A 142,267-nucleotide genomic window follows, 5' to 3' on the forward strand; every position below is an offset into this window, starting at 1 on the left:
AAAAAGTATTTATACAAATTTTTTTGTTCTTTTGCTAAAAAAAAGAATTGTTTATTGCTGTGCTAACAATCTTTGAATGACATTATGTGGCAAAGAGTAATTCACATGCTCTGATTTTCTAGTCTTATAACGAATGTTTATTGCTGTGCTAACAATCTTTGAATGACATTATGTGGCAAAGAGTAATTCACATGCTCTGATTTTCTAGTCTTATAACGAAAGTTATTGAGTTTTTTTTTTTTTAAATAGATATAGGAAGGATCATTTTATTTACTTGAATGGTATCTGTATGAATATTGTTTGTCAATTTTGCCCCTTATTTTCAGACCAAAATTTTATATTTTTCTTAATGATATTATCAACAATGAATGAAATTAATCAAACATAGGCATGCGCAAATTGGCGTAATCGAGGCCATGGATGATACACATGTTTCTAATACCTACTAAACCTACTTCTAACCCTCTCCCCCCTTCCCCCCCCCCCCTCCTCAACAAATATTTTTAATGAGAAATCTTCTTAAGTTATCTAGAACCCTACATTATATGTATTGACTTAAATCTGATGATGTCATTTACGTCCGGTATGAGGACTTAGCCCGATGGTCCAACATGTACCAACTATTTGAGAACCTAATTAAACCTTGGTCCAACCTGTGCCAAGCATTTGATAACCTAATTAACCCTTATCTCAAGACACAGCATCACATTCTCAAGAAATGGAGGGGCCATGATGGCTCTTGTGTCTCCTAGAAACATACATGGGCTTGAAACCCAATATTTTTTTGGGTAAAACAAAGCCCAACTTTGAAGATGCATAGTTAATATCTTGAAATATGTACGGTATATGAGGAGGCCCACTTCCCCCTTTACTATATAAACTTCTTTGTTTTACCCTTTTGGTGGAAAGATAAACATTTAGGTCAAAACCCCCATCCTAGTTTGCCACCTTATTTGATGGATGTATATCAAAATGCTTGGCCGTCCATTCATCTAATAAGCTCAAGTGTCATGAGATATATATAAGACAGAAACATTTCAAGACGTTTTTTTTTTATTATTTCTCTTTTCTGAATGATTTATTTGTTTATCTGATATCAATCGCTGGGTATTATTTTGGATTAAGTTATATAATTGTGTTAATATCAATCAGATCGACAAGTTCTCAAGATAAGCGAGGAGTGACGACTGAAATAATAGTTTAATTTTTTATTCCTAATATCACTATTTCAATTACTACCAATTCTATGAACTATATTCATTACAAGAAGGGAAGGTTGAATTAAGAAAAAATAGTTAGTTGGTTGGATCTTAAATGGGCATGTGAATTCGCTTAGGCCTGTTTGGTTACTTGAGTCTATAGATTTCAAAAATTTATAGATTTCAAATCTATAGACTTCAAATCTCTACAGTCATTGTTCTAAAATTAACTGTTTTGTTAGCTTGAATTTTTGGAATGAAATTTGTAGATTTATTTAAAAAAAAACATTTATTGAATTATAGTTCAAATGTTTAACACTTTGATAGTTGGGGTGAAATCTCTGGATTTCACCTCATACCCATAAATCTACCGATTCACGTTTTAAGTGTAAAAATGTGAATCTTTAGATTTCATGAATATAGGGACACACACAATCAAGACAACCAAAATTGCCCATTGTGAATCCAGAGATTTGAAATCTTTGGATTCACGTAACCAAACAGGCCCTAGAGTAAGTTCATGAAATAATTGTTAATTTTCCACTCCTAATATCATTATTTCAATTACTATCAATTCTATTAATCTACAAGTCATTTACAAGAAGAGGGAAAATAATTAGAGGTAAATCATGTAATCCATAGTAAGTTCATGATATAATTGTTAATATCCACTCTAATATATATATATCAATATACTATCATATATATATATACAGTCATATACAAGAAGAAAGAAAATATTAGGTAAAAATAAGTATTTTTTTTTTTTTTGAGGTTCATCTGGGCCAACTTGCACGCACCTTGATTACATCTTTAGGAATAGAGCTGTGCAAGAATTGAATCCATGACCTCTCCACTGAGAAATATGGATCTCTACCCCTCTACCAATTCTATTTTGACAAATGTAAAAATGGTTACTGCACCGGATCTTAAATGGGCATGTTAATTTGACTAGTAAGCGTTGACCCAAAAAAAGAATTTGATTAGGAAGCTCCGAGTTATCAGAGTCGCCGTTGACCTTTTCTTCATGAAATTCTTTAGATCTAGAAGCCATTTTTCATATTTCTGAACCACCTAATGCCATTGACTCAACCGTGCAATGTTGATTTCAACATTTAACCAGGTATTATTTGATAATTTCCTATTTTGGGTTTTTTATTATATTCTCTGTTCGTCAAAGTACCATGAAATCATGGATGTATGAACCCTACGAGTTTATACTTTTTTAAATTGTCAAAGTTGAAATATTACGCTAAGCTGCAAAGAATACAGAGCATGCCGGAGACAATTAAACTAACCACCTTTACTGAATAATTCAAAGAGATTTAGATGTTAGAAATTGATGTTGCAGTCTTCTTCTATTTTAAGGGTGACAAATTATAATAATGTGAAATGCATGGTTTATGGTGACACAGGAAAGCTTAATTCTATACTTAAAGAGTTGCCATTTGGATGATGGTCGACTCTGTTGAAAAATGGACGTGGTGTTCAGAAAATGAATTTCATACAAATTTTATAACCTTTCTCCACTCTTAGGAACAAGAATTATTTTTTACAAGACATGAAACGGATAATTTTCTTCCAAAAAGGAGGTTTCTTCACTTTCTATAACATCTAAATCTCATAAACTGCCTTCCCTTTTGAATTCTTCATTAAATTGTTGTTGGTTGAGCTCAAGAACGTCTTCCTCCTCTTTTAGCTCTTCAAATATGCCATCGTCTTCATCTTTCAGTTCAACATTTGAACCTTTACGAAATAGAGAGTTCTGTGCCTGTCGAGGAGCTCTGTGCAAAGTGAGACAGAGATCCTCTCGCATTGCGCTCCTCTCGTTTTCACCCCTCTAAAGGAATTGCTAGCGCCCCAACTATAAACGGGAACCTAAAGAGCGCTCTGAGTTTGCCCTTCATACAGCCTTCAAGTTCCAAAACACTCTCATTTGTGAGACGTGAGGGCTTTCTTGTTAAATAGGATACGGATGTTACCTCATCCAGAAACATAGAACCTCTCGCTTTCCGCTCCTCTCGTTTTCACCCCTCTAAAGGAATTGCTAGCGCCCCAACTATAAACGGGAACCTAAATAACGCTCTGAGTCTGCCCTTCATATAGCCTTCAAGTTCCAAAACACTCTCTTTCGTGAGACGTGAGGGCCTTCTTGTTAAAAAGGATACGGATGTTACCTGATCCAGCCTCCAGGGACTAACTACTCCTGCTTATTGGTTTCCTCCAATGTCTCAAATCGTGAATAATCTTATATCCATAAACTTTTATGATACATAAATGATAGTATTGAGATATTCATAGCCAGTTTCATGTTGAAAGAAGTGAATAAGGATTAGTTTTATTTCAAAAAAAGTGTTAGTTCTAGCCTTTTAGGAATGCTTATGTTGTGATAAAAATAAATCATTACTTTGATATGTGCTTTAACCTCATGCTTAATAAACATTCATTCAAGACCCAGGGTAGTTGGGTACTTATTTGGAACTTCCTCCATTGGTTTTTCAAAGAACTAGAAGCTTGAAACTTTTCTATACAAGGATGTAAATGAATGGCCAAAAATATTGGTCGTCGTCCAAACCCAGTGACAGTGCTTTCGTCACAGCCCACCTGTCTTGGCTCAAAAATCTAGATATATTCATTCCATGATATTACAATCTCAAAATAATCTATTTCAAACATCAAACTGCATCTTATATGGAATCTAATTCATTAGTTATTAGTAGGAGGTGTCAATAACAGCTTGAATTTGCGCTTGACCCAATTTTTCAATGGATTACAAGTTAATTGGCTTTGGACAACATCCAGGCATGATCAAAGTTGTCTTTGTGCTCAGACACTGATTACATGTGCATACCCATTAAAGGATAGAAGAGATTAAGAAGGGGAAAAAAATCTAGAATAAGAGCTTTTTGTTTGCATAGCTTTGCTAGTGGTGATGACATGTTGGTTGTTTAAATAAACCCTATATCGATTTAATTATCTTTTGAGCACCAGTGGATTAAAAGTGGGACATATGTTGCATTCCTGTGCCTGTGCCTGTGCCAAAGATATATGCGCAAGCGCCAACAAAAATCCCAAGCCCGGTAGGGTTGTTTTAAGCCCAACTAAATAAAATCCTTGACTCATCCAAAGCCCAGCCCAGCATAATGTCTTGTTAGTTTATCCTAAGTCAGGCCCATCTCGAAGTTCAACCCAACGCCGATTGATCCAGCTACCCCAACCATTTTTCGGTATAGTTCCTGCAAATTATGTTGTAAGCTGAAAGCAATCATAAAATGACGTTTTCGGGACATAGACAAGTCCAAATCGTCTCCCCCGACAGTTGTTGACCACAATTTACGGGGGACCCTGTGTGATAAGATTTTTTTTTTTATTTTTTACTTGTGGTCCCACATGATTTTTGGTTGTAAGAGGGAGCACAGGGTGCTCCTCCCTCAAGGAAGATGATCTACACTCAACCTAGACTCTTATGTCCCAAGTTTTATAATAAATAAAAAATAATAATCGTATCCATTCATCTATTGTAAACCGAATCTTTTCACATTGAGATATATAACAATGAGATCATGGTTTTGTGACTCAGCTGTATTTCACCAACCGGTTAAATTGATTTTATTTGATCGACGTGGAATTACCCTATGATACTGATGTGGTGTTTATTGATGGAAACTATTGTTTTGCTTAGAATAATTATTGATCATAATCAATGCAAGGTTGGTAGAGTGGTAAGATCCATAGTTCTCATTGGAGAGGTTGTGGGTTCGATGCTTGAAAACGACTAAACTCCCTATTATGAGGAATGGTAGCTACTGAAAGGACATTTGCTATTAATTATGTAATCAACCATAATGAGAAAGATTTTTGACATTTTTCATGTAATTAATTGTATATGAGATCATTCAATTACGAAGAACCTATTTTGTGAAAGATGTTTCCATTTCCATTAATGCCATAACCTCATACTTTCTTTCCAATTTAAACCAATCTTCGTAGCATAAAAAAGACCGGAATTTGACAGAACCTAATTGATGAAATACATAAGTCCAATACAAACATCCGTTGAGAAAAGACCAAAAAAGACCGAAATTATGAGTTTTATTGTCTAGCACTTCCATTATTAGTTTCAACTGTTCCAAATTCTGAAAGATTGTGAGTACCTATAGCAGCTCCATTGTGAGTTTCATTGTCATAATTTCAGCACTCTTGAATCAGCTACAACAATTCCATTGTCATAATTTCAATTTACTATAATTCAATTTACTTTTCTATCAGTTTCAAATTCTTCAAAATTGCTTCATTTCCTCCTCCTCCTTGCAACTCTCCGGCACCCAAGGGAACATTTATAAGATCTAAAATTTCATTAATCTTCTTGTTTATTGAGCATGTCTTTTTGGAAATTAAATATGCAGACTATCTGAATTTGCTTGCAATGCTTATAATGTTCTGCAGGTTCTTTGTAAATCATTTCCTTCGGAGTTTATATCATACTTCCACTATTTTCAATCCTTGCCGTTTGAAGACAAACCATATTATTCATAAAATGAGGAGATCATTGGTTACTTATATAACACATAACATCAACTTGGAGGGTCAAGAGAGTGTGTCTCTGCACTACACCAACTTGGTGAGGGGCATTACTATGAATTAATACCTTTTAAATCATGTTAAGGAAAGAGTTAAATGATTTTACACACTATACCACTGAAACATAGGGGAATGGGGTGACTTATACATAGGGGTGAAATCTTGATCTAAAGGACATATGTTTTAACTCTGCACGTTATTATTGTATATCAACATAGAAACCGCCCAATCATACAATGTTACAATTGTTCCCATTTTATCACGTGAAATAGCCTAAAAAAAACTCAAGCCACACACATTTACATCAAAGAAAGGTGAAAATTAAATTTTAGTGGAATTGATTAGAATTCAATCTTTAGTGCAATCAGCTTGAGCTCTAGAATCTTGCTTTGCCTTGTCCATCACTGATTTGGCAAATCAAATTTTTAATGATAAATCGACAATTGATGAGTTGGTAGCAAAACAATGTTTAGGTGTATTTTTCAAATCACCATGAGTTTTGCACATGGTGAATAATAATATCAGTTGATCATATGTATGGACACAAGTCACACAAACAAGAATGTGACCCATTCACCAAATGTATATAAAAAGTTTAGTTGGATGGCCAAAAATCTACAATGGATGAATTGGAAAGCCTACCAAAAATATTTATATGATACTTTGGGTTAGCAGTTTTAAGTTTTGTACATTGAAGTATATTGTATTGGTTGGTCATATGGTTGGACACTAGGATGTAAGCTTTTCACCTAAGCTATGTTGAATAGACTATGAGCCTTAATGTAAGTCATCATTTTTTATTTATTTATTGTATAAATTTTTTACCTCCATAGATCATCAACTTGAGGAAATTTAATAGAGGACCGATTTAGTAATAAAGTAATGCTCTGCACAACGTCTGGTAAAAGGGAATTTTTATTTGAATTTTTATTCTTTAGATATTACTGAATCTAAAAAAATTATTCTTCCCAATTTTTTTAAAAAGACTAAAAAGAATAATGTTTTAGTAGAACTAAACTAGAAAGAATGATAAAGATTAGAAACCCACACGCCAAAAATAGTTGTTGTCGGTGCCAAACAGCGCTTTAAATATTTATTTTATATTAAAAATTTTTAATTGAAAGAGGTTGGATACTATTACATTATTATACTAATTAAAGAACTAGAAGAAGTTTTCTTTTCAAATTATACAATTTCTGTTGATTGGATGGAATTACCGTTTCATGGTCATGTGAGAGGTGGTTCAAGTGTGATGTCATTCAAATAATGTAAGGTGAGACCATGATGTGAACATTAATGAATAGGTAATTATGATTCCACATTTTTCAAAAGAGACTAATTATAAGGGTTTTGGGCTCAATTTTGCTTCATTCGTTTCAAATTGAAAATGACATAGTGAATTTGATCCTTTGACCATGTGAAAAATGGAGGTGGAATTTATTAAATTTGCTTTTAAGGGGGTGCATGTAAAAAATTATATTTATTTTTTATTACATAAGAATCAATTCCAATTACTTAATGAAACTCTTATCTTCCTCTAAATCGTGTGACTCTAAAACAGAAGGTGGGCACCGTGTTATCTTTTTCCGCGAATAAATAATCCAAAATTAAGCTTTTTATTTGCTTGGCTGTCTCAAACCCTTCGAAATGGATATGTTTGGGAGCAGAGAAACCTCAAATAAGATTTCGTCCAAACATCGAACCGCGTTATCGTCGAAGACTGTTAGGTTTTCTGTTTATCTGAAGCATCCACATCGTGTGGTGAGCGTTAGTTTCCGCTTATAGTCAGTCCTTTTCTGATCGATCCTTTACGTGCGAAAGGCAAAAGAATAATAAAATCCCTCGAAAACCAACCCAAGAGTCAAATGCAAGGAAGGAAATATCGAAGAGACGAGAGAGAAAACAGAATATAACCAACATATCCTTTCTACCCGCAGAATAATACCTTTAGGGCAGAATCGCAGACCTTCCTTCCACGTTACAATCTTCTTGAGCTTCTTTCCAACGCAACACCTCACACGCTAAAATTAATTCTCTTCCAGTCATATACCGTCGATTCAGTCAATCAGATCTTTCTGATTTGCTCATATTTTGGAGCTGCATTACCAATCGTCAGATCCGTATCTTCTATCCGGTCTTATCACGGTGAATGGGAAACTCATTGCCGTTAGATCAGCCAGAAGGTATGACCGACGTGACGGGGACGACCGTTTGGAACGCCTTAATGGTTGTTGTGGGCTCCATTTTAGCATATGAGGGCCAATGAGATCTCTCCACGTGTATGACAGCTGAACTGGAATCACGTTAAATGTTAATTTTCAGGATCTACGGAATCAAGCGTGCCTCCATCTCTGAAGTGGAAACGGCTTTAAAACGCAAAGGAAAGAAGCGGGAAGACGCGCACAGAGCTATTTCTCTACTCAAGTGCCTTTCTTAGGTTTTCGATCTCAACTCCTTAGCTTTTTCTATTGTCTCTCTCACTTTCTTCTTTGAGTCTCCGAGATATTCTTGTTCGAGATTTGTCGGAATAACCAGACAAATTCATCTCTGCAGCTGCAGCTGTAGCTGTGGTATTCATTCATACAGGTAAATTTCGGCTTCAGTTATGTTTTTTGTTCATCATTTTTGGGGTTTCAGGTGTTCCATCTGAGCTCTAATTCGTCGCTTTTGTACTGTTTTCGTTAGATATGCTTGTTTCTTCTTGTGAAAGAGAAAAACCACTGTACAGAATCTACAGATGTCACCTAGCTAGGACAAGAAGTTTCTTGTATCCTGTATAATATATGTAACCCTTTCTTTCTATCTGATTAATATGAGTTTGGCTCCCGCCCCTAGGTTGTGATTACTGTTCTTGCTTCTTTCTTGGTTCGTGGTTCTTGTTTCTCTGTTTTTCATGGCTTCCACCCGCGACTCTGCTTTCCGTCTCTTCTCTGGTCACATTGAATTTTCACCCCGCCTTCCTCTCAAAGACAGTTCTTGAAATTTTATGCTCCCTGTGGGGTTGTTGGGGGGGGGGGGGGGGGGGCTCAATTCATCCCTTTGCTGCGAGCTCACAACCAGCTGGGATATGTTGATGGATCTCTCGCGCGCCCTGAATCTTCAATTCTATGGATCTTCTTGCTCTGTTTTCTTTGAATGCTGCAGTGTTTTACCCTTTTGCCAGTAGCGTCATTGAAGCGTAAACACGCCGCAGTTTCAAGCCATTTGTTATGTCATCTCTCATGGTGTATATTAGGCAGGTCTCGCACACACGCTTTTAGCGTTTTACTTTGATAGATCTACGATCCAAAAATTAACTGTTCCATCATGGAACTTGTCCAAGGGTAGAGTAGGCGAACTTTCTCACGTAAAAGAGAACAGAAGTTGAAGTATAATAGCGTGTTCTCAAATTCTTTTTGGTCGGTTTGAAATCTCTGAATTTCCAGGCCGTCCATGGTGATGATACTTCTTTTTGAAAATATACTACCTTTCTATCATCTTTTTTGTGTTGCTATTGTGTGCCTAGCTTGATATTTAAGTATTGATGAACATTGATGTTCAAGTGTTCTGTATCCATGATTGATTTGTGTCGTTTGCTATTTGTTTAGTGGATCTAAAGATTCAACTAAATAATGGCCCTCACACACAAAGAGAGCTTATGTTTTTACCCCTAAGTTGCCGATTCAGTCGCTGAAGTCGCATATTGGACGTGACTGTTACTCGAGCAGCTAAGAAAGAAATGCAGGGGATCGGGGAGTTTATGACGGTAAACTCCCTAGGTATGGAAATGTTACCATGAACAAAGAATCTTGGCTAACACATTTTTAACAAGATTTCTAATTTGGTTACTTTCGATAATTTTTTCCATCAGTTCTTGGTGATGAGCATTTAGAAATCTTTTCAGTTGCCACTTTTTCTTTTTTGGTGTGCGATTTCCAAGTCATCACTTGCCTTTCGTGGACTTGTGGCCAACGAATCCATTCCATCTGTAAAGACAAAGGTTACAATTATTACTAGGATATCGCCTGATTCTGCTTGCTGATTTGAACCAAAACTACATGTTGATCACTACAGCACAGAAATATATGTTTTCGAGGGTTTCAACATTGGGACAAAAACCCATAAAGTTAGCTAACATTGCTCTAGTCTATTTTTTGTTTGAATTCCGTAATCACTGATACCCAGATTAAGTGAATTTGTGGTGTCGCTCTGTTTTCTCCACCATAACAATTCAAGTGATGGTATGCACAACATGAAGTCTCCGCTATGGTAAACATATCTCTTCACCAGAAGCCAATTGACATAAAGAATTTGTATTAGCTTCCTCAGAAGCTTGTGATCTATGTTTCTTGTGCTTTTGGGATTTTTAAATTAATGGTGCTTGCTGTTTATATTCTCTGCTTTGATGTTTATATCATTTGTTGCTATTGAGAATCTAATGAACCCCTTTTTCCTTTTTCCCCTCAAATATTGATGGAATTACTTGTCAGCCATGGCCTAATATAATTTTATGATTTTCTGGTGAACAACCTTTTATGCATCTCAATGTGTATTTTCAGCCTGCAGATATGACTCCTCCTATTGAGAGTCCAAAAGAAGCTTCTCCCAAGCAACAATCATCGAATCCACCTCTAAATGAAAGGGTACTTTCATCAATTTCACGAAGATCGGTTGCAGCTCATCCTTGGCATGATCTTGAGATAGGTATGTAAATGTTTACATGAACTGTGTTACCTTGCATATGAAATTGTTCTTGATAACTTTCTTTATTTTCACAAATATGTTTTCACTATTGAAACAACTGGATATTAGATGCTTAATGGTCAAATCGTTCAAACTTCTTGCAATGTAATGACATCTGTTCTTTAATTTGTATTTCTGGATGCAGGACCTGAAGCTCCAACGATTTTTAACTGTGTAAGAGTTCTAAACTTCATGGTTGAAAAAGTATTTGGTATGTCACGTTATGATTTGGCTTCTTGGTGGTTGATTTTGAAGTCCTTACATAGATACCTTTGGAGTTGAAATGGTGGATTGAGCTCATTTTTGTGCTCTAGCTGGATTTTTTTTTGTTGCTTTGGAACTGGAATTTGTTTTTGGGTCTGAAAACATTTGCTTACCGAAGAAAACTAAAAGAAACAAGTAAACCTGATCTTATCAATCAAAAAAGAAAAATTCTGAAATGTATATTTATTTTGAATTTTTAAAGAACAGAGAATTATTCTGAAAACAAAGAATGTTGCTACTATAAGGATTCAACAAATTTCTCTAAATTTCAGAACCCTTGTTCACTTCAAAAGCCCTTTCTCTCTCTCTTGGTGCAGGCATTTGAGTTATTAACGATTACATATTTTTCATTATTAAGAACTTCACATTAAATCCAGTGTCAATGTTGGATCATGATTATGAAATCAGACGGAGGTCATGAAGCTTTAAGGTCTTCGATTTCATGAAGAGAATGGTTTGCCAACTGTTAATAATCTTTCTTTGAGGGGAAGTTTACTACAATCAGACTAAGTATACCTTCAAATGTGAAATTTGCCTGGTAGCAGCCTCCTTGAGATCCATCTCTAAATAAAGATGGTTTAAGTGGGGCAAGTACTTGGGATAACCACGGAAGGCTGACCTACACAGCTGAGTTTTTCCAAAGATGGTTATCTGTTCTGAAATAAAAATAAGAAAAATGAAAAGCAGAGACTGGTATCTTTATTTTATTTTATTTTTTTTGTGTCAAAAATATAAAAAGAAGAGACTGGGCACTTAGATGTTGACATTATATTGCTAATTCCTGCAGGTTGTGGAGATAGGAAAAGGGAGCAAAGTCAAATATGAATTGGATAAAAAAAGTGGACTCATCATGGTACCACATAACTTGATAGCTTCTCACTTTGTATGCTGTCTCTATTTCTATTCTTTTAAGCTTATTAGCTGGTGATTTACTTGCAGGTTGACCGTGTACTGTATTCATCAGTTGTGTACCCCCACAACTATGGTTTCATCCCACGTACTCTCTGTGAGGATAGCGATGCAATGGATGTTCTCGTCATCATGCAGGTATCTTATTCTTACATCTTTCTCAGATTGCTGATTCACAGTATTATATGACATTTAGATAAAGCACATAGAGCTGGCCGTTGAGGCATAACTTGTCAGAAGTGGTGTTGCTATACATTCTTTTTTTGTGTACTTCCCAATCATTTCACTTTTTTACTGAATTGATGGTTCATACGTTTGCCACTGAAAATTGTATATTGCTTCTCATCAAATCAAATCAGGTCTTAGTGATGATAGGTTCCAACATATGGTTTAATATAGGGGAAAGGAACTTGATGAGCATTTTCTTTTCTTTCGCAGACTTGTGGAGGCCAGTAGCCATGAACTCATCAGCACCTTAATAAGTAATGAAGTTTAAGAATGTAGTCTTACTGCCCCCTATCCTTTACCTTGAAAGGTCCTGGAAAGGTTCATGAGATCTTAAAGAGTAGTATGACAATAAGAATATACATCTATCTTGGGACATTAAAATTTTCCCATAGCATCAGTTCCCTCTAATTTTAGAAAAAAGTCTTTCCAGCTAGCCTCTAGTGTTGTCAGATTTATGAATGAGATTCACGTGACATGATTTATTAGAAGTACTGCAGTTATGACTGCAGATGCTTTCTAAGCCTGCTATGGGTATGAGCAACCTTTCAATTTTCTAGATGTAAAAGGCAATAAAGCATGCCTGGAACACTATTTTCCATGGTCATCACATATCTATTCCAAGGTCCAAAGGGACCCTGGAAGCATCAATCAACAATCTTGCCACTCAATCACCTGTCTCTGACTATACCTAAGCATATCAATGTAAGCTCTTTAGGTTTTTGTATGCATGCCTATTTTGGTGGGTGTTTCTTTTATAAGTTTCATGCTCTCTTTTGGGGATTCCTCACATTTAGGTCATTAGGATTGTACTCATTTCTTCCTATGAGAAACCCTTGATTTTCTATTGTTTGCATGTGATTTGCATAACATTCTAATTTTCCCCCCAAAATGTGCCTGGGGTTTGGGGCTAAGTGGTTGGTTCTTTCTATCTTTGTGGTTCTATTGTTTCTGTTAGCACCAAGGTCCAAATTGGTTTTGGTAAATGCATTTGGCAGTGTATGAGCTCTCCTGTGCCTTTCTTAATTCTTTGGTGCCTAGATAAATTCCATGCCTTCAACTTGGGTTCGATAGTTCTTCATTTTGTTGCAAACTTTCCAGGAACCAGTTGTTCCTGGATGCTTTCTCCGGGCTAAAGCCATAGGCCTCATGCAGATGATTGATCAGGTATTGGCCTTTTCCCAGGCAAATTGGTTCTTTGGTCTTCAATATTAGCTTCGAAGTACACTGACATAAAAAAATACAGGGAGAGAAAGATGACAAAATAATTGCTGTTTGTGCTGATGATCCTGAGTACCATCACCTCACTGATATTAAGGAGCTCCCACCTCATCGATTGGCTGAAATCAGGCGTTTTTTTGAAGATTGTATCCTATTTACCTCTTTGATCATACATTATTCATGGATGGTAGGTTTTTCTCTGTATGCAAACAAAGGACAAGGTTAATAAAATTTCGTGTTTCCTCTTAACAAGTTGAAATTAGACAAGAAAAATGAGAACAAGGAAGTTGCAGTGGATGAGTTTCTGCCTGCCGCGGCTGCTTATGAAGCTATCAAGTTTTCCATGTAAGGACTCTCTTACATAGCTCATTGTTGGGGAAGTCTATTGCTAACATACACTTTTAAAGGATAATGAGTTCAGTGAATGAACTCTCTTCCAAATTCTCCTTGGATTCTGTTACCCTTTTAGTCATTGCCCCAGAGTACAAAATCTTGACTGCCATCTATAATCATGATCCACGGACGTTGTTGAACCTTCATGGTTTGAGTAGTAAATTGACTAGAACTAACTCTGAAATTAATTGACTCATCTGGTAGGGATCATTGTCTCACTTATTTTTGTTTCTATTGTTTCTTAGGGATCTGTATGCATCTTACATCGTGGCGAACCTGAGGAGATAGGAGGATGGTTGGTAGGGATTGTTTGTCGTGGTAATCATAGTAAGTTCTCATTGTGGAATAATTTCTATACCTTATATTCGCACCATTCTTTCTTTTGGGGTAAAAGATGTTCGTACCATTTGATGTAACCAAACATGTATATGCCCATGTTATTTTGCATTGGGGGGGGGGGGGGGGTAATCATAGGTATTCTTCAGTCTTCTATTAAGTTTGTGTATTCTCATACGAATTTTTGTTTTTCGAAAGAGGAGAAGAAGTGTAAAAGCAACAGTGTATTTTGTCATAGCAGTGGATTACCCTGGCTTTTTATATTTTCATTTTATACGGTGCCTTATTTTCCTTGCCAAAATGGCACTTCTCATATATTCATTCTCTTGGTCGTACCTGTTATGTAGTCTTTTCTACAGCTTTGAATAAATTCTGGATCCTTCACGTTTCTTTATAATACATTTCGGAAGAAGGCCCTATTGGTACAAATTCTCTATCCTCCAAATTGATACGATAACGATGTACTGTACATGGGATTTGCGCTTTAATTGGACCGCGACTTGTGATTTTTATTCCTACCAAAAAAAAAAAAAAAAGACTTGTGATTTTTATTAAATTAATTAACGGGCTTCTGATATGATTGTTTGACAAGTCATCCTCCCACCCACACTGAAGAGCCATCTTTTACTCCATGTGTGTCTTAATTCTGCAAAAACAGAAGCTGAAAAAACACAAAGCTGTGCATCTTGAGGTAGAAGACATGGATTTTCCCCCCTGGGGTGAAGGTAGAGACCAGAATTCAAGGTCTCAAAATTGAAAAATGACTCCACGTGTAGGATATCAGTCATTGTTTGCTTTTTTATAATACCATTACGTAATGTCATATTAGATTATTTGCATAAAAAATTTCTTTAACTTGAATTTTTGAAAGTAAATGAGTAAAAAGTTTATAAGGTCTAGCAGCTATACATATGTTGAATAAAAAACCCTTGTGGATAAATATGCATCTTCAATACTTTTGTTAATGAGTTTATTTTGTCAAAATGCCCTCGGACATTCGTTATTTTCATTTAATTATCAATCATAATATTGGCTCTCTCAATTTTGGTATGTCAGTTTGCTAGTGACTCAAATGATCTAAATTGACACTCTTAACTTTATAATAAATTTTGAAAGAAAGTAATGGGAGTAGTGGTAATTAAAATAAAAAAGAGTTGACAAATCGGAAAATTAATACCTATGAGTTCTTGAACCGATACGTATAAAGAATAAATGAAAATTATATTTGGTCATTGTTATCCTTAAGTTAATTTAGTCATGGTATATGTTTACAAAGTTAGTTTAAAAGTGATACCCATTCAAAAGTTGGCGTGTTCATGTAAAATGACTAGGTTACTTTTAATTTTTTAAAAATAACATTAATGATACAATATAAGGTTAAAACTTCTTAATTGACACACTTAATGACCGTAAGAAGCACTCAAAAATAAAAAATAAAAATAAGATGTTACATTCAATTTCATATTGGCTTTCCTTTTCTTGAAGCCCCTTCCCCAAATTGGGAGGTTGTTCATAAGCCAATGAGAAGACGGTAGATGGAACAATCAAGTATGGCCAAATCTAGATTTATTTTTTTTCTCTTTTTCGGTGAAACCTAAATTTCCAGTTGAAGCTAATTGAGGGTGAAGAGTGGAAGGCCATTGCATCATCTATGTCATCACTTCTATTTTATTTATTTTGGTAAACTATGTCGCCATCTTCGTTAATGCACACTAATAAAGTTGTCAAAAATATACTGGAATTAGGAATGATTAAGGTAATAAAATTGCAAACATTACATTTTTTTTCTTTTTCCTTTTATCATCATTTTATTTGGGTGGATTTTTTCTTTTTGGGTTGGGGGATTGGGGGTAGGGGGTAGGGGGCCTTGTGGAGTTTTAGACTTGATTCTTGATTTTACTATCCTATGTTTCCCATGATTCCCATCCTAACAAAAACTAGATTGGATTTTTTTTTTCGTCATTTCATCAAAAGGATCGACAGTCCGTATGTCTAGAGTATGGAGGGGAGGGGTTGATAAGGTGTGGAGTTTCAAATCCGAAACTTTCTTCATTTCTATCTTTATATAGGACTATCACCATTGTGGCAAATATTAAATTAAATTTTCATTTTTTTTTGATAGGAGAGGGATTGAATTCTTATATATTGGGGATGAGGATATTTTATAATATACCATCCGACATGATTGAATTTATAAACTCTTACTAAGAGGTATTAGTCTTACCAATCAAATTCATGATTGGAAATTGAAACGGTGTTCTTCGGTTACAAATGAGGGTATGGATTGAAGAACCATTCCGAATTCTAGTTCATTTTAAGCAAGATATTCTTTTTGGGTATTGCTTAAAATTTTTAATCATGATTGAGAGAAATTAGATGAATCAATAATGTGGTTCATGCATTCTCTAAGTTATATCAGTCGTGCTACACGGCGGTGTCGGTGACACTTTCTCTTTTAATTTTCTTGTAGCATGAGTGGAGTCGCAGAAAGCCAGAGCCAAGGTTTTGGTCAGCAAACGTTGGCTACACATACATGTATATGTATATACGTAAGCGGAGAGGAAGAGGAAGAGGAGTTCTCCAAGTCCCAAAAGCTAAATTAAGTAATAAAGTAGAAAAGAGAAGTGGAGGAGCGGTTTGAGACAAAACAAAACAAAACACATAGTAAGGAAGATTCCAAAATTGCCAAGTGTACCTTCAACAGAAAGTAATAATAATAATAATATCAGCAATGGAGAACAACAAATAGTGATTGGGCCGAGGTTGAGAAAGTCACATCAGAAGCATATGCTGAGAAGATCCTTTCAGATTTCCCTTCAAATCCAAACCCCACTTCCCAGCTTCCACTCCAAACCATTTCCCATCTCTCTCTGCTTTCTGGGTTATCAATGGTGGAAACTTGGAATCCCATTTCCTCCTCATCCGTTCAAGTCAGTATCTCTTGGGTGGTGCCGTTAATGTTAATGGATTCCGAAGCTTCAAGTGAAGATGGCAGCGGTGGTGACGATGAGGAAGAAGATGGGATTAAAACTACACGTCCCTTCTCTTAAGCTCTGTGATATTTCTAGACCCATTACTTAGGGCAACTTACAATCCTTTGGCATTTTGGTTTCATTCTCTCGCTCAATCTCAAGCTGTCAAGCTGCGATTGGATCAATTTCCCTGGAGAAGTTATATCTTTATATGATCATTCCCAACTACCCGAGCAGATTGATCTTCCTTCTCTCTCTCGCTCGAGAGATCTCTCTCGCTACAGACTACAGAGTGTTTTGAGTATACAAGAAAACAAGAGATTCATGTGCCTTGTACTAGGTTTTGAATTCATGTGTTCTTATCATAATACTTTCTATCAATGTTTTCCTGCTACTTTTGATCTCTTAATTTCCCAATTAGTTAAGAGTCACCATTGCTCGATTCTGGGTCGGCTAGCTTTTCGCTCTCTTCTCTCTCGCGTAATCATCTCAACATATTAATATATGAACGGATAAAATAAATAGCCCACGGCCCATCAACGGTGGTAGGCCCAATACCAAGCCCAAGCCCAACCACGGTTAAAGCCAAATCCATCCTGACCTGGCGGCTGGGCCTAAGTTCTTGTTCCTAATCATGAATCCAAATGGGCCAAATCAAGCCCAAAATGTTCAAGCCCAAAATATAGAAAAAATGTCCCTCCCATAATTGAACCAATGATTGATGCTGTGATGATGCTTTTTCACAACCCATATTATGAGGACTCAAGTGAGGTCAAGTCCCGCTTGTAAATTATTTGGATTGGGACGTAAGTTAGGCTTTGGTCTCATTAATTATTGAGTGTTCGGTCGGTCAACATATAATTGGAAGCAGGAAGACATCAATTGTCTTACCTATTTCTCGCTGGAGAACAGAGACTCTGCAAATTGGTAAACCTTACAGACCATTTTTAGGTTGAAGAGCTGTAGTTTGGTTCAAATGTCTGTACTAAACTTCCTCTTTCAATCATTCAATCACACAAAAAGAGGCTTTTAGTTGTCTGGATGTAATAATAACATTGTTTCCCAGTTTTGAACAAATTCAAGTGTAACTAAAAAAATTTTTTTTTTGCAAGAAATTCACTTAAATGAGTAATTGTTCAATTTCAAAATTACAAGTTACCTACTTTAACGATCAAGCCCTTTTACAGTTAAGTTTGATGGTTAAATGACGGATAGACCCTTGTACATGTGAAAAGACTGAATTGCCCCTCATGTAAGTTTAGTTTCTCTTGTCGTTTTGCTCCCTAAGTGGGTGAAACTCATCTTCTTCCTATATCTCGCCGTTGGAAACCTCACCACAACCCCTCCCTGGCCGTCATCGGAAAGGAAGGCCGATGGTGGAAAAAAGATCCTAGAAGTTTGCCGGATCCAACCTGGATCTTTTACCTAGTTTTTGTTTCATCACACAAACAAATCCAACTAGAATCAACTCCAGTTACCAGCAGATGAACAGATCCACGGTAGACCAAAAACTAATGCTGCTTTTACTTAATTTACCCCCCTAAAGGGCAAGTTCTATTTCCAGTGAGATAGGTGAAGGGAGAAAAAAAGAAAGGGGCAAAATGAGAGAAAAACTATTCGAGATTATTTTGGTCTTTTTACAAATACAAGGGTATATCAATCTTCAAGTACAAGGGTGTATTAGTCATTTTTAACTGCATCCTTAACAATAAAGAGGTTTTTTTTTTTGGGTAGAACTGTGCAAGCAAAAAAAAATCAATTGTCGAAGTTTTTTTTTTAATAAAATTTCGTTTAAGTTGAATTAACTAATTACCAGCTTTTGTTTGTTCAGTTTAATTGAAAAACCAGAAGGGGACGATTATCGGTTGAACCTCCTTTCTATAAATCATGGATGTTTCTTCCTGTCTTTCAGTGTGAGTGGGTTGCAAACTATTATTTTCGAAAAATGAGGACCTCCATTATTTTATTCCTTATTCTCTCTTTTTTCGAATCATCTACTACTGGATCTTTGTTTCATGAAAGATATGTTGGATCCATTGCCACCAGCACTACAACTCAGAGATTAGATGGAAGAAAGGTTGCTAGCTCTTTTTTTCCTTTTTTTTTTTTTTTTTTTTACCCCAATTTTTTCATGGAATACATTTAGGATATCATTGTTCTTTTTTGTTTCATGGACAGCCTTACATTGTATACATGGGAGATTCACATGAATCTGGAATCCCTGCTGTGGATGATCATCACAGTCTCCTCGTTGATGCAATTGGAGAGTAAGTTTGATCAGTTATCATATTGCAAATGTATATACTCGCAAGTTACTCTTCATTGTTTGATGTATTTTTTCTTTTCCTACGCTAGTGAAAATGTTGCCAGAGAATCCAGAATACACAGCTATGGGAAGAGCTTCAATGCCTTTGCAGCAATGTTATTACCTCATGAAGCAGAGAGATTGCAGGGTACCTAGAATTATTATGAAATATATATATTGCTGAGCCTGAGTTGTTCTATTGGATTTCTTAATTATTTTCATAATTGGTAATGTACATTAACATTGTGAATTGCAGAGAAGGAGAGTGTGGTGTCCGTGTTTCTAAGCAAAAGAAATAAACTTCACACCACAAGTTCATGGGACTTTGTAGGGATGCCTATGAATGTAAGGAGAAATCCTTCAAGAGAAAGTGATGTCATTGTGGGTGTATTAGATACAGGTATTAATTAGCTATATAACTCAATCCTTTATTAATTATATTTAATGATGGAATTAATTAACTCATTAATCCATATACATTTCTTTAATTTGGCAGGAATTAATATGCACTCAGAGAGTTTCAAAGATGAAGGTTTTGGACCTCCCCCAGCCAAGTGGAAAGGCAAATGCCAAACAGGACCTGATTTCCCAGGCTGCAACAAGTATATATATATATATCTTTGTTTCAGTTTGTAATTTATAATTTATGCATGGGGTTGGTTTCCAGTTTCAACATTACTAATAGCTAGATTTGCAATCTGAACAGTAAGGTGATAGGTGCAAGATACTACCATGTAGACCCACAAGATAACATAACGGACCCATTATCACCAGCAGATAGAAATGGGCATGGAACACATACAGCATCAACGGTGGCTGGAAACCCAGTATTCGGTGCCAGTTACTATGGGTTGGCCGAAGGAATAGCTAGAGGTGGTGTACCATCAGCGCGTCTGGCCATCTACAAGGTGTGCTGGGAAGAAGGTTGTGCTGATATGGACGTCCTAGCTGCCTTTGATGATGCTATCCATGATGGGGTGGACGTGCTCTCTCTATCAGTTGGTGGAGAGCCACAAATCTACTATAGAGATGTTCTTGGAATTGGTACCTTCCACGCTATGAGAAAGGGAATCTTCTCTGCTTGTTCTGCTGGAAACGACGGTCCCGAACTATATACTACCAGTAATGCTGCTCCTTGGATCATGACAGTCTCTGCTAACACAATTGATCGCCTCTTCGTGACTAATATGAAGTTGGGCAATGGATTTACGGCTACTGTAAGCCTCTCTCTCTCTCTCTCAAATTTCAGATTTGATCATGAGTTTAATTTCTAATTGTGCAATTGCAGGGCTATATTTCAATAAACACAATATCACCGAAAAAGAAATTTTACCATCTAACCAGTGGGACCCTTGCGAGAAATGTCAGCTTTCATGATAAATTTTCAGAAGCAAGGTCTTGTGGTCCTGGGACATTGGATGCAAGCAAGGTGAAGGGAAAGATTGTGTATTGCTACCAGGCTAGTCCATCCACAGTTTTAGCATTGCCGAGTGCTGGAGAAATCAATGCAATAATTTCCAACGTTACAACCCTTGAAACTGCTTATGACTTTGCTAAGCCGATAGCACTTGTTGATGCAAATCTTCATGTACAGATTGAACAATACATTAACACCACTAGGTATAAATATTATATTATACAGATAATGAGATGAAATTATTTCGTCACTCACCAAAATTTTGAACCCGCTTGATTAACCTCTGGAATTTACTTGTAGGAAACCACGCGCAATAATATACAAGAGTAATATACAAAGACAACCAGCATCTCCATTTTTAGCTGACTTCTCTTCTCGTGGTCCCAGTGTCATCAGTGGATCCTTCCTCAAGGTTTCTCTCTCTCTCTCTCTCTCTCTCTCTCCCTCTCTCCCTGGTTCGATCTCATATAAAGAAAAGGCCCTAATGAAAATTTGTTGATGTATTATGTTGTGTTGTGAACATAGCCGGATATAAGTGCACCAGGGGTGAACATACTTGCTTCATGGACTACTTTAGCTTCTCCATCTGACTATGGCTATGACAAACGCCATAGCCACTATAACATAATATCTGGTACATCTATGGCTTGTCCTCATGTTGCTGCTGCAGCTGCATACATCAAGAGCTTCCACCCCGACTGGTCACCAGCCGCTATCAAGTCTGCCCTCATTACTACCGGTGAGTTTCTCCATTTGCCAAAATTTATTCATACATGTCTTCATTAAATCATGTCTCATGGCAATTCTGTTATATATAAATATCATTACTTATTTTGCAGCAAAAGCAATGAATCTCCATCCTCAAACTCTTGGTTTTGATGGTTTGGGTTATGGGGCTGGTCAGATTGAGCCATCAAACGCGATTTACCCTGGTCTGATCTACGACCTTGACATGAATGCCTATATAGGCTACTTATGCAAGGAGGGCTACAATGACACAACTCTTGCTTTGCTCTCCGGGACCAGAGACTTGTCATGCAAGGATAATATTGCAAAAGGCTATGATGGGCTTAACTATCCTTCCATTAATCTCGAGCTTGATAACAACCAGCAAATTTCAGCAGTGTTTAGGAGGACTGTGACAAATGTTGGGTTTCCAAATTCAGTGTATAAGGCTACTTTGAAAACACCACCTGGTCTTCATGTCATTGTTGTCCCAGACACTTTAGTCTTCAAGTCACTTCATGAAAAAAAGAGCTTCAAGGTCATAATCAAGGGACCTGTTCTTCCGGGAAATGAAACTAGAATTCTGCAGGGATCCCTGAAGTGGACCGATAAGTGGCACAATGTTAGAAGTCCCATTCTAATTTATAGGCCTGATTCTAGTTTCTGGAATACCACTGGGACAAAAGATACTAATTCCAAAAATAAGGCAAAACAACCAAATGGATTATTTGTATGAGTCGTCTGTATAATATAATGTTTTCAACTAGAATTAGTGTACCAACTTAATAGCTTTGTTATGTGGAAAGATTTATACGCTATTTACCAGTGTATATAGTTTGGAAGTAATTGCAATTGGTCAATTTCAGTTTGATTTGTATTGAAGGAAATCTCACATTTCTATTTTCATCAACTGTTCTCTATATGAAATTTCCTTCCCCATTTCTCCAACTCGTGCCCATTGTTATTTTTATATTTCAAGTGTTTGATGAGGGAATCTAACGGGAGGGTTAGACTTAGACCATGTTGTCAACTTGAGGTTCAAATTTCGTTTCATTCTCTCCTTTTCTTAATTGCTAAAAATTCTTCATCAAAAAAAAATTTGTCAAAGCTTACCATCAAAGTGTTGCCCAGGGTTACAGGGTTGATATTCTTATTCTTATGGTATTTGTAATAATCTCCATCAACTAATATAAAGCTATCAATTCTCTCGAAAATAAAAACTAAAAAGTGTTAAAAATTAATATCTAAAATGTTAATTTCATCAAATTATATTTTATTTATTAAAAAATTGTAATTTTTTACCAAATCGCAGAAAATAATGTTGGGAATCAATCAATCCGTATTGGTATATAACCATTCCCAATTTCAAGTGACCTAACACCACCAATTTACAACCCAAAACTTTATTAAGTTCTTATTTGTGGATATGTTGACTTATTATTAAAATAACTAGTAAATTCTGTTCCAGATTGGAAGTGTAAAAATCTTATGTGTCACACATATGCCAATACATTCTGGTTTTGAAAGCCAATCCCGACACCATATCAGGACATGGATAGAACAAATAGGTCAAAATTCTATTCTTTTTTAAGATTAGTTAGCTTTATATAAGGAGTGGGTTGGCCATAATTATTTTATACGACATCGAAGGTTTAGCTTGGTTGGCATCGACCAACATCCCTGGTTAAAGTTGGACTCTAACTGGTGGTTTATGTAATAATTCCCATCCTAATATATATAAATAAAAAAATAGATCTTATCCAACCAATCAAAAAGAGTTTAAATTATGATTAAAATGTCAACAAGTTGTAAAATTTGATAAATTCAAATATTCAAATTATAATTCAGATAATATTAATAGACACTCCTGCTCACTGTGTAAGAATTCTCTCTGAATCAAATTCTCCCTCAAACGAATCTAAAAAAAAAACTTGTCTAATGATTTGACAGCCTAACTTTTCCACCCCAAGTTATTTTAAAACCCCTACATATTTGGTGAGATGTTGTGAGAAAGTTGGAAAAAGTAAAAAATGAAACCCACCACTATCATTTTTCCACAAAATCCTTTCCTCTCCCTCACCCACTACACATGAGATCCACATGTTTTTTTCTTTTCTCACCGCTCCTTTACAAACAAACACAGGAAATATTAACTTGTACTCAACCAGGAAAAAGTGGAAATAGTGACTTCAATTTGACCAGTTTGTATATGGAAAATCTCTCATATATATAATTTCATTCTTGATTTTTTGTTCCTCCATCCATTTTAATTTTTAATTTTATTTTTCCATTGATCTGAAAGCAAAACAAGGGGCCAAACAAAACACAATTGAGTGTACTCACCCCCATTGATGCATGCTCACTACAGGATGGTACCAAAATGATTTTAAGAATGTTGATGTAGCTCGCAAAATTTTCTTAAGGGGAAAAATTACATTCTCCAACTAAGCCTAAAACAAAGCAACAAAAGCAAGCATAGTGGATATCCCACTACAATGTCCACAAAATGCAACAAAAATAACTCTTTTAGAACTAAGAACAGCAAGTCTGCCCTCAAGCAAAATTCCGCTTAGTAGAAAAAACCAAGTACTTTGCCACCAACATTCTTTCTTCGAGCCTCTTCATGATCCATGATGCCCGCAGATGTCGTCAGCACAATATACCCAAACTGCAGATTGTATAAAAAGATAAATATTGATCATAGGATTCTTATCAAAATTTTCCACCAAAAAAAAAAAAAAAAGAATTCTTATCAAAACTTTAGACAATAAACTAGATCTTAATCAGAAGAAAAAATCAAAACGTTTGACGCTCATGGCTGTTAGAGGAAAAAAGATAACCCTTCATATGTTCAATGACTCGTCATCAATCAAATAATTTATTTGCAAAATGGTACAACTGGGGAGAAAGGAAATCAATAAAAACCAAGACCATGTTGTCTTCTTAAGATTAATATTAAGTAAGAGAATCTCATACAAACCTGTCTTGATGGAAGCAACCTCGCAGTCCAGTTTTCAATTTCTTTGACAGCCACATCAAAACGGGGACTGATAACCCCACACTTGTTCAGTCTTCCATTAAGTTCAACCACAATTTTGCCAGATCTGTGGTCCTCGACATACTCAAACTCTCCAATATAGCCTGTATAATAAAGTTACGAAAAAGTTGAGAGAATCAATAAATTAGAATGCAAAACAGTTCAGCAGATGGAAGACAATAAATTCTAGGAGGAAAGGCTAACAACAGGAGTGGGAGCTCATTCCAACCGTGCTTCTGCATGACCATGAGGAACTTGATGATCACCTTTGAGGATGGTCTGATCATGACCTGCTTCTTTCCCCGCTTCTCAGCATTGTACATGCTTTTAAGAGCATCATTTAAAACACTGATTCTCACCATCTTCACAAGCTTGCTCTTGCAAATTGAAACAGTAGGCACTGAATACATTAGGAAATTTTCAAGAAAAAAGTGTGTTTTCTTTCAGATGCAACATCATAACAATACTAGAATTAGAGAGAATATCTCAAAGTTTTACTCGTGTATGTTTCTTCATTTCTTAGCTAAGAGCTTTACGTTTACTAGTAAAATTTGGTTCAATGTTGTTGCTTCATATACACTAGAGACAAATGTAACTAGGGTTATACCCCTTAAAATTGGGCCCAAGAACCAGACCCAAAAAAGGGCACTTAAGGCTGGCCAAATACCCTAGGGGTATTTTGGTCATTTTCCAAGCCACCTTTTGGGCCTCAATATGAGTCTTGACAGATCCCCTCGATCCAAGGGTCAAGGATCTACATTTGGTTTTCTATTTGAGTCAGTAAGTTGAGAGTTATAATCCTTTTATAATTAGTTAATTGTGGATAAGACTCCTTATCTAGAAATGAGATATTATCTTTTAGAGTTTATTTCTATGTAGAAGTCAGTTATTTAAGTATCTTAGAGATTATTTATTTCTACAATTAGTTATTTAAGTCCTATTTTATTAAATGTTTGTTAAATAGTAAGGTTGTTGGATCCACAACTAGTTATCTGAGTCTTATTTTGGTAAGTGTTTGTTAGAGAGTAAGGTTGTTGGATCCCTATTAGATAGGGAATCCCAAGTTGAGTCAAAGTGTCTTATAATTGGCTATAAATAGCCTTTTCATTTCATAATAAAGCTGATTGGATTATTGAATTAAACAGAGGCTTGGGCCATGAGTAAGGAAACCCTTACAGCTTGGGATGGAGAGAAATTCTCAAGATAGTCAACAATTCTAGCAGCAGTTCATCTTCACAAGGAAGTCCAGCAACAGTTGCAGCAAGGGTTTCGTCAATTCTCAGGTAACCACAGAGTTCCCCACATCCTTTTCTACCTCCCTAGACTATCACACCCTACCACAGCCCTTCCCCTTCCTGTCCTAGCACCTGCAGGCCTCCCTACCCCTTCTTTTTTCCCCACGGCTTCCAAATCCACCCCCAATAGGAAGCCCCTGTTCCCTGCTCACCCATTCACCGACCATTAGAATCGCAAGAGCCTCTAGACCCCCATCTCTACTCTTAGTTTCTTCAAAACAGTCCTATTCCCCTAAGTTCAAAAAAAACCCTGCACTTCATCTTCTTCCTTGAGTTTGCAGAATTTTTCAAAATTCTAGGAAATCTGAATGTTACTAAGTTCTGTCAATTAGATCCAACGAAAATTGAAAACAGTTCTGATCTGTAAAACCAGCAAGCCTAACCCCTCTTCCAACCCTAAGTTGCCCTGAAACTCCTCGCCGAAACACCAAAAACCCCTAGTTTTGTGCTGCTTGCTATCTAAGAAGTTTGTGAAGATCTAACCCAGACCCTAGGTTACATCAAAGACTATGCAGAACAATATAATGTGAATTTAGTTCCATTATAAACAAATGCAAACATTCAGGCTTTACCAGATGTAGGAATTTTTCCCCCCCCTTTTAAATAGAATGAGCACAAGGAGAATCATTTTAGGTAATACTCTTCAGAATGAGCATCATCAACTAATGAACAAATACTACATGAGGCTCTAAGGGAATCACACATCCAAGATGTACAATTTACAAAGACAATCTTTTCAGGAAAAGGTCTAACAAATTTAGCAAAGAATAAATTTTTGACAAATAGGTGTCATGAAATTGGAAAATTATTTTCTGATGCCAATAGCAAGACTATGAGTTGCAAATCCTTGAAAGAAACCTATTTGTAATCATGTGTTAGCATGATAGTGCAAGGCATGTTTAGACCCTATGTAAACAATTACAAGAGTTCCACAGCCCATACTGTGGAAAGTAAATCAAGTTGTGTTTGGTAAACTTTTTCAAAGCCAACAATGTCAGGGACTACCAAATTATACTAAATTAATGACTAAAAAAACTGTGTTGGGAGCATTTTCCCAAAACTATACAAAGATAAAATTAGAAGAATCACAGTAAAGGGTTCACAAGAAGCAACTTACTTACAGATTCATTCTGAACTGAAACAAAACTTTAAAGGAGCCAATGTAGCTGAAACTCAGGCATATCAAAATATCACATATGGAGGGACATGCCACATGGTATAGTTTTCAAGACAACCTATCAACTGGAGTCTATAACAAAAATCTAGAGAGCCAACAACCAAAAACCCTAATGATCTGGTTAATGCAACAATCTCTCCGAAAACTAAACTTAGTCCCCAAACAGACTGTGTTTAATGAAAATGGCACCTAGGATGGACGTAAAATCTCTGATTACTAAACAATATACTGCCCAAGAGATTTATTCTACCGTTTGATCTGTAAATTACCATCGCCACGACTAAAATCTATGCAGGAAAAAAAAAAAAGTAAAAAGAACCAAAGATGACCTAGTATTAACTCAGGATTCCCGCACATAAAACTTCACCGGAACATAGCACTCTAGACACGAACACACTAAAATCAACAGGCAAAAGCGCAAACAACAGGCTTGAATCTTGCAGATGTGACGATTCACTAAACCTAATATAATCTGGTAATCTTAAGGAATACAGAGACAATATAGAACGAATCCATCGTTGCAAGGGAGAATACGGAACGCGTAGATGGAATAGAGAGGAAACATACCAGAAGTTAACTTAGACGAGCAAACAAGAATGCAAATTGAAGAGAAAACAAAACTCAGACTAAACTTAGCATTGAGATCATACCTGCAAGCAGAAACCTGCTGTCGCCCTTCTAAGCGATTGGAAGGAAAAACTACGAGTCGGTAGTTCAACTCTAATTACCGAACTACCCTTATCTATTTGTTAGATTTCATATTACCGGGTTGCCCATAAGAAAGTAGAAATTGACCAATGCATCTAATGGCAACCAAGTATGCAACAAGTCCAGATCACCTCCCCTTTTCGTTCTCTCTTGGCGTTGTCTCTCTTAACATATTGTGTGGGACAACCCATGTGGCCCTATTGCCCTTGACCGCCTTGAGCCCAAACAGTACTAGGGCTCAAGATTTTGGCCTTGAGAGTGGATTAGGGCTAAGGGCGGGCCTAAGATTACTTTATGGCCCGCCAGGCATGTCTTGACCCATTCCTTATTTTTTGCCTTGACACTGGCCTTGATTTTGGTATTGATTTTGGCCTAATTTTGTTATTGATGTTTGATCTCAATGAATTCGGAATAGGGACAAGAATATGGTCAATCAAGGCCAGGGCCAATTAGGGCAATAATGGATTTGGTTAGGCCCTGTAGGGATTGGGGTCAAAGACAATAATCATTAACCCTGAATTAGGGTTAGGGCAGGAATGGGCTTAAATTATAATATATAAGGTTGGGCTTGGGATTGCAAAAGATAAGCCCTATTGCAGTCCTACCATGTAAAACACATTTGGGGTCTTACCTTTAAATTATTTTATTATTTTCATATATGAACTCCACATAATATGTATGAAAAAAAATAAAAATAAAAAAACACTAGAAGAGGTGATCCAAAATCATGTATGATTCTGCAAACTAACACAAGAGATCGAATCAAGAGACTGACTCAAGGGTAAATTTCTGTTGGCTCAACTTAAAGAATCTAGATCACCTCCTCATTTATATGTTCTCCCTAACTTCCCTTTATCCATATATTATGTGTGGGACCCACATATGATTATACCTTTAAATTTTCTTATTATACTCAAATGTGGGCCCCACACATAATGTATGGTTATCGTTTAGGTTGGCCTAAGGTCAACTAGGTTATACACGCTTGACTATTTTGAGTCCAAATATTTTCTGCCTAGCTTGCCACATATGAGTGTGAGATCTATACTAACCAGATTTGTGTGAAATAAGGCTGGACAGTGTTGGTGTGACCACGGTAGGCAACAGCCTGGATAGAGAGGAATACAATTTTTTTTTTTTTGGTTAAAAGAGGAATACAAATTTGACCACTTCTAGATAGCTATTATATATAAAATTTAAATATGAGGCGGGGCACTGGGCACGGAAGGGATTCAAAATCTTACATAATATACCCTACCCTGTAATTTCGTTTTGCTTGGGTTTTGCGCGCTTTACCATTTCAAAGGATCCACCTGTGGTTTCAAGCAACGATTAAATTGAAAATCCGGAGGAAGCGTTGAAAACGGGTAAGCGCAAAGATGAGTTATTTCAATGGCAATTCTGACAGTCTCCATGGGCAGGGAATGGCACCCCCCCCCCCCAATTGTAACTCTCACTTACCCCACAATAAATACCAATGTTAACGAATCCCTTAAACCAACTCCGGACAATCCGTCGCGATCGGTGAACACCATGTCTGCATAGGGTTTCATGAAGAGGAGGGTTCTGATTACCGCGTTTGGGAGTGGCATGGTCATCTAATGCTGTTTGATGAGGAGAATGGGTTGTCTCCGGATTATAGCTAGTGTTTAGGATTCGAGAGGTGGTCATCGTGAAGCCAACCGAGAAGCTGAGGAGAGGTTCAGAGCTTCAAGGGTGAGAAGAGTTGATTCAAGGTGGGGAGTCAATCGGTGGTCGAATTCTTCATAGAAACATGAATTCTGGTTCGCGTAGGTGAGAATTTAGCTCTTCATTTGTATTTCTTGAATGGTTTTGAAGGAGCTTGGGTTTATGTTGATTAGTTGTGTTTAAAGTTGGGACTCGGTGCCACCATATTTTGGGATTTTAATGGTTTTAGAAGGTTCGATCTTATGAAAAGATTTTCGGTATTAATTGTGGAAGTCGACCAACTTCGAAGAGTCTTGCGTTCAAGATCTTACATGGAATTGATATCGTACTTTTGATTTCCTTATTTCTTATAGCTCGATTTATATTGTGTTGCCCCTCACGATATATGAATTTATTTGCATTTTGATTTTGATTTGACTCCGAATTTCAACACTTTCTTCTTGCTAGTGTGTTCGGTGAACAGAGCATCCATGTAAAGTTCAATGAATTGGTTGATTACAATGTGGGAAGTGCATAAACATTGTTTTAGGCGGTTAACAGTGGTGTTATTGAAGTGCTTGCTTATAACCAGTCCACCTGAATAATGACCTTCTATGATTTCCTTTTCTAGTGATTATAAATTTGCCATAATGGTGAAATTTGAGGTTATGCTGCCAAGGGATGGAATGACAATATAGCAGGGTTAACCACCCATCATTCTGAACCAACAAATGCTTACAAGGAGAACAAACTTAGCCTTATCCCAACTTCTACACGGATCCAAGCAAGCCAAAGTAGGGGAAACTGAGGTTTAAACAAAAGGGTAATGAAGGGATGAGAAATGGAAAATAATGGCAAATGAGAGATGGGAAGTGAAAGGAAAAAGAAGGATGAAGTTGAGAGGAAAGAGGCTAAATGGAGTCGCTCCATGGATCCGTTCTCTCCTATAAACTCTATCTGAGGTGGTACTTGACTACTTGGTACATGACCTACACCATGCATGTTGTTCCTTATAAGGACGCCCTCTTTTTTCCCAGAAAAAAAAGTTGGAACCAGCTAATGCTTTCATTTTTTATTTATTTTGTGTGTATGTATGTGTGGACGGCAGTCAATGTTCAGTATTGTCTTAAGTAAACATGTAGACTATTCATGCATCTATTCGCCTTTTTGTGCATATGAACATCTCTGTATAAGGTCCATGGTGTTCACTCTTGTCTGTCAAAAGCACATTTTTGTCTAGATACAGTATGTGATTATTGTGTTCTCTGATGGATATTTGAAAATTTTGAAATTTAGTTTATCACAATCAGTTTGGTTGAGATAAATCCTAGAAGTAGTTACTGATGCAAAATTAAATGTAATCACCACAATAGGTGATAAATAGAAATTTACATTGTGAAAGTGGACTGGTTGCTAGGACAGAACTAACATGCCTGGTGATGCTTTAAGTGCCATGCAAAAAACTCAAGGGGATCAGTCGTAGAAAGGATGGCCTGCCTGTAGGGGAAGTGCACACAAAGGCTGAAAATTTGTTACATATACTACAATTGCTCCTCTGGTACACCCTCACTTTGCTCAATTTTGGTCAGCTTGACAGTCAAGGAATTGCTACCTTTCACCTTTGAGTGAACCAGATGCTACGCAGTGTATTTAGAGATCCAACCCTACAAATAAGGTCAGAACTTTGCCATGTGTTTCTTTGAGATCAGAGTACATACATAGGTTAAACTATTCTAAAATGACTATTATAGTAGAGATGCTCTCACACTGTGCCAAGGGCTATCCCTCAAAGTGGCTTCTTTGTTCTACAGCTTATCAGGCAGGGGATTACTTACTCTGGCTTACCCAGTGAACTATATACTTCTCAATGCATCTAGAGATCTAGTCCCCCTTGTTAGATTTACAAAAGAAGTGAAGCTTAAAGTTTTAATTTTGATACTTCAACCAGTCAGTTGAAACTGGCTGGATTAATATGCTTTTACAACTGGATAAGGATGTTGTCAATTGTCATAATGATTGTGGTTAAACTTAAATCCTCATGGTGGTTCAGTTTATTCATTTGTGCCAACAGAATGTGGAGTAATATGGTCAAGGGAGAGTGTTTTGTTATTACTAAGGGCGAACACATTATCTGCGCATGACAAGGGAACCTGTGGGTTCCTCCTCTGTCTGTAATTTCTATGTTGCATATAATGCATGCTCTTGTACAAGATAATTCAATGCTTTCTCTCTCAAAGTTATATTGAATCAATGGGCCCGATGGGTATCCCATCTGCTAGCACCCAAATAGCAGAGCATGCTCTTCAAAATAATTTCCACTCATGTTGGGAAGGGGAGATTTTCTAACCTGGGTTTTTCTGCTTGCAAGAAGAACATGAACATTACATTCATGGTAGATTCCTCATAGCTTTAGGTAGTGTACATTTGTTTGTTGTGAATTGGTTGAGTTGCATGTGTTTGTGGAAGAAATTCTGACCAAGCTTTGTGGCTATCTCCTGATTATTCTAGGATGGTTTGCATATCTATGTTGATTCCTATAAATTGGACCTGCTTGCTTAGAGATAAGAGCAACATTTTTGTGGAATAATAAACCACAGTTTATTTGTTATGCTTCTTTCCCCTTTCTACCTCACAATTATGGAACATTTATCTATTTGTCTTGAACTCTCTTTTTGCCTTTACCTTCTTAAACTGCCAGGTTTTAGGTCCGAGATCTGTTACTGAGAATATGGAAGTCTTGGGTATTGAGGAAGCTGCTGCCTTTTAACATCTGTTCTTCAAGTCTTACTTATTTCAGTTGTCCGGTGTCCCCTTGAAGTTGCTGCCATTGTCCAGCATTATTCTCAAGTGAAGTTGAACCATGTGCAGAGCCTTAAGAATACCTTGTCCCTGTTATTTCAGGGGCTTTAAAAGAAAATCAATTGGAGAAAAACAAGAGCGTGGATTAGAATGGGTGCTAGCATTAATTAATGAATTTTTGGTGCGCAGCGCATTCCATAGTATGTTTTTCTTGTGCAAAATTTTGAAATTGCATGGGTTATTTGTCTTAAAAGCAGAATGTTTATATCTTCACTGAACTTCATTGATGAGATGGTGAAAATTGCATGGTGCACGCAACTACATATCAGCTGTCTGGATTGGATGATGACCAATGAGAGGACCTGACTCATGCACACGACACACAAGATTGACAGTTTTATTCCTTTTATTATCTGATGTGCATAGTGAGATTCAATTTTGGGGTCTCTATGCTTTTTATATCCCTATATATTTGAGCTTGTTGAGATCCCTGGTTCTAGGTTCCATATCATTCAGAAGTCATGTTAGGTGGTGCTTTGTTCTTTTTCGAAAAGTTGAGTTTTCACTTATACCTGTATACATGGTATTTCAACAGTTTTGAGGGTGTTTTGCAGCTTTTGCTCCATTTCTTCCTCTCATGGTAAGACCATCTTTGCTCTTTCGTGGATGTAACTTCTAGGTGAGTTACAAATCTAGTCTTGTGCAAGTGTTCGTTTATTGTTTCCACACCTTTATAGTATAGCTCTGCCTACACGTCAAACCTTGAATCTTTTTGATTGTTGCCTGGGTGTCACACTCATTGTGGTTTTGTTTGGTGCCCTGTTTTGCTTTCACACCGGAAAAATAAAACTGGATGGAGGACAAAAAAGTCAGAAAATGGAATTACATATACGAGAGATTTTCTATAGTACGAACTGAAATTCACTCTTTCCATCCGAAAACACGAATTCACTCTTTCCATCTGAAAACACGCTTTTAGGCAGATTATTTTTTTCTTTCCTTTTTTTCTTTCTGGATGAGTACAAATTAAGATTTCATAATTAAAATTTTTTTTTGTTCAGATGCTATAATTTGTATTAATTAAATGTAGATAAACTAGGGACCTGGTCAATAACAAAGAAGTATCAATGATAAACAAAGTTTGGACATTTCACCAAGACCGAACTAAGGAGAGCCTAGATGCTCCTTTAGCAAGAAAGTCTGCAAATATATTACCTTTTCCACGGAATATAATGAAAACAAAAACATGTTGAAACTAGGAGGACAACTTCATAATATCAGAAACTAAGTTAAGACTCCTCTAATCTAACGAAGAAGAATGATCCTACAAAGCAGAAATTGCATCTAAACAATCATAATTAATTTGAATGTTTGAAACCTTCAAAAAAATTTCCAGCAATAAACCATCTCTAATTGCTTCCAACTCTATAGTCGCTGCCGAACCTTTTAAATGCTTTTGTTAACATTTGGAATTGCTATTTCTTTCTAAGTATCATCTCCATAGAATAAGAATCAGGCCTATAAACTAAGATGGGACTTCTGGATTTGCTTTGTTTGACATTTGGATTTGAACTTCAGGCGAAGGCCTATAAACTAAGATGGGACTTGTGACCTTGTGTCCCCGGTTATCAGTCCACGCCAGCGATGCCTGCAAAATTCTTGAGTCGTTTCCCTTAAAAATTGGTCCCTTTATCACAACCTTGAAACTCTTCTTCTCTTGGATAGATTTGAAGACCAACTCATTTGGGATTACAGTGACATGGAGATCAGCAGGTGTCTTCACGGTAGCTGTATACACTGAATCTGGAGACCCTACATTTGTCACGGTCCTGCTATACTCTGCTGAAATAGGTTGGTTTTTCTCAAGGTTGAGATTAAAGGAAGGATAGTTAATTCCATCATAACCTTCTGCAATTTTCCCCGTGCATGACAAATCTTTGGTTCCAGAGAGGTAACCAAGAGCTGTGTCGTTGAAGCCATCCTTGCATAAGTAGCCTATATATGCATCAACGTCAAGGTCGTATATCAGGCCGGGGTCGAGTGCCTTCGTTGGCTCAATCAGACCAGCCCCATAACCCAAACCTTCAAGATCGATATCCATCCCTAGAGGACTGGGTTTCATTGGTCTTGCTGCAAATTTAATAGTGATGGTTGTCATTTGAGATTGAAAATTAACAAGCATGAACTAGAGCTGCTAAATGCAGAAACTGATGAAACTCACCAGTGGTCATGAGAGCAGATTTGATAGCGGCCGGTGACCACTCTGGGTGGAAGGTCTTGATGTATACGGCAGCAGCAGCAACATGAGGAGAAGCCATAGATGTACCAGATACTATGCTGTAATTGTAACGACGTTTATCATAGTCATACACAGTTGGAGCCGCGAACTTGCTCCACGAAGCTAGGATCTCCACCGCTGGTGCACTTATGTCCGGCTACATTCAAATCAAAACTTAATAGCATCACTCACTAATTTTCATATATAGCACCCCTTCTCTTATATATTACTGTGAATATTGAGAGAAAGTGAGATAGCTAGATACCTTGATGAGGGTTCTGTGGACGGAAAAGGGTCCACGAGAAGAGAAACTAGCTAAAAATGGAGCTGCTGGTTGGTTTCTTACGATACTCTTGTATATAACTGCTCGTGGATCTCTGCAAGTAAACTCCAGACAGAGCATGAAGGGGCCGGGTGAGAACTTTGGTACGTGATGAAGTTATTGCAGTGAATTTTCAATATACACATGCATGCATGTATACACATACCTGGTACTGTTAATGTATGCAACAATCTTGGATTTCATATCAGAATTAACCATGGCTGCTGGCTTAGCATAGTCACGAGCATTGTCAGTGCGTGTAAGTTTGGGGGTAATCATTGCATTGATTAGTCCAGCAATCGGCAAACTCATAACTGGAAACGGACGAGGGACTGGAGGAGCCATGAAACAATACACAATCTTTCCTTCCACCTCTCTTGGATCTATAGTTTCAGCATGATCACAAAAATCATTTAAATCGCCGGATCCACTAATTAGAGGGTAAGATTTATTTTCCGGCGATATTGTGTTTATTGATATAAAACCCTGCAATACATAATGATCAAACACACGAATCAAAACCATAATTCAAATTTTAAAAACGAGAGAGAGAGAGAGAGAGAGCTTACAGGAATAGTTGATCCATTGCCCAACTTCACATCTGTCTCAAAAAGTCGATCCATAGTGCTAGCAGCGACTGTCATGATCCAAGGAGCTCCATTAACGACAGTCATTTCTCCCGGACCATTGTTTCCAGCAGAACAAGCAGAGAAGATTCCCTTCCTCATAGCATGGAAAGTACCAATGCCCGTTGCATCTTTGTAGTAAATGTCAGCAAATCCACCAACGGATACAGAGATCACATCTACACCATCATGGATGGCATCATCAAAGGCAGCTAACATATTAACATCACTGCAACCATAATTCCAGCACACCTTGTACATGGCCAAACGCGCCGATGGTACACCACCTCTAGCTATTCCTTCAGCTAATCCATAATAACTGGCTCCGATGATTGAGTTTCCAGCCAACGTTGATGCTGTATGTGTGCCATGACCCTCTTTATCTGTTGGCGTTAATACCTCCGATCTGTTAACTAAATCGTAGTACCTTGCACCGATCACCTTACTGTTCTTGATCACATCATTAACAACAAGAACAAATCTTTATTAATTAATGCTTTAGGTATTCGATCAATTAGTTATCTCAACCCAAGCATTGCATTTGCATTATGAGGATAACAAAGAGACAGAGGGAGAAAATACTTATTGCAGCCAGGGAAATCAGGTCCAGTTTGGCATGTGCCCTTCCACTTGGCTGGGGGAGGCCCAAAACCTTCATCTTTGAAACTCTCAGACTCCATATTAATTCCTGCAGAAATAAATATATGTAGTGGATAAATCTGCTTGTATCATTAAATCTGATCAGTTAAGGACTAACTTAGTTATTATATACCTAATACCTGTATCTAATAAACCCACAATGATATCGCTCTCTCTCTCTTTGTTTCTCTTCACATTCATAGGCATCCCTAAGAAGTCCCATGAACTTGTGGTGTGAAGTTTCAATGTTTGGCTTGGAAACACGGACACCACCTTGTCCTTGTCTGCAAACTTTAGAGTTAGTACACATCATTCATTATGAAAACAATTAAAGAAAAGAATTCTTCATCTGGGTACCCTGCAAACTCTCTGCTTCATGTGGTAATAACATTGCTGCAAATGCATTGAAGCTCTTTCCATAGCTGTGTATTCTGGATTCTTTAGCAATATTTTCGCTACCAAAGTAGGGGGAAAAGAACATATCAAAACAATTAACGAAGGCAACTTGCATGTAGATACACTCGCAAGCAATATGATAATACAAGCTTACTTTCCAATTGCATCAACAAGTAGATTGTGATGATCATTCACGGCAGGGATTCCGGTCTGATGTGAATCTCCCATGTATACAATATATGGCTGTTCATTAAATAAAGAACAATTAACCTAACTGTATATATGCATTCTGTCAATCACCAATAAATATAAATTTAACCCCCTGAAAAATCACCTATAAAAAATTCAGAAAAGAGAAAAAGCTACTAAGCTAGCAAACCTTTCTTGCATTTGATTCCTGAGTTGTGGTGGTGTTAGTATCAGATCCAATAGTAGATGACTCAAAAACAGAGACAATAAGGAAGAAAATGATGGAGATCCTCATCTTCTCTCTTTGTATGTACTTATTCACTTTTTTTTGGTTTAAAGAAAATGTTCACACCTATTTACCTTGAAATGATGAAGAAGAAGCACCCATGATTTATAGAATCCTATCGTATTTTTTTACGGCTTTCTGATTAAATGGAACTGACAAAAACTGGTAAATTGGTTAATTCAAGTTAAACCAACTAACAAATGCCTAAAATAGGAAGAGTAGATCTCTTATTGCTGCTAGTGTAAAGGAATCTAAATTGGATAAAGGCATTACCATATTTTTATCTTTCAAGATAATATTCTATGGTTTTCAGTTGGTTGAGATAGTTTATTTTTTTTAAAATATAAATTCTCTCAGATGGATATGAATGTAAATACAAAATTTTGATTACCAATTGATATCTTTACCATTTTATTGGCAATGATTTTTTTTTTTTTTTCCTATTTCCATAAAAATGGTTAGGTTGAGATTAAGAATTTAAGAGATTTTTTTTCTTCTACTTTTTTTAGTCTATAATATATGACATGATTTTCTTTCCTATTTAGTTTGATAGAAAATTTAAAAAAAAAAAAAAAAAGACATTATTTTTACCATCGATTTCACTAGTTGGCGAATCCAGAGTTTGGATCTGCAAACCTGACGCTCCTCGGATGCTTTGGGACCACAGAATACAGGGAGCCATAGGGTATTGGTGTGGGTTCTACCTCCTCAATCTTATTTGTTTTTTTACATTTTTGTCTATGGCCCCACTTGATGCCCCACTTGATGTGGCTGAGAAGTGAAAGGGGTTCGCATCCTCTCTAATTCCCTCCCTACAATTTATTGTAATTTTCGTCTTCGATTGTGACATGTGGCATTGAATAATCCAATGGTCACCTAATTCTAAAGATTGTCTCTAATTTTGTGAGTGGAGGAGAGAGGAAAACATAGGCAGATTTTAGGAAATTTCAGATTCGGTTTGAATTAGGTGACCGTTGCATAATGCAACGCCACATATCACAATTCTATCCTAGATGGAAATTACAGGGACTTGTGGGGAAGGGGATTACAGGGGATGTAGATGTAGATCTCATGTACAATACATTCCATATTTTGTTCTTCTTTTACGAAGTTTTGACATCATGTATATTATTTGTTTTCAAATCATTAATATATATCTTCACTCAACTTTCATGAGACAATGAATATTGCTTGATACACAATTATAGAACATCTGTTTGGATTTTTTTTTTTTTTTTTGGGGGGGGGGGTCAAATGAAGAGTCATGTTGGCATACTTTTATTTAATGTTATTAGACTAAGAGAATTTAGGCATCAAACCCTTTAGGTCTTCGAACGGAAGAACTTACACACAAATCCATCCTACAACTATGCACCTATTTCCTCTCAATCACTACTCTTGATAAAAATTCAAAGCAGTGGTTGATCTATGTGTTTATAAATACTTGTTACTATGTGTGGCAAGAACGCAACCATAAATTCTTTAATAAACAGGCACCCAACCTCACAAAAGTTTTGCACAATTTCTCTCTATGGAGTAGTAACCTAAATCTCACTCCCAATGGGATCTTAGATCCTGTGACAATCCAAAACAATCCTATGGATATATGCAAAGATTTGTCTATTTTTGCCAAATTTTGAATTTCATTAACTTATTTCAACCACCCATTTTATTGTGTGCAGGGAGGGGTACATGACTCACAACTGAACACCATGGGATCGAGTTTGGGAAGGCTAGTTTATGTACATTGGTACAGGAGGCTTAGGGAATGGAGATATTATTGAGGCTTTAATTGTTGGACTTTGCACTGGATAGATCAAGCCTGGAACTAATAAGTCAAGCTTATGAGCGTATGACGTAACATGCAAGAAGTGATTGATCTAATTTGAAACCTGAAGAACAAAGAGTGGCCGCTTGTTCATGTCCCTTTTTTGGCAAATTTAGCTTCTTGTATTAAAAATATAGACATCAGTAGTTTCAAGAATCCCTTGGGATCACCTATTTAGCATCTAGATCGTCGATAGAACTTAAGAATCACTGAAGAAAGAAAAGAAGAAAAAAAAAACCTTTCATTCAAGGGCTTGTCTATGTTTCTCACATGTGTATGTCTCTCTTTTACTCACAGCAAGACGGATTATTGTTATTTCACATGGTAAAGAGGGGTAGGGTAGATTTATATAAAAGAACTATATCTTAATTTTTAATGAACAAGAAATATGTGTGACCATAATATTTACAATCACAATGATCTAAATGAAATCATTGCCAATGGACAATTTAGGATCTAAAGGTGCTTTGGATATCTAACCAATAGACTCTTTCTTTGACAAGTAACTAGAGGGCTTTAATTTGCTAGTTAATATTTACAATACTTGAGTTATAGTTTTGTATTTTTTTCTCAAATATGAACTTGAAAATTTTGTTTTCTCATCAAAGGAAAGAACTTGAAATTTTGAATTGTTAATTATGCATTTATAGACTTATTCGACGCCGATATCGTTTCCAAGCATCCAAGTTATGCTTTCCGAAATAATCAATCTAAAGTTTTATATAAACTTTTGAGAAAGATGAGGCACCGATCAAAAGAAATAAAAGGAAACTAATTTTTGCACCATATTCATGAAAAATCCCATTATGGTAAAGGTTGGTAATAAGAAGTTATGATCATATCTGTTCATTTTTTTCTGTAATGTAAACTGTGCCATTTTACACACCTATTTTATTTTGATAATAATAAAATAGTTTACTTTCAAATTATTTTGAAAATCCTTCTTATAAGTACCTTTCTTCTTTTCCTTTTTTGGTGAAAATGTTGATAGATTGTCTAGGTGCCACTTAATTGAATAAAAATATTAATAGCTGAAAATTTGAAGTTTTGGCCAAAACTAAGAATGGACAACCATATTTACTTTTAGATGAGAATGAAAACCCTAAATTTATTTCTTCCACCAAGCCTTCAAATGAATGAATGAGAATGCTCTTTCTTTTTTTTTATTTGTTTGCCAACCCCGGTTTCTAAGGCTTTGCCTGGCTAATCCGGTGTTCGACCCGGGTTGCACACCTAGGTGTGAGGGTGAGTCTCCCAGAGGGGATTTTTTGCATCCACAAAGTTTCGATACTGGAACCATACTGAAGCGGACCAAGCTGCTTACCACTTGAACCAACCCCTGTTGGTTGAGAGTGCTCTTTCTGACTAAAAGAAAATAATATACCTAAATGCAACATGAAAATATTTAACCTAAAAAGCTGTAAATACTTATAAAAGATAAATAGAAAAAAATTACATAAATCAGCCAATCCATGCATAAGAATCATATAACCTTGGAATACTAAAATTAAACCAATCTGCAAATATTATTGCAGAGCGAGGAACTAGAGGTCATCCATTCATTGCTTAAGTTGAAAAATGGAAAGAGTGGAAGGGAGGAGAAGAATTAAGCTATAAAAAGGGGGGTTGAAAATGAAACTAAACCGATTCTAAAAAGAGGCTCTGTCCTACTCAGAGAAGATTTCTCTTTTTATTTTTCTGGGCATTTCGTCAGTTCCATTTTCCTACGGTGTATTTAATGACTTTTGAACTCAGAAGTCAGAACTCTCCCTTCGAGGGAATTAACCTCTTCAGTACTCAAACTACTTAGTTGGAGTTCCTTAATTCTTGGCCCTCTCATTGGTTTTATTAATTCTATTGGAAAACTAAGAAGTTGAGAAGCCATCCAGTCTTTGGATTCTCTTCTCCTCTGTTTTGTAGACGAAGGTGAAATGATGAAGAACAAGAATTGAGAAGTGTCACGTTGATATTTTTTTCACCTCACCCTCATCTTGTTTTCTGTCTCTCTAAGTGCTAAATTTTGCAGGGAAGGAACTTAGAGCTTCTGGAGATTTTTCGGCAATGAAGAACGATACTGAAAACTCTGTTTTTCCATCGTTTTCTTCACTACTCTGCAGCTTTGGTAATCTCTGAAGTAGGAAAAATTAGAATCAGAGATCAACAACAGTGAAAGAACCCACTAATTTGATTATCTAAGAGAAGATCTCACTATCAATTTCCATGTTCATTTGCAGAAAATGACGACATTCAGCCTCAAATGACCAACCCAGATATCTCTTTCCCCTTCGTGCACTTACCTACACCGTAAGTTCTTTTTCGTGTTAAATACAAATCTCGATTTCTACTTGTCATGGTTGTTGCCTTAACAGTTTTCTTCTTCTGTACTAAAGGGCTTACATTGAGTGGAACGCCCCTGAAAACATGGGAAGCTTTGAACTACATTCTTCCATTAACATACCTTCAGTACCTTATAATGCTGCTGCAGCTATTAAGCCTTTCTCTATAGATGAAAATTTTGTTTCCCAGAAAAGGGTATCTAGTGTCTCAGTTTTAGAGACCCAATCTGTAAGTCATGCTACCCCGTTGCCATTACAAGAAAAACCTATTATGTTCTTAACTAGTTGAACAATGTCATCTTCAGGTATCCATTCATGATGTGGCCACCATGGAGCAGAATGTGAACAAACGACCTCTAAAGGTTGGTGATACATTCCATAACAGTGCTGGTAAGAGAAAGAAGACAATGTGCAGTGAGGACCTATGCCACCACCGCCGACCTGAATCTGATAAACCTTCAATGACCCATGATAGAAAAATGGTTCGTAAACAGCAAGAGAAGCGTTTTGCCAATTGTTCTTCATCGCTCTAAAGTTCTGCATTTGTGTGCTGTAATTTGCAGGAGCCACTGAGAAGAAGCCAAAAGCTAGGAGACAAGATAACAGCTCTACAGAAGCTAGTTTGTCCCTATGGAAAGGTAAATACCACATCATGATGATGGAGCAACCTCACTGTTGAATCCAAGATCACCCTCCTCTATCCTGTCGCTTCAAACATTAATTTTTGTTTAGATATTTACTTAGTAAAGAAACTATAAGAAATCAGTGTTTGCAGACCGACACTGCTTCAGTGTTACACGAGGCTTATGTCCATATCAAGCTTCTACAAGAGCAGGTTCAGGTATTTATACACACCTCTGCTGACAATCTACCCAGTTTTTATTTCAAGTTGTAATCTTTCTTAGTCTTCAATGTCCACCTACCCGAAAGAAGTAGAATTTTTCTAATTTGATTCAAGAGTACCTATCGTTTGTTTCAGATGCTAAGTGCTCCATACTTCAGAGCCAGCCTGAATTTTACACAGGTAATTATGAAATGAGAAATTCCACATCTGATTGTTGCACAGATCGAGCTTGTCTGGTTTATGTTGTTTGACTTTGATGCAGGAACTTGGAGCACAAAAAGAGGACTTGCGAAGCAGAGGTCTTTGCCTTATTCCCTTATTGTTGACACAGAATCTGAATACTGCAAAAATGACTGAACCTTCAGTTCCAACAAAAAGAGAAAAAGAAAGACTAAACCTTCTATATAAAGGAGATGAATGATTCCTGAGCTCGCTAACTGCCAATACCTTCTGAGTCAACACAAATAGTTCATTTACTTAAGTCTGATCACCATATAATTTGAAGAATTCTATGGAACCTCAGTTACTTATTTGTGATAGTTCATGTTGTTGGCCCATGAAGATGGTTTAGTTTCATTAGCAGGATTATGAAGTCTACTAGATGAGTCACTCTATGGTAATAAACTACATTTTCTTGTCTTCTACCATTCAGTGCTTTATCCTATTCTTTTATAAACTCGATTCCTTTGTTTTTCTTTTGAAATTACCTTCATCAAGTAAAATAATTTCTTGGTGGAGTGTATAATATCCAATTTAAAGTAATGTGAGATCATATCTTCTTCAATATTTATAGTCTAACCTTACAAAAATGTGTTAAATGGGAACTATAAATAGTTCTCAGGTCGGCATCTGCACACTTAAAGAGAAATTGAGGGCTTTAGGGTTACTAAAATATGGAATTTGAAACCGCTATACAAACCTATGCGTATTCTTTTCATATATTTTCATCACACATTATGGATGGGGTTTACTTTTAATGTTAACAAAACTAATCAAAAGTCGGACCTTGAATAGGCCCTACATGAATCTCACTCCTAACATGTGATAAAAATATTTGAACAAAGCATAGACTTGTAACTTTTTTTTTTTGGTAGAAAGATAGCTTAGATAACAGGAGACTGAGGAACTGATTGAGGAAAATGCTCCTTCAACCAGTTAGTGGAAATGGGCCAAATTAACACCGTTTCAAGCGTCAGGGCCTCCTTGGCCAAGGAATGAGCCACAGTATTGGCATTCTTTGGAATAAAAGAAAAGGTACAGGAAATGGTCAGGCCTTTTTAGTAACTTTGGCTCTACAAATGAACCCCATTCACTTAACTATGGCTCTACAAATTTAACCAAATTAAGTAATGTGAGAACCCAGCTTCTTTGATATTTATAGTCTACCCTCATAAAAAAAAGGGTGAAATAGGAACCATAAATATGTCCCTAGATCAACAAATGACAAAGTAGAATTTCAACTTTGCATTTGAAGGGGTTCATGACTTGACTTAGCATTGATCCGTCCATCATTAAGAGTAAAATCGTAAATTTAAAGAATATAGATCTTCTATTCATCAGGGTAGAAGTTTTTGCTCCCTAAACACTTCTTGATCACACAATAAATATCCGGACGGCTTTACAACCATAAATATAGGAGGACCCAGGGGTTGAGTGATGAGTTTTTTTTATATTTTATTATTTTTTACATGTAGGTCCCACAGGATGTGGTATTAAAGCCTTTGGGGGTGCTCCCTGATGGGGGTGATGATCCGTATTTGGGTTTGGAGCGATCCGAAACCTGGTGAGAACTCGGAACCAAGTCAGCGATCCGCAGAAAGGACGGGATCACTCAGTTTCAACCGTCAATCTACTCTCTTTGCGTACGGAATCAGACGGGCGAGATGAAGCCAAGTCAGCGATCCAAGTGAAGTCACCACATCCAATAAAAAAGTAAAACTTTTCCTATATAGGCATAAACTAGGGCCGAAGTCGAACAACCCAATCGACAAGGCTCTGAAACTAACTCTCTTTTAACTCAAGTCTTTCCATCCTTGGCTTCTTGTTAATCTGCAATGGCTCCCAAAGCTGAGAAGAGACCAGCAGAGAAAAAGCCAGCAGAGGAGAAGAAGACGGTAGCAGAAAAAGCTCCAGCTGAGAAGAAGCCAAAGGCCGAGAAAAGATTGCCTAAGGAAGGTGCCAGTTCTGATAAGAAGAAGAAGAAGACCAAGAAGAGCACCGAGACCTACAAGATCTACATCTTCAAAGTTCTGAAACAGGTTCATCCTGACATTGGTATCTCCAGTAAGGCCATGGGAATCATGAACAGCTTCATCAACGACATCTTCGAGAAGCTCGCTCAGGAGTCTTCCAGGCTCGCCCGATACAACAAGAAACCAACCATCACCTCTCGGGAGATCCAGACCGCCGTACGACTTGTTCTTCCCGGTGAATTAGCCAAACACGCTGTCTCTGAAGGAACAAAGGCCGTCACCAAATTCACTAGTTCTTAGAATCATCATTGTATCTCCTTTCCCCTCTTATTTGATTTGCAATTTCATCATCAAGATAGATGCGATCGTTTCTAATTTTTTAGGAATTTGAAAAGGTTCTGATTCGGTTTTTGATCTCATACTGTAAATTTCCTTTTCTTTTCTCGGATTTATAGAGCGTTCGTTTCTTTGGCAACTCAATATGAATTTGACTGGATATCTTTCGCGGTTATGACAAAATTAGTTTGATCTATTGTCTTTTGTTTCCATGGTTTTTCCATTTTTATGGGTTAAGAAATTCTTTTGTTACAAGAGGGATACTTCGGATTGAGGTTTCCTGCCCTGGTGAAGGCCTAAATCCTCTCCCTCTTTCTCCCCTTTTGGTGTTCTCTCTCTTTCTTTTCTTTTCTTTTTCTAAATATTTTTAAATTCAATGCAAGATGCCTTCAACGATGGTGAGATTGGAATCATTGGCAGAAAATTTTCCTTGCCTCTGGTTTTTTAAGGTCCTCCACTAGGGAGCGGCCATTGCAGAGCTGAACTTGTTCTTGTCAAATGAGAACTTGGTTGTCAACAATGGTTCGGAGGGCCTTTGTTGTGCAAAACTTGAGTTCTTACAAATTAAGCAACTTTGAAAATAATGGTTTACAGTTGCTGTACCATTGGAAGTGGAGATTGGCTTTGTCTCTGTTGGAATACGTTACGTTTGAAGGGGGGAATTTATAAAGCTGAACTGTATTTGAAGAATGAGAATGGTCGACTTTCCAAATGTCTGGCAAGGATAACTTAAGGTCATTTCCCCAGTGGGCGTGCAAATTCTCTGTTCCATTAACCAAATAGACGCAGGAATCATTACTTTTCGGTAGCAGCGTCAAGTAAAAGAGAGGTCGAGGTTCCTCTTTCTTTTTTTTCTTTTTTTGTCATCAAGGTTCTTCCTTTGAAAACTTGACAACTGGGATGAATCAGATCATCAGAACTTAACTGGAATGAACTACAACATTTTTTTTTTGGTAAAGAGGTATTTTATGTGATGGAGAAACCTCTTTCGACAATACAATTCAAGTTATCAAACATCAAATGCCAGACTAAAAAATAAGGATTAGAATCACTCAAAACATATTGTTGAGTCTCTTTGCCTTTAGAAGCCAAGCAATCTGCATTATAGTTTTATTTTGGAGAGTTTTTTTCAAACAATTTAGTCAAAGGAAACTGCTTGATAGTCTAACCAATTTATCATCCGAGTAGGGTCTCTGTTTTTGCTGAAATAGCTTGATCACTTCAAGATTATTTCCTTCTATAATCAGGTTTCATAAATCAAGATCTCTTGTCCAATATAAAGCTTTTCTGAGTGCATAAGCTTCTGCTTCAATTATTGATCCATTGTCACATCCTTGACAAAAACAAAGAAGCTTTGTCCCTATGTTGTCTTTGATAATACTTCCATACCCTATTTGCATGGAGTTATTTTAGCTCCTTTTAGCTGAACCATCAATGTTGATTTTTAGCGAGTCTTTCGGAGGGATTGTCGATTTGATTTCTCTCTTTTCCTCATGTTTATCTTCTTCGTGTTTCTTCATTTGGTAGTCCTAAGTGAACTGAAATACTTGTTGAACTTTGACCCAAGGAGTGAGATTTTTTTGCATGAATTACATTGTTGCAATTCAACCAAATCAGCCACAGGCAATTATATGCATCAAAAAGTTTGTTGTTTAACCTGGGCTCGAAATTGAGATCTATAGACGATTGAGTACTTCTTGTTGTATTCCTTTAGTATTATTATTTCAGAAGTTTGAGTTGAGCAAGAGCCATACCTGTTTACTGATTGTACATTGAAAAAAAATATGATTCTTATCATTGATCTCTGCTTCACATATTTGATAATGTGTAAGAATATTACATCACATTTCTTTCAACAACACTGGGATTGAAAGTCTTTGATGCAAAAGCTTCCAAGTGAAAAAGATTATTTTTGAAACTAATTGAAGATGCCAAAGTTTGAGCCATATCCTAGCTAAGATTTGATTTGAGTGAGTCTATTGCCTTCAATAAGCTTGAGCAACGGTGAACTTGTCATTCAATGTTGAGGTATATATAATGATATATTTAGTGTTTTGAATAGGTATATGTAATGTCAAAATCTCTTGTGCCAAATTTTCAGACCATCACACTCAACTCTAACTTTGTCCCAAGCTACTGTCTTTAGGGCTTCTTCAGTAGCAGGAATTGCCGCTTGATTGGTATCAATTCTGTGAACTACAACATTGTTGAACCTTATAAATTGTTATCCCAAGGTAACAGCTTGACCTACAATTACCCAAGTTTGGTAGAGTGGTGTTGAGGACTCTTCAACTTAAAACTGATGGACTGCTAAATTATAATTAGTAAATCGAATGGAGTTTACAATGATCAAGACGGCTTTTTCATTTCTTCGCTTCCATGTAAGCCAAACTTTTTCTTCCTTCCACTTTCTGATAAATGAAACCCCTTATACGCGTTGTGGGTTCACTGTTGAGCAGGAGGCACAACATGCTATCGCCAGACATTCAAACTTATCTCCAATCAACCATAAAAAGGGTAAATCAGAGCGAACATCCTTCTATTTGAAATTTATCTGGACTCTTAATAACCATTTTATAAACTCTCATCAAAGAGAGGTCAACAACTTGGGAATAAAACCAAGACACTGTAACGTGAGCGACTGAGCGTGCCCTTTCCTTGGATTAAGATTTGAGCTCGAGAAAGGTCAAAGTCGTGTTGACTTCATAGCACGTTCAAAATCTTCCACATCCAATGGACCTCAGTTAAGGTCATAAGCTCCAGCCATGAATGTTAGCGTTTCCTCCGCATTTCCAATGAAATCAATTTACAAACAACGGGAGTAAAGCACGGGAGTTCAGAGAAAAGTAAAAATGAATCAACCAGAAGATCTACAATCAAGTTTCATTGATCAAAGGACCTAATCAACAAGGTCAGGGGGATTGAAGGAGTACAGCGTTTCAAATTGTAAAAAAAAGAAGAAAAAAAAGATCTACACATCAACAGTTCCCATTATTCATGAGATAAAACTAAGCCTTCTTGGGTGACTTGGTGGCCTTGGAAGGAGATTTGGTCTCATTGCCTGTGGCAGCCTTCTCAGACTTCTTGGGTAGAAGAACAGGATTGATGTTAGGAAGAACACCACCATAAGCAATCGTTACCCCGCCTAGGAGCTTTCCAAGCTCCTCATCGTTCCTCACCGCCAGCAGAACGTGCCTTGGGATGATTCTGTTCTTCTTGTTATCCCTAGCTGCATTTCCTGCTAATTCCAGAACCTATCATTTCAAAACCACTTAGCATCAGAAAACCTACTACAGAATGTCAGAACACTAACAATACAGATTCCAATTTCCCCTACTGAGGTGAAACTGAGAAACTTTGACCTAACCAGAGTATAACACTAGAAAAGTATCAAAATAGGGTACCAATGAACTTCCATGAAATTCTTGAGAAGACTAAAAATGAAAGAATCTCAGAAAATTATAGCAAAATCGACAACCTAAACCATTAATTCCAACAACTGCTTCCCACACAGAACCGATAAATCAAGAACCCTACTGTACAAAAAACGTCAGAGTAGATGAATCGGCAAGCAAGAAAGTACCTCAGCTGCGAGATATTCGAGCACAGCCGCCAAATACACTGGCGCACCGGTTCCAACACGCTGAGAGTAACGACCTTTCTTCAAGTAACGACCGATTCTTCCAACAGGAAACTGCAAACCAGCCTTGACGGAGCGAGAAACAGGCTTCTTTTTAGGTCCACCTCCCTTCCTTCCACCGGCTCCTTTCTTCACCTTTGAAGACTCCATCGCTCGAACTTATATGTGACAGCGCCGCCGAACAAACACACACTCCTCCGCCGGTGAAGAAATAGAACAACTGCGTAAGCGAGTGTTTCGGAATCTGAGTGTTGTGTGGGCGTTTTTATATAGTTCTTATCGCCAGCATTTCCCGTTTTTGATTGAGCAGTTTTCACCATTCGATCATTATTTTAATCGACGGTTTTGGACCACTTACCTCTACAATCCGTGGAGTCTTAAATGGACCAATAGAATGTTAGATTGGGTTTCCATTTCTTATTCTTTCCTGAAAAGGCAAAAAGTCGCTTTTGACGGAAGTTTTGTTAGATTGGCGCAACTGACGTGGTGATAATTATGGTATTCAACCTTGGATGGATGCCACACAAATTCTATTAAATCGCAACCGTACAAAATAGCATGCATCTATAATTTGTGGAATCTTTACATGGTTAAGCAAAATACTTGGGCATTATATCGTAATTTTGGTTGAAATTTCAATCTCAGCCGTTTAAATTCAAAAGTTGAAATTTAATTTCGACTGAAATTTCAGAATCTAATAGTCCGAAATCTTCGCTTGACAATCATGCTCATTTAATAGACATGACCCAAGCAAAATTACTTACATGGACCAATAGAATGTAAACTTGGGTTTTCATTTCTTCTTTTTTTCTTGAAAAGGCAAAAGTTGCTTTTGGGCTGGTCGTGCCAATGGTGCCCAGAATTCGAGCATGTGCACATTATACCACAGGGGAGTGTCGAACTGTTGACCTTTTAACACGTGTTGATCATTTTAACTGGCAACCCTTTTATAGTTAAATTATTCCAACTTTTTTCTTTTTGTCAAATTATACCAACTTAAGGTAAATAAAATGACATTTTCTTGATCCAAAAGAGCCTTTGTGCGGCTAAGATTTAATGGAATGCATGTGGTGTCTATCCAACACTAGGCAACAAGGCACCACCACGTCAGATGCATTAACGTAGCAAAATCCAATGAATAGATGGTACTAATGGGCTGACCTAGATGGTTCATGGGGTAATTTTTATTTTGTAATATCACATAATTTTTACCAAATGACATAAAAATGAAAATCACATAGTTTTTCTTTTCTAATATTTGTAACTTTTGTATATATGAGGGTATATTAAAGGCAATTATATATAGAAGTCCCCAGGGGCAACCAAAAATTTAAACTCTTGATCCATTAGATCCTACTCTGTAGACGGAAATACTCACATTAATAGATGGTCGCATTCTAGCATTGAATATGTCAGCAAATAAGAATATTTGTCCATCAGTAATGGAAATTATATTAGTATGAATATATGCAAAAGCGCGTGTTGAGATGTATTGGGTAGTCTTCTCATGTCTGATGCTATAACTATCTTTTTTTTTTCAACTACTTCGAAGTATATTCCCCACCAACGCTTACTCTATAGGGGTGAATAGTGGGTATGGCTAACGGACGAGGATAAAATCCTTCTTGCTCGTTCAACCCATCTTTTAGCACAAAATGATGGCCCCCTTGGAATACTTCTTCTGTGCATATTTCTCGTGGTGGGAACAGAACAACAGGGAAAGACCCAGCTGACCTAGCTAGGGTATTGAGGGCAAGCCATACAAGAGTGAGTTAAAAGGCTTCTATTATTGTTCTTGGTTTGGGGACTTTCAGGCCCCTCTTGATCTTATTCGTATAAGAGAAGGGGGAAGGAATCTAAATACTTTAGTGTTAGTTTTTATCAACTGAAGCAACTCCTTGGGATTGTTAATAGGTAATTTGATATGTCAAAATTGTGCAAATATGCCGATCTTGAATGATTCTAACTGCACCAAAACAAGTTTAAGTTGTAGACCATAATCCCTAATTTAGTTGTTAGCCATTTAGTGTTTGGGCAAAGCTCTTCAAAGGTTTTTTTGCAATCAAAATCCGAATTTACTAGTAAGCTCCATCAAAATGTGGATAAACTACATAATTAGCTACTTTTTAGGATTATCTTTAAAATTTTCCACTCAATGTTTTAATTAATTTAAAACCAATTTTGAATCTACAAAACTAACTAAGGGTCTGTTTGGTTCAAATCTCTGGATTCATGAATCTAAGAAATATATCCGTTTGGTTGTAAAAATCTCTAGATTCATGAAATCTAGAGATTCACATTTTTACACTAAAAACTTAAATCTGCAGATTTATAGGTAAAGAGCAAAATCTAGAGATTTCAAAAAAGCTATACATTTGCACATTCACAAAAATTATGTTGATCAAATAGTTTTTTTATGATGAATCCACATATTTCATTCCACAACCAAACATTTAATTTTGGGTAAATATCACTTACCTCCCCTCTTAACTGGACAAATATCACTTACACCCCTCTTAGTTGGATAATATCACTTACCTCCCCTCTTACCTAGCAAATATATCAAACACCTCCCCTCAGTTAACTTTTTCGATTATATTTAACTTTTACCGTTAAGTATTTTTCTAAAATCCCAAACTATCCTCGGTTAAAAATATTTTTTATTTTAAACCCTAAATTATCGTAATCACCTAGCAGTTAAAATACTAAATTACCCTCAATTAAAATAATTGTTAAAAACCAAAACACTATAGATAAAATCCAAATTATCTTTAATTATTAAAAACCCAACATACTTTTTTTTTTTAATTTTTTTATTATCAAACAATTAAAAAAACCCAAAATAGTAGTACGTGCTTGATTTTATCAACATAACTTTTTTTTTTTAATTGCATTTTTTCATTTTACATGATAGAAGCACCTTTTTTTTTTGTTTGATAAATAAAAAAATAAAAAAAAAAGTATGTTGGGCTTTTAATAATTAAAGATAATTTGAACTTTAACTATGGTATTTTGGTTTTTAATAATTATTTTAATTGAGGGATAATTTAGTATTTTAATTGTTAGGATGATTATGGTAATTTAGGGTTTAAAATAAAAAATATTTTTAGTAAAGGGTAATTTTGGGTTTTAAAAAAATATTTAACGGTAAAAGTTAAATTTAACCGATAATGTTAACAGAGGGGAGATGTTTGATATATTTGCTAGATAAGAGGGGAGGTAAGTGATATTATCCAACTAAGAGGGGGTGTAAGTGCTATTTGTCTAGCTAAGAGGGGAGGTAAGTGATATTTACCCTTTAATTTTATAAATTATGACTCCATAGATTTGAAATCTCTAGATATTTGAAATTTTCAGACTCGAATAATTATACAAACCCTAAAACAACGATTGTTTATTTTGTTGACATTTTTATCCCAAAACTAACACTGAAAATAATGAAAAATGAAAAAAAAAAAAAAAAAACAAAGTGGTTAATAAATTTGATGGCATGGCCGCATGGGTTGGTCTTTGGGTAAAAATGTCCAAAGATGAGGATAAGTCACCGTTTTAATTAGTTTTATAAACACAAAATTGATTTTAATTAGTCTTGTTAATTGAAAATTTGAGTGGATATTATTGTATAGAAATCCTAAAAGTAACTAGTCATGTAATTTTTCTTTATACCATGTAATACTCATTCTTAATATATGAATTCGGTCTATTATATAGGGGCTTTAAATTTTTATCTTGTTTATTCCTCGCAATAAAATATATCATTTTTTTTTGGTAATCAAGAAAATAGATCATTTATTTCCTTATAAACGAGTGATTTTTTTTTGTAACAAATCCCACTTTATTGAGATGATTGAGCCGAAGGTACAGAATTACAAAGAGACTGTAACGAGGGAGTGGATATAGGTCATTGAGTCATAGTCAAAATCGACAGCCCTTGGTTAGCAATAAAGTTAACCATCATAGGAATGTAAAAAAAAGAACATCCCTCCAATGAGGAACTAAGATATGTAATGTCAACTATAAAATAGTAATATCAAGTGGTGGTGTTGAGTCTCTTGAAGTAATGATCTTGATCAGTACCTCAAAGTTTGATTCCGCCACAACTTTGTCTATAGCCTTCACCACAATGTAGAAAAGCCCAGATCGAAGTACTAGGGCCTCACTCAAGCCAATGAAACTTGTTCCGGTTTTGAAACTGCCTTATAAATGAGTGATACATGTTTATAGATTTGAAGTGATGTTAGATTTAGATGAACACAATTTTTTATTTAAATTTAATTTTAATATTTTGATAGGACTTAAGCATACGTGTCACTCATTCATGAAGAACCAGACCATTTATTTTTTAGTGAGAAATGGTAAAGGTAAAATTTTCGGTGGAGCCAACGCAGAGCTGCTAGTGATTGAAACCAACATTTCTTAGTGAAGAGGTCGTGGATACAACTCTCGTTGAGATATATTATTATCCCCTCCCTTAAGGGTGTCAATTGCGTACTGAAACCATTTAACCGTATCGAACCGCGCCGTCTAAATTGCGCCGTACCGTACCGTTCAAAATTCGGTACGGTACGTACCGAAACCGAATTTCTTCGGTACGGTTCGGTTTTAGGTACTCATACCGTTGGTATGTACCAAAACTATACCGAATTGGTACCGTACAAAATTAAGAAATATAAATTGTAATTTTACAATTAAAACACTTAACCTTTTCCTTATTGCTAATTCCCTATTTCAAATTTTCGTTTCATCATTCACTTATCTTCTTAGATTTACTTGTTTTGTAACTATTAAATTATTAATTAGATTTATTTGTTTTATCAATGTTAATTTTATATTATATTGATTGGTTGATCACAATTTCATTAAGATTTTAATGAACTAATAACAAAAGTGGCATAAGTTCATTCGTACCAAAATTGTACCGCACTACATACCGTGTTTAAACCGTTTTCCTGTACCGATTTAATATCGAAACCATACCGAACCGTTTTTATAAATACCGAAATCGTACCGTACCATACGGTTCTAATTTTCGGTATTCAAAGTTGATACCGCACCGAAACCGAACCGATTCACACCCTTACCCTCTCTCGGCTTAATAAAGCCCTTTGTAAAAAAAAAAAAAAATAATAATAATAATAAATCCGCGAGGCGTTGGTTTTTGATCTGTTAGAGTTAATTTTCCAAAATATCTCAAATGAAAAGGACGTGCGAATCTCCACCGTCGGATACGTGTACGTTATGGATTAAGTTTGTTGAATCGTTTCCCACAAGGCATGGACTAGGTTGCTTCTCACCGACTCTTCATCTTCGATCGGAGATCCCCCTATATAAAAGCTGGAATTGTCACTTTTGGTTTGTCTAGTTTTCCAGCAGAGCTCCGTGGTTCTTTGGAGTTGAATCGCTGCAAAACGTGCTGGAATTTTGCATAATTCTCTCTAAATATCCGTATTATCTGGTTTTCTAGGTTAATCGTTGTTTCTCATTAAGGAGATCTCTGCTTCTCGATTTTCCGATCATCGATGGGCTGACTTGAGACGGATTTAGGTTTTTCTCTGTTTATAAAAGGCACGATCGATTGTTGCTTCGACCCTGGAGCTTTGATTATAGGTGTTCTATTGGTTTGTGGAGCCGTGGATTTGGCTTTAGATCGCTGCTTTTGAAGAGCATCGACCATGTCTTCGGTGCTCGGAAAATCCCTTCTTGGATCTTCTATGGTGTCGGCGACTTTTTGTCGTGGTGGTTCTTGTTCTCATCGTTGGAAACATCTTGAAAAGTGGAATCGGCGTGGTAATCTTAGTTGATATTGGCCTTAAGAACTCATCTGTTCTTATTTTAGGGATTGTTCTTCGTTTTCCGTTTCCTGATCAGAAGTTTTTAAAGAAACCAGAGTTATAGACGTCATAGATTGAAGTATCTCACTCCCTTCTTTATTAATTGGTCGGGTCGAGGCGGTGGAGGAAGTTTGTCGCGATCGTTGTCTTTTGTGTTATTTGATTGCATCAGGTCGTTCTTTAGGAGCCCTTTGTACTTGATCTGTTGCAGAATTGTGTATTGTTCTTGTGAAGGTAACATTCTTATCCAATTTCATTTAAGTATTATCATATCTGGTCAATTGACCCATTTTGTACAGAGAAAATTATATGATTCGTGTATGTAGTCCATCTTATTTCCATCTGAAACTGTTGGCTTCTTTCTGTTACAATTGTCATAAGTGGGAAACCTGCCTCTCGCAGTCGACATCCTATCGTCTTTGATTGAACTAATGTTGTTCTTATTCCCTTTTTCTTAATCTAAAGGGGGGGGGGGGGGGGGACTTATTATATAATCTGGTTATCACTATGTCGAGGCTTTGAATCATCTGTATGGTCTTGCCTCTTCGTTTAGTTTTGTGTCAGATGTTTTATGTAAAGTGTGTTGCAGGAAACTTCTATTTACTACTTTTCCCCCCAGTGCAAGTGCTATAACTGTGGTCTTTCTAGGACGCAATATCATCAACATCAATGGATTTGGATGTTACTTGTGGTGTCTGTGATATGGAGCATGGTAGAACTGATGACTCAAAGCATTCAGATGTAAATCATAAGCGAAGTGTTCCCACCGAAGGAGATGATTCCGTAGCCTGTCTTGAGGATGCACTTGCTCGTACCTTGCACATTCAAGATGTCCATGAATCATTGCCAGGACAATTGGAATCATTAAACAGGGATGAAACATGCGATCCAGGGGCTAAAGTGTGCAGTGAATGGATAATAGAATGGGCTGAATCTGTAACGAGCTCAACTCAGAAAGGCTTGACAAAGTCTGCAACATTTCCATGCTCTAAAAAGGATACATCAGTTGACGAGAAAACAGAGATGCATGGTATTCAATCCAATGGACAGAGCTCTTCCGACAGGGGGCCAGGCTGTATCAGATCCATATCTCTGCCTGTAAGTTGTCTGTTCTATGCTCATTTAATTTACACTATTGCCCGCTTCCAATATTGCATATTGGTAGAAAATCTGCATTGTATTTATGCTAAGATGGATCTCTAGTTAAACAAGATCACGAGCATGAGAAAGCTTGAATGACCCTGGGTTGTTAATTTATGACATTTAAAGGCTTAAGATAGAGGGAAGGATTATATGTAGAGACCTATGCTGATTTTTGAAAGTGAAGGTCCTTATCGTTCAACTTGTCGAAGATGCATTTTCTTGGCAAATTTTCTTTCCGACTTCATCTGTCAATTTAATTATTGATTATGATTTGTTATAGCCTTGTGCATTAGCTAGGGTGAGGGTTGGTGCAATAGTAAGGTTGCTCCATTGTTACCAAGTTGTGAAATAGTCTCTTCGTGAAAGCGGGGGCAAGGATCGTAAGGTTGTGTACATCATGAACCTCTTTGGACTGCACACAGCAGCATCCTCGTGCTCTGGGTATGCCATCCTATTGGGATATGTTGCCTGCTGCATTTTGGTTTTTCCATTTTTTGTGGACCTGATTGCAATAAAGTATTGGACAAATAGGGAGCTTTTGCATATGTTCAGGGTCTTTGAACATTTGGCATACATGTATTAGGATTCTGCTTTCTTTCTTGAGTACGTGATTCATTGCTTCAGTAGTATCTGCAATTGAGCTAATGTACAAAGTTGTTGACTAAGATGCAACGTCGTGGTGTCAGTAGGTTTATTTGGGGAAATTTTTAGCTATTGGTTGCTTCCTTGTCTCAATTATTGTGAGTTGTTTAAGGAAAAAAGGGGAATATTTTAGGTAACAATTTTTATAAATCACACCCTCTATGTGTATAGAAACAGCTAAAGGTGCTTAGCATCCATGGTAGCTTGTGTCTGGAAGGGTGGATATCAGGAGGGAGCACCCTCTGAAGAAGCTGACAGTGAGGCGGATTGTTCCATCTCATGTTAATCCAGCTAACAATTTGATTTGGGAGTTTTTGTTGCCTAGGTTCCTTGATTATGGATTCTGCATCAATTTAAATTGTATTATCAGGTAGACAGTCACATTTTGTTAAGCTAGAGAAGAGCCTATTTGGGAGATAAGAGTTGGAAATTGATGTTCTCGATTCATCTGGATGCTCTCCTGATTATGTTTTTGGCTTTCCCCGCTTATGACTTGTTTTGGTTGTGTATTCATTATGATTATTATAGTCAATTCTGATATGATGAAAGTGATATTTATCAACGCAACCTCCACTTTAAAGAGGCAAAAAAAAGGGTGAAAAAAATGAGGCGATGCTGACAATTTATTTCACTGCAGACTCCTGCAAAGCTTGTGTCCGCCATGAAAGGTAGTCGTGAGAAGCAGGGAATACGTCCGGAGAAACTGACAGTTACATGGGCGGCGGATGTCTATGATCCACCAATTACAATTCTCTCGCACACGGTTAAAAGCTATAACCAGCAACGTTCCAGAAGCAGCAAGAAAAGTAGCAAGCACAAACAGAGAGGCAAATCTTCAAGAGGTAGCACGAGTGACAAGAAACAGTACAACAGAAGATCTGTCTCCAACTCAGACCTGCGTCCGAAATCCATGGCCAGCAGCAATAGGATGCTCTTTGGTGGTTTTGATGAGTCAACCGTGGAGCTTGTGGACTTTGTCCCCGGTCAAGATTCCAATTGTGGTCGCAGCTTCCTACGGACATCCCTGACGAAGGTGCATATGTCGGTGGCGGAGGCTACATAAAGGAGGCTCCCTTCTATCACAAGTGGTCTCTTGACTCTTGTTACATGGCAAGTCCTTAATCCATGAGGATAAATATTTTGCGCTTGAGTCTTTTAGAGAAATAACTTATGAGGTTTCTGACTGTTTAGCCATGGTTTTGCAGTGTGCTGTGTTTGATTTAAGGGTTGGTATCATGTAGGTTGCGTCTATGCCTCTTTCTAAACGTGGTGTTGGGTCGTGTACTTCAAATTTGGAACCCTTGGTGTGTGCCTAAAATAATGCCGGTTTTTCGTGCGTGTGTTAAAACACTCGGTACACATGGAAAGTTCTTTTCGGGGTTTAGAATTGCAGTCAGCGCAGGTTCATGTTATTTTTCTCTTCTTACAAAACGTTGAGCTGGCTAACAACATTAAACGCCAGTTCTACATAAGATAGTGTCCTGGAGCAAAGCGGTCCAAAGGAATCCATCAGTAAACTGGTAGAATACTGTAATCCATCCAGTTTTAGTAAAACCATTACCAAGCATACTGTCGACTACGTATGAAATGTGAACGGACGGTTTTCTATGTGAGAGTTAAACAAGTTGAGCTTTCCATGCGCCTCATTGATGCTAGAACTTGCCAAATGGAAATTATTGTTGAGTTGAGAAGATGGAGAAACTGCTGATATCTTCCTTCAATTTACTGATATTTGACATCCGTTGATTCTACACAAGAATTTCCTGAAGCTGCACAGCCCATGTAACAAGCACAACAGCAACAAAGTGGGTATCACTTATTTATCTCGAAGATTGCTGATTAAATTACACTGCGCAACTGTTCAGTTGGTAGGAAACGTGTTGTTTTCTGTTCTGTTGATATGGTTATGGTTGCTTACAATGAGAGCTGCAATAAATGCCCGGTTTATATATCCATCATAAAAAAAAAATTAAAAAAAAAGGTAGAAAAATTAACACAGGATATATATGAGAGAATAAAAAACCGATGAAGCGTTGGCAAACTCCCAACATGTGTCATCTATCCTCCCAGAAGTCATAGATGTCTTTTTCCAAGGTTTAGAAAGTCATCTACACTTTGCAGTAATGACTCAATATTACGACGAAGTAAGTTTAAGAATTAGGAGACGTGACAAAAATGACCAAGCAAGCGAGTCCAGAAGTCACGCATCAGCGTGAATTGATAAGATACAGATAAGAAATGGTTGATGAAAGAAGAATGACGTGGCTTAGAAGGCTCAGTTTGAATTGACTGATGGAAGGGAACTTTTCTAATCACAAACCCATCAAAACTACCTGATGTTGAAATCTCATCGAAGTGTTCTATACCCTATGGCATTTTTTGCCAAATCAAATAATGTCTCAATCCTAGTATAAGATAGGACAAGTTAAACAGGTCCTAAGGTCCAGACGTTATACACATTTCACCCGATCAGGGTACAGACATTAGGAGCAGTTCGTTGATGATACCAGACAAAATGTTGCCGTGTATGGTAATTAAATGTTTAATCTGCAATAAATATTTGTTTACTGGAATCAGATACAAAACTTGCTGGCGTTAGAACATTCAAACCTACCAGACAACATTTGGCATATCCCACATTCCAAATTTACACGATTCAGATTACAAGTTTGAACTGTAAGCCTAATTGCACATAAAATGAAACCTAGCAGATCCAACTATTGGAAAAATTGGGTTTTTTATTCAAATTTTAGATTCAATCACATACCATTGTGAAGTTCTAGAAATTTCAATGTTTTATTCCATCACCTGGACAATTCTGTCAATCCTCAAGTTGCAAGGACCTCAGGTTTTACCTATTCACAAAATTTCAGCTCCATGATCCATCTCAACTATCAAATCATTGACATTGATGCAAAATAAAAGTCCTTGGGCTTGTGCAGTCGAAAGAACAGCTTTTCTTGCATAAAAAGATATTATCAATTATACACCACGCTTAAACAGATGAATATAAATAGGCTATACTCCATTTTTGACAGGCTATCTTACCCACAGCTTAAAATGTATTGACTCTTCCCCTTTGATCTTTTCAAGCGTAACCTGTTTTCTACATGATTCTTGACACTTCACAAAATTTGAGGACGACAACCATATGTGGTAAAGCAACTGGAAATATTATTTTATGCTCTTCGTCTTTGTTAATTAACTAACCTTGACAAAACCAGTGTTGTCCATTGCAAAACTATATGCACTTAGGTAGGTGGTGGCTTCAACAAAAGAGGTAGTGAACATAGTGGCATTCCAACCAGTTAGGTCCACAAGTTTGGCTGACCTTGAGAAGCAGTGAACCAAAGATGATAAGTAATCTTTCTTTTCTCCCAAAAAAGAGCAACAAAGAAAAGAAAGAACCTTGTTCCTTTTCATGTTGTGTACTCTGCATTTATTTTGACATAATCATAGCTTAAATCACAGCCCCATGCTTTCCCACAACCCTGTCCAGTCCCTGTCAGCAGAAAAACAAAAACCACATAAGGACATCAACATGGAAAATGGCTGGAAATATTGTCAAGTACAATGCTCCATTTTTTGGATTATTTTGGTATCAATACTCAATCTGAAGGGTCAGTCCAGCAACTGGGAATCCTACTCCAAAGTCCAAACCGGTCAATCCAGTTAGACTGATCCCTTCCCCAACATATGGAGCGATGCCTCCAAGGAAGAGGGTATGGGAGGGTACAGTATAAATCTTTGATAAGAGACGAGGAATAAATATGGCAGAGGCAAGTGAGTTTGACCACCTTGAAAATACAAATAGTTTCATTTTCGATGTTAGAAACTAGCAGTTCCCTGATAAGTTTGTGATTAATGTGATGTTAATTACATGTGTAATTGAGTCTCAGAGCTTACCAACTCTTATGCAAATTTCAATTGTACCATGGGTTTCGCCAGCCTTCCTGAGATAAGCGCTAGCTGCAGTCCTGAAAAAAGCCTCAATATATTAAGAAACAGAACTAAGAGAGGATAGATGTGGTGTGTAGAAAAGAGAAACAGAGCAGTTGAGTTTCTCCATCACTTTGATATGGTTGGTCAAATGGCAACAAATAGACAGTCAAAAAAGAATGGGCCAACTCAAGTTTTTTCAAGTTAATTTTTTTTGGGGGTAACAAGGGCACTATCTATATTAGGGGATGGTGATATTACATATCCCATCAGCAAGAGTCGAACCTACGACCTCTTCACTAAGAGGAGTTGGTCTTACCAATCAAGCATCCTTGCATTAGCCAACTCAAGTTACTCAACTGCTTTTGTACTATATATCCTCACCCAACAAATAGGAGACCACTATGTCGAAAATTAAGTTAACATATTCACATGATAACGAGATCAAGTGGGTCATCATTATAGTGGTCCTAATTTCAAGGTCTATCACCAACTTATGAACATGGAAAGGCAATGGGATGACATGTCCACCCGAGAACAAACACTAACATGCAACTGCAACATTTCCCCTTCCCCATGTACCAAAGTTGATGCCCCCCCCCCCCCCCCCCCTCAAAAAAAAAAAAAAAAAAAAACCCAAAAGTAAAAAACAAAAAAGATTGGAAGAGCTACATAAAAGGGTTAAAAACAAAGAATGGGCAAAGTTGAAATTACAAGGGAGAAGGTCAAGACGTCCAGTACAAGCTATATAATTAAGTTGGGCCACCAAGTTGGACATATGACCAATCTAAAAGTTCATCCTGGGTACATCATCTTCCCTGAGACGTAAAAGCAGGGAACATTGTCACATGCAGGAGTGTGCACAATTGTAGTTAGGTATATGAAGCAAACGAATTTTTGAGATGTAAGTATCACTAGAGAGGACTCTTAAACACCACCAAAAGGAGTTATTTGCTATCAATATATTATTCCTCAGGGTCTCCTATCTTTCTTGTGGCTGAGGCCACCAAGTGCCAATACATTTCTAACTGGGTGACGTGGTAATATCCCATCAAACCAGATACCACCTTGGAAATCATGTGTAAATAAAAGATGGTCTTTATTCTGTCCAAAGGGTTGACACATCTGACAAAAGGGCCTGTCTTTTTTTTCACTTGAGATCTTGCATTAAACAATCTGCTCATCTGTCAATTGGGGGAGACCCATCAATAAGGTTTCATGAAATATCTTTGTGAAGTAGTTAGCATATTTGACCTGTTTAGATATGATTTCTTATGCAATCCCTCTAGAAAGAACATGCTCAGGGCTCACCTGTCAAATGGAAGTGGCTGTCCTTCATCCATGAGCAGAATATCACCAAGCAAAATTTGAATCTCCTTTGGATTTAAAGTAGTTCCTGCTTGGCTATATCCATAACCAACAGCACAAGCAATGCGTCCCCAATTTGGATCTCTGCCGTATACAGCAGCCTGAAGAGTATATTTGACAAGAGAAATTTCACTGCCATGATAAATCAAATGAATGCAATGATACTATACATGGAAGAGCTCAGAGCCATGCCTTGACAAGGGAAGAGGATGCCACTGAGCGAGCTATCTTCGCTGCTTCAGCCTCAGTATTGGCACCAGTAACAGTAACCTGCACATTTTCAGAGAATTACTAAAAAGGATTACACATTTCCCTTGGATCAAATACGATAAATCTTAGGTTCTACATCATTTATGAATATCTCGTTTCATTAATGTTCTCCATCTATAATCCTACCTATACAAAGCAATTAGTGGACTATCTGAAATAGAAGAAAATGGTAGAACTGATGGAAGTTCAACTAGCAGGTAGGGCATAAGCTGTTCCAAAATCCCCAACTGTGACTTGGACAAGGTGATCTACTGATTTGGGCTTGCACAAATTCAGGAAATGAGAGGCTGCATGATCTATTATGGTAAGAATTAATTTACCACAAATGGCGGACATCCTAAATAGCATGTGGAAGAGAAATTCACTATGACAATAAGATTAAATACTGAATTAAAAGTAAACACCATAGAAAGAAAAGAGTAAAAAGTTTTTGATAATTCCTAGCATGCATGCTTCAACAAATCTTCCACTCTTTCACGAGACTACTCAAAAAGTTGTGATGTAACATGGACATTTAATAAAGGAATACAAAACCTCGATCAAGCATGTAGCTCCTTCTCCATCCCATGCTACCGATTTTGCAAGACCCTGCATTACCTGCAAAAAGGATGCACGGTTAGCTTCAGGCAGTGACTCCAACATCATTGTCATCATCATCACTTGAGCAACTATAGCTACATGAACCCTATTGCTAATCCAAACACCCCCCCCCCCCCGCCAAAAAAAAAAAAAGAAAGAAGAAGAACAAACAAACATAATTCTAGGAATACGCTGCAAGAGTTTCTGATTTGAAGGCAATCTTATAAAAACAGCCACATCAGAAGAGACAAAGACTACTCCAAAAAAGAAAAATAACGGAACTGTAATCTTACTTCCCTGCTCTCTGAGGTTTAAAGAATGAAGAAAAGAAATATTTGTTAAAAACAGCATGCCCTCTTATTTTAAAGCATGTAACTTTTGTAGGAAGACAAGAGAACAATGAAAGTTTTATCTCTATAAGGATGAAAAACAATTTATCTGCATACAACTATGCTGCAAACAGAGTTGCAGGAGAGCAGAACTCACTGCATCAAGGCAGGCTTGAAGTTGTCTTGCCTCATGACTCTCCAAAGAAGAAATCCTGCTTGATCCTGATACTCCACTAGCCAAAGCTATAACAGTATCATTTGTACTAGTGTCTCCATCTACCTGCATCAACTCCCCACGAAAACCAGGTTTAGGACAGAACCAAAGGTATACATCTAAAAAAAACTCTTATGTGGAAGATAACTACAAGTGGAGTCTTTGACAGCAGTGGTGAAATGCATATTTTGCCACCAAGCAACAAATGATCAACGTGCATTAGTATTAAATATTCATCAACGCTTGCTTGAAAGCATGAGTAAGTTAGTAACTAAGAAAAATTACTGAAAATGTATATTACATATGCATAACTCTTGACTATCTGAATATGACACCCAATGTTGAACCATGACTACAAGTCAAAAGCTATTCTGCAAAGTAACCTGATAAGCCCCTTGTTATTCAGGTATACAGATGCAAGGTTAAACAGGGGAAATCAGTATCACTTACAGCAGGGACAAGAGAGAACATAGCACCACTCGTATCTGAGGCAGGGGTTGGGACAGGTGGCAATTCCCTATTGGACAGCAACCACGAGTCTGCTGTGGCCAAGAGCAGCAGAGCAGATATTCCAGCTGGCAGAAGGAGATTGGATAGGAGAGTGGGAGTCGGTTAGAGTTTGTTACGTTGGTGAGGTAAGTATGAAAAGGAGGGGGGAGGAGCTGGAAAAAGAGGAGGAGAAAAGAGACAAGCAAGTGCTTGAGGAGGGAAACCTCTGGGGGGTTAGCTAGACATCGGCTGTTCTAGCTTATCTGAGTTTTAGAAGTGTTTATCAGTAGTATAATCAATCTGTACTCAGCAGCTATATCCATATCAGAGTTGCTGTTACACTGTTCTGAGTTATTCTGCTGTTATGCTATTCTGAGTTCATAACTTTCAGGTATTACTTTCTCATATATCTGTTAGCAGTAAGAGATTAATAGGAATTCAGAGAGGGTTCTATCATAACCACTTCCAATCAAAGGTCCAGGTGATTCTGACACAGAAGGCTTATTAGAAATAAGCCCTTGGTTATGTCATATATCTTGGGTCAAACGGGATTTATTATAACAAACCACTTCAATGAGCTCACTAGTTGTGGGTAGCATGCAAGAATACAGGATTATTTATTAGTTAAGTCTTTTATTCTGTTAAGTAATCGTTATTTCCTTGGATATTTCAGGACAAGACTTTTCTAAACAGAACTCCTATCCTGCATTAGATAGAGTTTATACCCAATGGTACATCTATTTCAAGTGAGAGTTTTCAGTCAGATACCTTCAGCATACTTGGAATTCCATTCTCTTTGAGGTCAGATCAAAGCTAGCTGGGACTCCCTTCTGCTGCACTGATAACTTCCATTTTACGAGCCCGCGCCTCCCAAAATGGATATAAAACTTTGGACCATTCAGAATTTTGATGCAGCAAGGACTTTCAGTTGGGTGATACAGGACCAGCAAGCCCACAGCACTGCCTAGTAGCACTAAAGCATATTTTTGGCACCAGGGGTATTCTGGTAATTTTGGGGCAGACCGACTTGAGAGCCAACAAGGCCTAATTATAATCAGTAATCCTCTAGGAGTCCAAATCTACTTATATTTTGTTATTTGAAATAGTCTACGTTAGGTAAGTAGCCATCCTTATATAGTTCTATATATAGAAGTCCTTTTTAAATTTTATTTTCAAGTTAAGTACTACTAGGAGTTCAGTTCTGTTTTCAAATTGGTTATCCCCCTCCCCCCCCCCCCCCAAAAAAAAAAAATCTATTTTAAAATTATTATTTGAATCGGTCTAGGTTGAGATTAAGGAGTCCTCACTTTGGACCAAATAGGGTAGGTAAAAGGCAGTGTCGGTTACTCCAGACCAGATAGGTGGTTGTGATAGCATATATAAATAATATAATGGAATCCGAACGGATTATGATATTCATGCAACAACAATTATTAGCAGAATAGATGTTTCTTTAGAATATTATTACTTCAGCAGTAAAGGATGAGTAATCAACCATCGTAACAGCAGTAATAGGTATGATCCAACAGTAGATTTATCTTCAACTATGGTAGCAAATTGAGAAATAGCAACAACAGGATGAATCAAAATATCAGCTACAATTCATCATGTAAGTTCACAGTCTTCATCAAATCCCTTCTGAACTATGGTTTCACCACTAACAAGAGAACCTTGAAATGACTCTCAAACCGATTAATTTTCAGACAGATTCAGATTCTCCAAGCTCAAACATGGATTTGCAAACAGATTTTAGTTACTGATTTACAACCCTTGATTGGACTACCTATTGGTCTACCATCTCCACATCAAAATTACTGAGATTCAATTGAGGACCCCCCCCCCTCAAAAAAAAAAAAAAAAAAAAGGGTTCGCTTCAAGAAACAATTCATTAATGGATTGTGCTTGTTACAGTTGTTGCTATCTCAGACCAGAACTGCAGGAAGAAAAAAAGAGAAGAGTGAAGAAGAAGGGAATGAAGAAGAGGGAGAGACATTGCATATGGTACCCTTCCCCTCACATAGCACTTAATTGATAGAAAAATAACTAATCTCAGTCTAGAATCCCAAATTGAGCTACACAGAGATCGAAACTAAGACTAGACTGGGTTTGCTGGTCAACCAAGCTTCAATAGCAGAAACATCGGCAAAGATAGAAAGTAACATCACAATCTAATAAGTAGAAGCTAAGGAAATAAAATAAAATCTGGGCAGAATAAAATCAGATCTTATCCAATCTGCGGTGGATCCCACATAGTGTGGTTACAATCGAAGTGGTAATCACACATATCTTAATAGTGCTTACCATTGACGCTTCTGGACCCCTCAGTGCAAGAATTTTTTCTCAAAATTTTACTTTAAGCATTGAAAAGGAAAAAGAGTGGTATTTACCGTAATCTGGTTGAAACTTCGGTCCACTGCAATCTGTACCATCTTCCTCCAAACATCAGCAGTTACCAGGGCATCCGTTGTTATAACCTAAAACAGTATTTATTGTAGGAAAATTTATCATGAAAGTGCAATTTTTTTAAAAACAACAAACAAAGAGAGAGGGGGAAATAGAGGACATACACCAAGCATAGTTGCCATGTCTGGATGAATCATCCCAGACCCTTTTGCCATTCCTCCGATTCTTACTTGCTTGCCCCCGACCTACATCATTTAAATTGCATAACAGAAGATAGATTAGCTCTTCTTAACAGCATGATATCTAGTGAACCACAACCAAAAGCTTATAATATAATGTTACTTCTTAACAGCATATATCTAGTGAACCACAACAAAAAGCTTATAATATAATGTTACCTCTACCTTTGGTGAGGTAAGAAGTTGAAATTCTAGCCTAATGAGAAACAGCTTTTAACATGAACTATTACAGAGTTGAATGAAAAGAGAAATAAATAAATAAATAAATTTTTTTTGGATGATATTCAATCCGCTTGCTTCTTCAATTCTGCTGCCTCCATATGCGGCTTTCCTTTGAACCCCCTACACCCAAAACAAAAAGAGAACATGCCCCAACTTGACAAGATCTAGATGGCTGAAGCTCAACATATTGCTCAGATGACTAGAAAGTGCATTCATTACTGACCCTATTTCTCAGGCCCTACAATCCAAGAGGAAAAGCATATATATGCTACCCCAGAGGATTATTCATACCTCAGTCTCAACAGCCACAGTCTTCCTCACAAGGTCGGTTGTTGTTATGGCCACTGCTGCAGAATCTGCCCTGTGCAACCAAAGGAAAGAAACTAAACTCAACTTGTAAACCAGAAGTTGAAAGAGAGAGACAATGAGAAATACCCTTCAACATTAGAAGACAGCAAGCTAACTAGCCTTGGCAGTGAGTTCAGGAGAGCATCCTGGGTAAAGCAACATTATGAAAAGAAATTAGTCCAAGGCAATTGGAAGAGAAGCAGTAAGCAAATCATATTCAAGCCCTAAAGACATCTAGACCAAAAGATACGATGTTAAATTTTTAAGCAATGCATACGCAACGACAAAGTGCTAAAAGTAGACTCAGTAAAAACTATGTCAACACCCACCTTTTTTATCCGCTGACCAATCACACCAGTCGATTCAATCAATACTTCTTCTAGCCTTAATTGTAGAAGCTGCAAATTGGTGCAAACAAACATATGCAGTCAGATTAGCAAACCAACAGGGCATAGAAGACATTAATAACACAGAAGTTCTGAATATATAATAATCTGGCATTCTGACAGAACTTTTGAAATAGGAATAGAATAAGAAACCACACAATCTGACCAGAAACCCTGATTAGTAATGCAAAATGTCCAAAACAAACACCAGATAGATTCTTCTGACATCAAAACAACAGACACAAATTCTAATAGAGGAGAGAAGGATTTCAAATTCAAATCCCAACTGAGAATTTGAATCAGAAATGTGGAAAAATGATAGATTCAATGATTTGGTTCAAGTACTTGAAACTAAAGATCTAAGCCCAAAACAGAATTCAGTTTGCAAGATCCAAAGATTAATAATAAAAAAAAAAAAAGAGCCAAATCACTAAAAGTGAAATTGCAGACCAGGTTAGTTAGAGAATGGAGAAGATTAATCTAAAATTTAAGTGTAAACCATAAGTTACTGGTTAGTATTAGGGACTTGTGGGTTTCATACTTCAATTCATAAAAGAACCACACAAGAAGACCAAGAAGAAAGATAGCTGACTGTACACTAAACAGCTTCCAGTTTCAATGTCAAAACTTATGGAGGATAATTACTATCAGAAACCATATCTCATCCACTGAAAGAGTTTTCATTACCAATTCTTAGATGACTTCAAATTTAGACTTTTGAAAGACTTGAACCAAATGAATAACTTACTAAAATAAGAAACTAGCAAAGTTCTCATTATATTGCTTAATTCAATTATGTAACTTGAACTGAACCCCGACTAGCCTCATTAATACTGAAAAAGAAAAAGAAAAAATGCAACAAAGTAATCTTGATAGAAATTGTACTTTCAAAGAAGTACTGAAGAACATAATATCAGGTTTGATATGTTGAGACATCAAACCCACAGAAATTCATTGGTAGTGCTACTGCATCACACTTGATTCTTATAAGACCAAGTTTGAAATGAGAGAGTTGAAAGCTGAATACCTTTGCAACAGCACTCGCACATTCAATCACATCCTGATAGCCAGCATCACCCTAAAACAAATTGGCAGGTATCCTTAGGCACTACACAATTAGCTCTCCCCTGAGCCCACAGACCCAGAGAAACCTCAATAAATAAAATAAAGTGAAAAAACATAGACATAAAAGTATCAACTAACAGCAACTGAAAAAACTAAAAACTAAGTACTAAGATCGACTGATTGAAGTTTTGAAAAATGCAGTTGACTACTTCACTCGTTATTCAATACCTGGGAAGATGGGTGTTGAGCTATTGCTGTAACTGTAAAGAAGTAAAAGTTAATATCTTCAGGACCAGAGAAGAAGGGAGGATGAAAAAGGAGAAAATAGAAGAACTAAAAGAATCACCTGGTAAAAGAAAGGCTCACAGTTTGTGTTTTTACTCTGAAAAAAACTAATAATGGAATGACTCTTTTAGATTCATGATTAAATATAACATGCGTAATAAGGGTCCCCTCAATACCACCACTAACCTACAAGGCTTAAACATCAACTTGAACAACACAGAGAACACTGTATCACCATAATTATGAACATCATTGTATTGTTAATAATCACCAAAGTTACCAATCATCATAATAACTGGAAATCCAACAAGATGTCAAGGAACTGCTAGATTTAAGAATTAAGAAAGAAAAAAAAGACAGATGTACTTACTGTAGCTGCATTTGCTTGACCAGCATTAATTAAAATAGCACGTGCCTGAAGAAGTTCAATTGTAAATCTTTAGAATTCGAAAAATTCCAGATGAAATCTCATTATTTATTTTATGGGGAGAAGAAAATGTCTCACAGCTCATTATTTAGCAAGAATACGAACAACAACAAACAAAATCCTGCCCCAAAACCAGCAACTGGCAATTTGAAAAAGAAAATATTGATCACAAGTCCCAAAGAAACTTCACACTCATTTTGGAGAAGATTCACGTGCAGAAATGTGTACAGGATGAGCAAAGCATGTTTCAGCTTTAAAATGATAAGAAAATGAGGGCAAGAAAAAGCATGTTTGAACTTGAAAATATGCTTTGACAATGTTATAGTTGAACATGAGTTTACTGGGAACTGATCCAAACCTTCTGCTTTCTAATCTTCAAGAAGCTTTTACAGTTTTTTTTAAATAAATTACAAAAATTTACTGAAAAATGAAAAGATGGGCTACAGTAGGACAATATTGTCCATGAGATTCAGAATTAGTTATTGTGACCATAAAGCCCCATAGGAAGTTTTATGAAACAGTAATAGCAGATAACTACCAGTGAAAGTTGTTACTGATGGAACTGATTCCAAACAAACACCTTCACTGGCTGAAGCAAGGCCGTTGCAAAGAGGGACACAAACAGGGACCGGTCTTAATATTGCATTCAGAGCAGTAAAGGCATCCAGGCACTGATGGTCATTTTGGTTGCCTAACGGTCCAAGTCCACTCCAACGGTTTGGGCCACCTAAATGGTGTGCCAACCATGGTTCCATTTGTTCACTTCAATTATCAAAATTACCAGGCATCCACTTTATATAACTGCAAGACTCAGCAACTTCTACAAATAACCCTATTAAAATAAGGCAAATAGAACTGATAGTGACATACTGATTGGGACTTCTCCAGTGCTTGCTTACAATACATAACTGGTGCAGCAGGTAGAGCATTTCTTGTGAACGTCCCTGAAAATAGTAGAATATGACATTGTTAGAAACTTTAAAATCATTTTATCTCCTCCTTTGAAACTTCCAAGTACCAGAAGGAATTGCAACCAAAAAGTCAAGGAAAATGTGGAAGCAACATTGAAGTCCCCCAGACAGGTAGAGTTTTAAATATCATAAACTTGGAGGGACCTTATCAGAATGAAACTAACCTGCAGCGACTGCATCAACATCACATGTTACAAGTGCAAGGTCAGGTTTCTCTCCTACTGCACGGAGTCCTCCATACAACCCTGCAGCTTTGAATCCCTTCGCTGCAGTTACTCCACCTGGAATCTACAGTATTGTCAATGCTAAAGAATTAGTACAAGCAGATCTTTTATGCACACAGTCTCACCAGTTGAGCAAAGTTACTGAAATAAAAAATAAAGATACCCCTAAATCAACAAACTACAGCTCACATGAACCAAAAGAAGTGAAGAACTAGCAAAGTAAAATTACAATTTAAGTTGTAAAGCATTGCTGGAGTGCAACAATCAGATAGTTGGACAATCTAACAAAATGTCTGCACAGCCAAAGGTTATGGAATATTCCAGGGTTCGACAATCAGCCTGAATTGTCTAATGCATTTTTTCATTTCTAACAAAGGAAGCACAAACCTACAGATAAAATTAGAGAATGACAATGAGCCCATGAAATATGGACAACTAAGGCTTTGTTTCGTTTTAAAGGGGATTAAAGCAAAGGAAAGTGGAATTTCCAAACTAATAGGGAAACTTTTGAACAATTACCCATATACTTGGTTATGAAATTTCACTTTACTTTGTATCCAATTCCACATGGTTAAAAAGTAAAATAAAAATTATGTGTCAGATCTATAATGGTTAAATCTGGTAAGAAATTTCAGTAATTTATACAATCAATGGCATAATGACTACAAAAGTTTTTTTTTCCTTTTAAGGTTTGAAAATATGTTCTTCCTTCGCTTCAATCTCAACTGTAGTCAAACATTGCCTAAGTTCTAACTTCTAACTAAGCACACTATTTGCAACTGGGGGTCTAGGAAATGGATCTACAACTTCATGCATTGGCAAGGTGCAGAGTCATGCAGCTAATCATCAACCTTTTGGGTACTTATTACTTCAGCTATTGCCTTCATCATTTAGCAGAACTATGTCTACTTTCCATGTTGGGGATTCAATCAACAGAACAAGGCTTCCCTACCGTTTAATCTCCATTGAAACCAAAATTAGCTTATAACAACAGAAAAAAAAAAAGGCAAACACCACCCACCCTATTATTACTCAGCTATTAACCACATTTGCAGAACTGTGCCTTGTCCATGTTAATGATTCAATCAACCGAACAAGGATATCCTTCAGGATTTTTTACATGCATGGGCGTGTAAGGTCAATCTTCATTCAGGCATTTGGAGCATTCTTTCAGCTGTCAATGTGGAACATGCAACTATTACTGTTTTTGTGACTCATCAACCTTCTAGGTATTTACTACTTGCAGCTATTAACTTCATCATTTGCAGAACTGTGCCTTTTCCATGTTAATGATTCAATCAACAGAACAAGGAAATGTATGGTTGGCATTGGAGATGGAAAGACTACCTAATGTCCCACTCCCATCCCCTCCCCAAACCCCCCAAAAAAGAGGTCCTGTTGTAATTGGTTTCTCTATAACATAAGACTAGAACCTGAATAGGTCTAATCCCAGGTAGGATCAACTTAATAACCAACAAGGAACAATAAAGATAACAATCAGATCTCAAAAACAAGTGAACAAGAGAACTGAATAATATGAAACCACAAACCAACAAACTGTTGAAGCTGCAAATACAACAACTAAACCTTACCCCAACTAGTGGGATGGGCTATAATCAGCAGCTCTACTCAAGGACATTCTTGATATAAGACCTAAGCCATGCATGTCTCTTATTACTTCTCCAAAGGATATTATGTATCCTTCCTAAACTCTTTTAGTTCCTTCACTATGGATTAAATCACTCCTCCATACTAGGGCATTTCAAGGCCTCTAGTGAAACTGCAAATAGGTTTGGATAATCCTCTTAGATGCAGGATGAAACCCAATGAAGGAAAAAGAGATCAATCAGCTTTCTAGTTGGGGAGGAGGGAAAGAAAAAAAAGGAAAGAAAAGAAAGAAAGCAAGAAAGGAACAAAACAGATTTTTTTTCTCACTTTCAATTATGGAAACTTGGTCCTTGCTGTGATGATTGACATTGATATTGGAAGCAACTCAAAAACTGAAAAGAATGCCCAAGAAAAAGATCAAACAACTTGCGGAGAATTTCCAGCAAACTTGAAGAACCTCTTGAGATTGGCTAGCTCAGTATCAAGACTTGCAAACCCTGAAACCTTGAAATCAATGGAAGTAAAAGAATGGGGTATCTCAGCCCAGGCTCAGGTTATCCTATCTCCAGATTTCCAGATGGTGGAGAGCTCACAAAAGCTGGCATGTATAGATAACCAAATCAGTGACAATAAAATAGAAAGTAAAAGTCCTATCTGGAATTCCCCAATTAGGAGTTCAACTCAAACACAGCAAAGAAACAAACTTAAAAAACATAATTAAATATAAAAACTAAAAATAAAAGATCAACCCACATTATTAAGTGCTACATTTGGTGGTGCTGATCTAAGGGAGTCCTCAAACTTGAGACTGTACTTTTTGCCATACAGGCTAAATTCTTGTAGGATATACAGCATGAGCACTTGGAAGGCAATCAATCACAAACCAAAAAAAGTAACTCGTCTACAGCAATATATATATATATTTCAGTCCGTATGTATGAATGAAATAAAAAAAAAAAGTACCGAAAGATCCTCACCAGCTTCCATGGTCCTTCTGGAAGAAGAATTGGCGCTGGAGGTACGTATTTTGAGGGCTCATCGACACTAGAAGAAGCAATGACAACCCTAAAATCACGCCGCGAAGAACAAAAAGAGCGCCATGGCTGCAAAATACGTGAAAGTACTATGACGTGCGCAATAGTTCCACATTCTAATAATGTTTAAAACAAATTAGGAATTGAAACCAACCACCCATTAATAATCTGTTTCCCATTTCAGTCTTGAAACTGGTAAGATCATTGATCATGATTAGTAACTCCTTGGAGAGAGAAGTAATATCATGCTATTTGTCAACAAAACCCAACACGAAAGATTCATCCAAGTATTCAAAGCACAATCCAAATAATTAAATTCCATTAGGAACGACGAAATTAAGTCTTAGTACAAATGAAAACGAAAAATAAATAAAAGAAACCATGTTAAAGCTTTTAGACATTCAAGTTCTCTTACTCGAGAGCACTCACCTTTCTTCCACTGATTTCGGGAACTCGGATAGCAACATGCGGATGAAGAGAGAAAGCCATTTGAGCTGCCATTGCTTCGTATGCGAAAATTCGGCGAGGCAATGAAACGTAATAAGAGACGGAAAGCGGCAAAACGATTTAGGGTTTACCTCTTCAATCTTCCGCGTGTATTTTATGGTCTGTTCTGAGCTCAAGCAGAGCTGGTATATGCTTTGGCTGATCTCCCAGTGGGTTCAGAGAAAAATGAAAACAAACACGAAAAAAAGGCGGGACGATTCCCTTTTGGCCTTTTCCGAATCGATCTCCTTTTACGGTAAGTTTCCCAACACGAATAATTATATCTTGTCGCATATCACTTTCAGTGGAACCTCTTTTTTTCCAATAATAATTATCTTACAGCGAGTAGAAGGAAAAGAAGAAAAAAAATCTTATAACGCCGCCCTGATTTAGTAATTTATCTCTCACCCTTTGAAAATACTAATTTTATCAATCAGACTTTTTACTGGGTAAAAATATATGGAAGACACTTTGTCTTTAGAAAAACCCATTAAGGATTGATTGAGCAAGTTAAATATTTCAGAAGGACAATAATACAGTTTGGTAGATATATGTCATGAAAAGTGTTTTCAAACTTATAATGTACGAATCATATTGAAAATGGATGAGTTAAAACTAATTGAGATATATTCTCACTGATAAATTGAATAACTTAAAGAATAACATTAATATTATAAGGTAATCCAAGGGTTGGCACTAAAAATTTCCCTTTTCTTTTATTAATTTGTACTCAATATACCATCTATGCATGATCAAGTTGAGGTTTTATTATAAAGTTCTATTTATTTCGTTATGTATTTTTTAAAACTCCAAATTACCCTTACTTAAAATTATATTTTAGTTTAAATCATAAATTACCTTTAATTGCTATAGTAGTTAAAATCTTAAATTATCATCAATAAATATTATTAATAAAATCCAAATACCCTCAATTTCTTTAGTAGTTAAAACCCTAAATTACCCTTAAATTAATTATTACTAAAAAATATAAACATCTCTCTTAAGTTTTCATTTATTTCTTTCTCTCCTTTTTTATGTCCTCTCTCCAGTGAAAGAAAGATATCTAAATTTAAAAATGGGGTATTTTAGAGTCTTGGAGTAAAATTAATCGAAAGTAATTTTATGGTTTTAAATATTAAATATTAAAATAACTATGGGTAATTTTGGAGTTTTAACAATAACATTGGGTAATTTGGGATTTTAACTAATAGAGTAATTGAGACTAATTTAAGTTTTAAACTAAAAGTTATTTTTAATTACAAATAATTTAAGATTTTAAAAAAATATTTAACAGTAAAACTAAAATTTAAAGGAAAAAATTTACCGAATGGAGTTATTTGATAACTTTAGTAAGTAAGAGGGAAGGTAAGTAATATTATCCAAGGGGTGGAAAATGATATTCACCCTAAAACAAAAGCAATATGAATCAGGCAGCTTAATTTATTTGGTTTGGATGCAGTTCTCTCAAGTGAGTTTTTAATTCGGTTCAGCTTGATTACAGTTCCAACACAAGATTCATTGGCTTGAAAACCTTATCCGGTGCTTCCAGAACTGATTAACATCCCTCCATTGGTCGTCTCATGTTATTCTGACACCTTACCAGCAGGCTCTTTCGAATGAATTATCATTTACCCAAAAAATAAAAATCCATGCCCCATAATACACTCCTGGTTCATGTAGTTAGCTTACGGGCCAGTGTCAAGATAAAGCACAGATGGTTTAGCCAAAAAAAAAAAAAAAGAGTAGAGATTTTACATATAAAAATAATTTGAGTTCGTATAAAATTTTCAATATGAGCATCAGAACAACTGCTGGCCTGAGTCCTGACTGCTCCATTGTTGGAACCAGGGAGTAGAAAATGGAATTTTACATTATAAGACAATACAACAATTAAATTCCATAGGGCATAGAATGCATGCATGATTAAAACTTCTGCATGCACGGATACTGGTTTCTCCAATCTCAGCTTATGTACAAGCATCATCTCTTCTTACTCTTATCTCTCTCTTTCTCCCCATTTCACTAGTTACTTCATTACAACAATTCCCCAGACCAATGATTTGTGCTGCCTATAAACAAAATAGCAGCAAAAGAAGAGCAATGTAATTTAAAAAAAAAAAAATTAATAATAATAAAATAAAGTAAATCCAATCGGAAACCCAAGAATGTTTTGAGCGAAACTGTCAATCTATAACTTGGGACACCGCCTTCTCTAACATTGAAGTCCCCAGAAAATTCATCAGCTGGAAATCCCTTGTATACTTTATTAACTGCAAATAGGATCACTATTAGTACCTGAATATAATGAACAACAACCATACCAAGTCTATCCAAACATCTCCAGAAACCAAGTAATATATACTTACTCGCTCCTCGGTCATCTTTCTAAAGCCTAATTTATTAGTCCAAATTGATTCGGCGTCCTCAGCAGCAGGTAGTACAAGATTTTCAACATTTAAAGAACACAACAAACTCTCTATACAAGCAAATAATGCTTGGAAATAACCCTACAAGAACAGAGAAACAGATCAACTTTCTCAGTAAAAGGAATAAAGAATATCGCACAAGATACTGATGATGGCATAAAATAACATATATGAAACATACATATATCATGCAACAGCAGCATTTCACATGTATACACATCTTACTTAGAAATGGAAGTGGGTTGCAAGTGTTGGGATATGCATGTTCACGTTGCAATCAGATACTACAACAAAGTAAGTCCACATATATGGGGCAAAGGATTTGGATCGTGCTTCATTGGTGCATTTGACATCATGGCGCCTGTGGTGCCCATCCGTTGGATGCACACCACGTAGATTTCATTAAATCCCAGCTGCTCAAAACACCATGTGCACATTTAACCAACTTAAGTACAACAAAACCGAACTATGTTTTAAGCGGTCGGAGTTTAATAGAATCCAGGTGGTGTGCATCCAATGGAGGGCACCACCCCATCAGACGCATCACACAAGTAAGATCCAGAGGATGGAGCCATACACATGGTTTGAGCAAACCATCAGTGGATGCTAGTAGAGCAACAAAGCCATAATTTCATCATCCTACCTTTCCTCGGTTTCCTCTTCTTGTAGCAACCAAAGGAAGTTCTGCAACCTTTTGACCAAAAATTCTGAGAATTCCAGCAGATACAATTACTGACCTGCAATTGAAACACACAAGCAACCATGGTATGAGATCAGTAACATTACACAGTGAAACAAAAGCAATTAATAAAACTCAAGATAAGCATATGAGAAGATAATTCACTGCAGGGCAAGTAACTTACTCTACACAGAGAACAACACAGTACATGCCTCCAAATTCTTGCCCAGCTATATTTCGCCTGAAAAAAATATATAATAAATGGAAATGGATCTAAGTAACACATGCTAGACAGCAAAGGCATTTACATCGCTCCTTGACACAAAAAATGATAGGCAAGTACAGGTTTTTTTAATACATGCCAAACAGCATAGGCACAAAGGCAAGTAACTGGAATAAGAAACAACATGATGAATCACAAAAGGCAAAATATGTGATCCAATTATTAATACTGTTGTCATTAAGACCCCCATACTGCTGTATATCCTGCTTGTGGGTTGGCTATCCATTTGGTGAGCCGCTTAGACCAATCAGTCATTTCCACTTCAACCCATCAAAATAATCAAACCGCAAAAGAAAAAGAATTGCAAAGACACACATGGCAAAACAAACCATATCACAAGGGGAAATATAAAAAATTAAAAATTAAAAAATTAAAAAAAAAAAAAGGTAGGAGAAGCAAACAAAATGGAGAAAAAAACTTACCCATAGACCATAGCAGGTATCAGATCACGACCACATATTACAATAGGATCAAAACCATCCTGTAAAATGAAAAAAAATAAGAGGCCAAGTTAAAACCAATTTCAAGCAGAACAAGACCTTATTTCCATCCATAATTTCACCATACTCGGCACACTTACAGACCATTGAAAATTATCTTTTTGCATTTTATAGTGCATAACATCCACCAACCCTATTTAGTTATCGAAAGGCACAGTTTTACACTTGAGTGATCTTTAGAAGATGACCAGAACACCTCACTCTCATTCTATTGCACAAGTACAAAGGCAAACTTCATAGTAGTTATTCCTGGACAACAGCGAAAACCAAATGTATACATTATCATAGTTGTGCAATGCATCATTAGGCATCCAAACTCCTCCTTAAGTCCATGGCAATGTTTAAAAACTCTCCCCAAACTTCCATCAACAAGGTGAGTTTCTCAAGATCTAAGCAAAACAACACTCTTTTTTTCTTTGTTGCTGTTTGAAGTTCTCGTAGGGAAATGTCCACAGTAGGCTTAAAACTTAAAAAGAAGTCTGTTTTAGGCTTAAGAAACACATTTTAACTCAAGTGGAAAGAAAGATGCACATACATATAGTGCTTCTGTTTTTGCAACTTAGTGTCAGATCCTTAAGAAGTATTTGCCTATACACATTGTTTGAGTGCTATAACAACAGATAACGGGACCACAAAAAAAAAAAGAGCAATTGTGCAACAACAGATGAAAGGATATAATATAAAATAATTATTCATAAAAGTAAACCATAAAGTCCAGTGAACAATGTATATAACACACCCAAGTACAGTGGAAAGTGCTATTTCATAGACACAATAGTCTTCCATCTTCCGAGTCCCGAGTCCCAAGTCCCAACAACACGATATTGTGACTACTTATGAAATGAACTATGATGTGCTGACACAATAGTCTTCTATGTTATAATTCCCAAGTCCCAACAATACAATTGTCTATTTATATGAACTCGTGATCATCTACTCTCTCCTGGGGGCTCATGCAGTCCTTTTTCACTTCGATAATGAATTTTTTATTCACCCGAAAGAAAAAAGAATAATTTCTTCTCAAGTGGGTTGACGTATCCCAGATTTACAACAGTTTTTCTAAACAATGTATTTTTTTCAACTTCATATACCATTTCCTATCAGGAGATCGAGATTCTTGAGATGGCAAGATGTCGCTGGGTTTTCTAATTATGGTCCAAGGCAACAGCACACATGCTGTTAACTTTAGTAGTTTACATTTAATGAATAGGCTTAAAAGCTACTTGCACATTAGTATTGCGTTAATATGGTGTCTATAACCCGTATAAGCATACTTATCAAGGCAGCAAGGCACTGATGAGGCCCAAATCCAACGCGACACCAAGGAGGCTGGTGCCTAGGTGATGCCTTCATAACCATGCATATATGCACATTGCATAAAATCATCATGACCTCCATATTGCATATAATCATATCATACAAAAATACCCTTCAGTTGACCCAGGGTTTTCTGAAGGAGGATAAAATCATTGGAAGCTTCAGGTTATGCAAGCAATAATTGAAAACCCTAAGAGGCATGTTCTTCTGAACCTAAAAACGAAAAGAACGGGAAAACAGTTCTATAATTAAGCCCAGACTTGGAAGTAAGACGAATCACCATAATCATATCCGTAGATTTGCAGCAGCCATTAAATGATAAGGGAAAAGATGCAGAGAAGAAAATCTGTCAACAATAACAGTTGATTTGTTTGCCCATCCAACGGAATAGCAAGAGAACTTTCTTACTCTATGATAGAACCTCCTACCCAAACTCAGATTAAATTACTAGAATAATAAAGATGAACACTTTCATGAGAAAATGAAGAGATAATCTGGTCACTGCTCCTCAGCCAAGGCTGCCCAAAGAAGCTTTGATACAAAATATTAGGTACTTGACCAATGAGTCAAGCCCTTTAACCTATCCCGTACTAGGCTGGTACAATCAAGCAACCATACACCAATATGGGCACATAACATACCATCATGCTTCTGCAATTGTGGTCCACAACGACTCACCCTAGGCAGGTCACACACTGGCATTAGGTAGCCCTCTCCAAGTGGCAGCACTCTGCTCCCTTAATTCTTGGCAGCGTTCACTCTACTCCAGTTAGCCCTCTCCTATGAAGCCCTTTCCGGATACAAACCCTTGACAAGGTGCCAGCTTTAATTCTAAATGTTAGGTACTTAACCAATGAGTCAAGCACTTTAACCTATCCCATGCTAAGATGGCCCAATTTAGCCCCCATACACCAGAATGGGCCTCATTATGCACATAACACACTACAACCCTCAAATTTCATTCACCGTAAATCACTTTAAATTCATAGGGAGATAAAATCATAAAGACATTATGAAGACTGAATTATTACAATATTAAGTAATCTACCATCACTAAATAACTTCTCAATCAACAGCCAAGACGCAAAGAGAGATGTCTCTTCCCCATAGGCTGCTTAAGACTCTTCCCAAATGGTAAGTGGATATAATATTGATACCCTCCCAAAATGAACCATCACACCACTGGCCATTACGCATGATCTAATGAAATTCTTTCTCCCCCCCCCCCCTCCCCCATTCGTTTTCCACAATCCGTGGGGGTTGTGGGAGGGTCAAGGCAACTTAAAGCAATTCAGTCTTTTTGGTAGCCAGGTACTCTTTCAACATTAGACAAGACTACTTTGAAAAAAAAATTTAAATTAGCCTAGCAACCATGACTAAAGTCTTCCAAGGCAAACTGATCAAAGTTCTCGGACCAGACAAGCAGTATTGTAATTCTTCAAACAAAACTACATACAAAATTATTAATCAAATTTTCATATAATACAATACACAACTTACAGAAGAAACTTACTCTAAATATTGCAGCAGCCTTGGAAAGCAACAACCGATGATCTGGAAAGCCACTTTTTCCACTTAAGACTTGCCATTGCACATTATCCTTGGTTGCATCAACTAGGCCTTTCTCAATTAACTTTCTCTTTATCATGGTTGAAACTGAAGTTGGAACAAGCTCCGCTCCACAGCGAATTAATTTCTGTAAAGTGCAGTGGATCCTACTGCAGTCCTCACAGCAAAACCATTTGTCCTTGGGAAGCTCCTGTTGTAAAGAATGTGCTGAGCATTAAGATGTTCAATTGCACAAATTGAGTACACAAGACAGTAGAAAGCTGCCAGACTTACCTTCAAATCACAAAGCCCATGGTCCCTGAGACACCCAACATGGAACTCCCTCTCACACTGAGGAAAATGAAACGAAAGTAAGACTAGGAGAAAAGAAGGGGGGCACATGCAAAGAAAGCAAATGCACACATACTTGATCACAGAGTATCACAGTTCGCCCATCAAAGTTTGCAACACTGAAGTCATGACCCCTAAATTGAACACTCAAAGAAAAGCAGGTAAGTGTATATCTATATAAGCAAATGCAGTAAAGATTCTTTGCTAAAATAAAGCAGGAATTGGAAGAATCCTTTGAACTAAACTTTAACAAAAATAAAAAACTGCATCAGAAGGTTGAATAAAACTTCCTCCTAGAATATACAAAGAAACTAGATATTCCAATGAACCATGCTAGGATTACAGGAGTAATAGGACACTTCCAGGTAATCAAATAGAGTTAACCAAACCTTTCTATAATTCATGAAAGTATTTACCCCTGGATGGTAGATAGAATTTCAACAGGAAGAAAATGGACCACAAGGTTGGAGAAGATTCAAGAACAAGCTTGATGCAGACCGCTCCACACAAGTTTCCTTCCCCTAGGAATAGGCCTAAGGTTGGGTCATTAGGTATTGGCCCTCCATTCCAAACTAAATGAACCTAAAACACGGGGACAAGAATTGAGTATGAAAATCCCCATACTCAGCTTTGTTTCAGTACTTATGTTTTAACAATATCATGGTTCAATTGGTTCAATTTCTTTTAATTTCTGTTCTAATTTAAGTTCAGGGTAGATAGAAGCTGACTCTGTGTCACCGGCTCAAGCCACATTGGGGTGATCCAATATGTGGTTCCACATATGGGTGCAAGTTTGGCTCTGATGGCCCTGACCCGCGTTGAGCCTGAATAGGGCTTGGGCTCAAGATTATGGCCCTGAGGGCAGGGCAGGGCCAAGGGAGGACCTAGGATTAGTGTTTGTCATGCCCTGTCCCTAATTCTTCGGCCCTGATTTTGACCCTAATCCAAACGGACACGAAACCAACTTACAAAGAGATTGAGAAAGGAAAAATTGCCCAAATGTTACTATGTTTTAGGGTTAATGTTATCTAGATCTGTATTTTCTTCTAGGCTTTCAAACAATTGATTATTTATATCAAATTTATCAAGGGCAAGGAGCAAGGCCAAGGTCAGGGTCAGTCCAACCAGGGAGAAGGACAGCAACAGGGCCAACCTGTTCTAACCCGGTCCATTCAAGGCCAATCAGGGCAAGCATGGGCTTTGCTTGGCCCATCAAGGTTCAAAGTCAACGACAATAATTTTAGGCCCCAAGTCAGGGTCAAGGCGGGAATGGCCTTAGCTAACAGCATTTAGGCCAGGATTATTTTCAAAAGCCCAAACCAGCCCATCCCTATTGCAGCCGCAAATTCTTCGATGTTCCACCACTTCACTGATCATCTCCAATGCTGATCATGAAACACCATGAGGGGCAGGCAGTTGAGGCCTGGAATTCGAGATGGAACTTTTCATTTCCTGTTCCTAGTCGCATGGAAAACAAGGCAGATATAAGAAAGAGATGATTCCCTGAGAGCTTGTCCAGTACCACCAGTACTAGAAATGCATCTCCTTCGAACACAGTTGGTTTCTAACTCCTGTTTCAGCGAGTACTTTGACTTATAGTGCTATAGTACACCGTCTATTGATGGGAGGAATACAGACTGATTATTTGATATCTGCTTCAGCTTTTTCTGTTATTCTTATGAGTGTTTTACTAATCAAGGTAACTATTAGTGTTAGCCTTTGATGAAAACCCAAACGTGTGTTCTATCTAGGGTTCTTGGTGACATCAAGACAGATCCTGATGTGGCTGAAGATTCATCCTACCAGATCTTCACAAGCATCTACAATAGCTTCCCTCTCCAAACAGCACTAGAATTCTTATAAAAAGGATAACAACCCCGTATGCCCCACCAAACAGCACTAGAATTCTTATAAAAAGTCATATTCATTAATGAAATCATCTCTCATTGATAGGAGGAGAATCTTTCCCTGTGCCAAATTAGGAACATTAAAGAATTTCACGTTCCCTTCGTACGTATTTCTTAGGATAAAGAAGGATAGAATAGAAGTATTCCATATTTTTGTATCTCCCAAGAAGACATTATTAAGAAGTCCTGTTGCATCAAATTGTAACAAATCCTTCAGGAATTCATAACATATATATAGACCTTCTAAAATCCTGAATTTAAATCAAAAAAGGACAATCTAAAAGACTCAAAACAGATTTCTATCGACTTATTAAGTATCCTAATTAACCTAAACAGCTACTCAAATATTAAAATTAACTATTGATCCCATGTACCAGCATTACCCCCACTTTATGGGCTTATAAATTAGGCACATTACATCAATAAACACAAACACAAAATTAAGAGCAATGTCAATAGAACCCACCCATGGGCCAAAATTAAGTATTTCAAAGCTAGTTGACCCTTTTGGACATTTTTAACTGCATCCCCGGCTGATGTGAACAGAAAAAAGAGGCCCAGCAGAAGCCACAAGAGTCATGCACACCCCTCTAGGAGTATATTTGTCCTTTTAGGTCTTTTTCTTTTATTTGATTGAATGTTTCAGCTGGGTTTCTAATCTGATTACAGATTCCCAATTAGTCTGTTATTTCAGTTGGAGTTGTATAGTCTGGTAAAGAGTCCAAGGCTAAGTCAGTTAGGTCTTCTGAATTTGTTTTTACTTTGAAGTCTTGTAGAGGCTATATTCTCATGCCTACCACGGAAGAAATCAAGTACTGCAGCCAAGGAGGTATTGGCAGGTTCCTTTGATGGAAACCGGCGGTTGTCTAGGTTTCCATTCTTCAAGTTCTGAGTTCAGTTCTGCAGTCCCAGCAAGCATCTTCAGTCTTCAAGCAATGATTCCAGCAAGCTTCCTCAGTTTTCAGCCATTTGATATCATCTCAGATCTCTCCCAGGTAAGTCCAACCCATCGCCGCCGTCCCCCTCCCTTTTCTGCTCTAAACAACCCTGTTTTCCCCTTCCCTCCCCTACCTAGTGCAGACCCATAGGACCCATCCCCACCCTCCTACGACTCTGCTGGACCTATTCCCCATTTCCCCAGCCTCGGCAATACCCCCTTTAACCCTTCCCCTACCTCTTCAGATCAAAACCAATTAGAGATTCCCAAGGCCTATCAAAACCATCGAAGCCAAGCCCCAGACCCTAAAATTGCCCTAGACTAGAAAATCTGCAACTTCATACATCCCATCCTCCTTGATTTACATCATCGGTTTTGTCAATTGGTTTGAAGATCCAAACTCTAGGAAGTTTCTAGGTGAAATCAAGCTTAGACATGTGCGGCTGGTTGACGGTTAGAGTTAAACCTTCATTCTCCATCTGAGCATTCCATCCTTAGAGCTCCATTCAAGTATTACTAGCAGCATACATCAATACCCCTCTCCTACCACATCCTTTTTTCTTATTTTTTTCTTCTTTTTTATTTTGGAGTTCCCAGACACCCAATATTCAAATTCAGACCTATGCCAATCTAACCGTCAAAGCTGTCCCAGACTCTAGGTATGTCATTCCCTAGTGACCTTAGATTCAAGTTGACCCCATTCTAACCAACCAATTTCAAGATATAGATGCTTTCTTGAATTCTCATGCTCCCTAAACCACCACCACCCCCCCACCCCCCACCCCCCCCCAAAAAAATAATAATAAATTAAAAAAGACAAGGTCCTCCATATCTTCTAATTTCACCATACAAACCCAGCCAAACTTTTGGAATCACCCTATATTGTTACCTATATTCCTTCCAAAGCTCAACCCATTCTACCACCTATAGACCGCAGTTTCCCATCCCAAGGAATCCATCAACCTCCCTTAGTATGGGCTAAATATCCCTGACAACCCAGATATCATTTAAGAACGTATGATCTTTAACCACCAAACCCTAGCTAAACCTTTTCCCCTAAATCCAAACAAACCAAATCTATCCACACTAACAAAATCATCCCACTGCAACCCATACCACAAACAACCCCAATATCCCATAACCAACATTTCAAAAAGCCCTTTCTTTGTCCCATATGAGTTGGTTCTCTTAAAAAAGATCTTGGAAGAAGTGACCCTCATTAAATAGGGTCTGCATCACAGGGGAACATAAAATACTTTTATGGGTTCGAAAAAAGCACTACGATATAAATTCTAAGGGAATGCCAGGACTTGTAGATCAACTAATTAAGATAAAATTTTGCAAAAAAATTTCTCGGAGAGGACACATCATCCAACAGTGAAACCCAATAAAGTAGAAAGCTTTCTGAAGTTGAGACATGTTGGGTATCAATACTATATTATTTATTGGCTAGCAATGGGAATACCAAAAAGGAAAAAATTCAAGGAAAAATTAGCCAGAGATGGCAACCTACCTGCAAACAGCACAACCACCTATTTCAGTCGCAGGTGCTCTAACAACTCGCGTCAACCTTATGGTTATTGGCTTCACAGTGGAAGATTCCCCCATAGATGCATTTCTACCAAAATCAAATTTATCTTTGCAATATAGACAATTCCAATCACTTCCTGGGATGCACTGTAATTCCAAACAAGCTGTATGGACAGAGAGAAAGCAATATGAGTCAATTAACCAGAAACTACCCAAAATCTTAAAATAAACAAATAAAACCCTCGCCAAAATCAAGTGCGGACAACATATTGCCAGCCAGTAACTGACTCAAACAAAATTGCTTCAGCATGGTAAGCAAATGACTGCAAACATATTCTAGCAGATAACTATCCTTGTAAGTGAAAGCAATATGACATTCTTCTGTAACCTAAAATCGCCATGTCTATAACAGGACAACTAAAAGGAAGGTCAATTGGAATGAATGTGTAAAAAAAGAATATATATGACCGATGAAGACTACCTGTATGAAATGCCCGTGGACATCCATTACAAAGGATCAAATTCTCTCCTTCTCCACATACTGAACATATATCATCACTGTCACTAGCAGCAAGGCTCTGGCCATTGGCCAATGAAAGTGATAGATCATGAAGTGATGATCCATTTGAAGTATAGATGTGACGGTATCTGCATGTACGCCAAAACATCAGCTAGAAAACAATTTTATCTAACTATATACAATAATTCATCAAGACAGAATAAAAGGCACTCACGGTTGACGCCTAGCACCCCATCCAGCATGAGCTTCGAATTGTGAGGGGCTAATCTGTTCATCAATAAAAATTAGGCTGTTAAAAACCTAATGAAAACAATAATTAGTTTTATCATGTGATGGGTGGCAGCTGAACTACCTCGGTATTGCAGCAGCTACAAACTATGCCAGCTCCTTGCTTATAGCCTTCAAGTAATTTCTGCAGAAGTTACAGTGGAACCTCAGGTTCAAATTTCAAACGGTAACACCAGAGATGCTACTCAGAAACATATGAAATTTTAAAATAAAAAATAATAATAATAATAATAATTAATTTAAAACAAAGCAACCTGTCCTTTGGAATAATAAGCCAGTTCTGCTCCATCCGGAAGTCCATTTGGCATGAAAAGTAGACGGTGTAGATCGTTATCCCTGTCAACAAAATGTAACTAACTTCTGACAAAACCGTTCAATGGTAAGTGAGGAAGTGGTTGTAAAATGATATAATAGATTGCTTACCTTTTCTTTACCCTACCTCCGGCAGTTTTCTTCTTTCGCATGACCAAATTGTAACCATTGGAGTTCAACCTAAAATGTATAAAGAAATAGATAACCCACAATAATTGAAGAAATATACACATTTTCTGAACCTCAAACATTGACTAAAGAATTACTTAAACAGAAGGCTAGCCCATCTGACCACTTCAGCTGGTAAGCACGGATTCTCTCCCCCCCCCCCTTCTCTCTCCCTCCAATGTATTAAACCTTTTATTTTGGAAGACAGATAAAGGTGGTGTAGTCAATGTGACGTGCGAAACACCATCTCAGTGTTCAGGCCTCAGCTCCAAATGAGCAAGAAACATAACCCAAAATTCAGTTCACAGATTCACCACTACTACAAACTAGCCAATTTCTGTTAAAGCATTAAGTGACATCTTGCAAGTAACTGGTACTTCTGCCCACTTCTGAATCAGATCCCATACTTGGTCAGACCTGCAACTTCACAGGGGTGACGTTGCATGTCCTCTTATCAGGTCAACCCACCTTGTATGCAAAATGCGGTTGCATGTAAAAGAAGAATACCAACCTCTTAACCCCACGTTTCCGACCCTTTGGTCTCCTTTGCACATGGTCCATCTCTTCGGCAGGAAATTCTGGCATTATGTATCTTGAAGAAAGGTCAACGCTGTCTTCAGCAGTATCACTAGGACAGCAGAAAGTTTCAATGAGTAAAGACTATTAATGAAAAATGAAATGATAACAAACCAATGTTCAACTAAAATAAAACCAAATGATGGAGAAGGGTGGGAAACGGAACCAGCGTGTCAAGTGCTGACAAAGCTACCTCCTCTCTCACTCTCAAATAAAGGCCAAATAAGGTATGGTGGGGTTAAGGTGGACTACACAAAATTCAACTTTTATTGATGAAGAGAGGAAATTTATCCCCTTTTCTGCATCAAGGCTTGTGTTTAAGGGAAAGTTCAACAACTACCCTAGGGACAATACCACTTCACCTCCATCTCCATCATCATCAACCTCTTCTTTCCTTCTCCAGATATTTTTGTCATATGGTCTTACCAAAGTAAAGTAGTTTTCATTTGCCTACAGGTGCGAATGATTAGCCTCGATTGGATGAGAGCCAGATGGCAAAGATCTCATCAAAACCAACTCTAACTGCCAACAATACAGGCCCTCTAGGAATTACTGTTAGGGCATCATAATTAAAAATGGCGGTCTCTCTAATACATCCTAGATCATCTTTGACTGGGAATTTGGATGGTGCGATAAGGATGGGTTAAAGTGAGTGAGCAGGAAGTTAGGGATCAAACCAATCAATAGGAATAAAATTGTTTATGGGGTGGTTTCCTTGAGATGGATAATTTCCTTGGGATGAGAATCTAGATTTCTAGGTGTCAGAATACCGTGATACTTAAACAGAATATAGGCAACGATGTAGAGGGATGATCCTCCAGGTATGGAGACGATCATATGGTAGCTTGGTGTAGATCTAGGTTCTAGTTTTTAGGGTTCTAGAGACTCAACTCATTCCGGATTAGCGAACGTGTACTATTTTTTAATCCACATCTCATTCCCAAGATCAATATGCAGACCAGTTTGATCCGCATGAGGATAAGACTGCACCACTTGCCACACGCAATTCTGCTTCCTAACTAACACAGAAGTGATAAAATTTAAATTAAAAATATTATGGGCCTAGACCCTAGAGGAATACAACCAAATGTGAACTCACTTTCCAATAATTAGCTTTTGCAGTTTATTTTCCTGTCAAAGAACCAAATTGGCTATCCAAAATATTAGCTTCTTGTCCAAGTCATACTCTCCCCCATAAATTCATTTTATAGCTCATAGTCCCTTTAATGTTGCTATGGCTTTGATAAAAGTCCATGATATGGCTCATGATTCCTTTACAGTTTTTACAGCTTTGAACATACCTATATTACTATAAATCACAACCACAATTCTCCTCCACTAATTGGCCATTTTTCTTGTATCCAATATCTAGTTGAAGAACTTAGTTAGCCAAGTTACTTCACCATTTCCTAAGTTCTTCCACACCTTTATTGTAATATACCATCTGGACCTAGTGCTTTACCTATTTTTTTCATTCTTCAATGCTTCTTTTACTTTTGGCACCCAAATTTCCGTGCATATATAAGATTTTGCATTTCTTGATGATTATTACAACTTCTAAAATAACTACTTGTATAGCTTCCACTTTTCATTAGTAATTGGTAGCAATAGTTTTTCCATCTCTTCCTTAATACCCTCATACTTATTAGTACTTAATCATCTTCACTTTTGCTGAAATCTCGACATTTTCCCACTCATTTTAACAGTTTATGTATATAAGTTTCCCTAACCTTTGTACTCAAATTGTTATAGAGATCCACACATTTATCAGTCCTTTCTCTGAAGCCTAATCCTACTCCTAATTAGATGGCATTCTTTACTTAAGAATCCATTAGCCAATCATAGTTAATAAATGAGCCCTTCTCCCAGCTCCACTTATATGGGTGATTGCAGACAGGGGACCACTTGTCATCTCCTTGTGCAATGTCACTTCAAGAGGCAGTATGAAACTCTCTTATCTGGATTCAAATGAACATCTAGAATTTGCAATTTGATAGTTTTGCCAACTGGTACCCCTTGGCTTGGGTCCAGACCCCAACAACATGCCATGACTAACAAATAGATGTTCCCTCCCAAAAGAAAGAATGTATCATGAAAGGAAAAACAGTATGTTTTAACGATCTGATGTCTGGAAGTCTATAAAGATCTCCATTCCCATTCAATTCAAATGTAAAGATAAGTTAAACTTTGTTCAACTAGATATTCACCTAATTTCTTAGCTGGAACCCAAAAACAGGGGGCTACAGGAGAAGTTACAAGCACCCCAGATCCAACAGACCACATTCATGAAAACAAGGTTCAAACCATCAAAGAGAAGCACAATGTTCAGTATAATCAAAACCAGTACCTTTCCATTGAACTAGGCAGATCAAGAAGCTCTAGCTGAGACAGTCTTGCCATCTCAAACTTTCCACTGGTTTCATGAAGATTAGCAGCTTGGAATGACTCTGGAGAACAAGAAAATGCTACAGTCAAAACAAATTTTAAATTTATCAGCTTTACTCACTACAACTAAAAAAGAAGTATGCTTCTTCCAAAAAGTTTGCCACAAAATATTTCATACCCTTCAATTATGTCCTACACAAGGAACATATCAGCATCCACATCAATTAATTATTAAGCCACCATTGTACGCATCCCCAAATGCGACTTTGTGTACATTATAATAAAAAAATGTACCCCTTTTCACAGTGATGCAACAAATAAAACTCATTACTTTGAGAACTAACTTCAAACAAATAATATCCAATGGCAAGACATTCTGATCACCTTTCCAGATCAGGTAAAATTTCTCATTGATTGATGAACCAAGCAAACTCCAAATCACTTCGGGCAACAAGTTGGGTGGTGTACGCCTCAATTCATGGACAACATTATGAATTGACTTCCCATTTTCCAGGAATATGTTAACATTTGGATGTTTAGTACTGCACCCAGCATGCTGCTCATACTCATAAGCATTAAGAACCTGCAAAAGCCATTTATCATTCATTACACCAAGAGAACAGAAGATTTCCTTGGAACCACAGGAAACAAAAGGTAGCATACCTTGGAAAAATTACAGAGTAGACAACCACACAGATATCCAGAGCCCTTTATAATAGCCAGAAGCTCTCTCTGACAAGTAACAGGAATAAGACACAACACAATGAATCACAAAAGGCAAAATATGTAATTAATGCAAACTCCAGGAATACATAGGTGCTGCAGTTTACCTCATGAGTAGCTGCAATATACTTCACACGAGCTCCTTCAAGAATACCAGTTGATAACAACCTTTTGACATTCGTAGGATAGCTGTTCACAACTTTTTCGGGCATCCTTGATTCCATCTTCGTTTTAGGAGAATACGTAAACATGTTTCCCGTTTCAGATAAAACTTTTCTAGGAGGACCTACTAACATGTCCGCACTTGAATTCGCTAACTTCATCCCAGAATACTGCCGAGATCCACCATAATTGGGGTCATTAGCTACATGCTGACCTACTGAAGAAGATGGTGCATAGTCTTCCTTGCTCTTGCTGAACTTGAATATTATTCTCCTAATCCCAGTCGAACTGGTAGCTTTTGGAACTTCCATTATAACTTGAGAAGTAGGGACAGCAACCGCAGAGTCGTTTCCACTGTGCTCCTCCTCAGTCGTGCTCTCCATACTGGAATTCTCTGTAGATGTAATATCTCCACCACCCAAATTGTTATCCCTTGCCAACTCGTCGGGTTGGCTAGAGATGGTTTGGCAGCTGGATACATTCTCCTTTGGAGAGACATTTGGATTTAGAATTTCCGAATTCAGGTCATCATTTGAATTTTCTTTAACTAGCTTCTTGTTGGGCAAGGAATCTGATTCATTAGCATCCACAACCCACTGATTATCATCTCCCACTTCAGGTTTTGATGAGTCGCACAATGTCATCTCCCCATTAGTTAACACAGTTAAACAAGCAGTTCCCTCTTCCATCCAAAACCCGCTTCTTAGAAATTTGAAATAAAAAAAACAGAACCAAGTACACGATTAACTTGCTATACAAAGAAAGAAATCAAATTATCAACTATAAAATTCATTCATGAGCTTGATATTTGCCCAGAGGGACGTAGACCTAAGAATTTAACGGCCTCTGATACATCTCAAAGCATTAACAACACTGAAATCCATTAGAAGGTTGACTACTGACAACAGTTTCCCAATCATTGGCAACTTCAGAAGGGAACCCGAGAAAAAAGGGGGGAAGAACAATTTCGAAAGAAAAAACCCCTACCTGTGACGCCCGTCAATCCAAATCTCCAGGGACTAAATCTGATGGCATTAAACCAGGCGACCTTCAATAAAAACCTCTTCCAAATCGAAACCCCGAAGTTGGAATAAAGATGGAAAGAAGATTTTACCAGATTTGAATATAAAATCAAGATTTGCCTTTGTTCACGATAATCGCGAAAGACATAAAGAAGACAATAAGCAAAATTAGAATTACGGTTAGGGTTTCCCTCCCCTCTGCAAAAAACGCCTAAACGCTCAGCGCGGCAGCTACCAAATCCCTTTCGTATGCAACTTTGCGGTCGCGGTTAAAGCCAGTGCTGGGGTAGAGAGAGAGAGGCATGGGGGGAGAGAGAGAGAGGGAGAGAACAAGTTTAATTTAATAAAATATCAATATCCAGATTAGATGAGATGGAAGAAACTAGAAGGATGAAACACGAGAGAAAATCAAACCGGAAAATAAAAACTGAAAAAAGGATTTTCTATTTTCCCAGGTCCATTAGGTTCTGACTTGTAACTGATACCACGTGGCAATCCTCCCTGACAAACAGATATCCATCTCTACGTGGTCACCATCATTACTGACGTGTCATTATCTATTCTTGGTCCCACAGCAAGCTTATAAAGTAGAGGAACTAATGAGAAAACTAGAATAAACTTCTCTTTTTCTTTTTTTTTTGGTAATTAAACTTCTATTGAGAAAGACGGGAACAACACACTGGGCTTAACTCCGTCGAGTCAAGGAACCAGGGATTGAAAAGTGGCCAAAACGTCCTCCCCGAAACAGACGTGGCCTTCCTAGCCAGGCGGTCAGCCGCACTGTTATTTAACCTGGGAACATAAGAAAACTTACAATCCACAATGGACAAACCCAACTGGATAATGTCCGATACAACCTCTCTTGCTACTACGGCTGTTGGCATACCTCCATTAATGGAATTTATGAGTTCCAAGCTATCAGACTCAGCAATAATGTAGTCAATTCCTTCACCATTGGCCAATATAAGACCTTCTCTCATTGCTAAGGCCTCATTTTCGTAAAGACAAGTAAAAATAAATTGATTATTTTTAAAGAAAAATATGCTTATTCAATTATAAAATTGAACACCGAAGCCGATAAAAAACTTTCCCAAGAGCCAAAGGTGAAGCCTTACCTTTATATTATGTAATACCTTACTCCTAGTTATCTAATATATGAATTAGTTATCTAATACCTTCTATAACAAAATCAGTAATATTAAATGTGGAGACCTTAGTGGAATGATGTTTAGGGATTTGATTAAACCCAACAGTACTACGATTCATCGTTAAAATACTCTAAAGTTGTTGGCAAAGGTTACCTTAACTGAACTGAACCTTCTACACTCATCGACAAACATTCATGACCAGTGGTTTTACCTTTGCCAATTTTGAAATTCGTTGAGGATCTAATTGGACCTGCACCTCCTATACCTGAAATACCTAAGATTCCGATGCCATCTTTTTTCCGGCCAAATGAACTTTCGGCGACCTAGTGGGTGCGGCGTTGGCGCCCTAATTTCCACTTTACAACAAATGACCGATGTACCCTTATCAACATGGATCAGAATTTTAATGAATTGAGTCATCAAACATTAATGGGCCAAAGCACTCCTCATCATAATTTGAATGAAATGGGTCATCAAATATTAATGGGCCCAAGCAATCCTCAGAGTATGGGCTCTAATCAACTAAATGGGCATTCTCCTTTTTTGGGTCAAGCAAATATCACAAGTCAAAATCCAACTTCTCAAATTTCTGAATCTGGGCCGACTAGAAAACATATTTTACCATCAGTTTTGAAGCCCAATACAGCAGGTTATGGAAATGAAATATTGCAAGCTATTGTTCCAATAGAACCGAACACAGGTATGGTTAATAAAACACTGGAATTTTATAAACTTCCCATCTATTTTGAAAAAGGAAAGAATCGATTATCGTCAAATACTCAGGGCGTGTTTGATAACGTTCTTCTGTTCTTTGGGAACAGAAGAACGGGTTAGAGGCGTTTGATAAAACGGTTAATTCTTCTGTTCTTTAAGAACGGACCAGTCAAAAAAGCGTTATAAATAACGCTTTTTGCAGAACATAAAAAAGATGTTTACCAAAGAACAGAAACGGAAGTGATAAAATTGGTTCAAATTGAAGCCTTAGAACAAGTTTATCAAACACCAACTTATTTTCAAAAAAAAAAAAAAAAAAAAAAAACACTAACATATTCTATTTAGTGTTTTAAAAATATTTTCAGAACGGATTTATCAAACGCCCATTTTCAAGTAAAGAACAACCTTTTAGTACAGAAACATTAAAAAATGGTTTTGTATAAGAACTGGTTTCTCATAACGGAAACGTTACCAAACGCATACTAAGTGCTTTCTCTCTGTTTTACAACCTTTCAACCATGTTGATTGTTTCAAGGTTACTTTAGGTTTGGTGTAATGCACTAATGGGTCTTTTTTGTTGTTTTTTATGGACTGGCCCGGTCCAATCTGAACCATTGCAGGATGAAATTGTTCAGACCAAACACAACCAATTAAGCTTCGGTTCGGGTTATAATGGGCCGGTTTGGGTTAGGTTTTGACACCCCTAATTTAAAGAGAGATAAATGGACAAAAAAAAACAATAAATAAATAAATAAATATATATATATATATATAAACTCTAATTGATTCAATGGAATGAGAAATTAAAATGCACAAAATACAAAATCTCTATCTACATGAAAAAAAATATATATATTATATATGCACGAGTGGTGTGTCATAGAATATGCTTTTTATTTTGTAAAAATTTAAAACTTTTATGTTTTTCTTTGAATCTAAACCTTATATGTTTTCTTAGTAATGACGCAAATAACTTTCATTAAAAAATATTTTAAAAATAGTTTATTCGATCTCGTAACTTTCAGGGGTGTCAAGTGAAAGTCAAAAGTTTGTTTTCATCATTCTATATACCAACGATTTTAATTATATAAATATCAATGGTTTTTATGGGTTTTTTTCTTCTTTCTTTTATTTTAATGGGCGAACTAAGAGGCTTCAAACCTTTGGGATTCTCTAGCAAAACCTTTAAAGATGGATTAGTAAATATCAATTAATAAAATTTATTATATTTTCTATATATAATGATTTTAATTAAATGAATATCATTGGTTTTGATGGATTTTTTTTTTTTTTTAAATGTAGCAATCTTCCATGAGTTCGTACTTTTATAATAGTAGTATGATAGTATATATATGATAGTATATATATATATATAATATATATATATATATATATATATATATATATATATATATATATACTCTAAATATCGTAAACACATGCATCATGCAACAAACGGGTTGATCACACGGAGTGAGTATACGATCTCGTTCACAAATCACAAGAAGGGAGTATATTGTTCTCTTTTTTTTTTTGGTAAACAGGAGTATATTGTCTCATTCCTTCAATTTATGCGAGATGTAAATTACAACTATTCTAACCCTTGTCACTATAATTGAAATAGTTAGAGACGTGGATGATAATAAAAAATATATATAACAAATTCTAATTGATTCGATGTAAAAAAAAATTACAATGAATAAAATAAAAAATCTCTATCTGCTTGAAAAGAAAAGAAAAAGAATTATATATATATTACAAACTCTAAATTATTCAATGGAATGAAAAGTTACACTGCATAAAAAAAAAATTTAAAAAAAAGTTCTATATACTTAAAAAGAAGAAAAAAAAAAAAAAAAGAAAGAAAGAAGAAAACTAAATAAAAAAATTGAAAGGAAAAAAGAATGCTTACTTGAAGAATAAAGTTATACTAAAGTAGTTGTATACCTTAAAGAGTCAACTGAAGAGATTCTACCAAGGAAGAAGAGCTTGAATAATTTTCAATATATTAAAAGAGAAGCGGAGCTTGATCTTTTCTAGGTACTTATTCTTATTTTCTCGGCATTTGCAGCTCCAAAGAGGAAGAGACCTCGACCGTAAAGGTAGAGGAGAGAGTCTTGCAATCGCCTGTCAGAAATCAAAATGGTGATAGGGAGGTGGTCATCGGCAAGACGGGGCAATAATGTCATTTTTTACTATCCAAAGGGCATTTGGTAAGTTGTATTCTCAAATTTCAATGAGTTAAATAGAAGTAAGGGCATTTAGGTCATTTTACCTATCACTTAATAGAAAATCTTAATGATGGGTAACTTGTAATTTTGACAGTGGGTGCTATGAAATTTAGAGCATAATAGTGGGTGTTGTGTAAAAAAAAGTAATAAAAAAAAAAAAAGATGTAAATGTTATAAATAATATTTAATGGATGCCAACCCCAAAGAGAGACCCAATTGAGACCAACCCGGATGCAATATGGGAAGACCAACCACTCCACAATATGGCAGCAATATCCACTAGACCCATCTGGGCGACAACATGTTTCCAACAAGAATATCTTAGGGCAGAATCAATATGATCCATACGGTAGATGCCCTTCCTATAAATATGATGCCTCAAGAATGAATTAGTTCGATGAACTCATCTTGTCTTCTTCTTTGTATCTATATATTTCTCTTTATTTTAACACGCCCGCATGATTCCGCGAAGAACGCGCTCGAAGTATTGCGTTTTGAGAAGAAAGACAGAAACTACGATCATTATGTTTTCTATTTATTTTATAACAGTAAAAGAATTATAGTCCACCTTTGAAAGCCAAAATCATGATCAAGGGTCAAACCTATGACATCTTCACTAAGTGTTGTTAGTCTTATCAATTAAACAACCCTGCATTGGCCTCGAAAAACACATTCATTTATTATTGGGATAATTACTATTGCCCCCTTATACTTTGGTTTTATTACTAATCAAACCCTCTTATTTGTGAAATTACTAGTGCCCCCTCACTTCTAAAGGTGTTAAGTGGTTGTTAACATCAAATATGAAATGTCTATTTTGCCTTTAAAATTAGAGCAAATTGCACGGCACCCCAAAGGAGCCTAAGCCCGACACCCCATTTATTTTTAAACGACACCCCACAAAACACACTAGTCCATTCCGTAGTAAACGGCCCCATAATTTTTGTAATTCCAAAATGACCTTACAAAACGAAAAAAATTAAAAAAAAATTAAAAAATAAAATAAAAAAATTAAGTGAAACGGTTGAACTCCCAATCGTCCATAAAGTTAGTTTTTTTTTTTTGGTAAATGAGAATAGATTTCTTAAATAATAAGTCAAGGGTATGATAGTCTTTGCAAAAATATGATTAACCAAGTAATAACCCTTCTAACAGAATAGGACCTATGTGTTTTTTAAACATAAAGTGGGGTGTCAGTGCTTTAAGGCCTCTATTTTGGGGTGCCAGTGCAATTTGCTCTTAAAATTAAGAAGTAAAAAAGTATGGCATTACCCTCATTTATAAAAACTATATTGCATGTCAATTATATCCTTAAAATCTTATATTTTAGAATTAGTTTTGGATTTAGTGGGACCACATGCTTATGATTGTTGAAACTTTCACATTCTATTTAAATTTTTCATAATCACCATGATGGAAGTTTTACAAACAAATTAGCATATAAGATCTAATTGATAGCAAATTTGGTAATATACATAATGGTTAGCATATATTAGGTGATTTTCAATTTTCAGCTTTGAATTAAATTTGATATTTCTTAATATTTTAGTTTATATTTAATTACATATTACATTTATTTGGTGATTTATTTTTAGAGAAAAAAAAAACCACATCTTTCCTTTATTTAGTGGTTTATTTTTAAAAAATAAAAGTGAAATTAAAGTTAATTTTTTCCTATTAAGGGTAGTATTATAACTTGAAAAAAGAGCAAATAAGTAAAAAGATAATTGCAGGGTTATTTTTTGGATTTTGAAAAATATATAGATGCCACATCATCGTAAACCTGACGGAGCTTAACGGTAGGGGGGCATTAGTAATTGTTGACAAAATTAAAGGTTGGAATAGTAATTTTAAAAAGTACAGGGGATTAAGTAGTAATAACATCAAAGTACAAGGGGGCAACAGTAATTATCTCTTTATTCTTTTTTTTTTTTCCTTTTTTTGAGGGGTAATAGAAGACATTACATTACATTCATTATGAGTGAAGGACATGCAAAATCACCTTGGGTGCATTGTTGGTATGATATTTATTTTTATAATTCATTATAGTCCATCCACCTTTTTCTGTTATTTATTCTTACCATTTATATACATGTTGTTAGAATACTAACAAGCACTATGATGTTAAAAGTTCAAAACAACAAAACTAAGGCATTGGAGAAAACTAATGTAAATTTATGGTATGTTAACAATTTTATTATTGATTATTATGTACATTATAAAATCATATTTCACCACGTATTTTGGTAGACAAAAAATATATTTAGCCGATAAGATAAATTATTTTCCAAGATTTGCCAAATGCTTATGTGAAACACTTAGTTAATGTTTGGAAAAAAAAAAGGTACTTAGTTAATGACAATTTAAGATGAGAATTAAGGGTTGCAAGGAATTGCAGAGGTAATTAATTTGAGCGAGATATCTTTTTGAAAGACAACTATAATTGGAGTGGAATTGCAGGCGATGAAGCAATTTTCCAGTTGGGAAAAAAGGAGAAGTCAAGCAATTTTGGTGGAATCAGTTTAAGAATTGCAGAAGAATTGCAAAGGTAATGAATCTGAGCAATATCTTTTTTCTTTTAATCTTTTTGAAAGACAGCTAAAATTGGGGTGGAATTGCAAGCAGCCAGTTATTGAAAAATATGAAATTCCTGAGAGAATAACACATTAAACCCTAATTCTAAGCCATTTTTTAATTATGTATATATAAGATATTTTTTATACTAATTTTTAATATTTAATTGTAGAAATTGGAATAAACACAAAAGGAGTATGGTGGTTTTATTCCGTAAAAGAAACCAGGAGAGAAAACAATGGAAAGTGGATTGGAAAAGCCACCTACAAGATTAAAGTCGAAGAATTTGAAGAAATATCAGCATAGACATCATAGTTTAGAAAATATCAGCATAGACATCATAGTTTCAGGAAATATCTGTTAGAATATGCTATTTGAACATGAGTGAATGTGAATGAAAAATCATTCATATGGAGAGTTTGTGGAAATAAATGCATTTGTGGAAATAAATGTATGGAATACGTATGTATTTTTGGGTGTTTCATCTCCCAATGTGAGTTCATGAATGGAGGTTATGGGACCTTCTATTTCCTAACAACAAACTTCTCATTCCTTAGATAATTATGGGGGGGTTGGGGGGCTCTTGTTTCCCAAAAAACCCCTCGGTTTGTTTTTTTTTTAAAAATTCTTTTCCCCCAACTAATTAATTTGGGGGGGGCCCCCTTCTCCCCCAAAAAAAAAAAAAACCCCAAAAAAAACCCCCGGGGGGGGGGGGGGGGGGGGGGGGAAAAATTTTTTTTTTTCCCCCCTCCTCCTCTTCTTTTCGATATATTCTTTGATTGTTGTCTTCTAGTTTCTCCTGATCTATTTATCAATTTTGGCCAACAATATCAGCATAGACATCTAAAGAAAAGAAATCAGGGAGAAGAAACTGGAACCGAGGCAGCTGTTAGTGAAGGGGTTGAAGAAACTGGAATATTCGGACGATTTGTGATTAGTTTTATCGCTACTCGGATGATTTTATCAATATTTTCACTCTCTTCCTTGTTTGCAGTTCCAATACGAAATTCTCCGGATACCCTTATCTTGATAATACATTAACCCACCCACCCTCCGGCTTTGCTTGATAAAAAAAAAAAAAATACACAAAAAAAAAACCAACAACAGCGTATGCCTCATGATGGTACTTGCCCCTCATTTAACGCAGTTGAGTTTCCTCCACCCTAACAACCAACCATACCCAAAGAGGGAAAAATCATCTGCGAAACATTGAAATTTCCCACCAGCTTGTTAAGAAGAAAGCTAAATTATGTAAGACGCAAACAAACCAAATAACACGTAGTTGGGAGGTGGGGGCATAAAGGGAAGAGATGTCGCGAGCCACCAGTTAAAAAACAAGGTTGTAAAGTACCAGTACTTGAATGACCAGTTGTTTACCTCACTTCAGCATGAGCTCACATCTTGTAGTAACACGCCTGTCAACACCTCCAAGCTTGAAGACCGGTGATGGTCGACAGAAGTCCATAGAAATAAATTAAATCACAAGTTAAAAAAAAGAAACCTTGCTGGATAATCTTATGTTCCCTCTCCTCAATCTCCTATTGCATCTCGTCTTGTTGCAGGCAAACTTGAATTGTACCAACCAACTGCAGTTTCTGCAAATTACCTGTTCTAGTAGAACCAGTTGACAAGTTGACAATTAAAAATAAATTGATTTTATTTTAGAAAAATATTTTTATTCAATTAAAAAATTAAATACCGTAGCAGTGAAGAAACTTTCCCATTACAAAATAATAAAAAAAATTAAAAATAAATAAAAATAAATAAATAAATTTCGCCGAAGGGAAGGATGAATTCTTACCTCATATTATGTAATATCTTCATTCTAGTTACCTAGTAAATGAATTAGTCTCTGTCTTTTTCAATCTTATTTGGGTGAACTATAGTAGAACTCTAGCATACTAAGTTATCTTTTGTTTGCTATTTTTGTGGTTTTTTTTAACATGGTTCGTACTCTTGCAATTGGAGTAGGCGCCTTGATAATTACGGTATTTTAATCAATAACAAAATCAGTAATACTAAGTTTAGACCTCACTAAAATCATGTTTAGAGACTATTTTTTTTTGTTAATAATGTGAAAATTTCATTAAGAGGACAAGTCAAGCAACAAAGAACTAGAAGACAAAAGGAAAGGGGAGACGATAAAACAAGATGGAATATACCACAAATGCCGAAACAGTTCGTCGACACTGTAAAAATACTTGAAAGTTGTTAGTAGAGGTTACGTTAACTAAACTGAACCTTCTACACTCACCGACGAACATTCATGAACCGGTGGTTTTACCTTCGCCAATTTTGAAATTAGTTAAGGATCTAATTGGACCTGGTTGGACCTGCACCTCCTATATCTGAAATACCTAAGATTCGGATACAATCATTTTTTCAGCCGATTAATTTTCACTTTATCGTGATTTTATTAGATTTAAAATTGACATATTCGAATTTGAATATGATTATTAATTGGATCATTCGCGAATGATCTTAAACAAATATGTATACGATTCGAATTTAAAATTTCAAAATTATTCCTAAACTAACCCCCAAAAAAAGGTTTAAAATTAAAAATTAATTGCTAACAGGCTAAGTACAAACAAAACTTAAGAAATCCTAAAAAGTGATCGTTAAATTGCAGAAGATGTTAGGTGAATCCCGTCGGCTCCAGTACCTTGTTAAAACTTAAAACTCCTTTGATTGATTGATAGTGATAGCTTGTTTTCTCCTCTTTCTCTTGCAATGGTTAATTCGTTTATCTTTTTGTGTGCCTTTTTTGCAACGCAATCGCTTCCCATCGCAAAAGATGAAAAGAAAACCTAAAAAAGTCGTTGATCCTATTGGGCCACTTCCAGTTCCGGGGGATATCCAGAATATTCTGATCTTAAACAGATTAGAAAAAATGGTAGTTGGTCCTATTGGGCTACTTCCGGAGGATATCCAGATTGTGATATTAAACAAATTAGATTTGGTAGCTTTTCATCGCTTCAGTGCAGCTGCAGGTTATGGCATTCGATTGCAGGTGCTGCGAAGAAAATGCGATATCAGAAGAATCATCAATTATTACTCCTTAAACCTGAATTCCCATGGTTGATTCTATCCTTCACTGAATTGATTTCACCGCATACGCTTTTAACTTGCAGTCGTAATGATGATCGTCATCATCCTTGTCGTCATAGAGGGTTTTACGGTGCCTTCCTTCCACGGAGGAGGAGGAGGAGAAGTTTTTAAATTAGGTATGTTGCCTCGATCATATCTATTTTGCTACGTCTTGTGGGTCTAACTGGGGATGGTTGGCAATGTTCGATATATGTACTGGATACATATATGTTTCTTTTCCATCCATTTACATTTACTGGGTTACATATTGAACTTACACACAGATCTATTCTTCCAGGTAGATCTATTATTCCTCACAACATGTGGATGGATTCGGAATATTACATTCGAAAGGTTATGTTGTTGTCGCCTCCTAATCAGTTTAACAACCACTCTAATAATAATTCCCATGTTGGAAACAACAATATCAATAATGATATTATTGTGGTTGGATGGTTGTTTGGTCTTAGCATGGCTCTTTATATGAAAAATCTCATTGCCTTTTGTACACCAGGGGATAAGGCTTGGACTGCCTTCACAAACAGCTATGTGGAGGATCCATTGCTTGCATATCAAGATTTTATTGTATATCATGGGAAACTGTATTCCATTAAGTACAATTACGATCTTGTACTTAAGGAATTAGGTCCCGATCAGCCAAAAGAAACAAGCTGTAACATAGCTCCTCCTCCGGTTCAACACGTGGATGCCCAAGATTGCCTTCACAGGTAATCTATATGGTGGAATCTCATGGAGAATTACTGATGGTTATAAGCATGGAAAGTTATTTAGGCGAAATAGATTCACCCCCTGGCGAAACGAAACCAGGGGGCGAAACGAGATTAACATTATATCGTCGAGAAATTGGCTATCTCGGCTATATTTCGCTTGTTTTTTGCCGAAATAACGATTTGTAATGATTTATTGCCGGATATCACCGTCTTGAGTTTGTTTCCGCCTTTCCGGTGAAGGCAAAGAAATAACTTTTGATTTCAGAGTGAAACGACGAACAAAAGACATGGAGAAGAAAATGAATAGTTTAAATTTTTTGATAATTTTTTAGTTCCGTTTTTTGTATTTGAACCTAAGTTATGGCATTTTAGGTAATGTCCACACACGGCTCATAAATAACCATAAAATTGTTTATAAAAAAACATAAAAAGCAAAAAACTTAAATTTAAATATGAGAATGATTTGACTAGTCGACTTTTTCATATATTATTTTATATAAAAACACAAAAAAAAAACGAAAAACGTAAATATGATTATGATTTGAGTCAATCGACTTTTTGAAATATTATTTTATATATATTTTAAACACAATGATTGAAGATTTGACATTTTGCGGCAAATTTTATAGTAATTTGGGGGCGAAATATCGCCGAGATTTCGTCCTTTCGCCCTGTTCGCTGCCCAGCGAACCGAGCGATATGGACGAAACTTCGTTCCATGGTTATAAGATGGGTTATGGTAGACGGTCTTTTTGATATGATGCCAGTCAAACAACTCTCACGCTTAAGATATTCAAGTTGGAGACACAACAACAACAACATTTGCATTCTCATTCTCATTGGGTTGAGGTAAAGGACTTAGGTGATCAAATGCTATTTGTTGGCGCAAGTATTGGCTACTCCATCTTTGCACTAGACTGTCCTGGATTTAAAGGAAATTGTGTTAATTTCACAAATGAATACATAAGCAATAATCCGTGATTTAGGCGTCTTTCACTTGGAAGATAATAGTGTCAAACCTTTACACCCTACTGACTCATTTTTTTTACATATCTCCCCTTTTGGTTTGCACCAATTTCTTGGTAGACAAGAAGGTGACGTGCGTATGCCCTTGTTTTGTACTTTTTATGCTTAAATATGGAATGACTCCCTCTTATTCTTATCCTACTAATGCACACTTATTTTTACAATGTTCAGCTGGGAGATGGTCTCTCTTCTTTGTTATATCTGTGCACTTTCTTTGTTATATCTGTGCACTTACTTTCTATGCTTATAGGTGAAATGATCCCTTTTTATTTTTATCCTATTAATGCACATGTTGTTGATTAACTTCCAACTTTTTATTGTTAAGTTTGGTAGATTGATCTGAATTGCTAGACTGAATACAATTGGAAAACCTCTTTTTTTACTTTACAAGCTTTGATCAAAATGTTGTTTAAGAACTGATGGGATTTGGTTCTTACATTGAATCTTTCATTTGAATAATAGTATCACTTGTGACTTATAAATGAAGACATATATAAGAAAGAGAAAATTCAATGGATCATGCCCATTGGCCTAAGGGTGTAACTAAAATCAATCTATGATTTTTATGGGTTATAAATGTTTTAATGGATTAAAGTCAACTTACATGTTATGACCTCATGGACTCAACCTAAGCACAAGTCTACTTCTTGAAAAAAATAAAACTCATTGTAAAGGAGTTTTCATTTGTCAATGCTTATATCATAGTGAATGACTATAAAAACTAACTAATGTAAGAGGGTGGTACTCACTCATCATTTGAAATCAAAAATTTTTTCTTAACTATTATTCTCTATGGAGAAATCTTGTGTTTGTTTATGATAGGTTGGTACCTGATCCAATTGTTCCACCTTACGATGTGAAGCTCTAGTGTTATTTTGTGGTCTTGTTCTCTCAGTTCTCTCATGTTCCTTTAATGTCTTAATCTGTTAATAAGTCAATTTAGTGATCTATTTCTTGTTTTAGTAACTAGCCAGATCTAACAATTTTTCATTTTACATCAACATTCAAAGCCACCCTGGCTTATCTTTGCTTGATAATCATTCATCTTATTTTAGTTATGATCTACAAATTTGCCTCACTATGTGTTTGCAATTCTATCATTATTATCATGACATTGTTCTAAAGTTACCCTTGAGGTATCACGCTAGATATTTTTTGTCTTTGTACTATAAATATCCTTTCAGATGTAAAATTTAGTCATTGTGAAAGATATTAATTGGCAATTATTTTGATCATTCAAATATAATACTCCATTACTTGACCAATTCTTATAGATCAATGAACATATTCACGACAAAAATCAACTTTAGTTGATCATGTGCTATCATATGTAGTATTTTAATTGCCACTTGTTCACTAAAGAAGGTTTGAGATTATGTTCGATCATAGCAAAGTGTCTGTGAAAATTTTTTCCAATAAATTTAGCAAAACTTGAGGATTTCAAAACCACCCATAAATCTTTATGTTTCATTTGCCATTTTAGCTGCCACAATGCAGCAATTTGGGCTCTAAGAAAATTTATATTTAATCAAGAAGAATGAGATCTACAAATAAAAATATTTCCTGCACATCATTACCTAAGATGTGAATAGAACTTTTTGATGCATGCATGACATAGAAACGTGACCACACTGAAGAGTGGCAATGACTCATGTTGGTCATTGAGGATATCCATGTTTATTTGGAAATCATTTTAGGCTTATTTGAAGACCTAACAGTGCAGAAACATAATTTCTCCAAAATTTTAAAATTTAAAATTCACAATTATCAATAACCAATGTGATTGGATTGACTTCTCGGCCTGCCTTGGACAAGCCTACCCACATCTTAGGCTAGCACTAACTTGACCCGCTCCTAGTTTGGTTCTTTTTAGAGCCGAATTTATTATAACTGCCACTTTTCATGGATGAACAATTACCAATGACAAAAGTAGTATTAAGGGAACCCAGTTTATAAAATCGGCTTTCACAGCTGAAATCAAATAAGTTAAAATTGAATCTGAAATTTCATAATCATTTCACATTATGGGTCATACCAAATCCCCAACTCTCTCTTGAACCAAACCCAATGATCGATAAAGTTTTTATTTGCCAAAAATAGAAAAAAATCAAATGTTAGACACATCTCACTTCTATTCCATAAATATTTTGCCAATTTTGATTAATATGACCTGTAAAGAGAGCCATTTATGGCATTAATTTTATTTTGTGCATTAATAGCCTAATTAATTCCTGACTAAATATTAAATTCACCCTCAGCTCCTATAGTTTCTCTCACATGTAACGCATATGACTTCTACCAGAAAGAAAAAAAAACGCATATGACCGTTGAGCTTACTCTTCAGGGCTGAGTATTGAGCATTTTAATTGATAAATATAAAAATATATATTAAATCATTAACAAGACTCTAAAGCTAATGTATGGATGCCGTGAAAAGAAAAAAGAAATCTAAAAAATTCTTTAGCGATGAATTTCATGTGCTAAATTTTTTATGGTGTTCATTGGAAAAAACTAAATTTCGCGTATCAATATATTTTCCGAAATAATTTTTAACCCTTCCATTTTCTCACCGTTCAAAGCCTGCTTATAGTTTCGTCTACCCAAAAAATGTTACTTTAGGGTATACCTCACCGCGGCAGCTTTAAATTTCTGAGTAATAAATGACCTTTTTACCAAAAAAATAATAATATTAATAAATGACCTCTTTTTATGGTAAGTATATGGAAAATTAATTTTAATTGTATTTTCCTTATATTCTGAACCGTGTGTGGAAGTGGAACTTCACTGTTAAAATTCCCAAATTACCCATATTTAAAATTTTAAGATTTTTCAGATCCTCGGCAATTTACCAAAATAGCCTTAGAATTTGTTCCAATGGTTGGTACTATGAGAGGATTCAACTCATTCTTCTCATCCGCCTTTTTATTTGGACCGGACCAAGTTTAGGACATGTTTTGTTTGATTTATTTTTCAACAATGAAGCATTGGTAGTACACCTAGTCAATGATCTCCAAAGGGTCGAGCAAACAAAACAAGAAAGCATATCAATGAAACGCGATAAAAATTTATCAACTAAAGGAGGATCGCGAGGTCTTTTCATGACGAGAAGATAGACGCTGTACAGAGACTTAAATAAACTTCTACCCTTCTAAAATTAGTTGATTAATTGTCAACATAAATTCTTTCCGTTATATTGGGAATCAGAATTGCATGACACTAATTACGAACACGATAACTATAATGACAATACCGTTAATTAACGGTACTTATGATAACGAGATTGACAATTAACTAACTCGAATTAATGTATGTTTAGTTTTTGGATAATCTAGTCTTACAATATCTTTCTCAGGTGGCAAACGATAAAAATGAACTAACAACTTTCATGTAGAATTATCGGGCTCTTAGTAATGACTGTCAACTTTTAGTGAAGAGGATCACGGGCCAATGCTCTTTGTGGTATATGCAATAGTTACCCCTATAAGAAAACTTATATGTAGTATTAAAGACATTTTTGGTTCAACCATCCATGAGAACCTGATGGTCCAAGCAAACCCAGGAGTGGCGTTCCAAGGGCAGTATTGTACATTTATCCAAGGCAAAGCCTACTATCCATACGAGGAGAATAGGCTTGTAAGGGTATCAAACATTGAAGGCCTCTATAAAAGGCCAATGCCACTCTCACCAAGGCTGCAGCAAGCACTAGTTGTGAAAGCTTTGGTAATAGTTGTTTTAGTTTCCAGTGCCATTTTTTAGTATTCTGTAAGAGCTCTTAGAATGTCTTCATCAAGAAAGAATCACCATAAACGAAGTTCTTCGGATTTTCTGTTTTATTTTCCAGAAGCAGATGAACTGAAGGACATTCCCATGCCTCCAGTTGATAATAGCGCAGCCCCTGAAGAAGCACTACCAAAACAACCAACCCAGGTAGAAGCTATGACCTCTCCCTCCGTGGCACCAATTCCTTCAGTTCCGAAGCCTCATGTTGAAGACAAAGCTGCAACCAAGAAGCCACCAACTGCCAAGAAATGAAGAATTTCTTTTCCTTTTTCCATTTGCTTCCTAATGTCAGACCATGCAATAATTCAATAATAAAATCGATTTTTACATATAGTGTCGAATGATTTTTTTTTTCTTCTCCCTCTCTAGAATTCTATTATGAGCCTTTTCATCTTCGATTCGTGTTATACTTTAATATGTTTGGCGTTGCGAGATAGTAGAGGCAGGGATATATAAGGGATTTAAATTCTAGACGGGTTTGGTCCATCCAATTCAAAGTGCGCCGGATGGCCGTCTGATGTCGTTGTGAAGCGGCTGAAATCTCAGCCGCTGACACTTAATTGGTGATTTTCCAAACAAATGGGTAAAATTATCATGGGCTGAATAGTGGGGATGTTAATATGCCTCAACAGAGTCAAACCCACGACCTCTTCACTAAGAGGTGTTGGTTTCAACCACTATAACAGCTTTGCGTTGATGCCCCTGATGGTTTTACCCATTTGTTTGAGAAATTACCAATTAAGTGTCAGCGGCTGAAATCCGGCCATCCAGACTGACTGCTGGATGGGCGCTGAATTTGGCCGTCGAGGATTTGAACCCCATCCAAAGAGTGAATGATGAAAATAAAGGAATTTAGATATTATCAATTTATCATTAACTTATGGAGGTGACTACATTCTATTTACCTAAAAAGTCCTTATCATTCAAATTGTTAAGCCTCCAAGTCATCGAAAAAAGATAGCCAAAAATGTAATCTACCATTTATAATAAATATGAAAAGAAAAGGCCAGATAATACGAAATTGTTGAAATATTAACCATTTTTTTAACGTATAAAAAGATATTTTCTACCAAAAAATTTATAAAAGATATTGTTTTATTTAAGCATTTGTCTGTTACACTCCCTTTCTTCTCCCTCTTTAAACTTCTCAAGTCCTCTTTAATTTTTCGTGTAACTACTAATATTTCTAATGTATTTGGCGGGTCAGATCCATGATTAAATCTCCGAACAGATATACCCGTGGTTGTAAAATCTCGATTCAGAATCGAGATTCACCTTTACACTAAACGGAACGAGATTATGGGAAACGGAAATTTAGAGATTTCAAAAAAGCTATACATTTGCACATTCACAAAAATCACGTCGATCAAAAAAAAATATTTAGGATGAATCCATAGATTTCATTTCACAACCAAACATTTAATTTTATAAATTATGACTCCATAGATTTGAAATCTCTAGATATTTGAAATTTGCAGACTCATGTAACCAAACAGGCCTTTAAGCATTTGAAGAAAATCAATGAATCTGATACACTCTTTCTCTTCTCTCTCCTTGAACTTCTTATTTCCTCTTTAATTTCTCATGTAGTTACTCGTCTTTTCAACGTATAAACTTGAAACTGTTTCCAAACGTTTCGACTTTGAAATTAAAAGAGAAATATAAAATTAGCTCCCACTCTCATGATCATTTGGATTCTATCTCTATAAATTGTTTCCATCGTGTTTTATGGCCTTTAAGGTCTCCACAACATTTTCCCTATATAATATTTCAGCATCTAATGTCCTTAAAAGCCCTTGATCGTTTGGTTTTCATAAAATAATAATTAATACCCAAAAATGTAATGTTATTTCAAAATATAATAATAATCGATATTAATTGGAATCCCATGTTCAAATACATAATTACTTGATAATACATACAAAAATTTACTTTATAATCATTTTCTTCTTCTATGTAATTTTATTTCACAAAGGGTTGGCTTCATTGAAAAATAATGAAACAAATAATCCACTCAAGAATCCAAAGGCAAACAAATGTAAATGCATGCCATTTTTTTTTTGAGGGTACAAGGGAACGTTTTTAATATATAAGAGATGAGATATTATATATTTACAAATGCCATCAGTGAGAATCAAATCAATGGCCTCTTCACTGGTCTTGCCAATCAACTTTTAATTTTACTTGACAATATATGTTGTTAAATAAATATAAATATCGCAAGCACATGCATCAAGCAAACGGGTTAATCATAGGGAGGGGGTATACGATCTCATTCACTATGATTTAAATATTTAGAGAAGAAGTGGACGATAAAAAGAAAATATAACAAACTATAGTTGATTCAATGGAAAGAAAAATTACAATGCATAAAATAAAAAATCTCTGTCTACTTGAAATTTAAAAAAAATAATAAATTATATATATATATATATATATGCGTCATGCAACAAACGGGTTGATCACACAAAGCGAGTATACAATCTCATTCATAGGAATGGAGTATATTGTTTCATTCCTTCAATTTATGCAATATATTAATTGCAACTATTCTAACCCTTGTCACTATGATTGAAATATTTAGAGTTAGAGAAGTGGACAATAATAAAAAAATATATAACAAACTCTAATTGATTCAATGTAAATAAAAATTACAATGCATAAAATAATAATAAAAAAGATCTCTATTTGCTTGAAAAGAAAAAAAATTGAAAGGAAAAAAAAATGCTTACTTAGGGTTTGTTATATATATATATAACAAACTCTAATTTATTCAATGGAATGAAAAATTACATTGTATAAAATAAAATAAAAAAATCTCTATCTTCTTGAAAAGAAAAAATTGAAAGGAAAAAGAATGCTTACTTAAAGAATAAAGTTATACTAAAGTAGTTGGCTCCCTTAATGAGTCAACTGAGGGGATTCAATCAAAGAAGAAGAGCTTGAGTAATTTTTAGTGTATTCATAGGGAAGCAGGACTTGGCTTTTTATCTGGTGAAGACCAAGGGAAATACTTCACATTTTTCATGTCTGACTAAACAATAAAATAGAATATTGTTAAGTAAAAAGGGATATACATGAGGAAGGGGTAAAAATACAATAAACTAAAAACAAAAATCCCTCTTCGGCCATTTGAAAATGGCTTTATATCTTCTAATCATGGTTCCCAAATGGTTCAACCCACAATAAAAGATTGATCCTAGCCTTTAGACATCTTCCAAAATGTTCTTTCTCATGCCTGTTAGCTCCACATTCGCACTTTTGTTAGATTTATCCTGCAAATTTTAAAACAATAAAATACTTAATGGTAATTAACTTGTTTAAAATTTGTAAAAATATATGTTTTATGATATAAGATTTTGCACATAAATGCTCATCACAATATATTGATTTGAAAGATAGTAACGGATCCAGTAATGAAGTGCGTCAAGAGTTTTGTCCCCAGTCTCAGTCTAACCTTCGACAACACAGCAACTGTCTATGTTGCCTCAAAACTCCATTAGTTCGACCTCCTCGTTGCGAGTTGTGGGCAAGTATCTTGAATTGTTAGTTGTGCTCGTAGTTGGTTTCTTTTTTGGTACTTATTCTTATTTTCTCGACATCTGCAGCTCCAAAGAGGAAGAGACCTTGGCTTGTAAAGGAGGAGGAAGAGAGTCCTGCAATCGCCTGTTAGAATGGTGACGGGGAAGGTGGTCACTGGCAAGATGGGGGCAATAATGTAATTTTTTACTATCCAAAGGACATTTGGTAAATTTTATTTTCAATTTTCAATGAGTTAAATAAAAGTAAGGGCATTTAGGTAATTTTACCTATCACTTAATAGAAAATCTTATTGATGGGTAACTTGTAATTTTGACAGTGGGTGCAATGGAATTTAGAGCATAATAGTAAGTGCGGTGTAAAAAGAAATTTCAGAAAAAAAAGATGTAAAATAATTATAGTCCACATTTGAAAACTAAAATCATGATCAAGGGTCAAACCTATGACATCTTCACTAAGTGAGGTTAGTCTTATCAACTGAGCAACCTTGCATTGGCCTAGAAAAAACACATCCATTTTTTTTGGGACCGTGGGGGGGGGGGGGGGAGGGTAATAGAAGACATTACATTCATTGTGAATGAAGGACATGCAAAATCACTGTGGGTGCATTGTTGGTATGATATTTATTTTTATAATTCATTACCCCTTAATTCATTATAGTTCCATCCGCCTTTTTTGTTATTCTCTCTTACCATTTATATGCATGTTGTTATAATACTAAGAAGCACTATGATGTTAAAAGTTCAAAACAACAAGACTAAGGCATTGGAGAAAACTAATGTAAATTTATGGTATGTTAACAATTTTATTATTGATCATTAAGTTTTTTTATTATTTATATTACAAATCATATTTTTTTTCACTATTTGGTAGACAAAAAATATGTTTAGCTGATAAGATAAATTATCTTCCAAGGCTTACCAAATGCTTATGTGAACACTTAGTTAAAGACAATTTAAGATGAGAAATACGGGTTGCAAGTAATTGCAGAGTTAATTAATTAAAGCAATATTTTTTTTCTTTTAATCTTTTTGAAAGACAACTAAAACTGGGGTGGAATTGCAGGCGGAAACTGCAATTTTTCGTCTGAGAAAAAAGAAGAAGTCGAGCAATTCTGGTGGAATAGGTCAATAATCTAAAGATCAACAATAAGAAGATGCTATTGAAATGAGGAAGAAAGGGGAGACAAATTCTTTCAACACCCCTCCCCCCCCTCCCCCAATTTCTATTTTTTTTTTTCTTTTTTTTTTTTTTTTTAGAACTAGTGGGGCAAGCACGCCCGGTAGGGTTTGGTTTTAAGCCCAACCAAATAAATTCCTTAACTCATTCCAAGCCCAGCCCAGCACAATGTCAAGTTAGTATATCCAAAGTCAGGCCCATCTCGAAGTTCAGCCCAACACCAATTAATCCAGCTACTCCAACCATTTTTCAGTACAGTTCCTACAAATTATGTAGTAAGCTGAAAAACAATCATAAAATAGTGTTTCCAGACCTAAACAAGTCTAGATCGTCTCCTTAACGGCCATTGTCCATGAATTACAGGGATCTTGTGGGATGAGATTTAATTTTTTTAAGTGTTTTATTATTTTTTACTTATGAGTCCCACATATTTTGTGATTGTAACACCGTTATGGGAACAAATAGTGATCCTCGGTTAGGTTTTATGAATCTATTATCCGTCATATATATATCAGTGAGATCATGGTTTTATGAATTGTATTTGATCGACATGGAATTACCCATATGATATTGATACGGTGTTTATTGATGAAAATTGTTGTTTCGATTAGAACCAGTATTGATCAAGGTGTAAAATGACGAAGGTTAGAACTCGTGATCTCCTTGAATTTATTGTCCCGACTGTAAGAATTACTTTAAATAGGCCAGTGAACCTTTTATGCGCAAGATGTCAATCAATTACCTATTGATAGTCGATGCCAATGATAATTGTTGGAGCATTTGCTAGTTAGCATATTTAATATTCTTGGCACCCCACACTCCTCCACTAGTTGGATTGTGGCCCTAGACAGAACTATCTTTATGTCATTTTTCAATCGGTGTAATGTCAATCTTTGGTAATCCAAATGATTGTGTAGAACTAGTTATATATATCCTACAGTGTATTTCCAATGCTTAAAAATACATAGGGAAACTATCTAATATTTTATGACATATCTCATCTACATAATTTTAGCGAAGAATTAATATATCAACGATATACCTATAAATGATAGAATTAGAAATATGTTTTTATTTTTTTTCATGGGAAGAGATTGATCAAAAGTATTAATAAAGTACAAATGACTGATACAACAGTATGATTGAAGCATATGCTTAAAGGGATAGTAAAGTAGAGAATCGAATATAATAACATGTTGAGGAAAGATGCCACCACATACGCATCATTATAACAACTTGAGAAGGTGACAGGGGTACAATCTTTAATTTAATTATATTGACAGATCATGGTAAAGGAGAGGCTATTTTAAGGTTTTAAAGCTTTGATCATTTTGGAATTGATATAATTTGTTTCCTTTTTCAGGTGTAATGCAGATCTAAGTGCCTAGACCTCTGTTGATAAAAAATGTGTGGTGCGCTTTTCCCATGGGTTTGTTGTTGTAACATTGTAGTCAACAGTTTGGATTTAGGTGCCTTGATGTGAGTATTAGTTGTTGCACTCATATCTTCATTTTTGTCATAAGATTTAAGGTTTCTATAGTAAACCCAAAGATGCAGGTCTTATTGAAATTGAACTCCCTTAGGTCCTGTTTGATTAACTTGAATCTGTAGAATTAAACTTGTTTATTCATTTGTGATGTTTGTGAATGCGTAAATATTTAGCGCTTTTATGATATGGGTTGAAATTTCACATCATACCCAGAAATCTACAGACTCACGTTTTTAGTGTAAAAAGAACAATCTTAATATTTCATGAATTCAATGATTTTCACAACCAAATAGATAAAAATCTCTAGATTCATGTAATTAAATAGACCCTAAACGAATTTCCTTCCCCCTTTATGTGCACAAGGGTTTGGGAATTATAGGTACTGATCCAAACAGTTGGTAACCCAAATGTCCAAATTTGAAGAGGACGAACGGGTTCTTTACCCAGAAAACAAAAGCCACCGACCTATGAACAGCATATGCAAGCCTCATGCTTGTGTGGGAAGCCACGCTAGAGATCTGACCAAACACGCGTTCCATCATCCATGGATGGCTTTCAGCTTTGAACTTGACTTTCTAAACCGGCTGGAAAAGTACTACACGGCTTTTAGAATGGTTGGAGAAGTGCTACACGGGTTCTATACCACCCTTCATTCAAACAAAGTGGGTTTTCCTGATGACACCTCACCTATCTGCCAAGTGGCTATTTAGCTACCTCATCCTCTTCATATGCCACGTGGCAGCCATTAGATTGGAGGTGCATGGTCAAATTGTGTTGAACATTTCCTTCATTTGCCCTTGAAGATTAGGATTAACAATTATTGTACTATTTAGTATTTAATCACAAAGAGTGTATCACATTATTCATAATTATCAATCACAACATTCCACCACATAATCAAATAAAACATTGAATTCAAACCTAAACATTTTACCCATTAAAGAAAACAAATAATTCAATAAATATCGGTAACCTATCATACCATACATTGTCCATATCATCTTACTGGCTTGTATCATGATGATCCTATGAGTTCGTTTGAAAAAATTGCATAAATGCGTTTGATGTATTTGGAACAAAATGTAGTGTAATTCATTTTTCTGACTGTACACGTGTAAAAGATTGTTGTATTAATGTGGGATTTGGAGGGTAAGAAATGGTAAAGACATCTCAATATGGAATGACAATTCGGTTCTTTCCATTCCAGGTTTTAAAATTCAGCAACAATGCTTACTGATGGGAACACATGAGAAGGTGGCAGATCTGATTTTAGAGGAGTCAAGAGAGTGGAATACAAGCCTTATTCAAGAGATCTTTCCACCAAGAGAGGCAGCAGCTATCTTACAAATTCATCTTTCAGTTTTTGTTACTCAAGATAAGTTGGTATGGGGGGCAGCTCATAATGGGATATACTCAGTCAAGTCAGCATACCTGATGTTAAAGGACATCAAAAACAGAGAAAAATGTATGTTGCCCTCTTCATCAAAGATAAGTAAATGGAAAGCAACATCTCCGTCAACATGGAAGGCCATTTGAAACTGTTTTACATTGCCAAAGATCAAGTCTTTTCTATGGCGAGCTTGTGCAGGAGGCGTGGTATCAAGAGAAGGACTTTATGTTAGAAAATTAACAATTGACTCTTCATGTCCAAGGTGCGGCTGCAAGGAATAAACTATTGATCATATAATATTGCATTGCCCTTTTTCAAAAGCTGTATGGTTTGCTTGCCCTACATCAGCAAGGATCCCTACTTCATCAGATTTTGATATGCAGCAGTGGGTTAATTCATGGGAGATTTGGGAAGAATGTGGAAAGGAGAGAGCAGAGCAACTAAAGTGTTTGGCCAGCTTTATTGCATGGTCAATTTGGAAGTCTATAAATAGCTTCATCTTCTCCAAGACTCAAGATACTCCTTTTGAGGTGCTTTTAAAAGCTTTGAATGCGTTTGAAGAGTTCTACAAAGTGAAAAGTAAATATGGAAAGACAAATACAGCAAGGCCTCCTCAACCTCAAGCAATTGTATGGACTCCCCTATCAAGATTGGCTCAAGAGTCAAGATTAACTGTGATGCATCTTGGAAGAAAGGTGAGCCTAAAGGAGGTCTAGGAATTATTTGCAGGGACTTCCAGGGAAGACCGGTATTTGCCATATCAGAATTTCAAAGCTTTGGCAGCAGCATAGAAGGGGAGGCACTGGCAATTAGAAGAGCTTTAGTTGAAGCAGCTGAACATGGGCTAGATAAGATTATAATTCAATCAGATTGTATGGTAGTTATCAGCCCTGTTTCTAAAGATCAGTGGTCCTCTCATATCACAATTAGGCCCATTTTAGATGATATCCTGTTTCTAAAGAGTAGATTTGAGTCATGTGTTTTTGAACATGTTCCTAGGTTGGCAAACTCAATTGCCGATAACCTAGCTAGGAAGGCAATGTCGGCTAGGAGCACGACTTTAGTGCCTGTTTCCACTCCGTGGTTGAAAGATCTTTGTATCCTTTCTTCTTTGAGCTCTGCTCCTGAATAGAATCACTTTTAACCAAAATTAATGTGGGATAGGAGGCCCAAGAAAATATATTCAAAATAAACTATGAAAGGGATATATTTTACTTATAATAATTATAGAAAGTCAAATTTCACCAACAGGGTTGGTCCAAGTGGTAAGCAGTTTGGTCCGCTTACGCAAGGTTTCAATACCCTTGTGGATGCAAAAAATTTCTGCTGAGAGACTGACCTACCACACACTGGGTTAGTCGGGCAAAGCCTTAAAAATCGAGGTTGACAAAAAAAAAAAAAATCAACAAAGTTTTTTTTTTTTTTTTGGGAGCAAATTTCGACTAATTTTTTTTTTATTGAGTGAAAGCACCGGAAGGTAGAAAATTTCAGCCAAATTACTTATTTCTCATCGGTACTTCGTGCTTCGCCCCCTTGCCGTTCCGAATCTCCCGAATCCAGATTTTTGCAAACGCCGTAACGGATGAAGCAAGGATAACTCCAACAGTGGCAATATTAGTAAATTACTGGATTATCAGAAGATATTTTGGTACTTTCGAATGTAATAAAGTCCTCTGAGCCAACTAGAGGAAGCGATCGCGAATTTGTGGTTTTAAAAGAAAAAGGAAAATGTAAAACAAAAACTAATAAAAAAAGATAGTGGGAGTGGGTACATGTATGGGTCCATTACGTGTCTAACTATGAATGGTATAGTGATGGTCATGTCATGTATGACCATGAACAGCTATTAGATGTCGACCGAAAGAGAAGGGGGCTTTATTTTTCATCGCAGACGCAGAGAGCCTTTGCTATCGGAGACTCTTTTCTATTTCAGCTATTTTCGCTTTGCCCTAGATCTTCTCAAACTCTTCTCGTCGCTCTAGTTCGCCGCCGTTCTTCTGTATCTTCTCCAAAATGGTGAGTTCTTTCTTTTACTTATCTTTTTTCTTATCTTCTATTTTGTTTCTTCTTACTTCCCCGTAAAGTTAGGGATTCATTTCTGCTACTGATGATCGGTTTTTAGTTGAATTTATACTGGAATATATTAGTTTCATCTCTGAACGCTGTGATCAGTTTGATTTTTCTGAACTGATTTTGGTGAAGTGAGATGCAATTTTGATCTGCTTTTGTTGTGCTTGAAAATACTTATTTCCCTAGTTAAGCTCAGAATACCGATCTTCTATGATTCGATCGCGGGCACCTGCCTGTTGATTTGTCTTATTTGGTACTTTTGCTCTCGTGTTTGAATACCACTGATTTAGTTCCGTCTAGATCGCTTCATCGGAAAATTATAGAGAAATGAAAGTTTTGGATGACCTGATGTCAGGCATGGTCTGTGTGCTGTTGATGTTACGGATCAAGGTTTAATTTATTGATTTTTGTTGAAATCCATAATCGCCAGTGCTGCTGCTGATGGCAATAGATTTTTTAGGTGTGCTTGTAATTCACTTAGATGCTTTTGATTTAGGGCAAGTTGTGTGATATGTTGACAAGTTTTATATGTGTTATTTTGTTATTGATTGATCTGACTATTGAAGAATGCTAATTTGATTAGGCTTCATCTTACATATTTTGAACTTTTTTTGCTTTCAATGATTTTCCACATATCTGCTATTTATTGGATGATTTGCTGGTAGTCTACTGGATCTTGATGACCTTTCGATTGTTTTCTTTATGTTGTCTTACTAATGTCAGTGTTTTTCATAGGCCAACGCAGCGTCAGGGATGGCTGTGCATGACGACTGTAAGCTAAAATTTTTGGAACTGAAAGCAAAACGAACTTACCGCTTCATAGTTTACAAGATAGAGGAAAAGCAAAAGCAGGTTGTGGTGGAAAAATTGGGGGAGCCTGCTCAAAGTTATGAGGAATTCACTGCAAGCCTTCCTGCTGATGAGTGCAGATATGCAGTCTTTGATTTTGACTTCGTGACCACTGAGAATGTCCAGAAGAGCAAGATTTTCTTCATCGCCTGGTAATTGTTACTATTACATGCATTTATAGTTCCAAACTTGTCTTCTGTCTATAATTATAGCTGTCATTGTTCTTTTATTTTCTTCTGTGTGTGTGTGTGTGTTTTTCCCCCCCCTCTATTATTCTAGGTGTCCTGATACTTCAAGGGTGAGAAGCAAGATGATTTATGCAAGCTCCAAGGACAGATTCAAGAGAGAGCTAGATGGTATTCAGGTGGAGTTGCAGGCAACTGATCCTACTGAGATGGATCTCGAAGTCATCAGAAGCCGTGCTAGCTAAGTATGCATAGTAGACCATGCCATGGGGACTTTCTCCATAGTCTGCTCTGCTCAATTGAACTGTGTATAGTTTGTGACGCCGTGAATCTGGCTAGATGTGACATCTGCTTGTTCTTCATGATTCACTGCACAGTTCATGTCTTCTTCTAGAACAGCATCAATGATTTCGAGTATATCTTGTGATTTGTTATTTGTGGAACCTAAGGAGTGTAATCTTGTGGCTGGTGTCTACAAGCTAGTGATATGTAACAGTTTCTGGGTTTACACAACATCTTAAATTTGTTTTTACAACTTTGAAATGGATGTCTGACCCTGGTTATCTCTATTGGGATTGTAGGAAAGGCAAGCTGCTTTGCCTTTCTGATTATCATATATCATTCTTATAATTGTTGCACTTATATTTATTTTCGTTTGACAGTATCTGGGTTCTTACTTGATGGATCTGCCCTTGCACTTTGCAGAAACTTGGAAAGCAAATAGTTAAATACGATGACAAATGTTTGAATGTTTGTTGTTTACTTTGATGTGCTTGAGTAGGGACATTCTATCAGTGATGATGGCAACTCAACCTTGTCCCTACTTCATGGGTCCTTAGTTATCGAAGGTTATACTCGATACAAGGTTTGAACTATGCATATTTGTCCTTACTGTGTATTCTGAGGTCATTTGTTGTCTGCTCTTGGTTTTTTCTTTCTTCAATACCAATCAAATCACTTCTCCGTATTGGGGCATCCAAAGGTCCCTGTTGCATACATTGAGCTACCTTAAAATCAGCTCCAGTATTTTTTTTCCTTTACATTATTTTACCTAGTTTGCAACTCATCTATCTCATTATTCTTAATTACAATAAATGTTTCTATATGATGCTTTGTAACCGCTCACCATCCTGTGCCATATGCACCATATCCGGTCATATAACTTTCTTACAAAAAATTTCCTTAAAACTTCTAAAGGAATGCACCGTTCGCCCAACACTCTAGATGCCTTTCTCAACTTCATCAATCCTATTCTAATTCAAGCTGAAACATCACCCTCTACATCACCTTCTTATGAATTAGCCCTGATACCTAGTGTAAACTCTTTGCTGAATCCTCATTGCATCGATTTTAACTCCCTCATTGTACATTCTAGTGTAATTATGGTTACACTGTATGCTTTATCCGTTTTATGTATATCTAAACCATTAAACTATATGATTATGAGTGACATTTGAATCAAGAATTCTTGGGTCAAAGGAGGGCCTGATATGTTACCCAAATTGTGTTGCCTGTGCGTAATAATAGCTTAGACTCATTATTGCTTCCTGCTATGTCCTTCAAGGAAGGCTACATTCTGTGTGGTTGGGCTGGGGGTGTATGCTTGTTGGCTCCCTTAACCTTGGCATTTGCTCTCCATTTGTAGAACTGTTTTCATTTTCCAATCCCTTGTAGTTCTTTTCTATTTCTTTGACTGTTTGTGTTTCAACTGTCTATATTTTCTTGTTTCAGCACTTTTTCCCTTTTTAAGAAAATTATGGAATTCACTTGTTCGCTACAGCTAACCTGATCAACCGATTGCTTCATTTGTGCTTTGGTTCCAGTAGGATGCTAGGCTGTTGAAATTCTGCTCATATCCTGTATCATAGACTAACAGTTGGTCATTTTGGTCGAGTGATTGTTGGAAAAGCGGTTATTGCTGCATGACTTTACTCGTACTATTGACAGAAAAACAGTTTTCTGTCTGTTTTTCCGATATCATATTTAGTAAAAATTAGCCATGTTCTTGTTGATTGAACATAATTGTTGAACCTATTTTTCTTTATACTGAATGATAGCATCTTGGTTGCTGTGTTCTCTCGCCTCCACTGTATCTGTGAAGGTGAAATTTAGATTACCTGCCTGCCCAGGGGCGGGGATGTTAGGTGTAATTATGTGCATTAATTGAGCACTTTCTCCTTGGCTTCTTCGCATAACTTTCTTTTGTTTTTGGCTGAGGTGGGGTGGGTTGTATTTTCATTGTTGCAGTCTTCTTCTATTTTAAGGGTGACAAATTAACATGGATGTAACTTTCTTGAGAGTGAGGATTTGTTATCCATTTTGATGATGTGGAGGTTGGCTTGGTTTATGCCCACGCAATCCTAGTCAATAACTTAGTTGCAGCGTCCATGCAGTGTGTATTCATTTCAGTTTGTTGGCTCATGTGGAGATGGTAGGGCATGTTGAATGGAAAGCAATTGGATGGAGGGAGATGGGGGCTTGTGGCTTATTTTAAATGTTTGAATTATAATAACGTGAAATGCATGTATTATGGTGACACATGAAAGCTTAATTCTATATAGCTTTAGGGTTGCTGCTAGTTGTTTTGGCATCCATGAAGGTTGACTCTGTTGAAAGATGGATGTGTTCAGATAAAATTAACCCCTGAGCTAATGACATACTTTACTATTGTTTAGGTTATATTGAGGCTTAAGTTAGGTGAGACTATAAAGAGTTTCTGCTGTTTGGATTTCAGAGGTGGGAGATCTTAAATTTGTCTGTTTATAGTAAGTGATTGGTGATGACTTGAATGTCTTTGATACCTTACATATGTGAGTATGGTGTCAAATATCTTAGGCTCTTGTTGGTGCTGTTTCAGTAAAAAAAGAAGAAGAGATAATTGGGCATGACATGGGGTCGGAATTTGGTGTTCTGCGTTGGCTCGTCGTAGTCTGGATTCAGATGCCTTTCCAACCTGGTCGTTTTAGGAACCCCCATAGCTTAGAAGTAGGAAGTCCAAGTTCTCTTTGGCTGCACCATTCTTTGGTGAAGCGTGGCGTGTACTACTGTTGAGTGCTGTATGATGTTTTGCAGCTACATTTCCTATTGTATTTTGAAATACGAAAGATCTATTAGGCAAAGTTGTCCCCGCCTGGGCTCGTACATGATAAAGTGGGGCCTTGCCACCAAAGAAATCTGTCACAGATTATTTGTAACGTCGATTAAATTATGATGGATGAATCAGTAGGCATTAAAAGGGAAATGTTTATCATGTCTGCTCGATTGAATTGATGAATTGGCACGCTGGCACGCTGGCACGCTGGCTGATGGGTATTTGACCTCTGTTACGTTTTCTATATTTAGAAAATTGCCATACCCCCTGTATGGCTGTATGGATATCTGCTGGTGGCTGCGCCTCCGTTTAGAGTTGTTGAGTTTAGATACAGACAGAACTTACTGGTTGGGTTGTGCTGGACTTGGCTTCTCCAGATCTGGTGCTCGTAGCTATAAATTTCATTTTTCTGCTCTTTGATCACGTTTAAATTGTTTCTCAGATGATTCTGTTTTGCTTTTTCTTTCCTGAGCAACGGCGGCATTGGAAGGAAATTTTTTTTTTGGTAAACGAAGGAAAATTAAAACGCTAGCTACATATTGAAAGTTTTTTTTTAGTAGGCACAAATCGTTTTCGCTCATCTTCTTTACGAGTCAATTCCATCTGAGCTTATTGCTACCATGCTTTTTTATGACGATTAGAACTTAGAGCGGAGGCGCCATGCTTCAGCTCTCTCTTGCTCCTCCTCTTCTTTCTTCCCTTTTTTTCAGGTAAACTGTTTTAAGTCATGTCCTCTAGTTTGGTGACAAAAGGGGGAAAAGGGGCCCCCCCCCGGGAACAAACACTTTATAAAAAAAAAAAATTCCCACCGGTTTTTTTTTTTTTTTTTAAAAAAAAAAAAAAAAACAACACACACCCCCCCTCCAAAAACAATTCTATCCCCCCCCCCCCCCAAAACAAAAAAAACCTAATTTTTTCACTTTATATATTTTTTAAATAAGAAATTTTATTTTATCTTTCTAAAAAAGTTTTTTAATATTTACCAACAAGAATAAGGGTGGATAGTTCCACCAGACTTTAATCAAGTTAAAAGTTTTACCCTCAGGTTATATAATGTTCATAAATAATACATTTTCTACTAACATAGTTAAAAAGATTTAATTGAAAGAGTTCTTAAGTCTTAAAATTTCATCTACCAAGAAACAACATGTCTAGTCCAAAGAGGCTTTTGTGGTATCAATCACACTCTTGTCGTTTGAATGTAGAGCTAGTTTAGCGATTTGCAAATTTCTAACAAGCAACAAGTCATCTTGACCCATTTCCAACTCCATCGTTGCAACCGAAAGACCTGACTCGTGACATGATTTTGCTGCCAAAAAACTCCTAAATAATACAGCCTTGTCCTCAAAGTATGATACAAAAAATCAGGAGTAAATTGTGATAGTATAGGTAATATCATAATTTCTTTCACTTCTAGTAGGAAAAAAGGTTATCCTTTGTTTCATGAGTTGTCAATTCAATTTATGAGAATATAAATGGGTTTATTAAGGAGGGGATGACTCACTATAGATCAATTGATTACCCGACTTGGAGGGCCAGTTGATTGTGAGCACGACTTCATGGCCGTATTCCTCTTCTAACTTATGTTTGCATAAGTTGGACTCAAAAGTCGGAACATCACATAGCCGAAGTGCAAGACCGCCAAATTCAACAAATGTGTTTTTAATAGAATGAAAAGTCACACTCCATTTTTCTTGCCTCCGCTCCACGTGCTTGGGGGTTCTCAGATCTCAATCCTCATCACTGAACTGATGGTGGCAAAAAAAAAAAAAAAAAAAAAAAGTTTTTGTTTTGGATTTTTAGAGCGACAAGCCTAGGATCCGAATATAATTAAACTCTACAAATAGCATATGACCACGTGTACGGAAAGATTTTCGATCCGACGATTCTGCAGTCTCGTTTGTCAGGGATAGTGACCGCCTACTACCGGAAACACAAAGAAAAAGTGACCGCCTTTTCATGATGACTTTTTGGCCGTTGATGTCGAAAGAAAATAGACGGCCAGATCAAGGCCATGTTAATGAACCATGCATGTACCTAGCAACCAATCAGAAACATTTTCTTGTCCCTATAAATTAAGATCCAATCCTGCCTTTACACATCTTCTTGCTTAAGTTCTTTCGTTCTTTCACAGAGGAAACTTTCGTTTAGTCTGGTTCTCTGCGTTAATCTTTTTTCGAACGATTTCGATGGCTCCTAGGGCGGAAAAGAAGCCAGCCGAGAAGAAGCCCGCGGCGGAGAAGCCGGCGGAAGAGAAGAAAAATGTTGCAGAGAAAGCTCCGGCGGAGAAGAAACCGAAAGCCGAGAAGAGATTGCCTAAGGAAGGTGGTGCTGGCGATAAAAAGAAGAAGCGCCTGAAGAAAGGCACAGAAACCTACAAGATCTACATTTTTAAAGTGCTGAAGCAAGTTCATCCAGATATCGGTATCTCTAGTAAGGCCATGGGTATCATGAACAGTTTCATCAACGATATCTTTGAGAAACTGGCGCAGGAGTCCTCGAGGCTCGCTCGGTACAACAAGAAACCTACCATCACCTCTAGGGAAATTCAGACCTCTGTACGGCTTGTTTTGCCTGGCGAATTGGCCAAGCATGCAGTCTCCGAGGGCACCAAGGCTGTTACCAAATTTACAAGTTCTTGAATGATGTGCTAGTTAGTATGTCTTGTGTTTAGAGTCTGTGAGAGGAATTAGGGTTAGTGTTTTTCCTTCCCTTCCCTTTCTATTGCGGACTGTTGAAGTTCTTTCTGATGTAATATACTGATCTTCTTTACCAAAACTACACTGATCTTCTTCTGGAAATGATACATCTAATCACCAATATGATTATGCCAATAGTTCATGTTTTTTTATGTTTTCCTAATTACATCGATCTTCATGGGTTCTGCTATCGTGCGTAGAATCATGGGCGAAGTAAGTTCCGCTTCGTTTTGGTTTGCCGTCCTTGGCGGTTGCAGAACACCACTTTTCTTCTGTAGAAGTATTTGGCGTTTTCTTGAACGGTTCATGTTATTATTATTATCATTTTTTTTTGCCACCGGTTTATAAACCGGTGTTCGACCGCATCGCACACACCGACTGTGGTGGGTGATTCACCAACGGTGATTTTTTGCATTCACAAGAATTTTTTTATGTTATCTTTTATTTTAGGAATTGTGGTCCTATCTACCTTTTTTCTTCTTATTCTAGGCGTACGGAAGAAGACAAGTTGGACCGCAAATATCTCGAAACTTTTTTATGAAGGAAAGTTAAAGTTTTTTTTTTTTTTTTTATCGGTTTGTTTTAGTGAAAATTTATTTCGATTCTTAAGAATGGTAGTCTTCAATCGTTTCAAATAAGCATTTTGAAGTTCGATTCTAAAGTCCCTATTTCTGTTGATATTTTGAATATTGTAGAGGATATCATCCACCTTTCTTCTTATTTTATGGATTGTAGTTTTCACTTTGTTCCTAAGGGATGCAACACTGTTGCTCATTCTCTAGCTGGGAAGATAGTTACCTTAACAGGGAGGACTAACTGGCTAAATTCCACTACTTGGTTGTTGGATCTTTGTAATTCTGACACCTTGTCATTTTCCTGTTCTTTGAAATGAATGTTGGTTAACCAAAAAAAAAAAAAAAAAAAAAAAAAATTCGATTCAGGCTTCAATTGTGGAATTTAAATCCAGCTGAAAGCTTTGCCATCTTAATACTTAAGAAGAATACTCAGCAATTGTCTCGTTAATAAGACAGTTCATAAATTTGGATTTTTATAACACAGAAGTGTTCGGTGGCCAAGTTCTGAGCATATTGGTTAATACCGTAATAGATTAAAAGATTGGTAGTGCCTCTTTCAGTAGAAAATGAAAGCTCGTAGGTTTTGTCTGTAAACATAAGGTATACTATAGTACGGGCTTCGTTGTACCTGGGATTTGCTGCTTGTCTGGGTTGGACAGGTGATGCACCTTTTTGTGGTGGTTGCTAGTTCATCTTATGTTTTACTGCACAGGAAAACATAATGATTTTGTTAGATTTTGTTAAACATTTATTAAGGCCATTGTACTGCTAGGCTGTTGCTGAAATACCGGTTAACTCTTCTGAATTTATCTTAATGATTTTGTTAGATTTAGTTTTCCACCAGAAATCTGAATCTGTATCATCTGTGGCATTTGAAAACCTTCCTTTTATTCTACTCTGACGAGATTAACTAGTGGAGTATTTGGCCTTGTATACCCACCTCTTATGTCTGCAATGTGTGGCGTCAGTGATGGGTATTTATCACAGCTGAACGCTCTATTTGAAATGTTATTCAGACGTGATTTGGTTAAACATTTCTACTGTTCCTCTGACATTTTACCAGCTTTTTCTATCAATTAGAAGTCGTAGTAGCTGAAGAAATCAATTGCACTCAACTGAGCTTTGGTTGCTATACTATTTGACCAACTCTTTCTGCTCTTCTCATCTGGTATGGATTTGATTTTATTTGGACTTATTCAAGGGTTACATGGATGGGCCATGGGCTTTGGTCACTGGACTGTCATAATAGTGATGGATTTTGATGCGAGTCTGGGAGAGTTCAAACTAATCATCCATTAACTTGAAGAGACCTGCCATGTTGTATTTTGGTTTTCCTGGGAGACTTGAAACTCTGAATTATTGGATATGTTTGTTTTAGTTTGAATGATTTGCTTTCTAAGTACAGTATACAAGGGTACCTTCTGGTTGAAGGATGAGTTCAGCCCAGATCAACGTGGAACCTGCGTAGATAAAATGTGTATCCTGTCGCACTGGTATCCTCCCACTGCAGGGTCTGAGAGGAACAAGTGTGCGTGGTTGTATCCTGTTCAAACATTATGACTCAAAAAACTTTTTCTGTGATCAACAGCCTCGCATTCCCCCCTCTTATATTTTAATGTGGCTTTCATGTTAGTTTGCAGCAGTTGTGCTTGTGCACATACATCATTGATTCTTTGTCCCAGGTTCAGAATGTTCTGTTTTCTTGAGGACAGGAGAGAGCATTTGCACAACTGAAGGTCTGGGAGAGTTTATCCATAGCGCTTGTTTTCTTTCTGGGACCATACATAATGTTGCAGGCAATTTTGGTGCCCATACCTGCTGTTCTATTTCTTTCAGTAGCTGGGTTTCTGTTTTAAAAAGTGCAAGAGGAGAATGATTTTTCTTCATTCAGATCTTGATTTTTGCAAAGTGACTGTATCTCACAGCACCGGTAACTCACAGGTGGTTTTTGTTGTCCCTCTACATAATTCATATTTTTAATCATGATGTGTTGGTTTTTATCTTAAGAATTTTTATTTCGTCTTCAAATGTAATTTCGGTAGGGTTGAGATAGGTGGAATTTATGACCTATATTAACCTCCAACATTGTTTATATAATGGGTATGTCTCGATATCTGCTATGTTCATTGTTAGCCCAGTTGACTCCAACTTGTTTAGTTGGTCAGTTAATGTCGTGTCTCCACAGGAAAAAGCTTGGGTCATGCGCAGTCAAGCCTAGATTTCAGCCATTAGATTCGAAATCTCGTCCGAGATTGAAATTTCGACCGAAATCTCGATCTGACCTCCTGAAATGCTTGGCTTGATGGTCATTGACTCATTGCACATGACCCAAACAAGGTCCGTCTCCACATTAGTTTGTCAGATATGTTCCCTATATTATCTTTGTACATTAAACTAGAGAGGGGCTCTGGCGTGTCAGATTCTGTGGTCACCCCTATACTAATGGAAGTTTGTGTTTGAAGTTGCTGTGTACACCAAGAGGAGGGTCCTTCTTGATTTGGTTAATCCAGTTTTGAATCTCTGGAGCCGCAGATTGACGAACAGAGCATATAGAACTCTAGAAAATTGAATTAGAGAACTCAAAAAAGAGGAATTGATTTGCAGACAGTTGTCCTGTGGATGCAGATCTCACAACATGCAAGTAATTGAAGTAAACAACCTTGGATTGTAGAATCAATGAGGTTTGCTTCTACTCTTGGTTAAGGTGGTTTGGGAACGCCTATGCTGGTTTTATAGCCAAGTCTTGATATTTGTTTCTGATTTCTCTTGTAAGTTGCAGTTTTTTGAAGGAGCCGCAGAATCCTCTTGGTGAGCTCTTGATTTATAGTCCACACTGCATGCCCTCGATAGTGTGAATGGATAACTGATAAAAAGCCCATCTTGCATAGCCAAATAAAGTCTCAGACAATTTGGAGGCATATACATGGTTGCATGGGAGGGAGGTTTTGGAACAAGCTGAAATTTTGCATTCTTTCACAACAGAGAGACCATGCATGTAAGCGTGGAGGGCAGATGACAAGAATATTTCTTGTCAGATTTCTTTATTAGTTGATAAAGTTATATTTAACAAAACTTGGCTTGAACGAGACGCTTGAAGTTAAAAATCTGAAGGGATAGCTGCAGTAATTTTAGCAACTCCATAGAAGCGTAAGGAGCAGAAATTTGATAATGTGGAAGAAATACTAGCAGGTGGCATGTTTATTTGTTTTATTATTCATGACTTTATCTCCTTTCGAGCTTCAGGCAGTGGTGATACGCGTCACGCAGTGGTTCCAGACTTCCAGAGTAGCCATGACGGGACCTTCGGGATCATCATTTGAGGCTGTCGGTTTTGCACTAACCAAACTAACCCAATCAAAGATGCATTCTCTTCCCATTTCTACGAGTTTTTGGCAACAGAACTGGGAAACTTGGTCTTTTCCGTCCAACGCTTGGTGGACTTCACTGGTGCACAGTGGGTGCCATGGTTCTTCGATTTGTATATGTATGCAAGGTTGAAAGTGTCCTACTCGAGGATCATCAGTTGCTAGGTCTGTGTCATCATACGATGGTTCAGGGGAATAAGCAAGTTCTGGACCATAAGCAGCTTCAGGTGAGATATCCATTGATGCAATGCTTTTGAACCCTTGGAACCCTATCATCATCATCATCAAGATGCAGAAAGTTGCCATCTTGTTTATGTCTTATGCCTTATCTTTTGGGATGAATATTTCATCTTCTCCTTGGTAGCAAATTTATAGGATTCTAAGGTTGAACGTACGTTTGGCCTGAAATGCGCTCCGTTACTCTCAGCTCTCAGTTATTCATTTTTTGGTAGAAAGCTTTCAGTTATTCATTATCACATTAATGACACATAACGCGGTGGGAAGGCATAGAGGTATGGAGTTGAACCCATAACCTTCTTGAACGTATGCCTCTATCGATAATGTTGCCACCTGATGAGTAAAAATAATAACAATAGACCAGGTGAGTCGAACCATGGTCGGTCAGTTCGTCCCAATAAGGACCGGAGCGAATAGCTAACCCAAAGATTACTTGAACATGAAGAAATCTAATCATTATGGAAGACCCAACTGCGATGGTAAGAAATATGATCTCATCAAAATAGGGATATGCAATCGTGCCAAAGAAGGAATGTAGAATAACACAAATTAAGAAAATTAAACTCTAAGATCATATGGACACAATCACATAGACAAGACTCCAGGATTAATCTGACGGTCGAAAATGAAAGGTAAACCCAATAAAATGTACATCTTAGTATAAGGGCCGCCGACACAATTTAAAAGTTAAATCGTTCAAAATGCTCTCCATTATCAGTTAATGATAGAATTTATATAAATATCTCATGTACCTTCATGTAGATGGGGATATATATTTATATCTCACCCATCTCCCATATATATCTATATATGCACCTTCTACTATCACTATTATTGATCGCCCACCCTATTAGCTCCACCTATTTTTATTTCAAGATTAATTAATGCTACATGTATATTTTTTACCTTAAATAGATCCTCTATGTATTCAATGTCAAATAAAAGACATTTTTGCATGTAGCAATAGAATGATGACGCTCTGAATAGTATAATGGTCAATTACATATTACATATCATATAAAAAAATATTACTATTTGTTATATTCAAGGGATTTTGTTTTCCTTTCCATGATTCAATCAAGGAAAATTTGGATAGTAATTGACCAGAAAATGCAAATTGCATTACAATCAGTTAGAGAATTTATTTGACATGGAATTCTAAGAAATCAAGGAATGTTAATTGAAGAAAACAAATTGCATTAAAAGTTGAGAAAATCCCTAGTGGAACAAATAATCATTTATGTTTTATATATTAATAACTATTTTATTGGTTATTAATGGGGATCAAATTCATAAATGACGATAGTTCGTTTGAATGGGTTGTCGGCCCAAAAGACTAACCATTGTAATTGCCAGGTTCGTCTTTCTACTGCAACAAAAAAGAATCGTTTCTATTTATTATTATGCCTTGAACCCTTTTAAACGGTTCATCTCTCTCAACCTAGTCTCTTCCTATCTACAAAATCTCTTCTCACCTGAAACACCTCTGCAAATCGATTCTTTTAAAAGTTGGATTCCATTGTAAAGAATTCAATGAATTATATTATATATTTGGGTTGAAAAAGGCCGATAGTTATATACAGTAATAATTTATGAGTGTAATCTAGTCTTTTCGAAATGATATTAAACCCGTATTTTGTTCTTTTATAGTTTTATTTGTATTTTTTTGGGTGGAAAATTAAATTTTTTTTTGCCATATTCACTCATACTTTACTATTTTGGCACTCTTTCATCAAAAGGAATAACTATTTTGACACTCTTTCACCTGAAAATAAAATAAAAATGTCAATGCAAGGTGATAAGAGTGATTAGAACCCATACTTGGCAGAAATTCATACTGTTTTTTGTGAAGAAATTATAGATTCGACTTTGTGGACAGCATCTGTAATACTTCTATCTCTCACATATAAAAATTTTTAAAACTCTTCGTTTGCCAATGGTAGGATAATCAAGCGGTTAACAATCCAACTTCCCATGGAGAAGTCTTGGGTTCTCAATTCTCATCCATCCCGCGGCATATATGTTAGTAATTAATCCGGATCATCACCCCGTTGGGGAGCACACATGAAGATTTTACTATCACAAAATTGGTGGGCCCCACAATTGAAAAATATTATTAAAGAAAAAAAAAAACTTCCATCACCCACCCATGGCCCGCCCTTGTACTTTGGGTGGAAAAGCGGTCGGGAAGCACAAACGGGGTCGCAGATCCGGACTCGGTAATTAGTAATATCCCCACCCTATAATATCAACTCGCCAACTAAAAAAAAAAACTATTATAATAAATAAATAAAAACAAAAACGTCGGAGCTCTAGAGTTCGTCACAGTTAGTATCGATACACTTTAGTCCTGCTACATGGTTGAGAGAGAGAGAGAGAGAGAGAGAGAGAGAGGGCGAAACGAAGAAGAACAATGTCGGCAGAGATATCTTTGATCAGTTGGGTCAGATGGTGAGACTTGCGTGTGGAACTCTATTTTCAGTTCTAATTATCTCAGGAAACCTTTGAGAGTTGCTAAACCAGTTCGTCTAGGGCTTTAGACAATTATACAATCATGACGTCTGGTAAGCTCGGATCCTCAATTTCTTTCACAAGTCGTTCTCTACTATTGAATTTCAGACCAGTTAGTTTTTGTTATTAGTTTCGATCTTAATCTTAGTTTATAATGAAGTTGTTCTCTGTACTGGACTTTGGTTTGCACGTCGGCGTGCGGTATATCATGACTCTAATTGTGATAGGGTTCATATTCGTGAAAATAACTGTGGCATCAACTTGCATTCTTACTGGAGTCTCTAGATGTTCTTCAATTTTACATGGAAACTTTTGGATTTTTGAAATTAGTGATTTGTAACTTTTATGATCATTTCAATGGAAAGCAGCATCAATAGAGCACTTGATGACATGTTGAGAATGTGCCAAGCGTTCTTTTTAGTGAAACTGGTACAGTGCAGCAACCATAAAAGGTTCGATGGTGATTAAGAGAATATCAGTTAGGAGCCAATTAAACAGGATCTTCAATGTATAGGTAGGTTTTGAATTGGTAAATTTAAGTTTTCCCTAGATCTTCAATGAATCTAAGAAGGTCTTCTTAATTTGGGTTTTTCCTAGGAAGGAGACGGCTTGGGGTGTACGAGGCTAACTTCTTGATTTGGATTCTCTTGGGTGGAGATGGTTGGGTATTGATTTGGAGATATTCCCAGGAGATGAAGGGATGTCTTTTGCTAGATATTGGTTGGTTTGACAAGAAATTTGTGAAGTGGGATATTAGGTTTGGGTGGTTTGGATGCTTAGGTGAAGAACGAGTATCAATGGGATGGATCAAACTTACCATAGTGTAGAGTTTCTTGGGCAGTAACTCGGTTAGAGGATCATGAATATATAAAGATTGAATCTTCAAACTTGAAAAAAGAATCTTCAAACTGGCTTTTCGAGAGCTTTGGTTCAAATCTCCTGGGCTTCCCACTGTAAAGGAGTCAATTGAATACACACAGTAAACCTGCTAGAGATTACATTACGTGAAACTAACTCTCACAATGGAGAACAAAGGCAGCAGCAGTAGCTGTAGCAGCAATTTCATTAATCAAATTTTTGTTCAATACCTGACCCTGTTATGACCTCTGTAGAAGACTTAAAAATAGACTCAAGGGAAGGGCTTAGCCGAATCCTTAACCTATTAAGTAACTTGAACTGGCTTAGAAAGTTAAATAATAAAGGAGATAATGTCAAAACATTAATGTAACAAGACTGATTCAATAAATCTCATTTTTCTATTTTGAACCAATATTTGAGGTCCACTAAATTGGCTAATCACAAAGTAAACCCATGGGGTGTTTGGCATGGTCTAGGAGAGAAGGAGAGAATGTTTCCAGAATTCAGGTCAGGTCCTTCTAGAACTATGAAGGGAATAGAGAGATGGAATGGGAAATAATTGAGATTAGGTATGCTAAACTCTTTCCAACCCTTCTGTAAACAAATTGTTTCTTAGTCTCGATTGCTTCATATCTAGCTGAAAATTAGGATTCATGCTCCGAACAGACATTTAGCATTTGTTGGATGCCCACCACCTCTCTTATATTAGTGGGCATACATACCTAAAGTCAGAATCAAGTTTTAGTGGGTGTTGATTCATTAAGAGGGGCTGATATCATAAAATGACAATTGTAGGTAGGCATATTCTTCTTCAAAAGGAACTATTTCTTTTAATATACCAACACACTGAAATTTTGCACTCTTTCACAACACAGAGACCATCATAAACACACCTACCATCCCTCTATGTTTATTTTTTCATTCTATAGAAAGGAGATCTTAGTTCTCGTTCTGGTATGCTTCAGCTGAAAGCAGCAAACCTCAAGTATTCTACATAGAATTAACTAATTTTTCACTGAAGTCCCACAGTTTCTTTGCCAGAACTTTGTCTTTAGCCATGGCGCTTGGTGTCGTCTCATTACAATCCAGGAAGTACTTCCCTTTTACACCCTTCAGACTAGGGTGTAGTGCAACATAGCATGTAGTAGCTGCTCCCTGTGAAAAGGAAAGTTCATGTAGATTAATTAACAGCCATTGGACACAGATTTCGTGTGACCCTTTCATAACATTCAACCATGGCTCCTTACCTGTGGAACATTCTTCCAAAAGAGATATGTAAATAGCTGCAGGAATCCTACAAGAAAGAAGAAAAAGAGGTTTGTCATGTCTTAATATTGGGATTTGTTTACTGTAGTACCAAAGACGTACTCATTAGGAGGGCAGAATGCCTCATGAGATTTGTCATTATAAGCCCTGGATGAACAGAATTTGCTGTAACGTTTGCACCCTCCTCCTGTATGTCAAATTACAGAATGAGCTCAATAAATGGATTTTACAGATTGAAAAACAAATTAAGGATGCATGTCATATGAAGGTTTGAGAATTTTAAGGAATCAAATTGAAATGAGGGAGTAAAATACCAGAAAGAAGGCAAACCAGATTCTACCTAATTGATGACTGCATTTAATATTTGTTTTGAGAGAATAGATAGAATAAGGAAAACAGAGGGGAAGGAACACCATTATTACCTGCAAACGACGAGAGAGCTCATTAGCATGTAAAATGTTTGCTAATTTGGATTGCCCATATGCCTTTTTGTCATCGTAACTGCCATATTTTTCGAGGATAAGAGGATTAAAGGATGCGCCTATAAAATAACAAAGTAAAGATGAATATCTTCTCAAGAAAACACACCCAGTTTCGTCATTTAAGTTGTCAAATCGTATCCCGTGTTCATAAGTATATTGATGTGCTATTGATGACAAATTCACAATCCTTCCTTCAATCCCAGTAGCTTTAGCTGTATTTTTCATATTGTCAAGAAGAAGGTTTGTCAACAGGAAATGACCTGAAGGGAAAAGGGAAAAATGAGAATCAATTACAGACCATGAAAATCCTGATGAAATTGAGATGAAATACAAGTACCACTTGATGAACTCTGAACTAATCAAAACTAAAACATAGGAGTTGGTGTTACCAAGATGGTTTGTTGCAAACTGCAACTCAATTCCATCCTCGGAAACCTGGTAGGGGCAGAACATGACACCAGCATTGTTTCTGAAAAGATTTGGCAATTATGTTGTGGTTCAGTAGCAGAATATTAGAGGTAATCCATATTTAGCTATTTGTCTTTCTCATGAAATCATAGTTGGAAGTTTAGAAGAAGGGAACCAGGGGCGGCTATGAGAGATTTACATCAAGATGTTCAGGGGAACTCGAAGAGCATTAAAATCACTGGCAAATGCCCTGACAGACTTCATCGAGCAAAGATCAAGTTTCAGAACATCCACACGAGCAGACTTGTTGTCTTTGAGAATAAGCTGTTTTGCTTCATTTGCAGCCTCCAAGTTTCTGGCACCAATCACTACATGGGCGCCACGGAGTGCCAAGACTCTTGCAGTCTCCAAACCAATACCACTTGCTCCTCCTGAGATTAAAATAAGTTTTGTTTCTCATCAGGGTTTAGAAAGCTAGGACATTATAGAGGCCCAAATGGTACCAACCAGGCTCAAATTCATTATAGAGCAGAAGAATACTTAATTCAGTCCAGAAACTAGGAAAGAAATTCCAATATAACCGGTTGAAAAACTAATTTTCATGATTAATTTATTAAATAAAGAAATTCCTTCCCCAAGAGTAGTTGAGCAGGTAAAACTCCAAAAATGAACTAATCCAGCATTTGGCTTGGAAATTCAGGAGTTAGATAAAGATTTATGTTCCTGTGTCTGAGGACTATCTAGTCATCAGCACCCACTACCAAAGTTAGGTTTTGTAACTCCAAAACATTACCTGGATTAAATACAAGAAGGGTATGGAGGAGATTATCTACATGGCTCAACCAAGCAATGTATAAAGAACAAGAAGACTAGCAACAGGAAAAAGAAGCCAAATGCGTTAAAGCTAAAAGCCATAGGAACAAGGGGAGGAGTGGAAGGAACAAAGGCCAAAATTCACAGTAATCCTCGCTTATAAAAATGTGGGTATCTGTAACAAGTGATCATAATCAGAACACAGTCCTAGGACAATAAGAGGAAAGCAGATTCACACAAACCCATCGAAAAATGAACAAACACAGAGAAACAGCTTAATGCAGGCAATAATCTGGGCGGAAAAAAATCCCAAATAAGAACCAAGAAGAATGGAGACGAACCAGTGACTACAGCGGTGAGTTTGCTTGCATCGACTCCCTCAGTAACCTGCTCAGCGGTCGAAGCAGATCCAAACCCACTTGGACCTGGAGTCCCTGTGACCAGTGTCACCAGTTCATACAAACCCATGTCTTCTCACCCACCTGAAAAGACCACTCGACGAGAACTCCCAACTGTATTCTACAAAGAAAGACAAAGGCGAAGCTTTAAAGTTTCATTTCCGTCAACCATAAAAAGTAAGAGAGAGGAGGAGGAGCAGGACAGGAGACTAACTGATGAACAGAAGCAAGAGCATGAAACAAGTAGAGGGGGTGAGTAAGAAAGAAAGCACTGGAAATTTATGGTGTGAGCAGTTATAGTAAATTTGTTGGTAACAGGAAATTGACACTTTCAGAGAAAAGAAAGGATCAGGAATTTAATGTAGGTAGGTTGTTGTTAGCTTTGAACATTCAATCCTTCACAACCACCGATTCTTCTCTCTCTCTCTCTCTCTCTCTGTTGAGAAATTTGAGGACCGCGAATATTCACTTTGATACAGGGATAGCGAAGTTTTTAGTCTGATCGTTGGATTCGAATCCCACCAAAATGGGAACCATATCATAGCAACCAGAATCCAGATACGCGGCTATATGCTTTGCATGTAAGGAATTCCTATTCAAATCTCAAATATACTGGCATAGGCTTTGCATTTTAGGAACTTGTTTGCAAATGTCAAATAACAGAACATCTTGATAGCAAAAGGAATTTCTTTCGATTATTCATCTTGTTCTATGATCGACTTCTATAAAGTTAGTTATTCTGAAGACCCAATAGAGAAAATGTTAGTTCCTTTGATCATCCATATCGGCACCTCTTCGCTGGCAGATTTATTTTACGTTTGAAGAGAGGCCCATTTAAAGCAAATAGTTGGTGAGATACTTTTGCTTTTCTTAAGGATCACATTAAATACTCAGAATAGAGATGCAGGGGAGGTGAAAATTGAGAGAAAGAGTTCTCCTGGCGTTTGATTAAAGATTTCTTCAATTCTTCTGGTCGTCTCTCTCTAGTTTGGTGAGATAAGAGAGTGATCATGTGAATAATAACTGCTCGAGGACATAATGGGGTCTCTGGTTCACTATCACTGAAGAAATTCATTTGGGTTTCCCCACACTAGAATCTTTAATGGAGCTATGTGAAACTCTACATAAGTAATCTACCAAAAAAAAAGTTCTCATAAATATCAAAGCAGAGCTTTTCTGCAAACAAGTGGATTTCAGAAATGCCGCTGCCCATCATTCATTTTTTCCCTTTCCTTCACCACCCACCATTTACCCTCTGATGAGATTATGAGTAGATTTATGAAAACGTATTGCAGACGGGTTGGTTTGAAATTCAATTTGGTTTCCACTTACTGAAATCATTAATTTGAGTAATGGAGGTAATTGAAACTCTCCATTAATATGAAAGCTCTAGCAACAAGGGTGAATAAATAAGTGAAAACGACTTGCAGAAGGGTTTGTTTGATAGTCAACATCAGGGTATTTAGAAGAGACTGCGAGTTTTTCATAGTTTCTGTAAAAATCTTGTAGTTCTCGTCTTCCAACAACAATAACAAGCTTTATTCCAACTTAAATAGGGTTGGTGATTGGTGACTATGATTATATAGATTTATTTTTCAATCAGCTTTATTTTAAGCCATAATAGGCGGGCCAAGCCTCAAGTCGTCCCAGCAGCAGCTGGTGCAGGCTATTAATAGAAAACAAGACAAGGTGGGGATATTGAAAACCACAATGCATTAATCAAAGCACAATTTCAATTGCGTTCAAAATCTGCTCAGCCTTGGAATCTGTGAAGATGATCCTGCAAAACAAGGTTAGGAATGGTCCGACCGTTGGAGTCGGAAAGCCACTTTCGAAGACTAAGTGAGCAAATAGACTTAATCACAACTTTGGCCAATTGCAAAGTAAAGAATGATTGTAAATGTCGAGAAAATTATCCAAATACCTTGGATGTGAGTAGGCTACTTGTTTATATAGATTTTACCTTCGATTCCCGACCGTTGGATGCGTTCAGGATCCTTTTTGGTGACCGTCCGATTGCAAGGTTTTACCCTTGATATTCGGGATCGTGGTTAGTTACCAACCTTAGCACGATCCCCTCTCTGCCTCAATGGCAGTTACCTTCTTTAACTTGATTGCGTATCCCGCAAGATTCGGGACCTCGTTTGTGACTCGTAACCGTCACATGACTCCTTTATGAATATAGAGATTAGGTCAAGACTTGTCCCGATCATGGTCCAACCGAGAGCCTTAAGACTCAAACCCGGTTAGTTCAGGTTCGGTTTAATTTTCTCCGGATCAATACTTTTTTTTTGGTCTAATATGGTTTAGGTCCATTATACAATTTTGGTTTGAAATGCATATCCTTTTCCTGGGCAAGCCATCTCTTCGTTCTTCCACTCTTTTGGATGGGTGACCCATGGTCTATTAGACGGCGGGGGAATCGGCGGACAGATTGTCCCGGCAAAGAGGATCTGGATTCCTGGACTTGAACTTTTGTCCCTTCACACCTTCTCTTTTTTTCTTTCTATTCCCTAGGCTCATAGGCCCCTAGTTCTTGTGATTAGTTTGATGATAACAAAAGAAAAGTGTTGCATCTTACAGAAACAAATGGTATTTGATACCTAATTTTGCAAGTTTGATATATATTTGCTGAGTTGGATCCCAGTATTTTAGTAATCAACATGTATTCATATTATTAGCATTCAGATTGTAGGTCATCCTCACGGGTTCAAGTTAGAAAATTGTTTCAATGCAAATCATGGCTAAATACACAAATTTAATATTATTTATTTTTCGATGGCAAAATTCAGTATACTTTGGTGTGTAGTTTAAATGACATTATTTTATTTTTTCGTTGAAAATCTAAATGACATTGATGCTTCAAGACCAGCAGAAAGGATTGTTTTAGATCAAAGGTCAACCAAATTGTATAATAATAGACTATCCTGATGTCTTTTGCTGACAGGAAATACATCCGAGATTTGTTTTGGCGACAAACGTGAATCTCATTAGTCATTACTAGCCAATAACGAATTAGGTCAAAACATAAATACAACGCCACCATCACAAGTTAGTCGAAATAATGAATAATTGGAATTTACTGTTTACATAATTCCAGTAACAGTTGTGGCAGAGTGATCAAGTGAATTGCTTTAAAGCATTAAATTCGGTTTGGTTTCGACTGTGAAAACATTTATTTGAGTTTTCGAGGAAAAGTCAAAACATAGTTTGGCCGAATGGAGATCTTCAAGGTGGAATCAAACATACTGGCTTCTTGTATTCAATATTTTGGCTAGTTTTTTAAGTGTAAATTCAATTTTGGTTAATTTTGTAAAATGAAACATTGAGTGGCTATTTTTGTAAGAGAAACCTAAAAGTAGATAATCACGTAATTTTTTCAAAAATCTACAAAGAATATTACAACCTATAAGGTTTAGCTGTAAAGCCCATTACAATATAGAAGGGGGAGAAAAGTGCAGGACAACATCCTCTTTAGTTAGGGTATCCACTGCAAAATTTCCTTAGTTTTTCTGCCAATATCATTAACCATCAAAAAATTTCTAAGTCGTTTTGAAAATACTTTCATTTATACCCAGATTCTGAAAAACCTAGTTTTTAGCATGGACATGGGATGGGAGGAAAGAAAGAAAAAAAAAAGGGCATACAGTTGTAGGCTAGTAAACACTTCCTTGTTGGGTGAAAAACAAAGAAACATTCTTGGGTAGGTTTGAACAACCTCAACCAAACTAATACTCAGAGATGAAACTAAATGTGTTGAGGTTAACTTTGACTTGTCATGTCTTTATTAATAAATAGTATGGCTTTAAAAATCTTCCAACCTTTTAGCTGGATTGAAATGAAAGATTTGTTGGGTTCTTTAATGCCGTTTTGGTTGGGAGTTTAGAATTGATTTCCATAAAAACCAAAGAAACCTACCTAACTTCAAATAATCAAAAGAAAGTAATTAAAGAACAACAGAATAAATATATTTCAAAACATATTTATATCGTCAATAAATATATTCTTGGAAAATAACAATTCAGAGTTTTTTTTTTTTGAGGGTGGAAAATGTATAATAGGGGGTGGAGACTATGTCACAAGGAGCGTGAAACCAACAACCTCTTCTTCAAGAGGTGCTAGTCATTACTGACTTAGCAACCCTTTGTTATTGACATTTGGAGTAAGTTATTCTCACAAGAAGACGAACTGGAATTTCCACCGCTGATACTTTCCGCCCTCCACCACTCACCACATCTTTAAGAAAGGAGGACCCAACTTTGATTTACCTTATCAGTGCTAGAGGTTGGCCTTTTTCTAAATGTTCAATAGAGAGGTGTGAGAGGAATACATCATCTACTCTCGATCCGGACTGGAAGAGTGTGGTTGGGGAGAAAAAAAAATATTTCCATCACTGAGTAATCACACTGTTGTACTCACATATGATAGGGACTTAGAGAGTCTTCTTCACTAAAACACCCACCATAATATATTTTTGGCATATTCCAGCATTTCAATTCTTCGAACCTGTCTAACAGAAGCCTTGAATGGAGGTGGGGTGGGTTTGGGCCAAGAAGTAATGAGATTGAAATGTTTTGGTCACAATCAAACCTCTCAAGCTAGAGACATCTATACTAATTTTCAAAAGCATGCATTCCAAATTGAGTGTCTAAATCTCTATGACACTTTGCCCCCACAGAAATGAAAGTTTCTAATCATACATTAGAAAACATTAAAGATTTTAGCTACCATTTCATATCCAATTAAAGCTCTATTTTTTTATTTTATTTTTTTTATTATTGCAATTTCAAAAAATAAGGTTAACCCTTATAAGGTGTACATAGTTAAAACATTTATCTTGGTCATGCGAAGGTCTAGGAATGCTATCATACATATTTAGTATTATTTTCTATGCTGAGATAAACCATAAGACCAATTGATTTGAGATCTCATTATCAATCTCTTGTCTGAAAAATAGTAATCTTTCGCGATGAAGTCAATCGATTAAGACAAAATAGTATCATTTACGTGAATGTCCATACAATCACAATCCTTATGAGTCACAACTATGTTGAAAAAATATGAGTTTTATATTTATGTTTTCAAAGAAAATTATGAAGACATAACTCGTCATGATGGCAGTTAGATGTCACTTTAAAGGGTGACCCAAAAATTTCAAGAGAGTGATAATCATCAAAAAATAGTCTTATAAATTAATGTCATTTGCTAGCTAAAAAATGCATTACCAAAATTATTACAATCAATGTCTAATTTAAGATCCTAGACTTTTGAGATCTTTCATTCAACAATTAATGTGACAGGTTATTAGGTTTGATAGGCATTTTTATGTGTTTGATTTTTCTTTCTTTTTTTTGTTTCTTAAGAATGGAGGTATTTAGTATTACACAATATACTATCAAGCATAATCGAACCCACAATCGAACCCACAATTTTTACTAAGAGGTGTTGTTCTTATCAACCAAGCAACCCTACAATGGTGTGTATTTAAGATCTTGTTATTGATATTTGAAAATCTTTGGTGTCTTAGCCAAGCCCCACATGGAAGTGAGGTGGGTTTCGGCTAAGAAGTTATGAAATTGAAATGTTTTGAAGTCAATCGAGCCTTCTCAAGCCATAGAAGTGTATTAATTTTTCATAAACATAAATGGATTCCAAATTGAGTTTCAATTCTCCATCATACATTAGAAAACATTAAAGATTCCAACTACCATTTCACTCTAATTAAAGCTGAAAAGGAGCTAACTTTATCCTTTTTCCAGTCCATTAGCCTTGGTACAAGGACAGGTATTTCATGTCTCCAAGAGAACATATGTAAGTTATGTGAGGGTTCAAGCAACCACAATGCTTATCTAATATGACTCAGAATTAGGTTGAGAGAAAGACACAAGTTATACTGAAAGTATTATGAAGAGATACCTCATGGTTCCTCATCTTAATGGTAACCGTATGTCAATCTTTAGGGAGAATCAAAATTTTGAAAGAATGATAATCATAAAACATCTTACATATATACTTGCCATAAAACATTGAGGTGATACACTTCAAATTTGATTATCCAAAAATAAGAAAAAATGCACTTCAACTTTAATTTATCTTATGATTTATTTATTAAAAAAATTCAAATTAAATAACACACCAAGGGTCCATAGCTCAGTGGTAGAGCATTTGACTGCAGATCAAGAGGTCACCGGTTCGAACCCGGTTGGGCCCTATTTTTTCATAATTCCCTGCAATTCTTTTATGCGTGGTGTCTTCTTGTTCCGGCTTGAGAGTCCAACATGGAAATATGGCTTCATTCAATGGCGTGAACTTGATTGATCGTTTTCCTTTTCTTTCTATTCTAAAGAGTTCAGCACAGCTTCAACTTTACGATGCATACATGGCTCTTTATTTTTTCCATACAAAGCTTCTGAAAACCTGGTACCTAAACAGATTCTTGATAGATTCAACTGGTCCGATACAGTCAATTACCATACCATCAATCTCAATTCATTAGTATTTGATTTGATCTGGGTTGAGCATGTCGAATTTAATCGACCTACCCAGAGTTCAGCTCAAGTTTGACACTTAAAAAATTTCCTTCCCACACTATCTGGTTGATGTGATATTGATCCAACTCTCTTCTCAAGCAAATGCATGGGTTTTTTACGGTTTCAGTGAACAGTTTCAGTTTCCGTGAAAAATTAACCAAAAAATTGGCTAAGCTTTTGTAATTGAATTAGTTACATGGTTAGAGATAATCCATTAAAATTCACTAAAGCACAACGAACTGTTTCAAAATTATCCAGGGGAGGAGGGAAGAAACCCCGCTAATAATGGGTTACAAAATCATAAGCTCCACAGAGAACTGCTTTTTAAATTAAACTCTTCAATGAGGAGCTTCCAAAACGGTAATACCACTGATACAGAGAAACACCAGCCCTTCTTCATGCACCGCCAAAAAGAATTATTGAAGCAGTTCACCCTCAGGGCTCACCAATTCTGGAGACCCTCCCTCTTTCATCTTGGGTTCCTGTGTAGAAATTAAGTATAATAAACAGATTGCTATAAGGAAAATTTAATGAAAGTATTCTTGCCGGCTAAAAATGTAACTACAACTAAAGTTCACGCACAAAATACACCTGAAGGGACAAAGAGACGTTAGAACTCGATGTAATCTGGACCGTACCTCCTAACAGAATCACCTTCCGTGCTCCCTACAGGCCACCCTCAAAAAACAAACAAAGTGCCTGTTTCACCAGTAAAATGATTACTAAGTGATACAAATCAAGCGAACACAAATACGCAAAGAGGTATAAGAATCTTGCTCCATAAGCCTTCTGAATCTAGGACAGCACCCATGCTCTTTCAAATGCTAAATCTAGAAGCATTTCATGATCAACATGGAATAAATTGAGGGTGAACATCAGGGAAATATACTCTGGAAGACAACTCCATTGTTTTTTTCCAAGATTGGTAATGACAGGAGGTACAGAGCCAGGCGATAGACACCAAGCACTAGGATTTAGAAAAAAAATGTATAAATCCCCTGGGCTCACAATTCATATGCTGTAGAACCTCATCTAATTACATGACAGCCTACGCAGACTGTAGATTCCAGGTAATTTAACCAAGCCCATGCTGTAACACCAGGTAAATTAAAAGAACCAAAAAAGACAAATAATAGAAGAGAATATGCAGCTCTCCCCCTTACAAAGGAGCCTCACAATTAAAGGGGAAAACCCAGATTTTAGTAAACAAAATCTAATTACAGACAGAAAAATAGGACCAAATCAACCTGTGATTGGGTTGCTTGATACTCAAGCTGCAAAGGAAAAGGGGAAAAAACCAAAAGAGAAACATTATTAAAAAAAAAATGTACCTTTGAGTACATGACCCATCACCGATGTGTAACACCATGGTACACAAAGGTCATGTACCTTTTATATAGCAGCATTATTAACATGCGTATATCCATCTCTACCAAATACCCTACGTGCTTGTAAGTACACTTATCTTAGTATTATCTAAGGCTCGTATAACTAACTCGGACAGATAAGATTGGAGAATGTAGAACTTTACCAGTTAAGAAGAAAGCAGGACTTTTGATTGCCATGATATAGCTTCCAAACAAGGCTGTTCACCTCTCACTTTTTGAATGTAATGTTCCAATGTATGCCTTTTCTCATCTACATTGTCATTAGAGATTGTATCTTCCGCTAGTCGGACAGCTGCCCGTTGAGATAATTGAAAGCTATCCCCTATACGTTGCAGCTTCCTCGCAGTTTCTTCATTGCCAAGCATCACAAGGGCAACCAAGAGGGATTTAAGCTCATGCTGTGCACCAGCAGTTAGGGACATGCCCTTTAAGTGTTCCACCAGAGCCATCTCCTCACCAGGGCTGCAATGCTCAAAAAACACCAGAAACTATTAATCCCATATTCATACAGAAGCAAGCAGCAAAAGAGAAAGGAAGCATGAAATAAATATTCATAAGTACCTTCCAGCACGGATTTTTCCTCCTTTCTTCTGATGCCTCATTTGACGTGACTTGCTAGCTGTAGTTGAGCTTGTGGAAGCGGTTGAACCCCTCCTTGTCCTGTTTAGTAAGTGGCATGGATATTCTGTCAAGGTCTATTTTAAGAAAAAAGGGAACTTGTAATAAAATAGTTTCAAAATACAGAAAGTTAAAGAAAACAAAGGTGATGTATGTAATAGGCATCAAGTGAACAATCATTGCTATCTTAAAAAAACACAGAAGCAAATAAAGATGAGCACCAAAATGACTCAGTAATATAAGATGGAAACTTCAGCCTAGAGAAAGCAACTTCCAGTTTATTTTATTATTATATATTTAATAATAAAAAATAAACAAAGGTGGACATAGCTTCATTAGTGTGCGTGCATGCGTGTTTGGAAGGGAGGGGGGTTGGAACAGGACAATCAAATATGGGCAAAGGGCCAGATTATTTCAGTGCATCTCATACGCTGTAATTTGTGTATAGCATCTAAGCTAATGATTATTTTCAAAAAAGTTATATTATCCAATTTTGTTGATGAATGTGGTATCAAGCCTACATCAAAACCTCGCCACTATGCCCAAGGCAACACTTTGTCCACCTATGCTAACGCCATGCCTTTCACATTCCAACCTGTCTTTAGCTTAGGATTTGCCTATGCGTCAGACACAAAAAATATCAAAGAAATTCAAATTGCACATAAAAGTAAAGGCAGATTTTGCAACTTGGAACGCATAAACATCCCCCGTACACTTCATGGAATAAACACATGTTTTAGAGCACAAACAAATAGGTGGTAAGTTACAACAATAAATAGACGTACAGCCTTTCCAGTAAAATGAGAAAATTAGATGCATAAAACAGATATGCAATTAGAAAATACTGCCATAAAAAAGCAAGATGAAAAACATTATACACATATGCCTTAATTTGAATCAACAATATAACTGTCTATTATGATATTAAATCGTGAACACCAATCTCCACAATACCAGTAGGAAGTGATCTTAAAACCATGCAAGGGAAACATAGAGCAGTCAAAAGAAATGATAAGGATATCATAGATCT

General features: G+C 36.5%; 13 protein-coding genes and 1 non-coding gene across 25 annotated transcripts in view; 7 read left to right on the forward strand and 7 right to left on the reverse strand.

Moving 5' to 3' along the window:
- The first annotated feature begins 8,129 nt into the window (after window positions 1–8,129).
- On the forward strand, window positions 8,130–14,140 carry LOC149027183 (soluble inorganic pyrophosphatase 4-like). 4 transcript variants are annotated; one of them, XM_089160150.1, is made up of 10 exons: window positions 8,130–8,366; window positions 9,368–9,538; window positions 10,319–10,463; window positions 10,648–10,676; window positions 11,554–11,619; window positions 11,706–11,813; window positions 13,002–13,067; window positions 13,147–13,267; window positions 13,385–13,466; window positions 13,760–14,140. In XM_089160150.1, exons 3-10 carry the CDS (start codon window positions 10,328–10,330, stop codon window positions 13,800–13,802), a joined length of 651 nt encoding a protein of 216 aa, XP_089016276.1. In that variant the 5' UTR covers window positions 8,130–8,366; window positions 9,368–9,538; window positions 10,319–10,327; the 3' UTR covers window positions 13,803–14,140. The 4 variants fall into 4 exon arrangements, with proteins under 4 accessions (XP_089016276.1, XP_089016270.1, XP_089016288.1 ...); XM_089160144.1 differs by lacking the exon at window positions 9,368–9,538 and having other exon boundaries at window positions 8,130–8,217; window positions 8,334–8,366; XM_089160162.1 differs by lacking the exon at window positions 9,368–9,538 and having other exon boundaries at window positions 8,130–8,217; window positions 8,334–8,366; window positions 10,326–10,463.
- Window positions 14,141–18,709: 4,569 nt separating this feature from the next.
- Window positions 18,710–22,088, forward strand: LOC149027184 (subtilisin-like protease SBT4.15). Its single transcript, XM_089136450.1, has 11 exons — window positions 18,710–18,735; window positions 18,845–18,899; window positions 19,001–19,089; window positions 19,178–19,275; window positions 19,384–19,527; window positions 19,624–19,729; window positions 19,834–20,344; window positions 20,416–20,747; window positions 20,845–20,956; window positions 21,070–21,283; window positions 21,384–22,088. Exons 1-11 carry the CDS (start codon window positions 18,710–18,712, stop codon window positions 22,004–22,006), a joined length of 2,310 nt encoding a protein of 769 aa, XP_088992576.1. The 3' UTR covers window positions 22,007–22,088.
- Window positions 22,089–23,365: 1,277 nt separating this feature from the next.
- Window positions 23,366–27,524, reverse strand: LOC149027185 (small ribosomal subunit protein uS8z/uS8w). Of its 2 annotated transcripts, none has more exons than XM_089160178.1 (4): window positions 27,430–27,524; window positions 24,537–24,684; window positions 24,251–24,411; window positions 23,366–23,938 (listed from the first exon to the last, which is right to left on the reverse strand). In XM_089160178.1, the coding sequence occupies exons 2-4, from the start codon at window positions 24,667–24,669 to the stop codon at window positions 23,840–23,842; spliced, it is 393 nt and encodes a 130-aa protein (XP_089016304.1). In that variant the 5' UTR covers window positions 24,670–24,684; window positions 27,430–27,524; the 3' UTR covers window positions 23,366–23,839. The 2 variants fall into 2 exon arrangements, with proteins under 2 accessions (XP_089016304.1, XP_089016296.1); XM_089160170.1 differs by having other exon boundaries at window positions 23,367–23,938; window positions 27,347–27,432.
- A 5,955-nt stretch (window positions 27,525–33,479) lies between these two features.
- On the reverse strand, window positions 33,480–36,699 carry LOC149027186 (subtilisin-like protease SBT4.15). The gene is made up of 10 exons (XM_089136620.1): window positions 36,595–36,699; window positions 36,370–36,458; window positions 36,177–36,274; window positions 35,960–36,103; window positions 35,763–35,868; window positions 35,124–35,625; window positions 34,721–35,040; window positions 34,498–34,609; window positions 34,176–34,389; window positions 33,480–34,084 (listed from the first exon to the last, which is right to left on the reverse strand). The coding sequence occupies exons 1-10, from the start codon at window positions 36,697–36,699 to the stop codon at window positions 33,480–33,482; spliced, it is 2,295 nt and encodes a 764-aa protein (XP_088992746.1).
- Window positions 36,700–43,662: 6,963 nt separating this feature from the next.
- LOC149027187 (histone H2B-like) lies at window positions 43,663–44,419 on the forward strand. Its single transcript, XM_089160297.1, has one exon. The coding sequence runs from the start codon at window positions 43,753–43,755 to the stop codon at window positions 44,188–44,190; it is 438 nt and encodes a 145-aa protein (XP_089016423.1). The 5' UTR covers window positions 43,663–43,752; the 3' UTR covers window positions 44,191–44,419.
- A 2,658-nt stretch (window positions 44,420–47,077) lies between these two features.
- Window positions 47,078–48,111, reverse strand: LOC149027188 (histone H2A). Its single transcript, XM_089160187.1, has 2 exons — window positions 47,810–48,111; window positions 47,078–47,480 (listed from the first exon to the last, which is right to left on the reverse strand). Exons 1-2 carry the CDS (start codon window positions 48,014–48,016, stop codon window positions 47,235–47,237), a joined length of 453 nt encoding a protein of 150 aa, XP_089016313.1. The 5' UTR covers window positions 48,017–48,111; the 3' UTR covers window positions 47,078–47,234.
- Window positions 48,112–53,180: 5,069 nt separating this feature from the next.
- Window positions 53,181–57,452, forward strand: LOC149027189 (uncharacterized). Of its 3 annotated transcripts, XM_089160224.1 has the most exons (4): window positions 53,181–53,931; window positions 54,287–54,795; window positions 56,120–56,592; window positions 56,688–57,452. In XM_089160224.1, the coding sequence occupies exons 2-3, from the start codon at window positions 54,367–54,369 to the stop codon at window positions 56,543–56,545; spliced, it is 855 nt and encodes a 284-aa protein (XP_089016350.1). In that variant the 5' UTR covers window positions 53,181–53,931; window positions 54,287–54,366; the 3' UTR covers window positions 56,546–56,592; window positions 56,688–57,452. The 3 variants fall into 3 exon arrangements, with proteins under 3 accessions (XP_089016350.1, XP_089016336.1, XP_089016343.1); XM_089160210.1 differs by having other exon boundaries at window positions 56,120–57,451; XM_089160217.1 differs by having other exon boundaries at window positions 54,346–54,795; window positions 56,120–57,451.
- An 895-nt stretch (window positions 57,453–58,347) lies between these two features.
- Window positions 58,348–72,693, reverse strand: LOC149027190 (arginine biosynthesis protein ArgJ family). The gene is made up of 17 exons (XM_089160199.1): window positions 72,312–72,693; window positions 71,826–71,951; window positions 69,181–69,304; window positions 68,916–68,989; window positions 67,989–68,033; window positions 67,296–67,346; window positions 66,212–66,280; window positions 65,970–66,028; window positions 65,826–65,895; window positions 65,238–65,318; window positions 65,058–65,144; window positions 62,125–62,247; window positions 61,594–61,656; window positions 60,982–61,059; window positions 60,733–60,890; window positions 59,389–59,459; window positions 58,348–58,984 (listed from the first exon to the last, which is right to left on the reverse strand). Exons 1-17 carry the CDS (start codon window positions 72,381–72,383, stop codon window positions 58,902–58,904), a joined length of 1,434 nt encoding a protein of 477 aa, XP_089016325.1. The 5' UTR covers window positions 72,384–72,693; the 3' UTR covers window positions 58,348–58,901.
- A 1,781-nt stretch (window positions 72,694–74,474) lies between these two features.
- On the reverse strand, window positions 74,475–90,338 carry LOC149027191 (Acyl-CoA N-acyltransferase with RING/FYVE/PHD-type zinc finger domain-containing protein). 2 transcript variants are annotated; one of them, XM_089160245.1, is made up of 20 exons: window positions 89,968–90,338; window positions 88,926–89,679; window positions 88,759–88,827; window positions 88,480–88,678; window positions 88,058–88,157; window positions 85,646–85,762; window positions 85,078–85,146; window positions 84,909–84,990; window positions 84,719–84,778; window positions 84,581–84,633; window positions 84,328–84,494; window positions 83,830–84,010; window positions 79,549–79,606; window positions 79,416–79,472; window positions 79,087–79,332; window positions 76,179–76,237; window positions 75,658–75,714; window positions 75,438–75,531; window positions 74,735–74,875; window positions 74,475–74,638 (listed from the first exon to the last, which is right to left on the reverse strand). In XM_089160245.1, exons 2-20 carry the CDS (start codon window positions 89,667–89,669, stop codon window positions 74,552–74,554), a joined length of 2,640 nt encoding a protein of 879 aa, XP_089016371.1. In that variant the 5' UTR covers window positions 89,670–89,679; window positions 89,968–90,338; the 3' UTR covers window positions 74,475–74,551. The 2 variants fall into 2 exon arrangements, with proteins under 2 accessions (XP_089016371.1, XP_089016362.1); XM_089160236.1 differs by having other exon boundaries at window positions 88,926–89,682; window positions 89,968–90,337.
- A 24,424-nt stretch (window positions 90,339–114,762) lies between these two features.
- Window positions 114,763–116,541, forward strand: LOC149027192 (actin-depolymerizing factor 1). Its single transcript, XM_089160255.1, has 3 exons — window positions 114,763–114,910; window positions 115,700–115,965; window positions 116,093–116,541. The coding sequence occupies exons 1-3, from the start codon at window positions 114,908–114,910 to the stop codon at window positions 116,241–116,243; spliced, it is 420 nt and encodes a 139-aa protein (XP_089016381.1). The 5' UTR covers window positions 114,763–114,907; the 3' UTR covers window positions 116,244–116,541.
- Window positions 116,542–121,209: 4,668 nt separating this feature from the next.
- On the forward strand, window positions 121,210–121,930 carry LOC149027193 (histone H2B-like). Its single transcript, XM_089160296.1, has one exon. It carries the CDS (start codon window positions 121,279–121,281, stop codon window positions 121,729–121,731), a length of 453 nt encoding a protein of 150 aa, XP_089016422.1. The 5' UTR covers window positions 121,210–121,278; the 3' UTR covers window positions 121,732–121,930.
- Window positions 121,931–129,726: 7,796 nt separating this feature from the next.
- LOC149027194 (short-chain dehydrogenase TIC 32 B, chloroplastic-like) lies at window positions 129,727–133,094 on the reverse strand. 2 transcript variants are annotated; one of them, XM_089160289.1, is made up of 8 exons: window positions 132,916–133,094; window positions 132,645–132,822; window positions 131,690–131,921; window positions 131,472–131,551; window positions 131,023–131,342; window positions 130,703–130,787; window positions 130,582–130,628; window positions 129,727–130,489 (listed from the first exon to the last, which is right to left on the reverse strand). In XM_089160289.1, exons 2-8 carry the CDS (start codon window positions 132,769–132,771, stop codon window positions 130,325–130,327), a joined length of 1,056 nt encoding a protein of 351 aa, XP_089016415.1. In that variant the 5' UTR covers window positions 132,772–132,822; window positions 132,916–133,094; the 3' UTR covers window positions 129,727–130,324. The 2 variants fall into 2 exon arrangements, with proteins under 2 accessions (XP_089016415.1, XP_089016418.1); XM_089160292.1 differs by having other exon boundaries at window positions 129,744–130,489; window positions 131,023–131,101; window positions 131,189–131,342; window positions 132,645–133,071.
- Window positions 133,095–138,840: 5,746 nt separating this feature from the next.
- TRNAC-GCA (transfer RNA cysteine (anticodon GCA)) lies at window positions 138,841–138,912 on the forward strand. Its single transcript has one exon. It is a non-coding gene; the product is annotated as a tRNA-Cys (tRNA).
- Window positions 138,913–138,953: 41 nt separating this feature from the next.
- The window catches only part of ABO1 (IKI3 family protein), a gene marked incomplete at its 5' end in the record, with an annotated part of 13,121 nt that continues 9,807 nt past the window's right edge, over window positions 138,954–142,267 (reverse strand). Inside the window, 4 exon segments of one of the 4 annotated variants that reach the window (XR_016174148.1) lie at window positions 138,954–139,713; window positions 139,823–139,930; window positions 140,763–141,081; window positions 141,181–141,279. Coding sequence is in view for 1 of the 4 variants with exons in the window: in XM_089160278.1 (XP_089016404.1) it covers window positions 140,766–141,081; window positions 141,181–141,279 (415 nt within the window). 4 annotated transcript variants of the gene reach the window in all.

Source organism: Hakea prostrata, chromosome 1, assembly GCF_041222555.1.
Source record: "Hakea prostrata isolate BN-2017 chromosome 1, UWA_Hpros_2, whole genome shotgun sequence".
Taxonomy (NCBI): Eukaryota; Viridiplantae; Streptophyta; class Magnoliopsida; order Proteales; family Proteaceae; genus Hakea; species Hakea prostrata.

Coding starts and splice junctions, on each gene's coding strand:
- LOC149027191 (XM_089160245.1), bottom strand. CDS start 89,669: ATGGAAGAGGGAACTGCTTGTTTAACTGTGTTAACTAATGGGGAGATG. Junction 88,158..88,479: donor ATTTTACCTGATCTGGAAAG/GTGATCAGAATG, acceptor CTTGTTCTCCAG/AGTCATTCCAAGCTGCTAAT. Junction 84,495..84,580: donor TGGGGTGCTAGGCGTCAACC/GTGAGTGCCTTT, acceptor GCGTACATGCAG/ATACCGTCACATCTATACTT.
- LOC149027186 (XM_089136620.1), bottom strand. CDS start 36,699: ATGAGGATCTCCATCATTTTCTTCCTTATTGTCTCTGTTTTTGAGTCA. Junction 36,104..36,176: donor TGAAGCAGAGAGTTTGCAGG/GTACCCAGATGA, acceptor TAAAGTTTGCAG/ACAAGGACAAGGTGGTGTCC. Junction 34,390..34,497: donor TCCACAGAACCCTCATCAAG/GTATCTAGCTAT, acceptor ATTTGAATGTAG/CCGGACATAAGTGCACCAGC.
- LOC149027187 (XM_089160297.1), top strand. CDS start 43,753: ATGGCTCCCAAAGCTGAGAAGAGACCAGCAGAGAAAAAGCCAGCAGAG.
- LOC149027190 (XM_089160199.1), bottom strand. CDS start 72,383: ATGGCAGCTCAAATGGCTTTCTCTCTTCATCCGCATGTTGCTATCCGA. Junction 68,990..69,180: donor TGTTGATGCAGTCGCTGCAG/GTTAGTTTCATT, acceptor TACTATTTTCAG/GGACGTTCACAAGAAATGCT. Junction 61,060..61,593: donor GAGCTACATGCTTGATCGAG/GTTTTGTATTCC, acceptor GAAAATGTGCAG/GTTACTGTTACTGGTGCCAA.
- LOC149027194 (XM_089160289.1), bottom strand. CDS start 132,771: ATGGGTTTGTATGAACTGGTGACACTGGTCACAGGGACTCCAGGTCCA. Junction 131,552..131,689: donor GTTCCCCTGAACATCTTGAT/GTAAATCTCTCA, acceptor AAATCTTTTCAG/AAACAATGCTGGTGTCATGT. Junction 130,490..130,581: donor TTTGGAAGAATGTTCCACAG/GTAAGGAGCCAT, acceptor TCCTTTTCACAG/GGAGCAGCTACTACATGCTA.
- LOC149027189 (XM_089160224.1), top strand. CDS start 54,367: ATGGATTTGGATGTTACTTGTGGTGTCTGTGATATGGAGCATGGTAGA. Junction 54,796..56,119: donor TCAGATCCATATCTCTGCCT/GTAAGTTGTCTG, acceptor ATTTCACTGCAG/ACTCCTGCAAAGCTTGTGTC.
- LOC149027185 (XM_089160178.1), bottom strand. CDS start 24,669: ATGGTGAGAATCAGTGTTTTAAATGATGCTCTTAAAAGCATGTACAAT. Junction 24,412..24,536: donor CATGGTCATGCAGAAGCACG/GTTGGAATGAGC, acceptor TTTATTATACAG/GCTATATTGGAGAGTTTGAG. Junction 23,939..24,250: donor GGTTGCTTCCATCAAGACAG/GTTTGTATGAGA, acceptor TACAATCTGCAG/TTTGGGTATATTGTGCTGAC.
- LOC149027192 (XM_089160255.1), top strand. Junction 115,966..116,092: donor AAGATTTTCTTCATCGCCTG/GTAATTGTTACT, acceptor CTATTATTCTAG/GTGTCCTGATACTTCAAGGG.
- LOC149027183 (XM_089160150.1), top strand. CDS start 10,328: ATGACTCCTCCTATTGAGAGTCCAAAAGAAGCTTCTCCCAAGCAACAA. Junction 10,464..10,647: donor TTGGCATGATCTTGAGATAG/GTATGTAAATGT, acceptor TTCTGGATGCAG/GACCTGAAGCTCCAACGATT. Junction 11,814..13,001: donor ATGTTCTCGTCATCATGCAG/GTATCTTATTCT, acceptor CAAACTTTCCAG/GAACCAGTTGTTCCTGGATG.
- LOC149027193 (XM_089160296.1), top strand. CDS start 121,279: ATGGCTCCTAGGGCGGAAAAGAAGCCAGCCGAGAAGAAGCCCGCGGCG.
- LOC149027184 (XM_089136450.1), top strand. CDS start 18,710: ATGGATGTTTCTTCCTGTCTTTCAGT. Junction 19,090..19,177: donor CTCGTTGATGCAATTGGAGA/GTAAGTTTGATC, acceptor TTCCTACGCTAG/TGAAAATGTTGCCAGAGAAT. Junction 20,957..21,069: donor TCAGTGGATCCTTCCTCAAG/GTTTCTCTCTCT, acceptor TTGTGAACATAG/CCGGATATAAGTGCACCAGG.
- LOC149027188 (XM_089160187.1), bottom strand. CDS start 48,016: ATGGAGTCTTCAAAGGTGAAGAAAGGAGCCGGTGGAAGGAAGGGAGGT. Junction 47,481..47,809: donor TCGAATATCTCGCAGCTGAG/GTACTTTCTTGC, acceptor TTGAAATGATAG/GTTCTGGAATTAGCAGGAAA.